The sequence below is a fragment of the Nelumbo nucifera genome, chromosome 4 (genome assembly GCF_055504915.1).
Source record: "Nelumbo nucifera cultivar China Antique chromosome 4, China Antique-T2T, whole genome shotgun sequence".
NCBI lineage: Eukaryota > Viridiplantae > Streptophyta > Magnoliopsida > Proteales > Nelumbonaceae > Nelumbo > Nelumbo nucifera.
In genome coordinates, this window is record NC_142652.1 from 64,030,944 (window position 1) to 64,175,122 (window position 144,179).

The 144,179-nt window shown below is 40.2% G+C and overlaps 3 protein-coding genes across 10 annotated transcripts; 2 read left to right on the forward strand and 1 right to left on the reverse strand.

Moving 5' to 3' along the window:
- The first annotated feature begins 3,911 nt into the window (after positions 1-3,911).
- FDC2 (2Fe-2S ferredoxin-like superfamily protein) lies at positions 3,912-26,192 on the forward strand. Of its 2 annotated transcripts, XM_010248503.3 has the most exons (6): positions 3,924-4,318; positions 4,528-4,591; positions 17,062-17,150; positions 25,575-25,643; positions 25,772-25,816; positions 25,919-26,192. In XM_010248503.3, the coding sequence occupies exons 1-6, from the start codon at positions 3,968-3,970 to the stop codon at positions 25,961-25,963; spliced, it is 663 nt and encodes a 220-aa protein (XP_010246805.1). In that variant the 5' UTR covers positions 3,924-3,967; the 3' UTR covers positions 25,964-26,192. The 2 variants fall into 2 exon arrangements, with proteins under 2 accessions (XP_088759495.1, XP_010246805.1); XM_088903369.1 differs by lacking the exon at positions 17,062-17,150 and having other exon boundaries at positions 3,912-4,318; positions 4,528-4,586.
- On the reverse strand, positions 16,123-56,763 carry LOC104590014 (knotted 1-binding protein). Of its 7 annotated transcripts, none has more exons than XM_088903376.1 (7): positions 56,650-56,763; positions 56,525-56,558; positions 56,016-56,091; positions 55,783-55,908; positions 55,168-55,241; positions 54,916-55,053; positions 16,123-16,264 (listed from the first exon to the last, which is right to left on the reverse strand). In XM_088903376.1, exons 3-7 carry the CDS (start codon positions 56,061-56,063, stop codon positions 16,261-16,263), a joined length of 390 nt encoding a protein of 129 aa, XP_088759502.1. In that variant the 5' UTR covers positions 56,064-56,091; positions 56,525-56,558; positions 56,650-56,763; the 3' UTR covers positions 16,123-16,260. The 7 variants fall into 7 exon arrangements, with proteins under 7 accessions (XP_088759502.1, XP_088759496.1, XP_088759498.1 ...); XM_088903370.1 differs by lacking the exon at positions 16,123-16,264 and adding an exon at positions 29,166-32,295; XM_088903372.1 differs by lacking the exon at positions 16,123-16,264 and adding an exon at positions 29,166-32,295 and having other exon boundaries at positions 56,525-56,542; positions 56,650-56,762.
- Positions 28,733-54,390, forward strand: LOC104590011 (DEA(D/H)-box RNA helicase family protein). Its single transcript, XM_010248504.3, has 8 exons — positions 28,733-29,159; positions 40,176-40,825; positions 43,452-43,646; positions 51,195-51,382; positions 52,034-52,247; positions 53,155-53,286; positions 53,362-53,537; positions 53,939-54,390. Exons 1-8 carry the CDS (start codon positions 28,829-28,831, stop codon positions 54,174-54,176), a joined length of 2,124 nt encoding a protein of 707 aa, XP_010246806.1. The 5' UTR covers positions 28,733-28,828; the 3' UTR covers positions 54,177-54,390.
- Positions 56,764-144,179: the final 87,416 nt, after the last annotated feature.

Consider the following 144,179-nt stretch of genomic DNA (forward strand, 5'->3'; position numbering starts at 1 on the left):
TGAGACACAAGTCCGAATCCTTTGAAAAGTTCAAGGAGTTCAGACAAGAGGTCGAGAAACAGTTAGGGAGAGAAATTAAGACCCTTCGATCAGATCGAGGTGGCGGGTATCTCTCTGACGAATTCAGAGACTACTTGAAGGTCAACGAGATAGTATCACAGTTAGCTCCTCCTACTACACTATAGCTTAACGGTGTTTCAGAGAGGAGGAATAGGACCTTATTGGATATGGTCCGGACACTTCTCGTACACTCAGAGTTACCCACATCCTTTTGGGGATACGCATTAAAGACTGCGATATACGTGCTGAATCGGGTTCCAACCAAATCGGTTCCGAATACTCCATACGAACTTTGGACCAGAAAGAAACCAAGTGTCAGACATTTGAAGATTTAGGGTTGTCCTGCGCACGGTAAAAGAACGAGTGCGGACAAATTGGAATCTAAGACCAGTCGTTGCCTATTTGTTGGCTACCCCAAGGGCTCTGTGGGTTACCTGTTCTATGATGTAGGAGAACAGGTGTTCTGTAGTCGGAATGCCCATTTCTTGGAGGATGAATATATCCTGAACATTCATCGTCAGGAAGTTGTTCTTGATGAGGAGAGCTCAAGAGCAGTGGGAGGTGTCCCACAGGTTCCAGGTATTGACCAACCTAGAAGATCTACCCAGGTATCTAGGCCACTAGTCCGTTTTGGCTATGACCAAGATAGTTACTTGGTGGAAGCTATGACTAATGAGGAGAATCCCGTGACTTATGCGGAAGCTATGTTGGACATAGATTCCTTGAAGTGGGTAGATGCCATGAGAGCTGACATGGATTCAATGGAGACCAATGAAGTCTGGACTCTAGTAGATCCGCCCCTCGGGGTAAAAGCAATTGGTTGCAAATGGATATATAAGAGGAAGAAGGGCCCCGATGGTAAGGTTGAGACCTACAAAGCTCGTTTGGTGGCGAAAGGGTACACTCAAAAAGATGGCATCGATTATGAGGAAACCTTTTCACCTGTGGCCATGCTTAAATCAATTCGGATCCTGCTAGTTGTAGCAACATACCATGACTACGAGATTTGGCAAATGGACGTCAAAACTGTGTTCCTGAATGGAGATCTTACTGAAGATAAATATATGCAACAACCACAAGGTTTCATAGCTGCGGGTCAGGAACACATGGTATGTAAATTAAATAGATCCATATATGGACTTAAGCAAGCTTCTAGGAGTTGGAACATCCGCTTTGACTCTATTGTCAAAAAGTTTGTCTTTGAGTAGAATCCAGATGAGCCCTATGTTTACAGGAAGTCTAGTGGGGATAAGGTTACGTTCCTGGTTCTGTATGTAGACGACATTCTACTCATTGGGAATGACGTAGGAATGTTGACTACTGTGAAAGTATGGCTTTCACAGCAATTCTCCATGAAAGACCTTGGCGAAGCCTCCTATATACTGGGTCTTTGACTCTATAGTGATAGATCGAAGCGGATAATAGGATTATCCCAATCTGCTTACATTGACAAAATAGTCAAGAGATACAGCATGAAGAACTCCAAGAAGGGAAATGTTCCTTTCAGGCACGAAGTCACTCTCTCCAAGAAAATGTCTCCCAAGACTTCTGAGGAGATTAAGGGCATGAAGGACGTTCCCTATGCCTCAGTCGTAGGGAGCATCATGTATGCCATGTTGTGCACTCGTCCTGACATTGCTCAGGCAGTGAATGTGGTAAGCAGATTCCAGGCCAACCCAGGGCAGGAGCACTGGACTGCTGTGAAAAACATACTTAAGTACCTTCGAAGGACAAAAGAGTTTTGTTTGGTATTTGATGGTAGCTTACTACAGATCCAGGGGTATACTGATGCCGATTTCCAATCAGATCCAGATGATAGAAAGTCTACATCTGGGTATGTTTTCACGATAGGATCGTTGTTGTTTGCTGAAAAAGTCAGCAAACAGGGGTCCCAAGTAGCAAAAATAACGGTCCACAACCCAAGCCGAACGTGTTGCCGTAACTGAGGCTGCCTTATGAATGAAAGTGTTCATTCTGGAATTTGGAATTCCGCACATCACCCATTCCACTGTTGTATGACAACACTGGATCTACGGGAGATTGATGTTAAAAGGTAGCAGCAGTGGAGAATGTGGCAGACCCATTGACTAAGCCACTCACACAGAAAGTGTTTGAGAAACACGTGGAAAGTCTGGGACTCCGGCTTATACCAGATTGAACCTAAGTGCAAGTGGGAGTTGTTAGACAGTGTATGCCCTTAACTCCAGTCAGTGTATGTCCTTAACTCTAATCTCATCTAGAAACCTCCTAATGAGATTAGGAGGGAGCTGATCTAATCTGTAGATAAGATAATGGCTTATCCTTATCTCTTAAAGAGAACTCCTTATCCAAATATAGATTTGGATTAGGAAACTCCTAATGAGATTAGGAGCTCTTTTTAAGGCTATAAAAGGAGGAGGTGGCGAACCATTCAATCCATCCCAAAAATCTAAGAGATCAGATCTCAGAGCACCCAGAGAGAAGACATCAACAGTGTGACTACGCCATATTCTCTCTGTGATTTCCTCCAGTTGCTGCCACACTACCAGTTCGACCTCCGTCCTTTGTAGGAGCGATCAAGAGGTGTTTTGATATCAATCTTTGGAGAAAGGCTGATCAGAAGTTGTGCTCACTGCCTCCATCGAATTTTTGCTGAAGAATTCGGTTCGTTGGATGGACCCTGTTGATTCTGCTCCACCATTCATTGTGTCATTTTCAGTGGGAGCAGTCTTTGGACTATTTCTTTGGGCATGAACACCTCTCTTACTGTTTTAGTTCAGATCTGGTTCGGTTCTTGGTTCAAGATTGATCATTGAAAATGCAGATTTTCTAAAACAAGGAATGTGATTCCCAGATGGGAGAGAGAGAAATTTTTGAAATTTCATCCTACCTTCCTCCAGGGTTCGGCCATCCATATGATGGATCTTTCATCCCTTTAGAAGAATGAGAGCCGGTAGGCAAGAATTCAGAATAGAGAGCTAGAGAGCAATAGTGTGAATGTATTGTTAGAGGGCGAGGAGTCACCTTTATATAGACTGCATGGTGCAGTCAAAGTGTGTCTGACACATTCAGAGGTGATAGACTTTATCCGTTTGTTGCTTGCGGAGTACACCCGTACAACACCGCGTTGATCCTTATCTGGTTCCCTGCAAAGCATAGGGGACCAGGCATATCGTTGCCAGATGGGCGACATGCCGTTGTGTGTTTCGGAGGTGCTAAGTGATACAGGCGGAAAAGGGAAGACGTACCACATAGGTCAGTGTCCCCGAGGTTCATCAGGTTGTCAGTTACCCAAGTCGGAATGGCAGGTCGGTCGTCAGAGTCTTTGGCTCGTACCCCTAAGGTGGTGTACTCCGGGCAATTGTTAAGCATTTTGCCGATCTATCGAAGCAGGTTGGGTTCAAGGAGAGTAGCATAAGCCGATCTGTTCGGACGAAGTCAAAGTTTGACCACGTATAACACTAAGGTGTCATAAAACAATTCATGCCTACTACGTGGCAGTCTGTAATTGGAGAGCCAAATTACCCCTCATCATCATCCAAAGTGGGAGATAAAAGGAATAAGGTGATTTGCCCTTTCCATTTTTAGTAAATTAACTTTTTCATCGGTCCATCTATGGGAACAAAGTGTTGAAATCAAAAAGTTTTGGTTTTGTCTCAAATGAAAATTCCGGGTCTAAGCATCATATGCCAAAAGTACAGGGTAGTACCCTGTAATTTACCATAAATTATATTGTTGCGAATAGTTTACATGATAGGTGCGGCCCCAGTGCCCAGGCCAGCCCATGGCTCAGGTTCACACGCAACCAGGCCCTATGAATTGCTATATCCCTGGCCGCTGGTCCAAACAAGGGGACAGAATCGACAGATAGTCAGGAGCCGCCCATCTCGAATCCGAAGGGCCCTATTGCATCAGTCCGCATGTCCAAATGCCACTATTTCCGTTATCCAGTTGCAGATCTCCCCTATCCATAGCCTTGCCATGTAAAGACCAAAACCAACTTCAGTTTTCCTGTTCTGTACCTATTATGGATCTCCGAATCGCCACCAACCGGCACCCCTTCTGCATTTCAACGTGCCGGAAACCCCATGCTTTCCGTCAGTTTTGCCGTATTAGTCCGACCAAAAGCCATCGAGTCTCCACGAAAGCTGAACTTCAAACTCCCGCCGAAGTCTCTGACCTTCCGGGCGGTTACACTTCGCCGTCGTCGGTTCCAGTCCACAAAGTAACAGTACACGACAGACAGCGAGGAGTCTCTCACGAGTTCCTCGTTCCTGAGGTACCACGAGCTCCCTCCTTTCTTCACTTATAAAGAAACACGGTCTTACCGTTATCACAGCTGGAGAATTTTCTGGTTCATTTTCTTGTCTGGGTTTTGTTCTCTCATGACTATTTTTTAACGGGTTCATCTTAATGCATAGTGTTTACATATTGTATCCAGTACATAAAGTAATTAAATTATGTGGACTGCTTGATCCAATTTCGCAGGACCAGTATATATTGCATACCGCTGAAGCTCAGAACATAACTCTGCCATTTGCTTGCAGGCACGGTATTGTCCCATATTCCTCAAAATGTCCATTATCTTCTGTTCACATTCTTCTTTCTTTTTTGTTTAGTTTTATTAGTTAGAAGGGAAGCACATTACACGACAATTGTTACAATTGAGGCATCTCTTTATAGGATCTCTATTAAAATTTGTTAGATTATTTTGATACTCCTCTCATCAATCTTTTGCTTTTTTTTGGTCTTGATTACTTAAAAGAAAATCACATTCAAGAACCCTAGCTATAATTTCAGCATCTCATATTGAGTCCTAATTCAAAAACCAACTAGTTACTACACTCTAGAAGCTGTTAGAATATTTTGGTAATCCTCTTTCATGTTCTTTTTTTCTTTTCTTTAATTTGTTGAAGTGGAACCACTTTTTAAGAAGAAATTAAAATCTTATCATCTCGTTAAAAATTTTCAATCAAAACCCATTTCACTCTAGAAGTTTGTGAGGTTATCAGTATTCTGGTGTGGTTTGCAATGTATCAAATTATTACCTTAATACCTTACCCTTTTTCTGTTCCAGTGGCAGTGACTGAAATGTTGGAGAAAAAAGGAAGAGATCATCTGGAATAGACCCGATGATGAAAAAATGTATCACTTTTGTGGAGTAAGATTTCCATGCCAAAGAGAGAGGTGGTTTGGGGTTTTTCTTTGAGTTCAATTTGGTCAATGAATAAAGCATACTCAGAAAATGGTTATGCTGTTTTAGGAACGAGGTGCACATAGGACTCTTGGACATGACTGGGAAGAAAGACCAAAACCTTAATGTTCTACTATTTGTTCTGCAACGCTTGAGCATTCTTTGGGCTTCCAAAAAAAGATATCCTCATTTCGATTGGGTCCAGGAACCAAGTACAGTTTTGTGAGGCCAAGTGGCATGGTTGAAAAACTATTAGTGAAGCATTTGCTTCTAGATCTGTTGATTTTTGATAAAGGAGCATCAGTTAAAATTTGCTACAAGATGCTTTCCAATGAGGTAGCATGGGGTCCTTATTTCAGAATTCAGACACAAATAGCAATGATTGGAAAACAGACTTAATGGTTAAAGGCTGCATAGATTTAACAGTCCAGTTTCCTTTTTGAGTGGGAAGTTTAGAAATTGGAACCCGGATTTGAATAGCTTTTTTTTTTTATTTTAAATTGAGGTATAATTACTCCTTTCTGCTGGATGGGGATAATGTGAATAATGTTCCATGGTGTTGGATTTTGTCTGCACATATTTTTCCCTATGATATCACCTGTCCATCCCTAGAACACTGTTATTGAACACACAAAATACATATGACACTGGATACTGCATGGATTCTTTTACATATACTCAATAGCATTGTGACTTTAAAAATATAAATGGTGTTTTAAAATCATAATATAAAATATCTTTATATGTTTGAAATTTAGTTAAATTTGGCAAGGCTTAAGTATTGAGAAATGAAGTAGCTGAACTGAATGATTTATTGATTTGTCTTTTAGTTGATAAAATAATGAAGTAATAGAATACTTTTTTTTTTATCAGCAAAAGACTTTTATTAATAACAGAGAAGTATTGAATTACAATAGATATAGGTTGCAATAATGCTTTAACCCAATCTATAACCCTGTCTACAGACACATACAAAACAGTTATAGTTCAGCCCAGTACAAGGTAGGTCTATTTGCCCCCTGTTTAGCTAGGGTATCCGCCAATCCATTTGCAGTCCTTCTAACCCAAGCAAACTGAGAGTTAAACCTCCTTGCAATTGTGTCAATTTCTCTGTAGATAAATTTGAGCTTCCAAGGTGCTGATGTGATGTGTTTAGCCCAAGAGATGACCAGTAGTGAGTCTCCTATTTCTAATTCTGTTGTTCCAATCTACTCAGCCATCTTTAAGCCTTGAAGTAGAGCCAGAGATTCAGCCTGTATTGAGTCACCAATACCTATTGGTCCTGAGAAGAGTGCCACAACTTCACCTAGATGATTTCTTATCACACCCTGGGAATCGACCAAATTTCAGCTTCAACCACCAAGGAGTGCCAAGCAATAAGTCATTCAGTTCAGCTACATCAGTTGTTATCAAAAAGCCCCTCAGCTACATCAGTTATAAAATACCCATTTCTTGTATCCATGTCTGTGTTGATATCCATATCTAGGTATTGTAAATTCCTCCTAGGTGTACTTTATATGTGTGTCTCTCCTGAACAAATTTAGCATCTGATCATCTTATATCCAGAGGTGGGATGTAAGAAACTTATGTGCACAATTGCCATCGAAGCACAAACTAGTGGAACCAACTAGTCACTGAGGTCCTTACTAACTACATCAATCAATAACCAGTTGGTTGATATCCATGATGTGGTTTCCTAGGACAACCAAGCATGAACCAAGTTGACTAATGACCAATCAATATAATTAGTCAACCTAGTCAATCAAACACTTATTTTAGTTTTTAATTGTTTGTTTTATTTATAATTATTTAAAATATATCATATGTAATATTTATTCCTTTATTTTCATTTATGCATGCTAAACATTTGTGTAGCATGTAGTCAGGTGGTGGTATATGAAGTAGGAACAAGGCATAAAATAAAAGAATAGTGGAGGATTCCTTCTAATTGCCTTCTTCAAATTATTTTGTGCTGGTATGGAGTTGCCACAAACAAGGAAACCATATGAAATAGTCAAGGTTGCACTCATTTTTCTTTTTTTTTTTTTTTGAGAAAGGTAATATATTGTATTAACTGAAGAACAAAACAAAATAAACATGCCTGGTCCAGTGAGTTTCTGTACATCAAGGTTGCACTCATTCTTTGAAAAATGAAGATTACCACTTCCAATCTCAGCCTACCCAGCCTTCCTTCTTACTTTTGCAAAGTGAAGAGTGGACATCATATGATTTTTGTCATTCTTTTATTGCATATTTGAAGTTTATATTCACCAATATTTAAGATTGCATCAATATCTTAAATTTATAACGCCTTTTTGTTCATTGCGTCACCAACAACTAGTCATTGCCTCATGTCGTTGACAACACTGATGTGCACTTGTGAAGTTCAGCTAGACTTAGTCTCACATCTCCTACATAATGAGTTCTCAGCAAGATGAGGAATCATTTCATTGAAATGTTTGGAAGGGAATGGATGGCCTAGGGCTCTTTCTCTTGCTTTGTTATCTTGGCTGAAACTGAGAAGCGAACACTTGGAATTGGAGATCAAGAGATAACTCAATGTGACCTTTTTTGGTACCTTGGTTCAATAATTCATAACAAGGGAGAGATTGAGGAGAATTTCACCTATAGAATTAGAGTAGGATGGGCAAAATGGAGGGATACATCTAGAGTCTTATGTGATGAGCAAATACCACTTTGATTAAAAGGAAAATTCTATAAATCAGTTGTAAGGCTACTATATTGTATGGAGCAAAGTGTTGGGCAGTCAAGAAACAACATGTCCAGAAAACGAGTGTGGAAGAAATGCATATGCTTATATGGATGAGTGGAAAAACTAGAAGGGATAGGAGTAGAAATAAATTCATTTGTAGGAACTCAGGAGTAGCTTCAATAGGTGATAAAGAAAGAAGATTAAGATGGTTTGGTCATGTGTATAGAAGACCATCAACAACACCCATAAGAAGTGATTTCTTACAAGTTGTAGGGGCTAGAAGGGCAAGGGGTAGACCAAAAAAGACATGGGTAGAAGTACTAAGAAATGATTTAAGCACCAGTAATTTAACAATGGATATGGCATTAAATATAACAGATTGGCAAAACAAGATTTATGTAGCCGACGCCATATAGTTGGAATAAGGTTTGGATGATGATGATGATATTTTTTAGGAAAGAGTATCTTTTTATCAGCTTCTATTTCATCAGATTGTGAGGGAGACCAAATACTAGGGATGTTACTGCCTAGTGGAGTTTCCCCGTAACTATGGGAGAATGATAAGGCCTAGTCGGTTAGGAGACCTAGGTGCGCCACTTCACCAGCCCCAAGCCGATGGTGGTCCAAGGTCTAAATCCACCTCTCAAGCATGTCTAAATTACACTTGATTTTCTCCCCTGTGCCTTCGATGTAAGTGCCTTTTAAATATCTGACTGAATAATGGAATGGACAAATTTATCTCAAAACTCTCTCTCTCTCTCTCTCTCTCTCTCTCTCATTTCTAGGAGGTAGCGCTCCCTTGAAGCAGCCCTTGTGGTTAGAAATTCTCACCAATTGTGTATTAGAGCGCAGGTTACCGGGAGGGAACCAGATCTTCGGCATGGACAAAGAATGGAAAAGATAGAAGGGTAGTTACAGAAGGTTACCAGGGAACTCAAGGAGATTAAGGAAGCCTTGACTGCAATGGCTAGCCAGTGTGAATGACTGAATTCTACAGCAACTCGAGATCCAGATGAAGGCTCAAGCCAAGGGAGTAGTTGGAAGCAGGTGGGAAATCCATATTGCAAGACTAAGCCGGATTTCCCCTCTTCTCTGGTGATGATCCAACCTCATGGATTTTCAGAGCAGAACGATTCTTCGAATATAATGGGATTCTGGGCCAACAGAAGGTTGCAGTGGCTTCAGTTCATATGGAGGGGGAAGTGATACTCATCTCACTTGGTCCGATTTTTCCGAAGCCCTATGTGCCTGATTTGGGTCATCGAGTTATGATGATTTTGATGAAGCCCTTTCGAAGCTTAGACAGACAGGCTCTATTCAGGAGTACTAGAACAAGTTCGAGAAGCTGGCTTCTCGAGTTTTTGGGTGGCTTGAGAAGGCATTGGTAGGATGCTTTTTTGGAGGGCTCCAGGAAGACATCTGGATCAAAGTGAAAGCTCTTCAACCGACGACTGTTATTGTTGCAGCTAGCTTGGCATGCCTCCATGAGGAATGGTTGAATAGGATGAAGAGGTTGCATCGAAACCCAAACTCTATCATCAAAACTTCTCCGCCTTGCCCCCCGCTGCCCTTTAAGAAGCTTAGTTGGACAGAGCTGCAATCATGCAGAGAATGAGGCCTCTGCTATAACTGTGACTTGAAAATTTCCTTGGGTCACAGATGCAAGAAGCAGCAACTATTCGTACTTTGCATGGAGGACAATGATGAGGATTCAGATCAAGAGCCGTCGGAATATGTTGAGATAGAGGAACGGGATGAAGCTCCGGAAATATCCCTTCATGCTTTAATAGGCTGACTAACACCAAGAACAATGAGGGTGGAAGGTAAGCTCAAGAGCCGCTCTATTTCCATTCTAATAGATAGTGGTAGTACTTAGAATTTTATTATCAAATTGTTGGCTCGGCAATTGAGGCTTCTGGTTCAGCCCATTGAGCCATTTCTGGTGCATGTGGCCAATGGAAATTACTTGACCTGTAATGGGCTTTGCAATGGGGTTGACCTTATGATACAAGGGAATTAGTTTAAGGTGGATCTCCATCCTCTAGAATTTTGGGGAACCGGCATAGTTCTCGGTATATAGTGGCTGAGTAATTTGGGACCGGTCATCCATGTTTGGGCTAGGTTATCCATGCACTTCACTCAAAATGGGCAGATATGTTATCGTGTGGGTCGCGCGCAACTCCCTCAAAACATGAGTTAAACTAGTCTAGCATGAAATATTGTTAATACATGGACCTGCCAGTGCTGATGTATATGGGCCCAGATTGGGAGGGGGTTGAGCTTCTTGGACCTGAGACTCAACTGCCTAGCTCCCAATTAGAAGGGGACCTCAAATGGCTCTTCGAGGAGTATCATGACATTTTTGAAGAGTCTATGACCCTTCCCCCCTACAAATATACCAGGGGCACCCCATTGTACTGGGAGCACCCCGACAAATATATGCCCCTACAGATGACCTCATTTTCAAAAGATAGAGATTGAACATGCTATATATACAAGAACTCCCGGAAAAAGGGTGGATTCAGCCCAGTTCAAGCCCGTATTCTGCTCCTGCCCTCCTTGTTAAGAAAGATGGAACCTAGAGATTTTGTGTTGACTACAGGGCTCTCAACTGTATTACTGTTAAAGACCGCTTCCCCATTCTGGTGATTGATGAATTGTGGGGAGCTGAAGTGTTCTCAAAACTTGACCTATGATTTGGGTATCATCAGATCAAGGTGCACACCGAGGATATCCCTAAGGCCACTTTCAGAACACATGACGGTCATCATGAGTTTCTGGTTATGCCCTTTGGCTTGACCAATGCACCTTCAACCTTCCAAGCTATGATGAATGAGGTGTTCCGGCCATATCTAAGGCGATTCTTGTTAGTGTTCTTTGATGATATATTAATTTACAGCAAGGATTGGGCTTCACATCTCACCCATCTACATGCCACCTTTGAAACTCTACATGGCCATAAGCTGTATGCCAAATCCTCAAAATGCACATTTGGACAGCCTGAAGTCCATGACCTAGACCACCTAGTAAGGGCAGGCACAGTGACAGGCATCCCAACCAAAATCCAAGATATGCTCAACTGGCCCAAACCCAATTCTGTTCGGGGGCTTTGTGATTTTCTTGCTTTAACTGGTTATTACCGATGTTCCATCAAGGGCTACAGGACCATTGCATCTCCACTGACACAACTCTTGAAGAAGGGGGCTTTCTCTTCGGATGACAGTGCTGAATGGACTTTTGGGGCCCTAAAACAGGTCGTGGCCAATCTTCCCATTCTTGCCTTGCCGGATTTCTTCCAAGATTTCACTATTGAATATGACACATCTAGGGTTGGCAATGGAGCGGTTCTTGCATAAAACGGACACCCCATTGCTTTCTTCAGCAAGGTTTTATCTCCACAGGCCCAATCTAAATCTACTTATGAAAAGGAGCTAATGGCGTTGGTCTTATCTGTACAAAAATGGCATCCATATTTGCTGGGTCGCCCATGAAAACTGATCACCAAAGTCTGAAATACATGTTGGAGCAGCCAATTCATGGGCCTACACAGCAGAAGTGGTTTTACAAGCTCTTGGGCTTTGATTATCGGGTTGAATATAAACCATGTGCTTCAAATAAAGTGCAGATGGGCTATCCCAGTCCCATGAGCTCTGACAGAATCAAGCTTGTCTATGCCCTCTGGGCCCAACTCAAGGAGGCAGCACAACAAGATGAAAGTCTGGCCCGTATCAGAGCTCAGTTGGCGAAAGATTTGAATGCTAAACCGGGTTTCTCCCTTTAGAACTCTGATATTTTCTACAAAGGACGACTGGTATTGCGTTCCTCATCTCCCTTACTCAACTCATTCAACTTTTTCATGAATCTGCTTTAGGTGGTCATTCTGGAATTTTGCGGACCTACAAGCGCCTGGCCTCACACTACTATTGGACTGGAATGAAGAAGATGGTCCAAGACTGGGTTGCCCATTGCACTATTTGTCAACCGTATAAGTATGATACTCGATCCCCGGCGGGACTTCTCCAGCCCTTACCCATCCCTGGCGGGACTTCACCCGCGCATAGGATCGCGTCACGGGTTGTTCCACGGCAGGAACCCCTGATCTTCCCTTGCCTTTGGCCTTGCGCACAGACCCTAATTTGACTATCTAGTGGGTGATTTGTCCAAGAGACCACCTGAACTCTCATAATGGGTGATTTGTCCAAGAGACCACCCGAACTCTCCTCACTCTTTTCTTGACTGGAAAACTGAATGCTTTATTTCAATTCGTAGCTCCTTAAATAGGAGATTACAGAAGAGAATTCCTTGTTGGATTCGACTAGGCTAGGGTAATCCAACTCAAACTAAAACTCCTAATTTCCTACTCAAACTAAAACTCATAACTCTTACTTAAGAAGATAAAATAAGATAAGATAAGGGATAAGATAAGCTGGTGGCGAGTTGGCTTGACGTGTCCAGATAAGGGTGGGCCCACCCCTATGAGCTGTCGTGTGGGCCCCGCTCTGCTGCTGCTGTCGGGTGCGTGCGCGCGGCTCATGGTGCCGCTGCCGCGCGGTGCGTGCGCGCGGCTCATGGTGGCGCTGCCGTGCGGTGCCGGGCGTGTGCGCGGTGCGTGCTGCCGTGCAGTGCGTGCGGTGCGCGCTGCTGCCTGGCGGTGCGTGCTGCGCGCTATCGGCGGTGCGTGCTGTTGTGCGGCGCTGCCAGGTGGTGCCTGCTGTTGTGCGGCCTGCTGTGCGTGCTGCTGCCTATGACTGCGCCGCAGTGCGCTGCCGGATGGTGTGACCATAACATTACACCCCTCCCGGACTACGAGCTTGTCCTCAAGCTCGTATTCTGGATACATCGCTTGGGACTCTGCGAATGGATCAAACGGCTGTACACTATTTCTCAGTCCACCAACAGTAAGAACAACAGGGACTACCCCGTATCTCAGTGCATCAAGCTGGATTATTTGATGCAGACCCCAGCCACCTTCTTTAGTTTCCAGCTCCCAGGCGTAACCATGGCTTACAGTGACTACACGATCTGCTGCACTCAGTCCAGCCGCAAGGACATTGAAGTGTTCCCCACCTCCTGGGTCATATAGTTTGAAGTAGTTTTGTGGAAGATCCACATAACAAAAATCGCGTACTGGACCACGGCCCCGGTGTGCTTTGTTGTGGATCACAGGAACGCACCGAGTATACTTATAGAAGAGAACCTCAAGAGCAGCCTTACAGAAGCGAACCATGCGTTTTAAAATATCCCCTCGGCCTCCCCCATATGTATTTTCCTCAATATTGCGGAACATAGAGCTGTCTATGAACACAAAATCCATGCCATCAATATAAGCTTGAGAGGAAGTTGCCTCTATATCCTGCCCCTCCACCTTACATCTCTTGTGCACTCCTGTTTCTTGGATTTCTGCATAGTTACCATACTGTGGTGCCGCAACCATAACTCTATGTCCACGCCGATCCAAGGCCTTTGGTAAAGCCCCAGCAACATCGCCAAGCCCACCTGTCTTCTTCAAAGGAGCGCATTCAGCAGGTTCTACTATAATGTTCGTGACATTGTCCCCGGCTAAAGGAGGAGACTTTACAGTTTCATCCTCCGTGCGCTGATCCTTGGAAATAATTGTGGCTGTAGGAGCCGCGATCTGTTGTTCGCTGGATGCCTCTTCCCAGTCCGGATGGTGTCTGTTGGTGTTGGCGATTCCCTCAGAACTCATTTCTTTGTGGAGGAATGCTTCCAGCAGGCATCGCATCTCCCGGATATCTTCCCTAACTTCACGAACCTCCATGCTGGTTTCTGCTAGCCTATGTTCCAGTTCGTTGACCCTGGAAGACAGCGGTTCCTGTTCCCCCATGACGGTAGGCTCTGATACCAAATTGTTATGGGCCCGCGTGTAGGATCGCGTCACGGGTCGTTCCACGGCAGGAACCCCTGATCTTCCCTTGCCTTTGGCCTTGCACACAGACCCTATTTTGACTATCTAGTGGGTGATTTGTCCAAGAGACCACCCGAACTCTCCTCACTCTTTTCTTGACTGGAAAACTGAATGCTTTATTTCAATTCGTAGCTCCTTAAATAGGAGATTACAGAAGAGAATTCCTTGTTGGATTCGGCTAGGCTAGGGTAATCCAACTCAAACTAAAACTCCTAATTTCCTACTCAAACTAAAACTCATAACTCTTACTTAAGAAGATAAAATAAGATAAGGGATAAGATAAACTGGCGGCGAGTTGGCTTGACGTGTCCAGATAAGGGTGGGCCCACCCCTATGAGCTGTCGTGTGGGCCCCGCTCTGCTGCTGCTGCCGGGTGCGTGCGCGCGGCTCATGGTGCCGCTGCCGCGTGGTGCGTGCGTGCAATGCTGCTGCCGCGCAGTGCGTGCGCGCGGCTCATGGTGCCGCTGCCGTGCGGTGCCGGGCGTGTGCGCGGTGCGTGCTGCCGTGCAGTGCGTGCGGTGCGCACTGCTGCCTGGCGGTGCGTGCTGCTGTGTGGCGCTGCCAGGCGGTGCCTGCTGCTGTGCGGCCTGCTGTGCGTGCTGCTGCCTATGACTGCGCCGCAGTGTGCTGCCGGATGGTGTGACCATAACAGACTACCTACATCTGCTGGTAAGTCTGTCATCATGGTGATGGTGGACCAACTTACCAAATACAGCCACTTTGTGGCCCTCTCCCATCCCTTTACTGCTGCCCAACTAGCATGGGTCTTCATACGAGAGGTTACACGCCTAGATGGAACACCACAGTCCATATTATCGGACCAGGACCCTACATTTATGAGTGGGTTCTGGACAGAATACTTCAAGGCCCAAGGTACCAAGCTGTTACACTCCACCAGTTAGCACACTTAAACTGACGGCTAGATGGAAGTGATAAACCAGTGTCTAGAAACTTATTTGTGGTGCTTTGTAGCGGAAAAGCCCAAACAGTGGGCCCGTTGGCTTCCCTGGTCTGAATTTTGGTGTAACTCCTCTTACCATGCTTCCACAAGCATGTCCCCATTCCGTGCTCTCTTGCTCTCTATGGAAGAGAACCCCTTCCATTTTGCCTTACAAAAAGGGATCCATGTTGATGGCTGAAGTGGATGCCCAACAGATCCAGCAGGATGAGGTCCTTAAATCTCTCAAAGATCATCTCCTAAGATCCCAGATATTGATGAAAACCCATTATGATAAACGACCTTATCGCCAGAATTCCTTAGCAAGAAGGGCTTGGAGAAAGTTCTCCCCCAGGTATTTCTGCCCTTTTTGCATTATTGAGAAGATAGGAGCTGTAGCCTACCATCTGCAGCTACCTGCTACCTCTCGGCTACACCCTGTTTTCCACATTTCACTGTTAAAAAAGGGCATTTCACTGGCAATTATATCAATCCCAGCTCTCCCTGAATTCACGGAGGAAGGCTCACCTCTAGTTGAGCCCCACAAAATACTTGATCAGTGTTGGGTACATTCAGGCAACACCTTGATCAGAGAAGTGTTAGTGCAGTGGACCCATTTACCAGCGGAGGAAGCCACTTGGTAGATCTACACCACTCTCGGGCAGCAGTTCCCCAACATAAACCTTGAGGACAAGGTTATTTCTGAGGAGGGGGGAATTGATAAGGCCCAGCCAGCCCAGGAGACCCAGGTGCGCCACTTCACTAGCCCCAAGTCAATGGTGGTCCAAAGCCCAAAGCCACCTCTCAAGCACGTCTACATTAGGAGGTCACGACAGATCGGTTAGTTGCGGTATTAATGATTACACCTGATTTTCCCCCATGTGCCTTCAATGTAAGTGCCTTTTAAATATCAGACTGAATAATGGAATGAGCAGATTCAGTTTCTCAAAAGCCTCTCTCTCTCTCTCTCTCTCTCTCTCTCTCATTTATAGGAGGCAGGGCTCCCTCAAAGCAGCCCCTGTGGTGAGCAGTTCTCACCAGAGAATATAGGTTAGCTCTTGACTTTAAAGAACCATGTGTAGCCTTTTATCTTTGACGTAACTTTATATTCACTTTTCTTTTCATGTCCATGACCTTGCTTCTAAGCCCGTGCATGGAACTTAACACTGAAGATAATTGTTTTTAGCCTCATTTGTTGAACAGGACCCAATTTAAATAAAGAAGGAAAAGTCTTTTTTTTTTCTGGGAAATGGTCCTTTTCTTGTGATGCACAACTATAGTTCATACAAAGTGGCAAATTACAGCATGATTTTCTTATGTAATAGTGTTGAGTCTATGGAATTCCATTTTATGTAAAGATAAAATAGAAAAGAGAAAAAAGTTGTCTTACTATTTCATTGTTGTGGTATGTAAATGATCTAGATCAACCCCATGATGTTGGCCCAGAACTTTTACCTGAAACATAAATCAGATTCAAAATAGATAGACCATATCTGAACAAACCTGTATTATTTATTATTTTTAATTGATAAAAGACCAATGCTTTATTAATAATGAAGATGAGAAAGGAGATATAATAAGAAGACAAAGATAAATAATCTGGAATCAGCACCTCGGTGTCTCTAAGAGTCAGCACCTGTTAACTTCTTGAGGGACTCAAGACCATCAAGATAGTCGAGTGCATTAGCATAAATCCAAGAACAAGCAAAATTTGAGGTAAGAGTGAGCCTTATTGGACTTCAAATCGAAATACAACTCTAAAACTTCCTAAACCAATTTAATAACTTCTCTTTCAATGAAAAAATAATAATAGTAACTTCTAAGATTAAACTTCCTTATTCAGAAAGTGAAAACAATCCTAATCTAGACATAATAAAGACTGAATACATATAGACTCTTTATTTACTTTTCTAAGTCAAACTTAACTCTAATTAAAAACTCTCATTGGCTTAGGAATTTTTTTTTAGTTCTTTTTTGCAAGTTTTTTTCAAGTCAAGTAGCAGTCTAAGTTGTTCCAAGATCTGTAAGTTAGAGTTGAGTTTGACTCAGGATTTTTGGATATTTGTCATATGAGTTGTCTTCGGATATGAAATTTTTATGCTTGCATCTATTTATTCCTTCACCTTTTTTTTTTCTGTTTTGTTTCTGATCGGGGTACTAATGCAGTGTGAGTCTGCTTGTCTTGGATGATAAAATGGCCTTGCCAATTTGATCAGTTAAAATAATTACTAACAAAAAATATCATTTAACAGGGTGTTGTACCAGCTGTGCTGTTCGAATAAAATCTGGACAAATAAAACAGCCTGAGGCCCTTGGAATATCTGCTGAGCTAAAATCAAAGGTTTTTACAGTTCACCTTGTCTTGATATTTATGAGACCTGGGTGTATACTTAAATTCAAGGAGCTGGAGGCTTCAGTGCTGGAATATAGTTCTTGATATTCACATTGCATTTTGCAATGAGCTGTTTGATTTTTTTCCTTTTTATGCATCATATATAGAAGTCTAAACTTGATATTTAACAAGAATTACCACTCTGGCATTTTTCTTGTCCACTGATTACTTTTGTACCTTTTTCCCGTATTGACTTTTGACAGTATTTTACATTTATGTGTTTCTTAACTATAAAAGGATAATATTCTTACATTTAACAAGAATTACCACTCTGGCATTTTTCTTGTCCACTGATTACTTTTGTACCTGTTGAAGTTTGACCTGCCATAGAATTCTGTCTTGTTCGTTGACTGTAGAGTAAAGTAGACAGCAAGAAGTAGGAGAGGAAAGAAGAAAAGAGAGAAGAGAGCAAAGAGAGAAAGGCTGGTTCGAATTAGGGAAAAAAGTTAATCCCTTGATTCGGCCAGACCTATTATTATATTATTGACTTATTGAAAAAGACTTGAGTGCCCTTCTTTAAGTAAGAGGCACTCGAACTAACATAACAGTACACATCAGCATTCTCAACAAGTACAAAGACTGAAATACCCCTTCACTAACACCACTAACACTCCCCCTCAAGCTGGTGAGTATATATCATATAATCCCAGCTTGTTACATATGTAGTCCACTCTCCCCCGACTCAAGCCTTTTGTAAACAAGTCTGCCCACTGGTTTCCCGTACTAACATATGCAGTTTCTATCACCCCATTCAGCACCTTCTCTCTCACAAAATGACAGTCAACTTCGATGTGCTTGGTTCTTTCATGAAACACTGGATTGGAAGAGATATGAACCGCTGCCTGATTGTCACAGTAGAGCTTCATTGGAGTACTGATGTCATATCCTATCTCCTGTAGAAGGTTCCTCAGCCACACTAGTTCACAAGCAGTATGTGCCATGGCCCTATATTCCGCTTCTGCACTGCTTCTTGCCACAACTGTTTGCTTCTTACTTTTCCATGTTACCAGGTTACCCCCCAGAAAGGTGCAATAGCCTGTGGTAGATCGTCTATCAGACATAGAACCTGCCCAATCAGCATCGGTGTATCCTTCTACTACCAGTTTTCCACCACTTCTGTACAGCAAACCACGACCAGGAGCTCCTTTCAGATACCTCACAATCCTTAGCACTGCATTCCAATGTGGGACCAAAGGTTTCTGCATGAACTGACTCACCACACTAACCGCAAATGAAATATCTGGCCGAGTAATGGTTAGATAGTTTAGTTTGCCTACAAGTCGTCGGTATCTGCCAGGCTCTTCAAACACTTCACCTATATCACTGCTCAGCCTCGTATTTGTTTCCATAGGTGTCTCAGCCGGTTTAGTACCCAACAATCCTGTTTCTTCCAGTAAATCAAGCACATATTTCCTCTGGCACAAATTAATGCCATGCTTAGATCTTGCTACCTCTATGCCCAAAAAGTATTTCAACTTGCCAAGGTCCTTTGTCTGAAAGTGTTCCTGTAGGAATGCCTTCAATCTGTCAATGCCCATTTTATCATTCCCAGTCACAACGATATCATCCACATACACCACCAATATTATTTTACCTGCCGAAGAGTCAAGACTGAAGACAGAGTGATCAACTTGGCACTGTTTCAGACCAAACTTCTTGACCACCTCACTGAACCTACCAAACCATGCTCGAGGGGACTGTTTAAGTCCATAAATAGCCTTCTTAAGTCTACATACCTTACCATCCTCCCCCTGAGCAACAAACCCAGGTGGTTGCTCCATGTAGACCTCCTCGAGCAAATCCCCATGCAAAAAGGCATTTTTGATATCGAGCTGATGGAGAGGCCAACCAGACATAGCTGCAAGGGAGATGACGACACGAACTGATCCTATCTTAGCAACCGGGGAGAACGTCTCCGTGTAGTCAATGCCATAGGTTTGGGAGTACCCTTTGGCAACCAGCCGCGCCTTCAGGCGCTCAACACGACCATCTGGCAAGTACTTAACACTATACACCCACTTACAACCGACAGCCTGCTTCCCAGGAGGAAGAGCGGTGAGATCCCAAGTGTGATTATGATGCAAAGCAGAGAGCTCTTCTTCCATAGCACGGCACCACTCTGGAGAGGTAAGGGCTTCCTGGACATCCTTAGGAACAACCACGGAGGATAACAAAGATATGAACTGGCGATGGGGAACGGAGAGGTGGGTAAGTGAAACAAAATTGGAAATAGGGTGAAGGGTGCAAGTACGCTTACCTTTCCGTAAGGCAATAGGAAGATCTAGGTCGGAGGCTGGTGTCGAAGCTGGAGCTGGATCTGTCGACGGTGATGAAGCTGGAGGAGCTGCAGCCGGTACACGTGGGCGATGTGTATACACGTGACGGATGGGTGGACGGTCAACCAATGGTGGCACCGGAGGCAAGGACGTAGGCATGACTGGAACCAAAGGAGGTGGATCAGCCACAGGAAGAGGAAGAGGAGGTGGTGATGTGGGGGAAGCAGCAGCACCGGACCCCACGAAGAACGGAGTAGACTCAAAGAATGTAACATCAGCACATACCAAGGAACGACGAGAACTAGGATGATAACACTTGTACCCTTTCTGAGTTCGGGAATAACCAAGGAAGATACACTTCAGGGAACGTGCATCTAACTTGTCAGTCCCGGGACTCAGATTATGAACGAAGCAGACACACCCAAATACCCGAGGAGAAAGCGGAAACGGAGACATGTTGGGGAATAAGACACTAAAAGGAGAACGACCATCAAGGATAGACGTGGGCATCCGATTAATTAAGAAACAAGAGGTGAGCATTGCATCGCTCCAAAAAGTTTTGGGAACATTCATGTGGTGCATGAGGGAGCGTGCCGTTTCTACAAGATGGCGGTTCTTTCTCTCAGCAACCCCATTTTGTTGCGGAGTATAGGTACATGAAGTTTGGTGTATAATCCCATGGTGGTCCAAGTATTCTCGAAAAGATGAGGACAAGTATTCACGACCATTATCAGAACGGAAAATTTTGATGTGAACACCAAATTGATTGCGGATCTCAGCATAAAATTTCTGGAAGATGGAAAATAATTCACTTCTTTCTTTCATTAAATAGAGCCACGTCATTCTTGAACAGTCATCAACAAAAATAACAAAATATCGGTATCCATTATATGACATCACTTTATAAGGACCCCAAACATCTGAATGAATTAAAGAAAAAAGACTCGACACACGGTTATCGACCCTAGAACGAAAGGGAACACGATGGTGTTTCCCAAATTGACAAGACTCACAATCTAAAACAGAAAGTTGACTCAATGAAGGGACTAAGGACTGCAACACTTTCAGCGAAGGATGACCAAATCTACAGTGCCACTGGAGAGGAGAAATGGATGACTGAAGAGCCGTTGACGTTCGTCCACCACCATCAAGATAATACAGTCCACCGGCTTCATGCCCTCCACCAATCTTCATCCCCGTCTTGAGATCCTGAAAAACACACATAGAAGGGTAAAAAGTGATGGAGCACTTAAGTGACTTGGTCAGCTTACTAACAGACATAAGATTAAATGGAAGCTTAGGTACATATAAAACAGAGGATAGGGATACAGGGTCTAGGTCAACATTACCAACACCACAGATAGATGACGTGGAGCCATTAGCAAGGGTAACAGATTGTGATGTTGAGCAATGAGTGAGAGATGAAAACACACCTGGAGTTCCCGTCATGTGATCGGAGGCTCCAGAGTCAATAATCCAGGGGTTGGGTGTGGATGCCAAACAAGCCATACCTGAGTGTGCAAAGGAAGCTGTGTTCTGCTGCGACTTGGATTGAACAAACCTCTCATACTCATCACGAGGAACACTCACCATCTCCTTGCCTGGACCATCTGAGGGAGTAGAAGGCATCGGGTCAGCTGACCGTTTCTCCTGTGTAGGGCTGAAACTGGTGTCACTAGTCATGGCATGGTTGGCCCACGTCGAGGGAGGACCATGTAAGTCATAGCAGTAGTTAATGGTATGTCCATCCAAACCACAGTGAGTACACTTCCGTGGACCCGAGCCACGTCCTCTACCACGAGCTCCCCCTGAATCTCTGCCTCCAGTACGACCACCACCACGGATGTGTGTAGATCCACCACTACCACTCCTGCCAGGCTGGGTTCCTCGAGTCCCACTTCTGCCACCTCGGCCTCTTGACACTGCAAATGCTGATTTATCGGAGACATTAGAGTCCATAGATCCAATGGAAGCCCTCCGAAGACGAGCAAACACCTCCTCTAAAGATGGAAGAGCAGATCCCCCTAGTATCTGGGCTCGTACTGGTTCATACTCAGACTTCAGCCCCACCAGAAACCGTGTTACATCAAGCTGCTCTCGCTGTTGCTGTTGAACTTTGACATCTGAAGTGAGAGGATGATAGACATTTAACTCATTACGGATATTCCTCACATTGGCATAGTACTCCTCAAGGCTCTGATTTCCCTGTTGCAGATTGAAGTATTCCTGATACAGTTGATATACCCTAGTGGTATTATCCTGACCTGAATACAGTTTCTTGGCATGATCCCACACCTCTTTGGCTGTGTCAAGAAACATGAAGTTCACACTGATTTTGGGTTCCATACTGTTCCACAACCATGTAATGATCTGTGCATCTTCCTGTTCCCAGTCTTCATACTCCTGAGAATTAGCGGGGGGTTTCTCCTCTCTTATATGCTTCACTTTCTTCTTCGCCTTCAGAAAAACCTCTACAGACTTGGCCCAAGGGACATAATTCTCTCCATTCAGTTTAATGGAGGTCATTTGGACATTCAGGTAGTCAGTAGATATCATGACACTAGGTTTACTATCACTGTTATCTGCCATTGCCGAACTCCCTTAATTCTGAGCACTGAATTAGGAGCACTACACACTGCACACTACACACAGACACTTCATCGAAATCTGCACACTGATTTCAACAGCTGAGAACTGCAACACCACAAACCCTACTCACCGAAGTCTGTACACTGATTTCAGCAGTATTAAATGTTGAAAACTACAACACCACAACCCCTACTCACCGAGGTCTACACACTGATTTCAGCGATATCAAAAGCTGAAAACCACACTTGTAACACCACCAACATTAATCCACAACTATAGGAAGCTTCACCATTAAGTAGACACTATTGCCATTCGAATCACACACAAACCAGAATAAACCCTAGCATAAACCCTAGCATACTGCAATCTGAGAACCCATCATGCGAACTGTACTACACCTCTCATGTATTCCATAACAAAAAAAAAATATATAAAAAAAACTTTACCTCATCGCCTGAAGGCCAACCATACGAAGGGCTGAGACACCACTGCACCACACGTACCAGCCCTAACTAGGGCTTAGAAACCACAGCAACCAATCACCAACGACACAATCGGAGGCATAGAGACCTCCTAGGGAAGAGGGCGATCACTCCTTTTCAGCCCTTTTCCCAGTCTCCAACTCACAACTGAGAACCCCAAGTGAAACCCTAATTCGAATGCGCAGAAGGCAGAATTCTAGCAAGTCTGATTTGGTGAACCTAGCTCTGATACCATGTTGAAGTTTGACCTGCCATAGAATTCTGTCTTGTTCGTTGACTGTAGAGTAAAGTAGACAGCAAGAAGTAGGAGAGGAAAGAAGAAAAGAGAGAAGAGAGCAAAGAGAGAAAGGCTGGTTCGAATTAGGGAAAAAAGTTAATCCCTTGATTCGGCCAGACCTATTATTATATTATTGACTTATTGAAAAAGACTTGAGTGCCCTTCTTTAAGTAAGAGGCACTCGAACTAACATAACAGTACACATCAGCATTCTCAACAAGTACAAAGACTGAAATACCCCTTCACTAACACCACTAACAGTACCTTTTTCCCATCTTGACTTTTGACAGTATTTTACATTTATGTGTTTCTTAACTATAAAAGGATAATATTCTTACATGTTACCTCTTAGTTCTACTTGTGGGTTTTCTCAAGATGAATGGAACTCTAGAGTATTTTCTGTTCCATTTGTTATTTTACTTGTTTATATATATATATATATATATATATATATATATATATATATATTTGGTATTCTATGTATATATATTTTTAAGATTGCAGTACTGATAGTTTGCCTATAATTTTCATACTAACCTAGTTGGAATTTGGAAATGCTATTTGCTCTTGGTGTTGGTAATGGTGATGGTTGGGTTCCAGTACATTTTTTGGAGGAAATTTTGAATGTCAAAATAATTGAGGCAGCATGATAACATATTAGGATGTCGGTATCATGCTCATATCATATTGTGCTCTCCTGTTCTTAACTATATTGGCACAAATATACATGTTATTGTTTTGAAGTCAATGTCCTTTTTATGCATATATTCTATTTTGGCAAAAAGAAAAAAAGAAATCTTTTCAGACCAAAATCTTCTACTGTCTTTCTGCTGTCTATTCTCTAGTTGCTTGAGTTCCTTAATGGTCATTGTACTAGGAACCCTTCCCATCAAATGCCTATATTCTGGCAGTGTTGGTTGGCTTCTTGCTGTTAGAATTGGGCATTGGATTCTGAACAAAATATGAATTGGAGGAATCTACAAAGGCTTTAGTTGAGACAGCCAGAGCAGGATAAGATGATTAGTGCAATCTCAATGTTGCAGAAGACAGACCATAAATAAGCCTTCTTGAGTAAAGCTGTTGCTTTGCTTACAGAAGTGACTTGGCTTTTGTGGTGTTCTCATTACTCTTGGCGTCCATCTTTCCCTTTCCTTTTTCCCTTTTCTGGTGGAGGTCTTCCATTGCTTTCTTAGAAAATGAAGGGTGAAGACTGCAGAGGAAATGAAAGGAAGAAGATAAAGGAAAGAAAACCTTTCTCTCTTGACACTTCCTCTTCTTTTCAGTGATTGATACTGCTGTGCAGAGACAAGATGCAGAAAAATAGAAGGAATTTTTCTAGCATATTGATACTTATGGACTTAAAATGAACCCTCCACTCATTATCATGATCATTATCATCGTCATCCAAGTTACCCCTCCCTTGCCCCAACTATTTTCCCTATATTTGGTTATTCTTAAATTGTTATTCGTGTTGCTTGAATCAAGTCTTTAATTTCGACATGCTTTCCTGGTTGAACACAACCATGATTTCATTCTTTGCAAGGTTCAATTAAAAATAAAATAAAAATCAATCAAACTATTCACTTGAACCAGAAGGTGTGTATTGTATTTTTTTTTAAATTATACTATACAAATATGACCTGGAAAGATATACGAATTGAAAAATGAACTTAGCTTCAAAAACCAGATATAAAAGCACTGTATAACATTCAAACAGGATACCTGTACCCATGTCCATGTTAGGAAACTTAGAATCTAATCAGTTGATAGGAGGGGAGCTGGGATTGATGGGAGGGTTCTACTGGAAGGCAATTCATGCAGTGATGTGGGGCATATGGGAAGCCCCTCCTAATCAGTTGATAGGAGGGGAGCTGGGATTGAGGGGAGGGTTCTACTGGAAGGCAATTCATGCAGTGATGTGGGGCATATGGGAAGAATCCAATAGAAGAATTTTTTAAAATAAAAGTACATCCTTGGATGATCTGAAAAGACATATCCTTTGTTAAACTCTTGCAGTTTGGTGGAACACTGAGAAACTGTGGTGAAGCTAAGGCTGGAATTGGGGGAGTTATCTTGAGTGCTGATGGATTTCTGGTCTGGGCTTTTAGTAGTGCTGTCACTGCTAGGGATGTTTCTGAAGCTGAAGTAGGGTATCAGATTTGCTAAACATCTGCTCTCTGGTTTGCTGCTTGTGGAAAGGGATTGTAGAATAGTGATTGGTTGGGCAACAAATTTTGAGACAGGTCCTTGGAGGATGGCTCGTTTCCTTCATGAGATTCATGATATTTCAACTTCCCTTGGCTGCTGCTTTAGATGGATTCCAAGAACTCTGAATGAAGTAGCTGACCATTTAGCTAATAATGGTCAGGAGAGAAACTTTTTTGTGTAGTGTTAACAGCTTAAATTTGTCTTGAGTGGGCTTTTGGCTTTTTGTATCAAAGCCCTGCCCAGTGCCCCCCCTTTTTGTATATCCTCTCTTGTTTCTTGTTTTTGCTCTCCATCTTTTGGATATATTAGTAACCTTTTCTAAAAGAAATCTAGAATCTAATCCCTGTTTCTCCAATCCATGTCCAAGTTCCAGATTCTGTAGGAAATTTCATTTGTATTTTGAACCTGAATTGAATTGTATAGGCTTCTTATGATGGTTGGTCTCAAATGGTTAACCTGCAATTCCACCAATCTATCTTCATTTCCTTTCCATCTTCAGGATTAATAGAATTTAGTTATGTGTAAATCTTTTGTACTGCAGGGTTATGCACTGCTCTGCGTGGGCTTCCCATCTTCTGATGTTGAAGTTGAAACCCAAGATGAGGATGAGGTAACATCCAAATAAAGGCAAAACTCTCTTCAAAGAAAACATTAACAAGATTATTTGATATTTTTATTTGTATTGACCCATCTCTTGTTATTTGGAGTAATACAACATTGAATTCCTATTTTCTACAGGTATATTGGCTTCAATTTGGAAGATATTTTGCTCGAGGACCAATTGTAAGACCTGCAATATTTTACCTGACAATAAAGAAATGTTCTTGATTTGAATGAACAGCCTAACTTTTACCAATTCTCTTTCTTCAATCTGTGATGTTGCAGGAAAGGGATGATTATGCACTGGAGTTGGCCATGGGTGATGAATAAGTAATTTGCCTAGACAGTTAGATGTAAGGATCTCTGCAGTGTAGCAAGAAGAGTTGTTTCACATGTTCTATTCTCTTTTTCTTGTATTCATTATAGGGAAGAGCAGATATTCCTGTTTTTCCACCAGAGGCCAACATGTGGAATCAATGCTGTTATACTAGAATCTAATCGGTTACCCAAACACAACTCTCTTTTGTTAATAACTAAATCAATAACTTGGAATGCGCCATCTCTACATTGATCATTCATCTTTATTTTAGCTGCCATACTTGCATCTGGTGGAATTGATGCTGTTATACTAGAATCTAAATGGTTACCCAAACACAACTCTCTTTTGTTAATAACTAAATCAGTAACTTGAAATGCACCGTCTCTACATTGATCATTCATCTTTATTTTAGCTGCCATACTTGCATCTGGTGCAAGTGAACCTGATCTTCATACACAAGAGCCTTTGATCTAGTAATGAAAGAATGGTATTTTAAGCATTTTGTATATGAACTAGATTACTTTATGAATTCCTGGATTAGTAATTGAACACTTCATATTCAGCAAATTCCTAATGGGCTAGACTGACAAGAGGAGCTTTGTGGTCTGACCCCAAAACCAACCCTCTTATTAATGAGGTTCAATGGGTCTGACCTGATAATACTTGAAAAGCCTTTTGCTTGGTGACTTGATGATAAACCTACAATATCTGTTGCTCTCTTCTCAAAGATCTAGTGGAGGCCATAAAGATAAAAGTTGCACACTGGGTGAAATCACTCAATCTCTTTCAAAATTTCTTAATTACTGGTACTGATCAAAAAAAAAAAAAAAACAAAATTTCTCAATTACTGAGATAGTGAGAGCATGGAATGAAGTGACACACTGCTGAGAAGAAAGAAAGGTGATGGGAGTGGAAGCCCCCAGGTCCCAACAAAATTATGCTGAGCTTTGATGGGAGCTCTATAGGAAACCCGGGTATGGCAGGCATTGGTGGTGTGATCAGAGATTCCTCAAGCAAAGTTTTGGCTATGTACCCAAGACCTTTAGGGGAAGGTGATTCGTTAAAAGCTAAACTATTAGCTCTGCTACAAGGGTTAAAACTTGCTAAGTAAGCAGATCTTAAGAACTTGGAGATAGAAGGGGACTCAAAAGTAGTGATATCTTGAACCAATTCAAGTTGTAATGTCCCTTCGATCTATAGACATCTGTTAAGGGATAGTAAGCATAGCAAGGGAATTTAATGCCTCGTTCACATAGATCAGGAGAACTGCAAATGGAATGGTTGATTCTCTAGCCAAACAAGGAGTTCAAACTTCGAAGGCAACAGATTTTTTGGGCTTTATTATAACAATTTATGGTGCAATGTCTGCTTTCTAATTGCTGTAATTCTGTATGTAATTCTATTAATTGAATAAAATTCTCATTTTTCTGATTAAAAAAATCATCTTATAGATCTTATTGATGATGGAAATGGCTAAAAACACAAAGAATACAAAAGAAAGGGGGATTTAACATTCGTGAAGCGACCACTATAGTTCCTTCTTCATGGGTTCATTCTCGATTAGAATGGCCTAATCTTTAACATATTTCCGATGAATCGAGGTTTTGCGGTAGGTTTTAGGAAGATCTGGAGATCCAGAGATCTTTTCCACTGGTTGTGAAGAACTCAGAGCAGTTGAGCTGGTAGGTTTGATGGCTGCAAAACTTAAGATGAGGGAATCAGATATAGAGGATTATTTTCTGATAAGGCTCAGTTTGGAAGGAGTACAAATACAAATGTGTAGTGTGCAAAACCTTGTATTTTGTATTATTTTGTATATATTTGTACTGTATATATTTGTATTTGTACTCCTTCCAAAGCATAAAGAAAGATGGGCAATTTGAACTCCAAAGGAGCAAAACTGCAAGTATGTTAATTCAAGGTTTACAAGTTTGTTTGTCCACGGCGGAGGTTTCAGACATTCACTTTTGAGAAGAAAGAGTGGAGGCGGTTGAGTTTCAGGCCCATCTTTACCTTTGTCTCTGGAAGTTGCAGGGGAAGATACTCAAACGACCTGGTCAACTTTTGCCAGTGGTCAAATACAATATCCACTGCAAATATGCAAATATATATAACTAAACAAAAACCTTACAAAATTACCTTGCAAATGTTACTGTTTTACAATTTAAGTAGATTTATAGCTTTTACCAATTGGTGTCAATTAGATCTCTCTTAAAAACAAAAACCATCTGTTGATGGTTTTGAAGACATTGACGATGAGACTAGGAATGGATTTGGAGTTTGTTAGCAGCAACAAGACCATCAAATGGTTGATGGACACAAATTTTCAGAATGGCTATAGGAGGGAAGCTGCTTGCAATTAATTTACGTACCTTAGATACATGCAAAGTTGCTAAACGGTGATGAACTTTCTGATATGAAGACTTGATTCTAATGGTTTCTCTGCATACAAAAACTGCCTCGAGAAGCCGACCAATGCTCATCAATTCGACGCTCTTCTCTTGTTGCTCCGGTAAGATGCCTTATCAGAAAGCAACTCATGGCAGAACAATGCAACTCCGGTAAGATGCCTTAATTTGAAAATTTGAAGAATAATCAAGGACATTTTTGTCTTTTAATTTGTTCCACGATGTTAACGGTAAAAATGTTTCTCCAAAATTTAAAGAACATTTAAGGGCAAAGGAGGTTCTAGTATTTATCGGAAACCTGGGGGGAGCTTTAAGTCTTTTTACCTTAGACCGAATGCTCGTACGTGCCGCTTCCGTTATTTATCGCCCTGTCTTCCTGACAAAAACTCCCGCGAAGCTGAAAAATCTTATCCTCCTTCTGCTTCGCTTCAGTTCTGTAAAAGGAGAAAATCACTGCAAACCTGAACGATGCTTGCCCAAGCTCCTCCAGACCTCCCAAAATTCCTCAAGTTTAGAGCCAAACCCGCCCAAACCCCTGCACTTTTCGAGCTCTTCAATGCTGTTTCGGTTAGACACAGTCGTCGATGCTGCAGTTTCAGTTGGAGCAAAACGACATGTAAATCCGTCAGGTTTTGTGTTAGAGCGGGATATACTAGGAAGCCAATGGGGGCTCCAGGAGCGTATCAGCTTATCGACGATGACACGGGAGAAAGATTCATTGTTTGGGGTGACGATGACTCGCCCATTCCTTCCAAAGAAGTTCTCTCCTGGAAACCCAGCAGCGATGACAACAAAGGAAGTAAGTTTGAATTTCTGCCTTTTCTTTCTTTTTTTTGATGGGATTTCTTATATGGTTTTTTCGATTTTTGATTTTTTCCCACGTGGGTAGTTTTAGATTTTTGAGGTGAATCTCTACGTATCTTAACCGAACTCGGTTACTCTGCTGAAATTGAGGGAATTGTTCGTTCTTTTCCTTTAAAAGAAAGAAACAAAAACCATTGAAGTAAAACGAAGACTTTCTCCCAACTTGCATGGCTGAAAACTAACCGTGTGCCTATAATTTAGATGAGAGTGAATCAGTTTTTAAAATGTCTCTACTTGTGTTTCATTTGATGAGTAGTTGAGGGATGATAGTAGTAGGAAGTTGATGCTAACAAATTGTGTTAATCTAAGACTTAAATATTTCGCAACACTACAGCATCAGACAATATGACTCAGTTCATAATGGTCGTAAATAGTGATACCAGGCAGCATTGGATTCTGATTCCTGCAAGGCTGCAAGTTGGGTTGCTCAATTTGAAGAATTTCAGTTACATTGGGCTCAAGTTAGTATTCAGCTAAGATTTCTGGCGACAGAGAAGACCAAAGGGAGTTTTTTTTTTTTTTTTAATTTATATCAGCAGAAGACCAAAGGGAGTTTGTAACGAAAAGAAACAATGGTGGGACTATCTTGAATGGTGTTAGTACTATGATTGGAGGTAAGTGTTTCAGCAAGGGATCGACTTTGGCTAAATTTTCTGGTGACAGAGCAGATTCAAGGGAGAAGCTTTTGCCAAAGGTATGCAAAGAGAACATTTCCAAAGTAGATGTGGATGCGGCAGAAGTTTCAAGGGATGTGTGCTTATGTTTCAATGACAATACTGCAGAAGGGAGGAGGAAGTGAGAGCGGTTGTGAAGCGCCTACCTATTGTGAGAGATAGGTTGGTGGATTTGAAGGAGGGCTGGTCGGTGAAGAGGCTGAAAGAATGGGAGTAGAGTTGGACCGAAGGCTTTCAAGTGCAAGGGGGAAGGCAGGAGGATGCAAATTGGCAGGAATCAGGAGGGAAGAGATTGTAGGGAAGATGAAGCATTTCTCTAAACAAATAGGGCTTGAAGGGGAGGGGGTGCTGAGGTGGGAAGAGAAGTAAGGGCGACTGAAGGTGGAGAAAGGGGTATGATGAAATAGGTGAAGGAAATGCCCAAGAAAATGAGGTAGTTAATACAGAAGTTGAGGTTAGTAAAACATTGGGTTTATTTTTCTTGGGTGGAGTTTTTGCAAGGAAGGATTTTAAAGAATTGGCAGAGAAGGGTCAGGAGGAGAGTAAGGTGGTTCCGGAAGAGGTGGAGTTTAATGTTAGGGTTGAATATAATCTTGATAGAAAGATGTCACTAGGAGAGAAAGGGACTGGTGACAAAGAGGGGGGGTGAGGTGGTTGCAATCTGGACTTTTAAGAAGAACGCAGTCTTGGTGCTTGAGAAGATCAATGATAGTTTAAAGGGTCCAAAAGATCTGAAAGAGTTTTCTAATACAATAAGACGCTTCAAAAATCAGAGAGATGTTCGAATTGTTCCAATCTCAAAAGTTTTTTCAAGACTGAAAGGAAGTTTATTTGGAGTAGGGCTGATCAAGAAGGTGAAGAAAACAAACAAAGTTTTGAAGAGAAAGAAAGGGGTTCTTATTCATGTCACTGGGGAAGCTGTAAGTTAGAGTAAAGTGGTGGTTAATATGTGAAGAGGAGTGTTGTGTTTGGTGTCTTTGTTTTCTTTTGTGGAGTATATTGGGTTTTGGTTGATTTTGTTATGTTTGTAAAACTTGTCTGGGGCTGTGTTGTGGGGAGGTATATGTTGGCAGTGGTTGATGAAGGGTGTTGTTGAGGTGTTGGAGGATGTTTTGCTGTCTTTTTTCTCTAAGGTGACCTTTAGTCATCTTTCTTGTAATTTCTTTTTTATTTTAATAAATTTTTATTACTTCAAAAAAAAGAGTTAGGCTTTAGACCCATTGAAAATTTAACAAACTCCCAACCCAAATTGCACCCCTAGATTCCCTTGTGTGTCCATGCAAAACTGAAACTGAAACAAAATAGCTATGTATTTACACTCTAAACACCACAGTTTATAAGCTTAGCCTTCTGTAAATTGCCCAGGATGAAAATTTGGTTAACAGATCTTGTTTGAAAGTGTCAATAAACCATCGAGAACAACACTAGAAATCAGAGGAAAACAATAATATAAAACCTCCAATAGCAACTAGCTGCAGTACAAATGAGAACAAGAAACCCTAGGAAACGGTTTTTTGGAAGATGCTCCAATATGCTTTCTCCCAAAACTGAAAGAGATTCCCTATGGTTGAATTTTTTAAAAACAAAACTTCCTGACTACACTAACCTTCAATAAATTTTCCTATTACTTTGCTCTACACTAATTAAATTTTAAGAAAGGGATCATATGGCAATTCTGCCCCTATCAATGATAACACCATATTACTCCCAAAAATACAAGCACCTAGCTTCTCTAGGCTGATGCTGGTAGATTCTTAAGGCTTCAGCTGCATTAGATTGTTTCAAGCTGGATAAGGTTGGACAAGCATTGTGAAACTTGCACCAGTTTATTTTTTTCTGAACTTCCCCACCTTAGACAGATGAATGTCCTCCACACTCTAGAATGATGGTTACATCTCATTAGTGTGGTTGCCTTGATTAAGAAGATGATCCAGATTGTTTTCCCTGGACTACCTTCCTGCAGAAATGGTTTTTGGTGAATTTTTTATATACAAAATCAAACATTCCTAATTGAGGTTTCTATAGGATTCACCTGTATAATCCCATGCCAAGCTTGTCTGACATGAGATTTTTCTCTTGAAGATTACTTCCAAACAAGATAGTCATCCTTTTTTTTTTTGATGAATGAACAAGATAGTCATCCTTCTGGTGGAACTGCTGAAGAATATATTGGAAGAATGCAAGTCTTCTAACTTCTGTTTTTGTTTGTTGCATGTTCGATTGACAATTTTATTTTCCCCTCTGCTATCAATTAACTAGACAAAAGGTCATCACCTGCACCAAATACCATATAGGGGAAAAGGAAAGAAAAAGAATATCGTCATTTCTAGCATATCAAAATGGTTTTTCATGATTTGCCATGAGCATTCAGTTTCCAATCCATACAGCAAGTGATACCTGCATCAAGAAAGAAAATATTTTTGTTTCTAGAAAGGACCAACAAATTTTCATTCTAAGACATTCACTTCAAGCTTTGAATCCCATTCCCATCTCAAGGGGGAAGCAAATCATATTGTTTTATCTCAAATTCTGTCCGTCCTTGTTGATTTCCCATTAAAAAGAATTTTACAAGAATCCAAGATTCAATTTGTTTGTTGAGAGATGTATTGTATTTGGTTGTATTTGTAATATTGATAAGTTATGGGGACCTATATGTATTTATTAGAAAAAGGGGCTTATGTGTAATTTTGATGTATTTCGGTCTTCTACTTATTTAAACAAGTGGTTGTGTGAGATTAGGGAGTGAGGAAGAGTGTGTGTGTGTGTGTGTGTGAGAGAGAGAGAGAGAGAGAGAGAGAGAGAGTTGTATCTCTTGTTCTCATTGTGGATATGTTTCCTCTCTTCCCGCGGATGTAGACTACCAAGCCGAACCACATTAAACCTTGGTGTTTCTCTATTTCTTCTTCTTGCTTCTTCCTTGAGTTGTTATTCTATTTTATGTTGGTTGACATGGTACCAGAGCTATTTTACGTTGTTTAACATTGTTGAAACCTGCTTTTCAGAATCAAGATAGTCAAACAGTACAGGAATATGAATTTTTGACAGACATCCTTGATGAGTGTGTATTTACCATCAGCCAATAGGATTTAGCATTCCGACCATCAGGTCTTTTGTTTATTTTCTCTATAATCAGGCTGAAGCATTTCTTCTAATTCCTTTAATATACTGCTCCCAAATGGGATATATGGCCTTGTATTCTTAGACAATTGATTTCGCTTTGAGTTGATAACCTCTTCTTGTCCTGAGTTGCATCGTAGCTGTGAACATCATGATGTCTACATATGGAAAGTGACCTAGCTGTTATGTTCACTTAGGGATTCTTAATTTTTGGTCAATGAGGTATTTAATGCCATTGACACATTATGTAATCTAATCCATATCTATACTACCATAGAAAGTATGGATGGGAGTGTAGAACTTTCCTTGGACTAAAATATCCCTATTTTTGAATTTAGTCCATTTCTAATTGTGAGGATTGAAAGTCTAATTTGAATTACTACTTTTCACCTCATTTAAATTTGTAGAGAACACTGATGTGGGCCCCACAGCTACGGTCCCACTGTGTTCGTAGGGTAGAAGGTGTTCTAGTCTGCCTAGGGTTAGCTATTGGTCATTTAGTTGTTTCAGTTGTTATTTATTTCAGTCTTATTTTTGCTCTATTTGTTATGTAAAGACTAAGGGCAGATCTGTCCTTTCCATGTAATGAGCATAACCTATAAATATTAATTAAAGTGGCGGCGGCAGAACATCAAGCTTCTGCTCCTCCTTTTCAACTCTTGTGTTCTACTGCTTCTCTTCCCTCTTCCTCCTTTTTTCTCTTTACCTTTCTTCTTATTTTCGAACCTGAAATCCATTAGGGTTCAAGACTGATAACAGTCCTGAACTTCTACTTGGTATCAGAGCTAGGGTTTCTCATGTGAGTCTAGTCCAGCCGACCACATGAGAACCATCTAAGGCTGGAAGCTGAGAAAGTAGAGTTCGTTAACTGGTTCTTGGAGATCTCCAGAGGATTAGCAGCTGTTTGAAGAATTGCCACAGTTGCAGCGAGTTGGTGATCAGGAAGAATCAGAGAAGGCTAGGGTTCGGGTAACCTTGGAAGGCAGCGAACAACATCCTATTGTAAATTTTTTATTTTCTGAGAGAAGTACTATCAGAGAAGATAGGTTGGACCTATCTAGCAAGGGCGGCCGAACCACTCTAGGGTTTATCTTTCTATTCTCTAGGGTTTTGTCTTAATCCTGCGGCAAACCCTAGTACTGAACTGAACCTTGTGATCTAATACTGCGGCAAGCCCTAATAGTTCTCTCCTCAGCATTGATCAGTTTTAGGGTTTCATATTAACCCTACTACAAGCCTTATCCGTACGGTACTGTCTGGAGTGTACGGCTGAGAATTTGCTTTTAGGACTGATTAAAACCCCAATTCGGCTCCAGCATATCAGATTGTTCTTCAAACTGTTTTTCAGTTATCTTTTGGGGTTTCGAACTCTTCTAAGGGGGTGAAAACAGTTCGGACTATTGCTGTTGTGTGTGGTTACTGATTTCAGATCAGTTTTATACCTGTTTCATGTACATCTACTGTGAGTACAAATTGGTTCTATACTGATTTTGTGATTGTGGTTGATAGTCCAAGTGCTGGTTTTGACTGTAGTAACCCTTTTTGAGACTTCTGGTTCTTGACCGAAATGGAGTTTAAGAATCAGGCAGAAGGCAGTATTGGGAACAGCAGTTATGTGGTATGTGGGCATTGTAAGAAACCCAAACACACAAAAGAAACATGTTGGAAGCTACATCCTTATTTGGTCCCGGCAAAGTTAAGAAGCAAGAAGGGTAACGTTCATGTGGCAGTGCATACTAATTCAGCACCCTCGTCTGGCACAAGAGGCACATTCTTAGAGACCTTAGCCGCAGTTCGGGCTGCTCTTATACAGTTGGAAGGGAAAGTTGGGAACTCAGCTCAGCCACCGCAATCACCATTAGCCCCCGCCACATTTGCTTCCGCAAATTCAGGTACTCGAGCCTCAGCCTGCCATGCCTCAGCTTCAGGTACCACTGAACCTTGTTGGGTAATAGATTCAGGTGCATCCGACCATATGACTAGCTTGCCTTCATTGTTTACCACTTATCATTTATCTTCTGGTAGGGATAAAGTATCTATTGCTGATGGCTCTCTTGTCCCCATTTCTGGCAAGGGTGACATCAAGCTATCGGATACCATCTCCTTGTCTTCTGTCTTACATGTTCCTAAGTTTGATACTAATCTTCTTTCAGTTAGTAGTATTACCAAACACATGAACTGCTCAGTAACCTTCTTCCCTGATCGGTGTGTTTTTCAGGACCTGAAGACGAAGAAGGTGATTGGGACTGACCGTGAGACGAATGGGATCTATCTGCTCGGGGAGAGTTCTCGTCAGAAAGAGTTAGGGGATAAGAAGTCACTTGTTTCCCAAAGTGTGAGTTCGGTTATGCCAAAGCATAACCGATTGGGTCATTTGTCTTTTCGGTCCTTAAGGAGTCTGTTTCCTAATTTGTTTGAGTCTGTTGAGTTGTCCCAGTTGCAATGTGAGAGCTGTGAGTTTGCTAAACATTGTAGACACTCTTATTCGTTGAGCAATAAAAGGAGCAATCGTCCTTTTGATTATGTGAATACGGATGTTTGGGGGCCATATCACATTCCTTCCATGGGTGGGTACAGATATTTTCTGTTATTTGTTGATGACCATACCCGGTTTTCTTGGGTTTATCTTATGCGTTCACGAGATGAGGTTCCCACCATGACCCAAAACTTTCACCAAATGATCCTAACCCAGTTTGATGCAAAGATCAAAGTTCTTAGATCTGATAATGCAAAGAAATACTTTGCTAAGCCATTGGCATCTTACCTCCAATGTCCCTATTCGCTTTTGGGGTGATGCTATCCTCATGGCAGTATATCTTATTAATCGGGTTCCTTCCTGGGTTCTTAATATGTCATCTCCTTTTTCCCTTCTATACCTAGATGAGGAGTTGTTCACTGTTACCCTCAAAACATTTGGTTGTACCTGTTTTGTTCAGCTTCTCGGTCCCCATCACTCCAAGTTTGAACCCAAGGCCTCCAAATGCATCTTTCTTGGTTATGCACAAACTCAAAAGGGTTATTGCTGCTATGATCCTATCTCAGGGAAGAAGTTTGTATCCATGGATGTCACTTTCTTTGAGGAGACACCCTACTATTCTCGGGTCTCTCCTCAGGGGGAGAGTAGTGAGCGTGGAGTTTTGGGTCCTTTTCTTCAGGGGGAGTGCAGTGAGGGCAGGGTTAATATTAGTAGTGAGCGTGGAGATTTGGGTCCTTTTCTTCAAGGGGAGTGCAGTGAGGGCAGGGTTAATACTTTTGGGGCTGTTCCCTTACCTATTCCAGTGGGTGATGAGGGTTGCAGTAGCGAAGGTGGTCAGGGGGATCGGGAGTTGAGAGTCTATCACAGGCGATGCAGGCAGGTTGATCCTGGTCATCAGCAGTCCCGGCCAGCTCCAACCTCTTCTGCGGCTCCAAGTCCAGATATTACAGTCCCAGGGCTCACAGAGACTCCTTCCATTGTTGCTACCTCACCCCTTGCAGATGACCTTGACCTTCCCATTGCCATCCGTAAAGGAAAACGGCATTGCACCACATCTACAACCCACTGCATCTCCCATTTTTTGTCCTATGATCGCCTATCTCCCTCCTATAGGTCCTATCTCACTTTCGTTGCTAATGTCCCTATTCCAAGAACAGTGCAAGAAGCCCTATCAGTCTCGGAGTGGAGAGGTGCAATGCAAGTTGAAATGGATGCCCTGTTGAAAAATAATACCTGGGAGCTAGTTGACTTGCCCAAAGGAAAGAAACCAATTGGATGCAGATGGGTATTTACTGTGAAGCACAATGCGGATGGTTCCATTGAGAGGTACAAAGCTCGGCTAGTTGCAAAAGGATTCACTCAGACTTATGGTATAGATTACTTGGAGACATTTGCCCCGGTAGCCAAGATGACCACCATTCGTGTTCTATTATCTTTTGCAGCAAACTACACTTGGCCTTTGTACCAAATGGATGTTAAAAATGCCTTCCTGAATGGAGACTTGCAGGAAGAGGTTTACATGCAGTTGCCTCCTGGATTCTATGATACAGAGGCAGGTAAGAAGGTCTGCCGGGTCAATAAGGCATTGTATGGTTTGAAGTAGTCACCTAGAGCTTGGTTTGACAGATTCAGACTAGCCCTTGGGAAGTTCGGTTATGTATAGGCCCAGTCAGATCATACACTGTTCATCAAGAGGGTGGAGTTCTCACTGACACTACTTGCAGTATATGTTGATGATATTGTGGTGACAGGAAATGACAATCATGAGATTGAGTCCCTCAAACAGCTCCTTCATCAAGAGTTTGAGGTGAAAGATCTGGGTACACTACGGTATTTTTTGGGTATTGAGGTTGCTAGATCTAAATAGGGGATCTTTGTCTCTCAGAGGAAATATGTTCTAGATCTGTTGGCTAAAACTGGAAAGCTGGGTGTCAAACCTGCAGATACACCCATTGAATAGAACCACAGGATTAGTGCAGAGAGTGGGGAGCTGCTTGAAGACAAAGTTATGTTCCAGTGGTTAGTGGGAAAGCTCCTATATCTATGCCTCACTTGGCCAGATATCAGTTATGCAGTTAGTGTTGTCAGTCAGTACATGCATTCTCCTAGAACCACGCACCTTCTAGCAGCAGAAAGAATAGTAGCATACTTGAAGAGATTTCCGGGTAGAGGTATACTGTTCAAGAACAATGGCCACATGAAGGTGGAAGTCTATACGGATGCCGATTGGGCTGGGAGTGTTGATGACAGGAGGTCTACCTCTGGATATTGTGCTCTTGTGGGAGGTAACCTGGTCTCTTGGAGGAGTAAGAAACAGAGTGTTGTCTCTAGATCTAGTGCTGAAGCTGAGTACAGGTCAATGGCTAACGGAGTGGCTGAAATTCTTTGGCTGAGATCACTACTTGAGGAGTTGGGTATTGAGTATGAGAAGCCCCTGATGCTGTATTGTGATAATCAAGCGGCTATTAATATAGCACACAACCCAGTGCAGCATGACAGGACTAAACATATTGAAATTGATCGACACTTTGTACGAGAGAGGGTCTCATCACTAGAAGTGTGTCTCCCATACATCACCTCCAACATGCAGTTGGCAGATATCCTCACCAAAGCTGTACCACGGAAGAAGCTAGAGGCAGATCTATCCAAGTTGGGACTGATAAACATTTATTCCCAACTTGAGGGGGAGTGTAGAGAACACTGATGTGGGCCCCACAGCTACGGTCCCACTGTGTTTGTAGGGTAGAAGGTGTTCTAGTCTGCCTAGGGTTAGCTATTGGTCATTTAGTTGTTTCAGTTATTTATTTCAATCTTATTTTTGCTCTATTTGTTATGTAAAGACTAAGGGCAGATCTGTCCTTTCCATGTAATGAGCATAACCTATAAATATTAATTAAAGTGGCGGCAGCAGAACATCAAGCTTCTTCTCCTCCTTTACAACTCTTGTGTTCTACTGCTTCTCTTCCCTCTTCCTCCCTTTTTTAAACTGACCCTAAAATGAACTATTATTCTGTTTAGGTGGTGGGTAAGCAATTCAACTATCCAGGTCAAATGGGTCAAACCTTGATGTTATAAATAAACAGTAAAAGTTACAAAATGATAAAGAACACAAAAAATTATGTAAAATGTGTAGAAAACATTTGCACACATCTCTAACATTATATATTCATCATATTAAACAAAAATTAGTGGGATAAATAAGAGTTATTTTTATACACATAGAAATATAAAAAATATAAAAATTTTCACATATTATTAGTATCATCATCATCATCATCTAAAATTTCCACATGCAAAGAATGTGCACATTTGCTAGTAACAAATAAATAGGGGAAGGCTCTAGATGATTTGAAAAAACTCAAAGAGTGTTGTTAATCAATTGGCTTTCTTTAAGAACATGTGAAAGTTCTCAATACTAAGTTGTATGGGTAATACTTGATAACATTAACATCTAATCTGACACACAATGTAGATTTGTAATCCAGGGAGAGCATCTTATTCTTATCATCTATTTTTTTTTTTTTTTGATAAATGAATGAGATTTATTAATCAGCAGAGGAGAATAGTACAATGTCCCAAGGAGAGGCACAAGATGCAACCTCTCCTGGTTAGTTAAGTATAGCTTCCACTATATTATAACAACTTACAAATAGCACAAAAAAGGACCTCCCTGGATACTCCCTGTTTAACCAGAGAAGCAGCCATAGTATTAGCTGACCTACTTACCCATTTTACCTCAAATCTCATGTTCCTAGTTAACCACTTTACTTTTTTGATGAGTTCTTTGTAGCCCCAAATGGTAGCATCCGGGTTAAGCAGCCTCCTTGTTACCACCTGAGAGTCCCCTTCAACTAGGAGATGCTCCACCCCAAGCTGCTTAGCAATCTGAATTCCTTGTACTGCAGCTAGTATTTCCACCCTCATAGAGTCCCCCACTCCCACCGGTCCTGAGAATAAGGAGATGATGTTGCTGTCCTTGTTCCTCAGGATACCCCCAATACCTGATGGCCCAGGGTTACCTTGGCTGCTTCCATCAAAATTTAACTTGATGATACCTTCTGACGGCGGATCCCATTCTGATAAGCATTTGTTCTTCTTTGTAGAAGGATTAGCTATTACTAACCAATTCCTCCACAAATCATCAAAAGAGAAATCATCGAATATCTCCAAGGTTTTCAGCCAATGTATTGCTCTTGTTAGAATGCAGTCCTTCCCTTCTTCTAATCTTTTCCTTCTCTAAGAAAACTCTTGCATTCCTTTCCTCCCATAGTGTCCATAAGGTTGCTGCCTTGACACATTTCCACATGAACTTGCCTCTTCTAGTGTGCCAAACAAAAAAAGAAGGGTTAAATAACATACTCAAATCAGTTGGCGGAGACCACCTCCCTCCAAATAAATTAAGGCTCCAACTCCATAAGTCTGTAGCAAGGGAGCAGGAAATCAGCAAATGGAAACAGTCCTCATTCTGGGCCTTGCACAAGAAACACCAATTTGGGGAGAGACATAGAGAGGGTCTCTTTTTCTGCAAGTTTTCCAAGGTATTGATTTTCCCGTAGTAGACTTCCCAACAGAATACAGCAATTTCAAGTTATTTCTCTCTCTCTCTTTCTCTCTCTCTCTTTCTCTCTCTCTCCTCCTCCTCCTCTTTTGTTTACATTCATTCCCCTTTCCTTTGATACCACAGGAATAGATCTTGCTGCAACCGCTGTGAATGGTGATGAGTCCACCTCACATACCCGGAGCTTGCCTGGAAGTTTTGGCAGACTAAAAGCCCCACAAGTAAGAGCTATGATCAGAAAATCTTCTAGGACTAAGCATGAAACTGGAGGATCCATTCATAGGGAGTCAGGCGCAGAAAACTTGCATTCCAATTTATCCGATATTTCAGATCCAGAAATTGAATTCGCCAAGAAAAATAAAAGTACAGGTCATCTCAGACATATTGTGAGAATGTCAAGAGCTTCCCAGTCAGAAAAAATCAAAGATATGTTTCAAGGTTCTGAGGTACCACCAGGCACAAGGAGTTCTGAAGTAACTCAAGAACATCCTTTTAGAAACCAAACAACATCATCGGAAGCTCACGAGCATGATAATGAAGATGCTGAACCATTCCATTCAGTCTCAGGAGCTCCCACTGCCTACTTAAGAAAATGGGGTAATGGTGAACCCATGCAGAACTCGAGATTTGGTTCACTGAACCTTTTAAAGAAGCAGCGCAAATTGTCCACTGACAGTGGTTTTTTTAGCCGGAAATCATTCAAAGATCTGGGGTACAGTGACTATATGATTGAATCTCTAAGAGCTCAGTCATTTATTCGCCCTTCACATATTCAGGTACTTTACTACATTTATGTAATGTTTCTTTTGATTTTATGTGAATAAATAGTCATTTGAACAGATGTGCAAAATGATTCATGTTATTTGACTAGGAAGTCTAAGCTACCTATTTTGTAAATGTTATGAGGATGGTCTGTCAATGAGATACTGCTTTACATGCTGGGGGCTACCAGAGATATCTTTAGAATATTTTCCAGTTCTTATGAATGGTTAACTCACTTCTTGATGGGAAAAAGCCACTAATCTAAAGAACAGAAATCCAATTTGACAACCAGAGCATGACTGGAAGGAAAATCCATAAAAAAGAGAATAAATGAACAAGAATATACAAATCAATAATGCCACACACCAAAACAATCAAAACCCTGACCTTAAATTCCTTTCTTCAATACCTCTTTCGAATATTCAAGTTGCTTCTTATAAAATGTACTGACCATATAATCTCCAACAGAAGTTTGATCAAAGACACCTAAGTTCCTGAGAAATGCTTTTCTTAATCCTCTTGAGCCAAGGATTTGATAGCGTTTAGGAAATAGACAGAAATACCACCAAATAGCTTTGTAAGCATTCCAAAATAGGCTCAATTGAAGCCTATTTTTTTGAAGCCTAAGGTACTGACTTTCAAATCAGGTTTTATCTAGTGATTAGAGGCACCAAGGCAACAGAAAATCTCAGGGACCCAAGTATTTAATGAATGATTTTCTGTGTTTCTGATAAAAATAAATAAATCTCAGGGACCCAAAAGCAAACAGATGCCAAGGTTGAAGATGAACTATGGAATCTGCTGCCAACTTTTGATAATTTCAGCAAGCCAGAAATCTCCCAAGTGACTAAAAATAGTCCTTAAAATTTGCCCAAATGTTCTGATCATTATCTAGACTCTTAGGATAAGTCATTTGACTAAACTGTATGAGAAAACCAAGAGTCCAAGTGATATTCAAGTGTCTGGTTCTAACTCCTACTCACTCTTCTTTTTTTTTTTTTGATTGGAAATGGTAACTTCATTAAATAACTTTAAAATAACTTTCCAGAATTAAGTACAGCTGTCAACCCCCAAGTAGGTGTTGAGCCCCAGTTATCTTTCTTACAAAACTGCCCAGAACATACTCTCCCTCACAGTCCCTTGTTTAGCCAACGTGTCAGCTAAACCATTAGCTGATCTCCTTGTCCATTTGAAGCATGCACTGATCTCCCTTGTTGTATTGCGGATTTCCCTTATGGGCTGTCTATAAATCCAGGCTCCCAACTTACCAGATTGCAGCCCACTCGATCAACAGTTTAGAGTCTCCCTCAATCTCAATTTGGTGTAACCCCAACTGTTTTGCATATCTTACACCTTGAAGCAAGGCCATTACCAACGCTCTCAATGAGTCCCCCCACTCCTATTGGTCTTGAAAACAAAGCCACAATTCTGCCATCTTCATCTCTGAAAACTCCCATCAAAATTCAACTTCACTCTTTGTTGTGTTGGTGGGGACCACAACTCCTGCACAATAGGTTTCATGGAAGTTGTAGAAGCCACCACTTCCCAATTCCTGTAAATGTCTTCAGCTGAGAAGTCTTTAAACAAATCCAAAGTTTTCAACCAATGAATAGTCATAATAATTATCCTTTCTACAATTGCCTCCTTGGACTTCTCCACGCCTTTAAAGATTCTATTATTCCTTTCTTTCCAAACTGACCATAAGATAACTGCTCTTGTGGCTCTCCACATTAATCTTCCACGCCTCTTCGGTTGCCTGAAAAAGCTTGGGTCAAAAAGGCTTGCCACATCTGGGGGAGGTGTCCACCTACAACCAAAGATAGAAGAGAACCAAGTCCAAATAAAGCATACAAATGGACAAGAAATCAATAGGTGTGTGGTCGTCTCACCAGAACCCAAGTAGAGGCTACAAACATGGGGTGATAGGCAAACATTTGGCTTTTTTCTTTGCAACAAAACTAGAGTATTGATTTTTGGATAACCACCTCCCAACAAAAAGCCTGAACTTTTGGGGGTACAGGCTGACACCAAATCTCCTTTGAAGGAAAGCTCCTTACAGGGTTTGATGATTGAATGAGGATATCAAAAAAGGAAGAGCAAGTGAACACACCAGAAGGGGAAGGTTTCCAAATTCTACTGTCCACCACTCTTCTCAAAGTACATAAGATCCTAATAGTTCAGATGAGCAAAGTTTGACAAATCAAATTCTGATAGAAAACAAGGGAGCAAATACACATAAGATTTATATGGTTTATCTTGAAAGCGTACATCCATGGAAAGGGATAGATCAAGCCACTATCAAAGAATGAAAGAATACACTGACTTATATAATAACTAATAAGCCTCTAATACATAACAACCTAAAATTAAAGAATGGCCCCATATAAACCTAGAGTGAAAAATAACCCTAAATGTCTAACCTGTTTTACAGAAACACCATTATATCCTCCATCATCCCTGAAGGGGAACTTCATGCAACCATATCCTCTACAGGATTAATGTACCAGAGTGTTACAATTCATGCTTGGAGGACTGCAGCAGTTTTCCATTGATCAAAAGCACATATCCACTCCTTTGTTAAGACTTATTTTCCCTTTCTTGGGAGTTGGGACTTACTGATCGCATGTTGACATACTGCAGGGCATGACATTTGCTCCTGTTATTGAAGGAAAGAGTTGCATTATTGCTGATCAAAGTGGATCAGGAAAGACATTAGCATATCTTGCACCAGTGGTACAGCGTCTTAGGCAGGAAGAGCTACAAGGACTTGGTAATCCCTCATCAAGAAGTCCTCGAGTAGTAATATTGGTACCAACCGCTGAGTTGGCTTCTCAGGTCAGTTCTTGTGCCACCTATAACCTATTTTCTTTCCTTCTTGTCCCAATTCTATCTATCATTTCTTGTGCATTTTTATTTTCTTTTTGTTAACCTTTTGTATATGAGAAGTAGGGGTGATCATATGTGTGTTATTTAGAACTATATTTTATATTATATAAATATTATAATATGACACATATATAATACATATACATTTTATATGTATGTATGTAGTCCGACTATGATACCGGAAAGGCATGATAACTAAAAAACTTATAACCAATCAACCGGTAACCAATAAGCTGGTATTCATCAAAATTAACTGGGGGTGTTTTGATTGGTCAAAGTTGTTTTGGTATCATATCTTTGCAACATATATGGTTAAAATTATAGGCCTGGATGCCCTAGGCCCAAGCATTAGCACTTACTATAGGTGTTAAGCCTGACCAATATGACCCCCTAATGAGAAGTGATAGTTTGTTTACTCCCAAATAAAAAAAAACCTTTAGAGAGGTATCGGGAAGAAATAAGCAAGTGAAATAAATAGTCATTACAAAGGAAAAACTGAAAGGTATTTGGGGTATCCATCTTGCTTCTTGGTTTATAAATCCATATAGATGATGCTGAATCATTGCGACCAACAATGAGTGTGTGTGATACAGGAAAAGAAAAGAAGAGATGGGTCTGATTTGTAAACTTGATCTATAAAAGGCTTATGATTTGGTGGACTGAGATTTATTGCTAGAAGTCTTGAGGAATAGAGGTTTTGGAGAGAGATGGTGTAAATGGATTGAGGAATGTATCACTATGTGTCACTACTCCATCTTGGTAAATGGTGTAGTTAGGGATTTGTTTCCTACTAAGAGGGGCCTTAGACAAGGAGACAAGAAGTAATTGTTACTCACAATTTGCTGAAGTATTTGTTACTTACAATTACTTTTGGGTTGACTTTAAGTGTCTTAATTTCCAGGGTTGATTCAAGGATTTTAATTAGAGGTTGGAGAGTTGGGAGGCAAGAAATAATTGTTACTCACAATTTGCAGATGATTGGATTTAGTACTTTTTTATGAAAGGGATCTAAAGGAAATGGATAATTGGATATTTAGTGACACTTTGAGAGGGCCTTGAATTTGAAAATCAATTTGAGTAAGTGCTATGTCGTGGGAGTAAATAGGCAGGAAGAAGAGGTGCTTTCTGTGGCTAGATCTTTAGGCCGTGAGGTAAGTGGTTGGCCTTTGGTTTACTTGGGGTTGCCTCCTTTGGGGAGAAATCCTAGGTCAAAAAGCTTCTGGTACCCAGTTTTGGAAAGATTCACAAAGAGGTTAGTTGGGTGGAAGAGAAATTACATCTCACTAGGGGGTAGAATTACTTTAATCAAGTCTACTTTGGCCAATGTACTAGTGTATTTCTTACCCACCTTCAAACTACCTATTAAGGATCACTTAGTAAAGTGGGAAGTATTTCTTACCCACCTTCAAACTACCTGTTAAGGTTTTAAATTGGATTAAAAAGTTTGAGAGATTTTCTTTGGGAACCAAGAGACTCACAAAAGGATCACTTAGTAAAGTGGGAAGTAGTTTCTAGAAGAAGGGAACATGGGGGCTTAGGCATTGGCAATATTAGGTTAAGAAACTTAGACTTGTTAGGAAAGTGGTTATGGAGATTTCTCTTAGAGCAGGACAACTTGTGGCATAAGGTGTTAGTAAATACTCATGGATTGGTATTTCTTATGAAAATTATTAAGGAAATATGGTTATGGTACCTAGGGAACTACCCTAGGATCTATGTTTTCTACATAAAAAAATCCATCACCTAGGCGACCAGGTGCCCCCCTGTCGCCTAGCCTCGTCTTGGCGCCTTGAAATCTATGGTTGTAGGTGGGTTCCTCCCTCGAGTGTGGTGAACCTTTTTGACTCTAGCTTCTTCCAACAACCAAAGAAGAGGTAGGGTGATGTGGAGAACAAGAGCATCTATCTTGTGGTCAATTTGGGAAGAAAGAAACCACAAGATCTTTCAAGGGCAAGAAAAATCCAAGCACATGTTGAGGGCATAACCATCAAGATCAGTCATTGGTTGAAAGCTTTGAATCTTTTCAAGGACTTCTCTTATGTTGACTTTGTTAGAGGTTGGAGTGCTATAGTTGTTTCCTCTTTCTCACCTCCTATTGTTCAAGATAATTTTGAATGTATTTAGTGACATTGTGTACCACATGACATCAATGGTGTGTGTGGCATGTGGTGGCATAAATGGATGATATGTGGCATTTGAATGTATTCAATAACATGCCTATGCCAAGTGGCAACATACATGGATGCCACATGGCATCAATGACACATGTGCAATTATGCAGTATATATAGATGACACATGGCATTTAAATGTATTCAATGACACATTTGTGCCATGTGGCAACATATATAGATGACACATGGCATTTGAATGTATTTAGCGATGTGTTTGTGCCACATGGCAGCATATATGGGTGTTATGGCAGTTTATAAATGCCACATTGCATTTGGATATAACAAAACTGCCACATGACATCCATATTTCCAATAACCCAAATGCCATGTTCTACTTGTACTTTGAGAAGTATGTTTTTGAAAAAAATATTTTGCAAAATGCATTTCACAGTAAAAGTACAAAAGTTGAAGCAGAATGTGTGCTTTGCACTTTCATACTTTTGAAAGTGCAAAGCATGAAGCCTATCCAAACATAACCTTAATTTTACAGCAGCACAAGTTTTCCACAAAAGGCCTACATTTTTTATTGTGAGAATAATTGTCAAAATTGCAGAAACTAGGTTTTTAATGGACTTTTGGGATGAAATTTGTAGGATGAAAGGTTGTTAAGATCCATTGGAGGTGTTGAAATATAAGACCATGGTTTAAAATGTCCATAAAATTCCTAATATTTCCACAACAAATTTCCATTCCCATGGGTAGTGACAGAAAATTTTATTAGAATTGAATATTCCCCAGAAAACACTACCAGCACTATGTGGAATGCAAGAGATAGTATTATAACATAAATTGGTGATAATATTGTAGATATGTGAAGTAGCAATGTTATTCCTGCCTAATGTACATGATTACCACTTTGAGCCAGCTTGATATTCATGTAACATGAACTTAAATATTAGTTTTGTTTGTGTAATAGATTATTTAGTTGATCTAACAGAATCAATATCACTTTCTATGAGTTTAAATTCTGCTTTAACAAGTTCTATAATGTAGTTTTTAATCTTAAGGTTTACAAGACAACTTCACAATGTATTATTTTGTCTTTAACCTTAGTTTTTTAGCCTTGTTTAATGATTTGGAACAAGGTTATAATTTAAAAAGGCCAGCTTATGCTTCTTTTGTCATTGATTCATCTCATAAAATATCATTCTATATTTTTGCATATTTTACAATGTTTCCACCATGTCTATAATTTTTAAAATATTTTCGTATGATGTTTGCAACATTTTTGACATGTTTGCTATATGTGGATAACCGACATTTCCACAAATATTGACATTTTAATCTTTGTATAAGACCAACTGAAAGAGAGTTTGACACAAGTGGTAAAAATAGACTAATATCATAAGCTTATGATAGGCCCCAATTAATGCCAGGAAGAGGAAAGGTCAACAATCAGCTAAGGGGGGGAAATAATTGAACAATTAATCACATGAGGGCAATTATAGCTGGAGGGAATAAGGAGAGTCTTGGGGCATTTATAGCTATGTCAGTTGTGAATAAGAAGAGTTTTTGGGCATTTATAACTAGGCCAGCTAGGCATTTATAGAGGGAGTCAGTTATGCTATCAGTAGAGTATAAGAAGGGGCTTTGGGGGATGGGGGTGGTATGTTTTCTTTGAGTAAAGAATATTGTGATTGTTTGGGAGAGCCGGCGGTCTCTCGAAGAACCGACCAACTGTTAATGTTTTCTGCTGAATGAATACTAGTTTCTTTTGTTGATGTTCGAGTGTGTGAACGCTGCTGTAAGTCTGTGAACTGCGTGTCAAATTTCTGGGTCATATCAGTGGTATCAGAGCGCATCTTTCTTCGGCCATGGTGACAGCTAAGGAAGTGGCATCGCAGGTGGAGGGTTTCGAAGAACGCTAGACTTCTCTGCATTCTGAAGTGGATGGCTTACATGATGAGATTCAGCGACTTGATCCAGAAAAGATAGCAGCAGGACTTTCGAAGATCTCATCCTTGGAGGGAGGCGTTCAAGACCTGGTAGGACGTTTTGATCTGTTGCTTCAGCAACAGACCTTTTCAGCTCCTTTGTCTACAACTGACATTGCTCCTCCTGTAGCCACATCAAGTTGTGCGGCAGACAAAGGGAAGAGTGCAACTTTCCCGACGTTTTCTTCAATGTCAGTGCCGGAACATACTTCTGATCCACTTCCTCGGAAGTTGGAGTTGCCTATTTTTGATGGGGAAAATCCAGACGGCTGGCTTTATCGCGCGGAGCGCTATTTTGAGATTAATGGCTTGCTTCCGGCAGAACGACTGCGGGCGGCCGTGGTCTGTTTAGAGGGTGATGCTTTGGCATGGTATTATTGGGAGGATGGTCGGCGACCTTTTCGGAGTTGGGCAGAATTCAAGGAACTCCTCCTTGAACGTTTTCGATCAACTCAGGAAGGTAATTTACAGGAGCAGCTCTTCTCGTTACATTAGTCTTCTACTGTTAAGGAATATCGTCGCCAATTCGAGGTGCTCTCCGCTCCCTTACGTGACCTGCCAGAATCAGTCCTTGAAGCAGCCTTTGTTAATGGGTTGCACCCAGATATCCAGGCCGAACTCCGACAGATGGAACCCGTTGGGCTGATCAGAAAAATGGTTGCAGCCCAGAAAATTGAGGAGAAGAATCAAGCCTTATGGGCTTATCAATCAGGTTCATTTCCTCGTGGGCCCACAACGTCCCTCTTTGGAACCCACTTTAACTCACGGGTTTCGCAAGTGACTACTCCTGCTGTCACCCGACCTGCACGTGCTGCAATCCCTCCTTCTTCATCAGCCCCTATTATTAAGGCCCCACCTCCTACTTTCAAAAAGATGGCCGATAAAGAGATGCAGCAAAAACGTGCGAAAGGTCTATGCTTCCGTTGCGACAAGAAATACAGCCCGGGACACCGTTGTGCTCAGAAATCACTTCAGGTTTTATGGGTTCAAGATGATGTGGAGGAAATTACTTCTGATGCGTCTAATTTGGACTGCACTTCCAGGGACACTGAAATTGCTCCGGCTCCAGAATCAGCCGCGCTTTGTGTTTCGTCTCTTGTTGGGTTGTGTGCGGCAAATTCCCTTAAGGTACATGGACGCATTTTGTCACGTGAGGTGGTCATATTGGTAGACTCGGGTGCATCCCACAACTTTATCTCCGAAACTTTAGTGGAAGAATTGAAATTACCCCGCACCCCTACACACGAATTTGGAGTTCAGATGGGAAATGGTGAGGAGGTGAGAACTTCCGGAGTCTGCCGTCAGGTTTGCCTCAACTTACCCGAATTGGATGTCATTGCTGATTTCTTTCCTTTAAGTTGGGCTCTGCGGATGTCATTCTTGGTTTTCCTTGGTTAGCAATCCCTCGGGGACTCAGTGATGAATTGGGGCAACATGTCTATGAAGCTCAATTTGGGAGGTGTCCGGGTGAAATTACAGGGCGATCCTTCTCTCTGTTCTTCTCAGGTATCTTTGCATGCTATGATACGTAACTTACAACATGAGGGACATAACAGGGGTTTTCCACCTGGATATGATTTTGATGTTCATATCCACTATGGGGCTGATGCTTACATTTGTGGAGAAGAGACGGCATTGTTGGAAAGCCTTGAAGGAAAACAAGGAAAACCAAGGTTGAAGCCTCCTTTTCCAGCTAAGGCAGGGCTATATGGATGCCCAACAACTGTTACAAATATTGAAACTGTGGCTGTTTCCCCCACCATGTTAAGGTGTGGTTTTGAATGGTTTGCTAGTTTTGGCAGGAAGAACAATTCTGGGACAAAGCTATTCTGTGTCTCAGGTCACGTGAATAAGTCTTGTACAAATGAAGAGGAGATGAGTATTCCACCATTGAAGGAGCTGATAGAGAGGCACTGTGGAGGAGTTAGAGGTGGATGGGATAATTTGCTTGCAGTGATACCAGGGGGTTCTTCTGTTCCACTGATTCCAAAGCACATATGTGATGATGTGTTGATGGATTTTGATGCACTCCAGGCTGTCCAAACGGGTTTAGCGGCAGCTGCTGCAATTATGATGAATGAGTCAGCTGATATTGTGGATGCGATTGCTAGGCTCTCTTACTTCTACAAGCCTGAAAGTTGGGGGCAGTACACACCATGTAGGGAGGGGACAGGATGACTGTGGAGGATCATGGAGAGGGCTGAAGGTTGGAAACGCAAAGCTGGAGGAAATAGACATGCTTCAAGAGGTGACAAAGCAGACACACCATCTATGCATTGGGCGATACTGCTGCTTGGCCTGTGCAGGGACATATCAGTACGCGGCGTGCGTCCATCCACTATGCCTGGAGCTACTGGTTTGGGAGTTCTTATTCATTGGCTGGGCCTGCCTGATTTTGAAGATTTTTGGGAGCCTTTTGACTTACTTCGAGACCAGTTTTCTCATTTTAACCTCGAGGACAAGGTTAGACTTTGGGCGGCGGGTAATGATAGGCCCCAATTAATTTCAGGAAGAGGAAAGGTCAACAATCAGCTAAGGGGGGGAAATAATTGAACAATTAATCACATGAGGGCAATTATAGCTGGAGGGAATAAGGAGAGTCTTGGGGCATTTATAGCTGTCAGTTATGAATAAGAAGAGTTTTTGGGCATTTATAACTAGGCCAGCTGGGCATTTATAGAGGGAGTCAGTTATGCTATCAGTAGAGTATAAGAAGGGGCTTTGGGGGATGGGGGTGGTATGTTTTCTTTGAGTAAAGAATATTGTGAGTGTTTGGGAGAGCCGGCGGTCTCTCGAAGAACCGACCAACTGTTAATGTTTCTGCTGAATGAATACTAGTTTCTTTTGTTGATGTTTGAGTGTGTGAATGCTGCTGTAAGTCTGTGAACTGCGTGTCAAATTTCTGGGTCATATCAGCTTACTCTATAATTCCTCCTTCCACACCAACCAAGGGCTGGCTCATTGGTGTGTTAGCTGGTTTGTTCCAGCATTGACGAGGAATCGAATCCCGCAACCAGCACTTTGGGGAAGAAGGGGGTCAAGGGGATGTTATTAATGGTGCATGGTACTGAATACCAAAAAAAATGCTACTCTGAATAAAATAGGCTATAATAAAAATTATAATGAACATCATAAGCTTACTTTATCATTAGTTGAATACCCTTAAACAAAATAGGCTATAAACAACTTATAATGAACAGTCAGCCAACCCTTTAGTCCCCTAAAACAAGAACACTATCTTTTTACAAAATGCCAACTGCATGCATAAATAACAACTTCAATCATTTTCATGCATATGGATATTTTCATCTCATTGGTGTACTTCTGAGTTCTGCATCATGGCTGATGGTTTTATGCAGTCAGTTTCTAACATAGTTGTAACTTTTTCAGGTGTTGAAAAATTGTCGATCAATGTCAAAATGTGGAGTACCCTTTCGGTCCATGGTTGCAACTGGTGGTTTTCGACAGAAAACCCAGTTGGAAAATCTAGAGCAAGATTTAGATGTTCTTATAGCAACACCTGGCCGTTTTATTTTCCTCCTTCAAGAAGGGTTCTTGCATTTGACAAACCTTAAGTGGTCAGGCATCTTACATTGCTTTTTTTTTTTATTAGTAACAAAAAAATTTATTAATGATGTGAAGTTTTGTGAAACTTTAGTTACAATAGGGGGAGGTAAAATGTCTTAACTCCCCACCAAAAGGATACAACGGAAGAAAGTTAAAAATTAGCCCAAAACAGAGACTCCCTATTCACCCCTTGCTTGGCCAGCCCATCTGCAAATGAGTTATCAGTCCTCTTCACCCAGCTGTATTGCATCTCAATGTCCCTACACAGCCAATTGAATTTTTTCTTTTCATTGTTATAGCTCCACAAACCACTGTCTTCTTCCTTTAGCCAACTAATCACCACCTTCGAGTCACCTTCCAGGACCAAATGTCTGATATTCAGTTCTCTTGCTCTTTAGATTCCTTCCAGAGCTGCAAGGATCGCAGCCCTAAGAGAGTCTCCTCCAATTGGGCCTGAGAACATAGCAGTAATATCCCTTCCTCATTCCTGAATACTCCCACAATCCTAGAAGACCCTGGATTCCTTAAGCTACTACCATCAAAATTCAGTTTTATAATGTTCTCAGGCATCTTACATTGCTTGACACGATGATCTTGTTTTTCTAGATTTAGGCACAGCCATATAAATTTTTTACTGACATCTCTTCTTTCTGTACTGTTAGTGCTATTCTAGATGAAGTAGATATACTCTTCAGTGATGAAGAATTTGAACAAGCACTGCAAAGCTTAATCAACTCTGCACCTTTGACAACACAATATCTTTTTGTGACTGCAACTTTACCAGTGGACATATATAACAAGCTAGTGGAAGTTTTTCCTGATTGTGAAGTGATTATGGGACCTGGCATGCACCGTACAAGCTCTGGCCTTGAAGAGGTTTGTTGGTTGAAATGTATCACTTCTCATGGTTTCTTACTGGTGTAGAAAACTGCTTCTTTAACAATGGAACTTATTTTAGTATGTGGTCTCTCCTAGCTTAGCCTCATGTATAACTTATGTTATCAACCAAGGCATCATGGCTCTAATGTATTTTTGGGTAAAGAATAGGTTAGAGTCCTAGTTATCTAATCATTTTTTGCTGAGAATATCATATAAGAACTATTTTGCCATAATTGTCCAACTGGTATTTGACCATGCTAAGCTTGCAGAAATATGGCAACTATCACTAATGAACAATAGTGTCTCTTCAAAGAGTGCTAATAAAGGCATTGTCCAATTGATCATGAATTTTCTATCTAGTTTATGTAAGTGCTTTGTTGATCACTTTTATGCTGACAGTGCACGACAAACTAAGCACGCTTGTCTTGGACAATCAGTTCTAAGCCCACATAAAACAGGAGGTTTATGTCAGATTGACACTTTGAAGCTGCTATAAAAACCTTTTAGCCAAACTACCTTGAAGAGGATGGGCCTTGGTGCAATGGTTGGGTTGCTCCACTGTGACCTGTGTACCAGGATTCAAATCTTGGAAACAGCCTCTCTGTTTATGCAGAGGTAAGGCTGCATATATCAGTTCCTCCAAGACCCTGCATTGGCAGGAACCTTGTGCACTGCAATGCCCTACCAAGATATGAACTTGTGTCATTTCAGACAACCTCTATTAATTATTAAATATATACCAATATCATGCGGTGTTTATTGCAATATAGACCTATACCAGATTTTTTTTCTTTTCATCTTGCAAGGCTAATCAACAATCATCTTGTAGTTGTAGGATGTACAGAACTTGGCAGCTTTATAGCCTTCTATATCTAATTTTGATTGCGCCTTGCTACACGTACAGGTTCTTGTAGATTGCAGTGGAGATGATGGAACAGAAAAAACACCAGAGACAGCATTCCTCAACAAGAAATCTGCTCTACTGCAGCTTGCAGAGGAAAGTCCAGTTCCTAAAACCATCGTCTTCTGTAACAAGGTTGGTTTTTCTATTATGTATCACAATCTCTCCTTGCCAAGGTTTTCTTTTTCAATTTTTGACCTTTGTTTGTAGATTGAGACATGCAGAAAAATTGAGAATGTATTAAGACGGTTCGATAGGAAAGGAGTTCGTATCAGAGTATTGCCATTCCATGCAGCCTTGGCACAAGAAGCACGCCTTGCAAATATTAAAGAGTTTTCCAATCCTTTTTCAGAAGTAGATTCTCTGTTCCTGATTTGCACTGATAGGTAATACAGTGGAGTTCCCAACTTCCCACTAATTATTATTTTTGGAACCTATTGGGAGGGCTTTCGGGACACAGCTTCTGGAGTTCCGAGCTGGACGTCACATGGGAACACCAGAAGCTGTGTTTGGTAAATATTTGGAAAGCTAGCATGGGCTTTCCGAATATTTACCAAACACGGGCTTTCCGAACACCTGAATCACTGCTTAAATATGAAGCTACCCTGAGTAGCTTCTCCGGAACACCGGTGCTCAACCACCACAGCTCAATTTACACGATGCACCTCAAATGCAAAAGCCCTCCCAAACGGGCTCCTAGCTTGCCAAAAAACGATCAGGGTGGTTATTTTTTTCATTTTGCATTAGTTATCCATGGGAAGCTGAAGATCTTGTAACTTATATGCAGAGCATCAAGGGGGATTGACTTTTCTGGTGTGGATCATGTTGTGCTCTTTGACTTCCCTCGAGATCCAAGTGAGTATGTACGTCGTGTCGGAAGAACTGCTAGGGGTGCTGGGGGGAAGGGAAAGGCATTTGTTTTTGTGGTTGGGAAACAGGTTTCCCTTGCACGAAGGATAATAGAAAGAAATATAAAGGGTCATCCATTACATGATGTTCCATCAGCATATGAATTGATGAGCTAGAAGTTGCATACCCAAATGCCTTGTTCTTCCTACTTGGTTTTAAAAGAAAAAACAGAAGTTGAATCTGCCATACACCAGGAGTGGGGGTGTCTAAAACCGCCCATCAGCACTGATACCAATTTTTGGGATTATCAAAGATCTGTATCAACTTTTGACAATTGAAATCCTTTGCTGTAAAGATGAAATGTTAGTCACATTTCCATATCATGTTTCATTTCAGTTTCAGCTAATAATCCAACATAGTGGAAAGGGGCATTCTGTTGACGTGAAGGGTACGCATAAAAGCAGAGGTTTATTCGTACCTAACAGTTCGTACAAGAATCAAACTTATACATCTTTCAGACCATCATGGATTTTGTAGGAAATCATAATGTAATGTTGCTAAACATATGAAAAAGTGAAACGGTGTAAATTGATTCTGAATCAGGATTTACACTTCATTTGCATCATTGTCAAACGCAGCCTAATATTCTATATTACTGACAATATTAACCTGCACTGCTGCACCCACATCCCAAAGAAAAAACGAAAGCTTGTCAAGATCAAATTTATAAGTCATGCTGAATCACTCCGTGATTAAACCCATGTTTTAGATGGTGACTAACGAAATAAATTTGGCTGATCCAAATGTTCAGTACACCCGGATACTGATCTAACATGTACGAGATGGGCACCAAGGTAAACTTGAATATTTGGTTCACTGCTACAAAGATGAATTTTCCTTGGGATTTTATTTTACCTGCATTGGTCAGCATGAAAATTCTGAAGCAGAAAGCGAGCATTATTCAGAAGAGTGATGACCTCCTCGTTTGAGGCATCCACCAACCTCAGATCCTTAATCTCCTCTTGCCATTTCTCAATTTGTTCTCTGTGAATTCTATAAATATATTTCCCGAAAAAAAAAGGATGAGAATCAAAGGCGGCAACCAAATGTTATTACTCGCTTCACTCCTGAAACAGTTGAAATTGTAATAGTGACGCTTAAACTTACGCGATCATCCGCTCTTCAAATTCATTACTGAGTTCCTTAAACATCGTCTTTCCCGCTTCCAGCAACTCTGTAACCTACACAAATTATTAATTATTAATTAAATAAAAATAAATTGACCGTTCTTTGGCCAAAAATCATTTACTTGCTCAGCAACCCACTGACCCGGTCAATCAAATCATCAATCCGTTCAATATGGACAACGGTTTTTTATCATTTTTTATTTTAATGTTTTATTTTTTAAAATTAAAATGGGCCACCCATTGTTAAACCGCTGACCCGGAAACCGGTGGCCAAAGCTATTCCGGTTCCGGGTCGGTCTTTAAAAATTGTTGACTGTTGAGTAGCGTGATGCTTTTTGATTTGCTCATGGAATTCGGATTAGCTTAGCACCCTAATCTCTCTGACCCGATGCGGCCTCCATTTGGTGGTTATCGATGGGACTGAGAGGCGGACAATACGATCCCAAAGCTTAACCAAAGCCGATCGGGCTCGTACATCATGGACATATTGGAGCGACAGCAATACATCGAAGGCCGTGATTCATTCACAGCTTTAGCCCAAGGCTACGCCAACGGCCGTAGCAGAATTTTCTTACGCGTACCTATACGGCTATACCTGTTCAGTGAAGCGTTCAATCCTTTCGAGAAGACGAGCAATATTGAGCTCCATTTCTTCAGATCCCGTCAAATTCGTCGTTGTCTCTTCTTCTATTGCAGCTGCATCTCCGTCTTTTTCCTCCACCTAAAACAATGAAAACAACGACCCTGATCTGACGAAACTTCCTGAAAAATTATGATACGACGACGACGATGAATGAAAACCTAGGAGAGGGAGAGAGAGAGAGAGACCGGTTTCATGCGCTTCCTCGCAGCTTCGATCTCTTCGCTTTTCTCCATAAGACTTCTATTCCTGCTTCTTAAGGTTCTGAAAAAAAAAAATGAAACAAAATAAACAAAACTAACGTTAATTTGTTATGAAGAAATTTTGACGAAATGATGAACCAACTTCTAGGCAGAACTTTCGAAATGGATCTCTCTACAGAAAAGAAGCGATGTCGATGCAAAGAAACAAGTCTAAACGATCATCTTAGAGCGAACAAACATCACAACAGATCGTAGAAACGGAACAAGGCTCCAATGTTTTACTTACAACTAGGATCACTCCAATCTGAAACACGAAAAACCTTAAGAGAAACACGAAATGATGAACCAACTTCTAGGCAGAACTTTCGAAATGGATCTCTCTACAGAAAAGAAGCGATGTCGATGCAAAGAAACAAGTCTAAACGATCATCTTAGAGCGAACAAACATCACAACAGATCGTAGAAACGGAACAAGGCTCCAATGTTTTACTTACAACTAGGATCACTCCAATCTGAAACACGAAAAACCTTAAGAGAAAAGAAATTAAAAGATTAGGGAAGCTTAGTGGGAGGGAGAGAGAGAGAGACAATAAGGTCGTCGATGCCGATAAGTACTCACCTGAAACGAAATCGCTTTGAAATGTAGAATCGTGGGCACTGGGCAGATAGAACGGGAAGAAAAGAGAACTGTAGAAAGCAGAAATGGAGGATTCGAACTGTGAGATCGATGGGTCATAAATAGCAATTCAAAATGCGCGCGAATACTGATAGTAATATTACTGAAATGCCCTCGTCTTACGTTGGAAGACAAATTTATACGCTATGTTTGGTTTGAAGGAAAACGTAGGAAAAAGAAAGGAAAGATAGGGAAACCTATACTTGTATCCTTGAGATGAGGATTAGATGTGACCCACAAATGGTTGATGGTGTCCTTTGCTAATAATTTTTTTGGGTAAAATACAAAAACCTCCCCTAAATTTTTAAATAAATTAACAAAAATCTCCCTTTTGTCAATCACCAAGACTAAGAATGCTAAACCAAAGAATCAAAATTTTCCAAATGCCTATTTTACCCTTTTGCATATTATTTTGCATCTATTTTTTATTAAAATACCTCTGTTGACCTCTTTACCCTCTTTTCTTATTTCCTTTCCCACTTTATCCAGTCTGAAGAGGAGAAATACAAGAGGAACGCAACAACGCAGCACAAGCCTCTTTATCCTCCTTTCCATTTTTGTTTTTTCTTTACAGAACCCTAGAGGAATGCAACACGCACCTCTTTATCCTCCTATCCATTTCTATATTTTCTTTGCCAATTTCTTCTTCCTCTTTTAACCTCCCATCTGTGAAACTCGATCGACACTCAAGAATACAAACCGCCATGCTGATAATCACATTTCTAATGTGCTTGTGGACCTTGGAATGCTTCTTTTTTGAACTCTTTTCCACTTTATCTGCCATGTGTGTAGAGTTTTTCTGTTGATTCTATATGAGTATGAGGCTCCTTTTTTATCCTTAATTCAGCTAGTTGTTGAATTCTTGTGAGACTGTAAGAACTTGCTATATTTTTATTTATTGTATTAATTCATTTCAACCTGTAGCATTTCATTACTTGAGAAGAGGCAATTCCAACTTTTCAATGCTTGGCCTTGAACCATCTACTTTTTTTATTCTCCCTTTGACGGGGGGTTTGTAGTATTGGTGGCTCTAACAAGTAACTTCTAAAATTCTGGCCTTCTAGGTGGTGAACAAAACCATCAATTAACAATAAAAAAATAAAGAACAAAACGTTATGACCATAACTCCTAATAGAAGTTGCTGCTCTAAACATCAGTTTTAACAATATATGCATGATGTGGATCAAAGCATAAAGAGAATAGTCTTCCTTAGTCGATCGGAAGTGTGATTATCAGCACTAATTAAAAAAAAAGTGTGATTACAAGCATTCCACTTTGCCATAGCTTCTTCTATCAATGTTTGCATCCATTTCCAATTGTATAAATCAAATTTAAAGGACATTACTTTGGAATGATACAAGTGGAATTATTTTTATTAAATGGAAATGTGTTAGCAGGCCAAAGACACTTTGGGGGGAAGGGGATTTAGAAACTTCTGAGTTCAGCCCCTCTTGAAAGTACTGACCTCTCTAAATAAGATGTGTATAAAAGAGCATACTGACTAAATAAAGCAAGTGGTGATGACTGATGCCCAATGCCTGTTATGTTGATAGTATCATTTGATTAATTGACTCTTATAGTTTCTCTTACTGTGTTTTCATTTTTTTTACAAGCAATGCAAATTCGAGTTGTTTAAAGGACCAAGCTCTCATTCTTTCTCATTCTTGCCCAAGATGAAATTCTAAAATGGAAAAGAATGGATAAAAATAGGCAGAATGAGAAAATATTGCTATGAACCAAACACTTTTTTCCTAAAAATGAATTCTTTTCAGACTCACAAGTGTCATATGTTGCTCATTTTCATTCTTCAAAAAAAAATGTGTTGGTATTCAAAAACCGCCAGCCTAGGTCTCTAATAGTCAATGTGTTAGACAGTTTTGTATGCCCTTAGCTCCAATCAGTTTGATGTACTTATGGCATTTATTGTAAATGAATAAAGTGCATATTTGATTCATGTCATGTGGTGTGTTTCTGTGTAATACCCTTAAAACCAGACACTTATGAGACTTGTGTTGGTTTAGAACGTTCACAGCCAGTGGGTCGGTCTGGGGAGATCTATCCTGATAAGGCTGACTGATGTGCTGCCAAGTCGGTTGGGGTGGCCTGTCTCTGCCACCAGGGTGAGACCCGAGGTACATGCATTGTGGGATCATCTTGAGACCTTGAACCGGACCAGAATTCCAGTATCGCCCTGGACCTTGGCGATTAGTGGGCAAAATTGGAATGTTACACCTGACCCCTAGACTCGATTATGGTACCACACTAGATGGCGGATTGGGCCATCTTTGATATGCCAATCAGTGAGATCCTTAGAGGGGGTCAAAACCTGGGTATGTTGAGATGGTTCATGAACCCATATGAGTGGGTAATCATAGAGATAGGATCAACCCCTTTGTCGAACAAAGGTAATGATCGGGGAAATGCATTCTCTCTGATGGAAACCAAAACTGCCGGCAGTTGATTTCAATCGTTGAAATTTTGTTTTACAAAATATATTTTTATACGATACAAATATATATATATATATATATATATATATATAGGTTTCCAAAACTGTTTGCAAAAGGTTTTAATCCCCGGGGTCCATGTAAGAGGAGAGTGCAGCACTGTACCTTGCAGTCGGGGGAGAGGTCCTCCCTTGTCGGGCAGTGTTTGATCATTATGAGCTGAGAGGTTAAGTGTAAGGCCATTGAGGGTTAAACCTGATGGGCTAATCTTGCATCTGCCCACAGTCCTTGGGTGTTACAAGGTGGCTTGGCCCAAAGACCACTTAGTGCAAGTGTTGGGCCCATAGAGTCCATATGATGGGCTCAAGGGGTTCATTAGGCTTTCTAATGAATTCGACTAGGTCTTGTGACAGAGACTGGGCCGAACCCTTGTGGCTGATGTGTAGATCAACGTTTGGGTCCCACGCCATACAGAGAAAGCCCAACTAGGCAGCAATTTAGATGGCTTCAGTGAGAACATACATTTAATGGGCCAAAAGCCCAATATGAGCTAGGCTAATTAAATTAGCTTGAATGGGGCGGATCTGAGATGTGAACCAGCCTTAAAGGATAAGGGAAAGTCCCTATCCACTCAGTAAGAATCCAGATTTGAATAAGATTCAAAACTAGAAACTCCTAATCAAATTAGTAGGGCTGATCATGATCTACAGATTAGATAAAGACTCTACCATATCACTTAAGGGGATCAACATCTCCAAATGGGATTAGGAGTTGATCCCTTTAGGATTATAAAAGGAGGAGGGGGTGGCAGCCTCAAAACACATTCAACCAATATAGATACAACTCAGAAGAGAGAAATCAGCATAAGTGAGATTGTGCCAATTTCTCTTTGCCGCCTCCTTCCTGTTAGACAGTTTTGTATGCCCTTAGCTTCAATCAGAATGATGTACTTTATGAGTTTATTGTAAATGAATAAAAGTGCATATTTGATTTATGTTCCCTTGGTATGTTTCTGTGTAATACCCTTAAACTGGACACTTAATGAGACTCGTGTTAGTTTAGAATGTTCACAGCCAGTGGGTCCGTCTGGGGAGACCTATCCTGATAAGGTTGACACTGTGGTGCCACCAAGTCGGTTGGGGTGGCCTGTCTCAGCTGCCAGGGTGAGACCCTAGACACATATAGTGTAGGATTAATTGAATCTATGAACTGGACCAGATTTCCAGTATTGCCCTAGACCTTGGAGATTGGTGGGCAAAACTGGAAAGTTACACCCGACCCCTAGACTCGATTATGATACTGCACTAGGTGTCGGATTGGGCTGTCTTTGATGTACTAATCAGTGAGATCCTTAGCGGGGGTCAAAACCTGGGTATGTTGGGATAGTTTGAGAATTCATCTAAGTGGGTGATCATAGTGATAGGATCGGCCACATTGTCGGACAAAGGTAATGATCGGGGGTGCACTCTTACTGATGGAAACCAAGACTGCCGGCATCCGATTTCAACCGTTGAGATTTGTTTTGCAAAGTATATTTTATATGAGATATAAAAGTATATATATTATGGTTTCCAAAATGTTTGCAAGAAGGTTTTAATTCCCATGATCCATATAAGTAGAGAGTGCAACACTGTTCCTTGTAGCCGAGGGAGAGGTCCTCTCTTGTCGGGCAGTGTATGATCATTATGGGCTAAGAGGTTAAATGTAAGACCATTGAGGATAATACCTGATGGGCTAATCTTGCATCTGCCCACAGTCCCTAGGTGTTACAAGGTGGCTTGGCCCATGGACCACTTAGGCTAAGTGTTGGGCCCATAGAGCCCATTTGATGGGTTTCAGGGGGTGCACTGTCCATAACAGTGTATTCGGCCAGGCCTTGTAACAAAGGCTAGGCCGAACCCTTGTGACTGATGTGTAGATCAATGCTTGGGTCCCACGCCATACAAGGAAGCCCAACTGGGCAGCAGTTAGGAATGTTAAGTGAGCACATAAGCTTAATGGGCCTAAAGCCCATTTCAAACTAGGCTATTTAATTAGTCAATTATGGGGCGAATTCTGAGATGGATTAGCAGATAGGATAGGGTCTTGACCCCATCCACTCAGAGAGTCCAGATCTGAATGTGATTCAGATCTAGAAACCTCCTAATGAGATTAGGAGAAAGCTAATCTAATCTGCAGATAAGATAAGGGTTTATCCTTATCACCTAAAGAGAGGGATGATCCAAATATGATTTGGATAAGTAGCTCCTAATTGGATTAGGAGCTGATCCTTTTACGTTAAAAAAGAAGGAGGGGGCGGCAACCACATCATCATCTTCTTGACATCTGAAATCACTGAAGGAAGAATTAAGCATCCCTGTAGAATTCTTTCTTGTCGCCTCTCTATTCTTGCCGCTCTGTTTGCCAGTTCGATCTCCAGCTGTGGGAGAAGTCAAGATTCGATCTTAACATCAGTTCTTTGAGAAAGAATTGATAGGAAGCTGTGCTCACGTGCCATCCTGCTGATTTTTGCGAAGGACAGAGTTCTTGGAGAAGAACACTGCTGATTTTGCTCCACCCTGCACTGCACCATCTTCAGTGGGAGCAGTCTTTGGATCCTTCCTTGGGCGTGAACACCTTCGTTGGGGGATACTGTTTCTCCGTATCAGGTATAATCCTCTACTACTCCTTTTGGTTCAGATCTGGTTCAGTTTATGGTTCAAGAATGATCCTTGAAAATATGATTTTCTAAATAGGGAATGTGATTCCCAGTTGAAGGGAAAGAAAAATTTTTGAAATTCGCCCCTTTATTCTGCAATCTTTGGGCGTCCATACGATGGATCTCTCATCCCTTCACTTCCTACCGCCGCCGCCATTAGCAGTTCGTCTCCACTCACGTGGGAGTTATCAAGAAGCGTTCTTGATTTCAGTTCTTTGTGAAAGACTTGAAAAAAAGCTGTGCTCACCTTCCGTCCAGTTGGTTCTTGTGAAGGATCCAGTTCTTGTGAAAAACGTTGCTGATTCTGCTCCATCCTACACTACGCCATCTTCAGTGGGAGCAGTCTTTGGTGACTTTTCTGGGCGTGAACACCTTCGTTGGGGGATACTAATTCGCCGTATCAGGTTTTTCCCTCTCTTACTATTTTGATTCAGATCTGATTCGGTTCTTGATTCAAGATTGATCATTGAAAATTAGTTTTCTAAAATAGGGAATGCGATTCCCAATTGTAGGAAGGAAAGAAATTTTTGAAATTCGCCCATTCTATTCTGCATTATCTGGGCGTCCATATGATGGATCTTTCCGTTCCTTCAATGGTATCAGAGCCAAGGTTCAAATCTTGAATCAAAATTGTTTAGATCTGAACCTACGCAAATGGGCAGAAGGCGTTCTACCCTATTTGCGCAGATTTTGTTTTTTGGGAAATTGCTCCCATAATTTTGGGTGAATGATCTGGAATTAAATTTTAAATAAATCTAATTTTTATTTGAAATGGTTCTTTATAATTTTCTTGATTTATGGGTTGTTCGTACAATGGAGATCGAAATCTTTTATTCTTGGCACGTGGATATCTGCGATTTGCAGATTCTTGTTTATTCTTTACATTTGGTCTGTAAATAATTTTTTTTTTTAGTCTGGATGTATAGGATTCGATCTGATGTAATAATTAATAGAAAATTAGGTTTTTCTATTTCTGTATTATTTTTGGATCGAAGTTGGTGGCGTTGGAAGGAGAAATCGCTATATGCGTTTTGCAGTTTGTGAAACTGCAAACTATGAACTAACATCTGTTTTGTAGGGAGGAGTGTGCGAACAGCCCTACTTGACTAATTTATGTTCTTCTTTATCAGCATTTAATTTCAGATCATTAATCTTGAATTAATTCTTGAATTAAAAATCAAACCCAGACCAATTCGAACCAGATTTGGACCAAATCAGTTGGACCGAATCTAGGGTTCGATGGGGGCTGATTTCAGTCCTGATTTCTCGCACTTTTGGGTCAGGGAGTGATGTTTAATTGCAAGTATTAATTCGGCCCAACCTGTAAGGCCCAATTTTAAATTGTTAAAACTCCAAAAGCCCACCATTCGCATGAAAGCTCTATGGGCCGAACTGCTATTCAGCCCATATACCTAGATAAAATTAAATGTTAATATTATGGACTTTAAATGGGCTTTAAGATGGGCTTTACAGATATTTAATTGATTGGATCAATTCTTCTTGCATGTGATGTATGGATGTGTGATGTGCTACGTTCATGGGCCATAAGCACTTGGCCCATGCAGATACAATAGTGGCTCTTGTGCACACCATGGCTGAATGCACATCATTGCCATGGTGCCCCTTATGGTCATTGGATGACCTTCCCTTTGTGATGGGCCCCACACCCCTGAAAAGGACACGTGCGGAAACCCTAGCCGACTTGGGCCACCAGAAATATGGCTTTATGAAAGCCAGTGGGAGCCACTTAGGTTTGACCTAAATCTAGGGCGTAACTTGTTCCCTCCTGAAATATGAGTGCATGTGATAGAGAGATCCATATGATGAACTCTCTAAAGGCCTTCCGTCATTAGCATGAAGATGGGTCCTTCAAGTGATGAGGGGAAGCACCAGAAAATGGGCCAACCAATTTGCTGCTGGATCTGTTGGATTGTTTTATATGATGATAGGGACGTCATAGATCGATGTGGGAGGGGCTTCACCAGAAAATGGGAACTCTCTCACGGTACCTTGGCGTGGTCGAATATGATGGGTGAGCACTCACTGGACGGAAAGGTTTACCCATAAACGACTATGAACCTTGTCTGACAGAGGCCAAAGGGAAAGCTCATGTGATGTGTGGATACGATCATTCACAAAAAGGTGGTGGGGTTATGCAGCTGAAACAGTTGGCTCTATGCACCCTATGTGGTTTTCCACATTTCCAAGAGACATAATTGTCGCTGTCTCCGTCACTGAGATAGGAGGGAAATCCCGGTGATGAACAAATGGAAATGGGACATAGATTAAAAGCCTTATCTATGTAGATGACATGAATCAAATTAGGTTGTGGACTGACGTCTTGCTATTTTACCAGAAAATGGCTAACGAACAATTCGCCAAGCTTCTCGATGACAACAAACTTAAAGGACCTAATTACGCTGGCTGGTACTGTAACCTAATGCTGGTACTAACTTTTGAAAAATTGGATAAAGTTGCCAAAAACCCTGTCCCGGAGCGTCTGGGTGATCGGGCTTCTGAGGCCCGTAGAAGGGACTACCTTGAGTGGGAGGAAAAGAGCTCCCTGGCCTGCTACTATATCATAGCTTCTCTAGACAACCCAATACAGAGGCAGTTCGATTAGATCGAACTGGCCAAGGACATATTGGACAGTCTAAAAACTATGTATGAAGAGCATAATCGTTCTACTCGGTAGAAGGTCTTGAAGCAATTCATGACCACTCAAATGACCATGGGACAGCAAGTGCATGACCATTGTCTTCGGATGATGGGATACATAAACGAGCTGGAAGCCCTAGGGTCCGGGCTAGACCACGTCACCAAGGTAGACGCCATTCTGAATTCTTTACCTCCGTCCTACAATCAGTTTATCATGAATTATAACATGAATAAGCTAAACGTCAGCTTACAAGAGCTCAACAATATGTTGCAACAAGCTGAGGAACTAATTCGTAAGGATGAGCCCGTCGCCATGCTTATGGAAGCAGGCAAGCGTGGCCAGAAGTGGAGGTCGAAGAAGAAACCCATAAAAGGGCAACAAATCCAAGAAAATGTAGAAGGACAGGGCATCCAATGCCTGTCACCATTGTCACCAGACTGGCCACTGGAGAAGGAACTGTCCTGCCTACCTAGAATCCAAGAAAGGTAATTCCGAATCCTGTGTCATAGAAACCAATTTGTTGGTTACTTCTGCTTCCTGGTGTATTGACTCCGGGGCTTCGACTCATGCATGTAACACATTGCAGGGTTTCAGAATAAGCAGAAGACTGAGTGAGGGAGAGGTGGCGCTCTTCTTGGGAACTTCTGCAAGCATTGCAGCTGCGGCCATTGGAACCGTAGATATGTTTTTTAGAGAAGGATCACTTGTACTTAAAGATTGTCTTTATGTACAAAATTTAAGGAGAAATTTGATTTCTGTCTCAAAATTGTGTGCTGATGGATATTCCGTTTTCTTTAGTAATACGATTACTATTAAAAGAAACAACAAATTCATCGCATATGGGGAACTAGAGAATGGTCTCTATGTTCTGTATCCTTCTCTAGAAACCAACATAGCCGAAACTACGTTGGTTAACGTTCCCAAGAGAACTCGTGATAACGTTAGTCCCATGTGCCTGTGGCATTACCGTCTTGGTCATATTGGTATTGACCGAATCACAAGGTTGATAAAGGATGGTCCTTTGGATTTTCTAACTGTAGAAGATCTTCCCACCTATGAGCCTTGCCTTCGTGGTAAGATGACAAAACGGCCATTCGGCGGCAAGCCTGAAAGATGTACCAGCATGCTTGACCTCATACCTAGTGATGTATGCGGGCCCCTGAATGTTAAGAGTCGTAACCAACACGTATACTTCATCACCTTCACCGATAATTATACGTAGTATGGTTACGTGTACCTAATGAGACACAAGTCTGAATCCTTTGAAAAGTTCAAGGAGTTTAGACAAGAGGTCGAGAAACAGTTGGGGAGAGAAATTAAGACCGTTCGATCTGATCGAGGTGGCGAGTATCTCTCTGACGAATTCAGGGACTACCTGAAGGTCAACGGGATAGTATCACAGTTAGCTCCTCCTGCTACACCACAACTTAACGGTGGTGTAGCTCCTCCTGCTACACCACAACTTAACGCTGTTTCAGAGAGGAGGAATAGGACCTTACTTGATATGGTCCGGTCACTTCTCGCACACTCGGAGTTACTCACATCCTTTTGGGGATATGCATTAGAGACTGCGATTTACGTGCTGAATAGGGTTCCGACCACATCGGTTCCGAGCACTCCATATGAACTTTGGAGCGGAAAGAAACTAAGTGTCAGACACTTGAAGATTTGGGGTTGTCCGACACACGTTAAAAGAATGAGCCCGGACAAATTGGAATCTCGAACCAGCCGTTGCCTATTTGTAGGCTACCCCAAAAGCTCTATGGGCTATCTATTCTATGACCTAGGAGAACAGAAGGTGTTCTATAGTCGAAATGCCCATTTCTTGGAGGAGGATTACATCTTGAACAATCATCGTCAGGAAGTTGTTCTTAATGAGGAGAGCTTAGGAGTAGTGGGAGATGTCCCACAAGTTCCAGGTAGTGACCAACCTAGAAGATCTACTTGGGTATCCAAGCCACCAGTCTGTTATGGTTATGACCAGGATAGTTACCTGGTGGAAGCCTTGACTAGTGAGGAGGATCCCGTGACTTAGGAAGCTATGTTGGACATAGATTCCTAGAAGTGGGTAGATTCCATGAGAGCTGAGAGAGACTCAATGGAGGCCAACGGAGTCTGGATTCTAGTAGATCCGCCCACTGGGGTAAAAGCAATTGATTGCAAATGGATCTACAAGAGGAAGAAGGGCCCCGATGGCAATATTGAGACCTACAAGGCTCGCTTGGTGGCGAAAGGGTATACTCAGAAAGGGGGCATCGATTATGAGGAAACTTTTTCACCTGTGGCCATGCTTAAATCCATTAGGATCCTGCTAGATGTAGCAGCATACCATGACTACGAGATTTGGCAAATGGATGTCAAAACCACGTTCCTGAATGGAGATCTTACTGAAGATATCTACATGCAGCAGCCACAAGGCTTCATTGTTGCTGGTCAGGAACACATGGTATGTAAACTTAATAGATCCATATATGGACTTAAGCAAGTTTTTAGGAGTTGGAACATCTGGTTTGACTTTGCCGCCAAAACGTTTGATTTTGAGCAGAACCCGGATGAGCCCTGTGTATACAGGAAGTCCAATGGGGATAAGGTTACGTTCTTGGTTCTGTATGTGGATGATATCCTACTCATTGGGAATGATGTGGGAATGTTGACCTCGGTCAAAGTATGGCTTTCACAGCAATTCTCCATGAAAGATCTTGGAGAAGCGTCTTATATACTGGGTCTTTGACTCTATAGAATTAGATCGAAGTGGATAATAGGATTATCCCAATCTACTTACATTGACAAAATCGTCAAAAGGTACAACATGGAGAAATCCAAGAAGGGAAACGTTCCTTTCAGGCACGGAGTTACTCTCTCCAAGAAGATGTCTCCCAAGACAAACGAGGAGATCGAGGAATTAAGAATGTTCCCTATGCCTCAGCCATGGGGAGCATCATGTATGCCATGCTGAGCACTCACCCCGATATTGCTCAAGTGGTGAGTGTAGTAAGCAGATTTCAGGCCAACCCAAGGTAGGAGCATTGAACCGTTGTGAAATGCATACTCAAGTACCTTCGAAGGACAAAAGAGTTTTGTCTAGTATTCGATGGTACATCACTACAGATCCAAGGGTATACTGATGCCGATTTCCAGTCAGACCCAGATGATAGAAAGTCTACATCTAGTTACGTATTCATGATAGGATCGTGTGTTGTTTGCTGGAAAAGCAGCAAATAGGGGTCCACGGCGGATTCCACGACTGAAGCCGAATACATTGCTACAAGTGAGGCTGCCAAAGAAGTCATGTGGATGAAGAAGTTCATCCAAGAGTTGGGAGTAGTTCCATCCAGCACATCACCCATCCCATTGCTGTGCAACAACAATGGGGCCATTGCTCAGGCTAAGGAGCCACGAGCCCACTCGAAGTCCAAGCACATCGAGAGAAAGTACCACGTACTGCGGGAGATTGTTGGTAGAGGGGACGTCCTGATTCAGAAGGTAGCTTCAGCGGAGAATGTTGCAGACCCATTAACTAAGCCACTGACATAGAAAGTGTTTGAGAAACACGTGGAAAGTATGGGACTCTGGCTTATTACAGATTGGACCTAAGTGCAAGTGGGAGCTATTAGACAGTTTTGTATGCCCTTATCTCCAATCAGTTTGATGTACTTATGACATTTATTATAAATGAATAAAGTGCATATTTTATTCATGTCATGTGGTGTGTTTCTGTGTAATACCCTTAAAACCGGACACTTATGAGACTTGTGTTGGTTTAGAACGTTCACAGCCAGTGGGTCGGTCTAGGGAGACCTATCCTGATAAGGCTAACACTGATGTGCCGCCAAGTCGGTTGGGGTGGCCTGTCTCTGCCACCAGGGTGAGACCCGAGGTATATGTAGTGTGGGATCAGCTTGAGACCTTAAACCAGACCAGAATTCCAGTATTGCCCTGGACCTTGGCGATTAGTGGGCAAAACTGGAATGTTACACCTGACCCCTAGACTCGATTATGGTACCACACTAGGTGGCGGATTGGGCCATCTTTGATATGCCAATCAGTGAGACCATTAGAGGGGGTCAAAACCTAGGTATGTTGAGATGGTTCATGAACCCATCTGAGTTGGTAATCATAGTGACAGGATCAGTCCCTTTGTAAGACAAAGGTAATGATCGGGGAAATGCACTCTCTCTGATGGAAACCAAAACTGACGGCAGTTGATTTCAATCGTTGAAATTTTGTTTTGTAAAATATATTTATACGATATATATATATATATATATATATATATATATATATATATATATATATATATATATATAGGTTTCCAAAACTGTTTGCAAAAGGTTTTAATCCCCGGGGTCCATATAAGAGGAGAGTGCAGCACTGTACCTTGCAGTCGGGGGAGAGGTCCTCCCTTGTCGGGCAGTGTTTGATCATTATGGGCTGAGAGGTTAAGTGTAAGGCCATTGAAGGTTAAACCTGATGGGCTAATCTTATATCTGCCCACAGTCCTTGGGTGTTACATGGTGGCTTGGCCCAAGGACCACTTAGTGCAAGTGTTGGGCCCATAGAGTCCATATGATGGGCTCAAGGGGTTCATTAGGCTTTCTAGTGAATTCGACTAGGTCTTGTGACAGAGACTGGGCCGAACCCTTGTGGCTGATGTGTAGATCAACGTTTGGGTCCCATGCCATATAGAGAAAGCCCAACTAGGCAGCAATTTGGAAGGCTTCAGTGAGCACATACATTTAATGGGCCAAAAGCCCAATACGAGCTGGGCTAATTAAATTAGTTTGAATGGGGCGGATCTGAGATGTGAACTAGCCTTAAAGGATAAGGGAAAGTCCCTATCCACTCAGTAAGAGTCTAGATTTGAATAAGATTCAAAACTAGAAACTCCTAATCAGATTAGGAGGGCTGATCATGATCTGCAGATTAGATAAGGACTCTACCTTATCACTTAATGGGATCAACATCTCCAAATGGGATTAGGAGCTGATCCCTTTAGGATTATAAAAGGAGGAGGGGGCGGCAGCCTCAAAACACATTCATCCAAGATATAGATACAACTCAGAAGAGAGAAATCAGCATAAGTGAGACTGTGCCAATTTCTCTCTGCCGCCTCCTTCCTGCCGCCGCCGCCATTAGCAGTTCATCTCCACTCACATGGGAGTCATCAAGAAGCGTTCTTGATTTTAGTTCTTTGTGAAAGAATTGAAAAGAAGCTGTGCTCACCTGCCGTCCAGTTGGTTTTTGCGGAGGATACAGTTTTTGTGAAGAACGTTGCTGATTCTGCTCCATCCTACACTGCGCCATCTTTAGTGGGAGTAGTCTTTGGTGATTTTTTTGGGCGTGAACACCTTCATTGGGGGATACTAATTCTCCATATCAGGTATTTCCCTCTCCTACTGTTTTGATTCATGTCTGGTTCAGTTCTTGATTCAAGATTGATCATTGAAAATTAGTTTTCTAAAATAGGAAATGCGATTCCCAGTTGTAGGAAGGAAATAAATTTTTGAAATTCGCCCATTCTATTCCGCATTATCCGGGCGTCCATACGATGGATCTTTCCATTCCTTCACAATGTTTACCTATTGGCATAGATGTTTTGTAAAAGTGCTTTTATAAAAGTACTTTCATAAAAATGCTTTTATAAAAGTAATTTTGTAAAACTTCTTTTTTAAAAGTGTTTTTTTGTACTTTCGTAAAAGTGCTTTCATAAAAGTACTTTTGTAAAAGTACTTTCATAAAAGTATTTCCATAAAAGTACCATAAGAGTACCATAAAAGTGCTTTCATAAAAGTTCTTTCATAAAAGTACTTCCATAAAAGTGCTTCGGTAAAAGTGCTTTCATAAAAGTACTTTTATAAAAGTGCTTTCGTAAAAGTAATTTTGTAAAGGTGTTTTCATAAAAGTATTTTCGCAAAAGTAAACATCTATGGCAACAGTTTTATAGGTAGAGTTTCTTCATAGAATGAAATGAGCAAGATGGGGCATGATTATTTTTCATGTTGCAAGGTAGTCAATTTTTGTGCTATGGGGCTGATTTTTCCTTCTAAAAAGAACGTGGCCCTTGGCAAGAATTTTGTAACCAAACACTCTAATGTTATTCATTCTTGCCCATTTTTGCCTAGAATGAGCAAGATTAAGAGAATGAGGCCTAGAGTAGTGAACCAAACATGGCTTGATTCGTATAAAAGTACTTTCGCAAAAGTACTTTTGTAAAAGTTCTTTCGCAAAAGTAAACATCTGTGGCAACAGTTTTATAGGTAGAATTTCCTCAAAGAATGAAATGAGCAAGATGGGACATGATTATTTTTCATGCTGCAAGCTAATCAATTTTTGTGCTATGGGGCTGATTTTTCATTCTAAAAAGAATGTGGCCCTTGGCAAGAATTTTGTAACCAAACACTAATGTTATTCATTCTTGCCTAGAATGAGCAAGAATTAAGAGAATGGGGCCTAGAGCAGTGAACCAAACATGGGCTTAGTGTTTACAATTGCGAAAGGTGCAGGGACTAGTTCAATCCTAAACCACCTTCTTGAAGCACATTATTGGAAACTTGCGAAGTTTAAGTACAAAGAATAGTAGCTTCCTCCCTCAAGTAGAACAGAGATAAACAATCACCTTGGAAATCCAAATTACATTCAACTGGTAGATGATACAAACATATCCCAACAAAAACATATGAATAGTATTTGAAAGAAATTAAGAGTTCTAGCTGCAATTTATCACTAGCTACTTGGGAGATCTGGTCATATAGTAAGTATTTCCAATGGTTTATTGTATGTGTCATTGAAAGGGAGATTGAAATCTATGTCTAAATCATTGCCATCCATCATTGTGCTATCAATGGGATGTTCTGAATGACCCCATCACTGTGCTGAAACACACTTTTTGGAAGAAGAAATTGGCAAAGAAAAAAATGGAAATTCAAAGGAGGATAAAGAGGTGTGTGTGTTTCGTTCCTCCTGCGTTCAACGAAGAAAAAAATGGAAATGGAAAGGAGGATAAAGAGGCTTGTGTTGCGTTCTTCCAAAACCCTTGTTGTTGCATTCCTCGAGGGTTTCTCCTCTTCAAACTGGATAAAATGAGATAGGAAAAGAGGGTAAAGAGGTTTACAGGGTATTTTATTAAAAATAGATGCAAACTAATTTTCTAAAGGGTAACATAGGAATTTGGAAAAATTTGGTTCTTTGGTGTAACGTTTTTGGTCTTGGTTATTGGCGGAAGGAAGGTTTTTGTTAATTTATTTAAAAATCCAAGGGAGGTTTTTATGATTGTCAGAATCTTTAGGGCAGGTTTTTGTATTTTACCTTTTTTTTTTTTTTGAAAAGTGAGTATGTCTCTCTCAATTAAGTGTAATGAATAAACACCTTCATATTTTTTTTTTTTTACTTTTCTTTTAAATTTAAATGTGACTCAAGAATGGTTGAATGGTTTAGTTGTCTAGGTCAACAGTTTTCTGACTTTTTCAACATTTTTTTAGCAAATAGCGGTTCAAGGCATAATTGGACAAGGAACCATGACCAGTTCCTAGTTTAAACGGTCTGACAATCCAGCCTAATTCGGTTTTCAAAATAGTTGGTTCAAGTAAATCACCATTTATTTATTTTTTAAGCTAAGCCCAAATAAAGAATTCTAAGCAAACAACACCTAAAATCTAGGCAATCAAACTGGCATTCTATATTAGTCTAGTAACACCAACCATCTAATCTCAACTATCCAAGTAAAAGGACCATTACAGGCCTAATGTTGGTCACAACTATTTGGGGCTTCTTTTCCACATAGTGTTCACCCTCAAACTCATACATGCATTTTCATGCATGCCTATCTTGGGTTTTACCAATATACCAAATAATGGTCATAATCTCAACCATCCAAGTGATGTATCAAATTTAAACTAATTTGAGCTATCCAAACAATATAGTGAATAAAACTATAAAATTTAATTAGGCTATCAAAATGATCATCGAAAAAGTGTACCAAGTATTCAACTCATCTTGGTTGTTTAAGTCAAGCATCAAATTTTCTAAAAAATAATCTAAGCTAAATAAAGTGATATATCAAATTACACTTGAAATTTGATCATCAAAATAGCATTCCAAGACCAATCAGCTAATTCTAACCATCCAAATGATGTATCAATGTTTTTGTTCAAGACATTGATGTTGGGAGATTGTTTTAAAGGTTTAGAATAGGAATGACGATGGGGTGGGGCAGGGACAGGGAACCACTCCCCATCCCTATTTTTGCAAAAATCCCTATCCTTGTCCGGGGACAAGGTTATCGCATCCTTGTCCCCATGGGGATCCCCACTCCCTGTGACTTTTTATGATGTCAATCATTTAGTTTTTGTTTTTTTTTATTTCATTTAAAAAATTAAAAATAAAATAATTAAAATTTGCAATCCTATCAAAAAAGATTCAAATATATTTAAACATATTCAAACCATATTTTTAAAAATATTAATATAGATACTTAGTTACTTACATATAAGATACATACACACACGCATAGATAGATAGATAGATAGAGAGTGAGTGAAAGAGAGAGAGGTTTTAGATAATTTCACCCATCCAAATGAGGTATAAAGTTAATTGTTCTAAATTAGTGATGGTAGTTTTCTCCATTTCCATGGTCCTTGCAGGGGCCCACCCCATTTAGGGCAGGGAGGGGGATGATTTTCCCCACTAAAACAAGGTTGGAGAAATTTTCATTCCTGCTAGTAGGGACGGGGGAGTACTCCCTACCCCATGGGAATGAAAATTTCCCCAACCTTGTTCCAATGGGGGAAATCATCGGGGCGGGTCCCAAGGACCATGGAAATGGGGAGAACTACCATCCTTAATTTAGAACCATTAACTTTGTACCTCATTTGGATGGGCTAAATTATCTAAAATCTCTATACATAATTTGGATAGTTGGGATTAATTGACTAATCCTAGGAGGCCAACATAATGGTTTACATATCCCTGGCATATTTTGTACATCACTTTATTTAACAATATATTTTTTGGAGGAACAAGGTCTTTTTTTGTTTGATATCATCACTACATATTTTGTCCAAGATTACCATCTTCATTTGTATTAATACATTACCAGTTATCAAGAGTTGAATATCTAATCTCTTATAGGGATTAAAGCAAGAAAAAGGGGTAATGGCTATTAAGCTAGATATGAACAAGGCTTATGATAGAGTGGAATTGGGGTTTCCTCCAAAAGGTTAGGAAAAATTGGGTTGTGGCCAGAGATTGATTAGGCGGATCATGAATTGTGTGTCCAGTATCTCCTACTAGTTTCTTGTAAATGGTTGTCGAAGTGGAAGGGTGTGGCCTGGGAAAGGCCTTAGACAAGGAGACCTTATCTCTCCCTACTTTGTTTTTGCTCTATTCGGATGTGTTTTCTTCCCTTCTAAACAAAGAGGTCTTTATATATATATATATTAAATTTAAATGTAACCCATGAACTGCTAACTTGATTGAATGGTTCAATGGTTCAACCATTCAGGTTAGTGTTTTTTTGATTTTTTTTCAACATTTTTTTAGCAAATAACGGTTTAAGGCATAATTAGACATAGAACAATGGCTGGTTTCCTGTTCAAATGGTTTGACCATTCAGTCTGGTCTGGTTTTCAAAACAGTAATGTGAGCTCCAACAACCAGAACGAGTAGTAGCAAGAAGAACACATTGATGGTGTTAACTATAACACGTAGTAAGGTTCTATTCTCAATTAAAGAAATCATACATGACCTTTTTTCCCTCAATTTTATATCAATAAATTTATACATGCAAGGGTAAACTTTGTCCTTAGAAAATTCCAAAAATATTTTGAGGATGCTTTTTTAAGTAGTATATATATAATGTGTGTGTATTACTTTTCTTTTAAATTTAAATCTAACCCATGAATTGCTAACTTGATTGAATGGTTGAATGGTTCAACCATTCATGTTAGTGGTTTTTTATTTATTTTTCAACATTTTTTAGCAAATAACGGTTTAAGGCATAATTAGACCCAAAACCATGACTGGTTTCCTATTGGAATGGTCTAACCATCCAGTTTAGTCTGATTTTCAAAGCAATAACATGAGCTCCAACAACTAGAACGAGTAGCAGCAAGAAGAACAGACCAATGGTGTTAACTATAACCCGCAATAAGGTTCTATTCTCTCACAACAATCACTGATGGAGAGAGAATATATAGATACGAAAGGAAAATAAATGATTGTGAGTTCCAACAACCACAGCCAAAAGACTCACTAACCAGTTTTTGATGGGAAAATCTCCTAAAGTACCCTTAAGTTTTAGGAAATTGATTAACTCTACCCTTACTGTTTACATATTGTCTTAAAGTACCCTTAAATTTTCTGACAATTGACTAAACAAAATGTTTAGTCATCATTCTTCTTTAAATTTTCAAAACGAAATGTTTGAATAAACCTTGTTGGTCTTTTCCATCTTCTTGTAAACTCCAAAATCATTCCAAAACAATATAGGAAGTTCTCTACAGCAACAATATCTTCAAAACTCAAGCATGATAGTAAAAACACACCTATAAGGCAATGAACAAGATTCCAACTAGAAGGGTTCCATAATGTAATCTCTTGCTAAAGAACTCAAGAAACATCCCACGCTCAGCAATCCCTAGGAGTTGGAAGGAATCACTACTTATCTCAACCACAAACGTTCCCATATTTGATAATGCATAAGCCCATTGGATCTAGGATCTCAGCCAAACTCCATTTAGGATTTTTGCAATATTTGAGAAATAACCATTGCTCCACAAATCATGACTAAGTGGAATAGCTCTAGTTTCAGTCAAAAGATGAGAAATGGCCAAGAACAACCAAGATGACAACATAAAAAAGGGCCTTAAGAAGGATTCTCTTTGGATTCTCAACTTCTCCTACAAGAGTACTAATTGAATCCTAGTAGTTTAAATTCCAAAATAGAGTATTCAAATACAAACACCTATTCACTTTGTGCAATTTTACCACAAGTGGGGATACATGGGTTCTAATCAATCTAAAGTTGGTAATGGGCAAGGTTTGCGTATTCTTCATATTGGGAATTCGGTTCTGATCAAGCTAAAGTTGGTAATGGGTAAGGTTTGCGTATTCTTCATACTGAGAATTCTTTTCTAAAATTCAATTAGTTTGCTTTCAGATTAAATGATATCTGTCATGTTCTTGTTATTTGCAAAAATCTATTATCTATCAGTAGTTTTACCAGAGATAATGATGTGTTTTCTATGTTTCACCGTGATTGTTGTTTTGTGAAGGATTATACGGGGAAAATTCTTCTTTGAGGGGTCAATAGAGATGGTCTATATTGTTTTTCATCAACTGCTACCATTTTGTCATCTAGTCCACAAGCTTTCATTGGAGATCAAACATCAATTCAAGGATGGCACCTATGATTGAGACATGCAGCTCTTCAAATAGTATGACAAGTTATTTCTCAGTTTGGTCTTCCTTACAATTCGGACAAGCTTTTTAGTTCAGCTTGTGAGTCATGTCAGATGGGTAAAAGCCACAGGTTACCATTAAAATCTTCTTCTTTTCAGTTTAAGAGTCCTTTAGATTTGATTTTTTTAGATGTATGGGGACCAGCCCTAGTTAAGTCGAATAATGGTTATTATTATTGTGTTTTACTTTTTGATGATTACTCAAAATTTTCTTGGATTTATCCCATCACTCAAAAGTCAGAAGTATTTGACATTTTTCTAAAATTTAAGAGACATGTGGAAGTATTGTTTAATGCGAAGATACAATCCTTTCAATCCAACTGGGGTGTAGAGTATCGAAAATTATCTATGTACATGGACTCATAGGGGGGTATCACCCATTGTATCACTTGTCCTCACACTCATAAACAAAATGGAATGGTTGAATGGAAACACCGGCACATCATTGAATCGACCCTCTCTCTATAGGCCTCTTTGAAGCTCTCGTTCTCCTTCGGGGTAGATAGAACCGAAACTGTAGTTTATTTGATTAACAGGCTTCCCTCTGTTTCTCTTCGTGGTCGATCTCCTTATGAGGTACTCTTTTAGCAACCATCAGATTATTCTATGCTCATATGTTTTGGATGTGCTTGCTACCCGTTTCTCCAGCCATATAACAATCACAAGTTTATGTTTCAATCACATCAGTGCATTTTTCTTGGGTACAATCATGCTCACAAAGGGTATTGTTGCCTTCATCCTGCTTCTGGTAAATTATTTATTGCAAGGCATGTTGTTTTTTATGAATCTTTATTTCTGGTTTTTTCACCATTGCCATCAACTCCAGATGTCCCCTCCACTGGGACGATTGTTTCGGCTCCTTCAAGAATGTCTCCTTCTACAGAGGTTTCTTCTCCTTCAACAGATGTAGATCTCCCAAGTCCTAAACCCATTACATCTTCTGCTTCGCCCACAGTTTAGCAATTTGCAACACCTTCTTCTCCTCTGGTTCGTTATCACAATATTCAGGAGATTCTGGATACTGTGCTAGTTGTTCCCGCTCCAGCTTGCACACATACAATGGTTACTCATTCTTTGGATGGCACATTACCGGTTCGTTCTAACCAGGTATCAAGATATCCTCTCCCCAACTCCATTATTTCTTTTCTCACCTCTCAAGAGAGAGAGAACCTTGATCTCATACTAAAGCCATGCGATCACCACATTGGAGTGATGCCATGCAAAAAGAGTACAATGCTCTAATTAGTAATGGGACATGGGGACTAGTTCCATACACTTCAGCCATGAATATCATTGGCACTAAGTGGGTGTTTAAAACGAAGCAAAATTTAGATGGCACTCTCAACTGCTACAAAGCTCGACTTGTAGCATAAGGATTCAATCAAATCCCAAGTCTTGACTATTTTGACACATTTAGTCCAGTTCTCAAACCTGTGACTATTCGCACCATACTAGCTCTTGTTGTGTCTCACAAATGGCTAGTGCATCAACTAGACGTCAACAATGCCTTCCTATATGGACTTTTGGATGAAGACATCTATGTACGATAGCCTAAAGGGTTTGAAGACCCTTCTCACCCAACTCATGTATACAAACTTTGCAAGGCTTTATATGGTCTCAAACAGGCCCCAAGGGCATGGTATTCATGACTAAGTCATACCCTTCTGCATATGGGTTTTCGGAACTCTACTACTGACCCCTCTTTATTTATTTTTGATCATGGTGATACTAAATTATTTATTCTCATTTATGTGGATGATATTATTATCACTAAGAACTCCACCACTGCAATTGATGATTTCCTGCGCTCTCTCTCCAACATCTTTCCACTGAAAGACTTGGGTACCCTGCACTATTTTCTTGGCATAGAAGCTCAATACAACTCTTCTAGATTGCATTTATCTCAACAAAAGTATATTTTGAACTGCTTCAACGAACACATCTAGATGGAATTAAATCCATCACTCCTGTGGCAGCATCAGTTAAGTTATCCAAGTCTTCTAGCACACCCCTCTCGGATCCTATAGAATATCACAATGTCATTGTAGCTTTGCAATATGTCATATTGACAAGACTGGATATTTCCTTTGCTGTAAACAAGGTATGCCAGTTCTTACATTGCCCAACTAATGAACACTAGAGTGCAATGAAACAAATACTTTGGTTTCTGAAAGGTTCAGTTGACTATGGTATCCAACTTTGGTCATCCTTTGATATTGTTCTCACCAGTTATTCTGATGCTGATTGGGCGAGCTTCCCTAATGATTGGCACTTTACCGGTGGATACTCGGTCTACCTCAAAAATAATCTTATTTCATGAAGCTCCAAGAAGCAAGACACTATTGCTCGCTCCAGCACAAAATTCGAATTTTGTGCTCTAGCCAATTCCATTATTGAAGTCCTATGGATCCGATCTCTTCTTATTGATTTGGGGTACTCTATATGATGAGACTAAAAAGAACCCTATTTTTGTCTCCTAATATTCATCTTTTTACATCACTTTAGCACTTAATTGGACTCATTACTCTTGTATTTCGATTCAGGGCAAGCAAGAAGGCAATTGGAAGAAAACAGGGCAAATCGGGTGATTTTGCACAGCTTCGGCAACAGTCAGTAATCTGGGCATAACTCTCAATTCTGGACTCCGATTTGGACAATTCAAGAGGCATTAGAAATATGAAAGAAAGGCCCACAACTTTTATGTTTTGGGTTTTTACAGATTCGGTCCGCATCGAGTACTAAACCGGGCCCGAAGTCGGAGCAAGTTCGCAGCCAAGCCCATTTCACAGCTAAGGCCCAACTCGCAGAAGAACTTTGAAGCAGCCCAATTTATCAGAGCAGCCCAACTCGAATTTAAAAGCCTAAGTTCCTACTTCGAATGTAACCTCCAAGGAGGGAGAGAGTCTTATTAGATCTAAATTTTGAATGTAATCCTATAAAGATAAGAAGGTTGGGGATTAGATAAGAGATAGGATAGGATTAGTGGTACAAGTAGTGGTACAAGTAGCAATTAGGTGATCCATAATTGTCACGAATAGTGGTACAAGTAGCAATTAGGTTAATATCTTTCTGGGTCAATTGTTTATGACAGCCTTTGACCAATGTATTGACATGTTTTAACCTAAAGGGAATTGATGGAACAAGATTTGATAATTGCAGCTATCTCAATTGTTGTTATCTTGGTTTAACTGTTTTCACAAAGCTTAATGCTATAACTGGTTAATATGGAATGCTATCGTACCCAATTAAGTAGTGATAAGTGTTGATCGAATGTTGGGTTTGGTCAGCTGAATTTGAAAAACACAAAGTTTATTATGGCTATCCTAATAAATCTAAGGTTGAATGCTTGAATTGCAAGACTACCAGAGTCTACCTATGATTGATGGCCAATTAACTAACCCGAACCCTTGAACCAGAATTCGGTAAGACTGATTTCTCTTGTTTGTTTAGTTTGCTATTACTCTCTTTTAATTTCAGTTATTTAATTTTCCCACTCAGTGATAATATTCATTCGGCTGAGAGATTACTGTTAACTCCCTGTGGGATTCAACCTAGTACCACTTTTACTACAAATATTTTATTGTGGGACTAGTACTAATTTTGAGGACTTTGACAACCCGTCACTATACCAATTCCTATTGCTTGGTGTGACAACATTGGAGCTACTTACCTAGCTTCCAACCCGATATTTCATGCTAGAACCAAGCATGTAGAAGTTGACTATCATTTTCTGTGGGATCTAGTAGAAAAGTAGCAACTTGTCATTCGATACATCTCTATATCTGATCAGATTGTTGACATCCTCACGAAGCCCTTGGCCTCCAGTCATTTTGATCTACTTCGGTCCAAGCTTCACGTTGCCACATTTAGCTTGAAGGGGCATGTTAACAGTAGTAGATCTAGATTAGGATAGATCCTAGATTATCTTAATGTAATTCTCGTCATATCAGGATAAGTCTCTAGGATAATCACTCTATCTAGAGTCCTATCTTATCTTGATAATTACTATTGTTTCATTATCTTGTACTCTCATAATTGTAATCAACTTCTACTACTATCTCTATAAATAGATACCTAGGATCAGTCAAAAGTCATTGAATCCTAGAAGTTTCTCTCTAATTATTCTTGTCTCTATTCTTCTTTCTTCATTAGAACTCCTTTAAGAGCCGAAATCCATGAAGTTTCAGCCTATTATAGAAGTTGCGGATGGATAGTTTCAATAAGAGAGGAGAGTGAGAATAAGGAAGAAGAAGGAGAGAGAGAGATGACTTGAGAGTTTAGATAAAAATGAAAATTTGTTTTAGAGTCCACTCAACTTAGATTTATCAGACTCCTGTTGAGTTTGAAAGTTAGTGCTGAGATGAAGTGGAGTTTAATTGGAGAGTACATGTATGTCATGGATTAAAGGGTCCACTGGATGTGCCCTCTCCTTCTTCCTTATTCTCTCTCTCTCTCTCTCTCTCTCTCATACAGACATCTCCTCTTGAAACTATCTCTCCACAACTCTGGTGCCGGAATAAGTTGAACCTTCATGGAATTTGTCTTTTGAAGTAGTTACAATGCTTGAGTAGCTGGAAGCCCAAGAAGCAACGAAAGAGCTCCTTGAAAACTGTTGCTTCCTGAAGAAGATTTTCCATCATTAATATTCCATCACCAAATTCAAAGCCATCTTCTATGATTCCTGAATTACTCTCACAACTCTCAGATCTGCCACTGGAACATGAAATCCGCTCCAATAACCAACTTCGCTTAAAAAACCTCAGATAATCATCCAAAAACCCAACAAAATTGAATCAATTTTCCTAGACAAAAATCAAATAACACTCATCCACAACTTATTCTCCTTTGGCTCTTGGAGTTCCATTGATTATGGGTTTTAACTTGCCTGAGTTCCCTCTCCTCTCATCGAATTCATAGTCATTTTTCCTTTTATATCTATTTAGTCTCTCTCTATCAACGATTGTTGCCAATGAACAGTACCTTACTGCCAGTGTTGTCAGTTCTGGTTATGAGAGCTTACATTGGTTAAAGGGTTCTTTGTAAAGAAGAAACCTTCAACTCAATCATGTAAACCAAGAGTATTTATACAAAAAGTAAATGTGGTTTGGCGTCTATTTGTCGTTAAGTGTCAAATTCTTTGTTAACTTTAAAATAGGTAAAATTCCCGATTAGTACCTTGTATTTGGGCCTAATGCCACTTTGGTCCCTAAACTTTGAAACGCGATAATTTAGTACTTAACTTCAAAACATGTCAACGTAGTACCTACCATTAACCAGCCATTAAGTGGCATTTGAAAAGATACAAATGCCCTTTGAGTGTAATCTAATTTTCTTTATCAACCATCCAAACATTGACAAAAATTTAACAGTCCCAAATCCTTGCATCTTTTATTCAAGAAAGTTGGGGTCACCAGAATGCCCACTGAGACGTGACCTCAAATTTCTTGAATAGAAGAGTAAAGGATTTGGGACTGTTCATTTTTTGTCAACGTTTAGATGGTTAATAAAGAAAAGGGAAAATTCTCAATTAGTACCCTATACTTTGGGCTTAGTGCTACTTTGGTCCCTAAACATTAAAATGCGACAATTTAGTACCCAAACTTTCAAAAGATGTTAATTTAATACCTACCGTTAACCAGCTATTAAGTGACCTGTGAAAAGACACAAATTCCCTTTGAGTGTCATCTAATTTTCTTTATTAGCCATTGTGAACAGTGCAACCATGAAACAAGCGACATCACTTCCCAATATATTCTATTAGCTAAAAAGTTAACTTAATCAAAGATTAAACACAAAACTTGCTGATCATCATAATCAATAAGACATAACCAAGAAAATGCAGGTAATCATCTATCTGTAAAATGATGGGCAACGCTAAAAATGAATACTTTAGTTGCTAAATAAATTCCCTTGATAACTAAAACAAAGAAGAAAAGAGGCACAAGTGATTTGAGAGCAATCAAGATCAACCTAATTGATCTCTTGAAGAGATGGTGCTGCAGCGGCGGAGACGATGCCTTTAGCGATGAACTTGCCCTTGGCCTTAATGTCAACGCTGCCCTTGGCTTTACAATCAAGAAGGGACTTATGATCCTTGTCGAGCTTGAGCTTGGTAATGATGACCTTGGAAGGGTAGATGCCAACATTGACAATGGATCCATTAACCTTCTCCCTTGTGATGTGCTCTATGTGGATGAACCATTTGCGGCAATAAACTTGAATCACCTTACTCTCCCATCCCTTGTAGGTTCCACGAACAACCTACACTTTGTTGTCCTTCCTCACTGGCATCAACCGGACATTGTACTTATTCCTTAGGTAAGAAAATAGTGGGGGAAACTATGAAATCTTGACGATAGGAAAAATTCTTATTGTATTTCATTAATGAGTGGAGATGTATAAATAGAGATTACATAACAAAGACCCAACTAATTGACAATTGGCAAGAGAGCAAGTGGGCCCAGTTGTACAAGTAGGAACATAGCAATTTAACAGATCTTTAACAAACTCTAGGTGGAGTTAAAACTCTCCCTCAAGTTGGTGCAGGAGGAGGCCGAATGCCCAACTTGGGTTAGAAAAGTAAATTGGTCCCGACCTAAAGCCTTAGTTAAGATATCAGCCGGTTGAAACATGGTTGAGATGTGAGTTATAGTAATGGTGCGGGATTGAAGATGAGTGACAATAAAAAGTGGCAATCGATCTCTATGTACTTTGTCCATTCATAAAACACCGGATTAGCAGCAATATGAAGAGTAGCCCGATTATCACAAGAGAGATTCATGGGATGAGGATGTTGAAGCCCAAGGTCTACAAATAAACATTTGAAACATAATAGTTCACTAGTAGTTGCTGCCATAGATCTGTATTTGGCTTCTGTGGAGGAGCGTGAAACAGTTGATTGCTTATTGGACTTCCACAATAAAGGTGAAGTCCCCAAGGTTACAATGTATCTGGTAGTAGAGCGGTGTATAGTTGGGCAACTAGCCCAATCTGAATAGCAATAAGCCCAAAGCATAAGATCAGGTGAAGAAAAAAGTATTCCATGGTCAAGAGAAGACTTGAGATACTGAAGAATGTGCATAGCTACATCTAGATGACGTTGTCATGGATCACTTAGGAATTGACTGAGGATGTGAACTGAGTATGTGATCTCCGGTCTAGTGATAGTCAAATATATGAGACATCAACTAATCTCTTGTACTGATTAGGCTAAGTTATTGGTGGATCAGAATTAGGTCCAAGGTGATGTTGTTCCATAGGAAAAGAACTTAGGTGACAACCAAGCATGCCAACTTCCTTAAGAATGTTGAGTGTATACTTTTTTTGACTTAAAAAGATGCCTGAGGAAGATTGAGAAGTCTCAATACCCAAGAAATATTTAAGGGTTCCCATGATAAGAACTCGCTATACTTTTGAATCAAGTTGTTATGCGCACCCAGAAGCTAGAAAACAAGCTGTAGTTGATCAGATTAGAACCTTAAGGAAACTAAGTCCTTAAAGAATCTAATCTTGAAGACGCCACAAAGGTTGATCACTCCCTTGATAAGTCAATGATAGCTATAATTATATAACCCTAGCAAGTGCACTAGTTATCAAGTAGTATAAAGATATCATTCCTACGAGGATTTAACAAAATAAGGATTAGAACTATAGCTTCACTCGATTATTTGAACAACCAAATTCTAACAATAAGAACTACTGAAAATTAAAGATAGTAGAAGAAAGAACAGAAATAAAAACAAAGGTAATCAACGACTGAACTTGCAAGATTTAATTGAAAGCGCTAGGACTATTGGTCCACCTAACCATCCCAATGAACATCAATTTATTAAGTTAACCAAGATGATTTATTATTTTCATAAGCTGAAGTCTTTCCTAATTTATCTGATATTCCCTCCCAGGATATATCAGACCTACTTCTATCAAGTAACCCTTCGATCCCTCGATTAGGGTTCTCGAGATAGAAAGTGCATTAAGTTCTATGAAAAACCTGTGTCATCAGATGAATCATATATATATATTCCTTTATACCATTCAATTCACACTATAAATTATTTAGTCTTTTATATGAATTCCCCTTCTGGTTCATTCATATAAACCAATTCAACTAGGAGGTGGCCAAGCTCCTAATTGCATTACGCATAATAACTCATAGACAATATGAAAATAAAAACAGCTTAGCTGAATTAAATAAAAATCAATCCATGGTCGTGGTTAGGCTATCCACAGCCCTAGCTACAAATAGATTAGTTCATGATAAAGGAAATTAAACAAACAAGGTATAAGAAAGAACTCATGATGTCGCCCCTTGAGGTTGAGATCGATGAACTTTTTCTCCTTGCCGTAGCCTTCCTCCTTTTCTCCTCCTGCATTGTCGACTGCCTTCTTGATAGCTATAATTATATAACCCTAGCAAGTGCACTAGTTACCAAGTAGTATAAAGTTATCATTCCCACGAGGATTTAACAAAATAAGTATTAGAACTATAGCCTTCCTTGATTATTTGGACAACAAAATTTTAGATCTAATAATAAGAACTATTGAAAATTAAGAATAGAAGAAAAAAAAGAAACAAGGGCAATCAATGACAAAACTTGCAACGATCTAATTGGAAGCGCTCGGACTATTGGTCCACCTAACCCTTCCAGTGGATATCAATTTATTAGATTAACCAAGATAAATTATTATTTTCATAAGCTTAAGTTTTTCCCAATTTATTTAATATTCCCTCTCAGGATATATCAAATCTACCTCTATCAAGTAACCCTTCGATCTCTCGACTAGAGTTCTCGTGATAGAGATGCAGTAAGTTTTATGAAAAACTTATATCATCAGATGAATCATGTATATATATTCCTATATACCATTCAATTTACACTATGAATTATTTAGTCCACTATATGAATTCCTCTCTCGATTCATTCATATAAACCAAACCAATTAAGAGATGGTCAAGCTCCTAATCACATTATGCATAATAACTCATAGACAATATGAAAATAACAATCTTGGATAAATCAGAATAAAAATCAATCCATTGTCGTGATTAGGCTTTCCACAGCCCTAGCTACAAATAAATTAATTCATGATAAAGGAAATAAAACAAACAAGGGGTAAGAAAAAACTCATGATGTCGCCCTTGAAGTTGAGATCTAAGAGCTTGTCTTCTCTTTGCCGCCGCCTTCCTCTTTTCCTCCTTGTTTTGCTTCCAAGATGGATTGATTGATACCTAAAGCTAATCCGCCCTGCTTTTATATAGCTTTAGGAGGAGGGGCTGTTTCCAACTCTTTTTAGGAGTTCATTTTCAAAAATAGAAAGTCCTAATTAGTTTTGATCTATTCCTATCATATCTCTTATTTAGTAATCTCAATCTTCTTTATCTTTTTAGGATTACATTTGAAATTTAAATCTGATAAGACTCTTTATTCCTGAATTCGAGTTGAGCTTCTTTAATAAATTGGGCTGCTACAAGGCGTTTCTGCGAATTGGGCTTCAGCTGTGAGCTGGGATTCTCTACGAATTTGCTTCGACTTTGTGTCCGATTTTGACATCGATTCAGACCGAATCTGTCAAAACCCAAAACATGAAAGTTGTGGATTTCTCCCTTATCTCTCCGGTACATTTTGAATCATCCCAATCGGAGTCCGGATTTGAGAGTTATGCCAAGATTACTGAATGATGCCGAAATTGTGCAAAATCATCCGATTAGCCTTGTTTCCCTCCTGTCGCTTTCTTGCTTGCCCTGAATCGAAATATAAGAGTAATGAGTCCAATTAAGTGTTAATTAAGTGTAAAATAATGAATATTTAGAGATAAAAATATGGTAATTTTTATTCACATTAGTCAAGATATTGTATTCTACCAAGAACACAGGAAGGCAAAGCTAAGTTTGCTGAAAATATCTCTATATCATTGATGATCTCGTTTTACATAGTTGTGGCCTTTGTATAGACATGTAAATATCATTATCTTATAAGGAAACTCCTAACTAATGATGATCCCTTTAATTTAGGAAAACAAATCTGCGTTGAAATAAGAATCTTTCTAAAACACTACAACTAATGACAACTAAGCATAGAAAAGTCAAAGTAAACAAAACAAGATAAAAACAAACTGAACAAGACAAAAACAAGCCCATAAATACATCTTAGCATGCGAATTGAGCTTTTTCTTATCATGTCCATGCGCTAAGCCCATCAAACTTTGTTCTTCAAGTTCTAAGCCTTGCACATAAAGATAGGTGACTATCCTTGGTGAAACTTTGGAAATAGCTAGAACAGTCTTAGAGTCTTCTAGAACAGCCTCTTTGTCATGCACTTCCATGATTAAGCCTTGTAAAGCCTCTTCTAGCTTCGAAATGCTTTAGTTGTATTGACTGTAGTTGTTTCAGTTCTTCACATTTTGCTCCAACTTTCAAACATTTCCAAACATTAGGTACACTACTATAAACTACTAAATGTTAGGCAAGTTGACAAGTTAGCCCAAGATCATGTTATCCAAGCTCACGTATCATAGTCCAAATCTTCTTACACACCTATGCACAAGGATAAAGATAACAAGTTAAAAAGATAATGTATCTCCGCTTTGAATTTTAAAAGAATTTCACTTGTATTGTAACTCTACTTCCTGTTGTACTTATCACTACAGTTGTAACTCTCAAGAAATTATAAATATATACAATTGACTCACTATACTCCATTCGAGTCAGTCATTTACCAACCTCTTTTCCTACTACAACAACTCTCCCTGTTGTTAATATTTCCCAACTGATTTCAATGAAATTGGATGGGAATAATTACTTGTCATGGAAATCTCAATGGTTGTGTGTTCGTCGATCGAAGCCATCAAATATTGGCTACATTGATGGATCAACACCATGTCCTTAAAGGTCTTCATCCTCCACTAGCACTCAAGGAGACGAGAATGCCTCTGTTTCAACTGAGATCAATTCCAATCACAAATCTTGGGAGATCCAAGACCAGTTACTTATGAGCTGGTTTCTAGCCACTCTCATTGAAGACGTTCTGGTACAAGTTATTGGATGCACCACATCAAGGGAAGTTCAGAAAATTCTTGATTGCCTATACTCATCCAAATCATTTGTACAACTCATGAAATTACACTTTGAAGTAAGAACCATGAAGAAAGGCACTTGTACTATGGTTGAGTATTTGAGGAAAATCAAATGCATTGCTGAACAACTAGCTGTAGTAGGTCAACCATTGTCTAAAGATAACTATATCCTCTCTCTATTATCTGGATTGGGTCCAGACTATGAATCATTTGTTACCTCCATAACAACCTAACTCGACCAAGTTTCCTCAAAAAATGTGCAAGGTATGCTCTTGAACCATGAGATCAGACTCAAGTTATCTATTGACACCTTTGATTCTAACATCTTGTTTGCAAATGTGGCTACAAGGAATCCCAATGCCAAAGGTAACTCAGAATTTCAGGGAGAGAATCCCAGGTACAAGGGTGATAGAACCTACAACAACACCTATAATCACAACAACAATAGTAATCCTCCCAGAAACAAAACATATCCTCCATGCTATATTTGAAAAAGAATGGCCACTCTTGATAGAAACTTTGAACAACCCACCTCTCAACAACGATCTGCTTACCATGTTTCCTCTGGCGCATCCTCATCTAACTCTAATTGGTACTCGGATTCTAGTGCTACCAATCATATTACAGCAGATCTTCAAAATTTGAGCTTGCACTCTGATTACCAAGGTACGTAACAATTCGAGTTGGAAATGGGAGAAGGTTTGCCAATCTCCCATATTGGTTCTTCTGTTATAGAAGCTCCTCATCGTCCTCTTGTTCTCCAAAATGTCTTACACATCCCTAATATTACTAAGAACTTATTATCTATGAGTCAATTTGCAACTGACAATAATGTCCATTTTGAATTCCATGCTTCTCATTTTGTTGTCAAGGATCGGCGTACAGGGACCGTTCTACTTCAAGGGGTGAATAAAGATGGATTATATGAGTTGGAGGCTGGTTCACCGAATAAACACTCTAGTAGCAGCAATAAAGTGAAAGGAGGGAGAGATCCATCGTATGGAAGCCAAGAATGCAGCGGAATAGGGTGGGCGAATTTCAAAAATTTCTCTCCTCCCTTCCAATTGGGAATCATATTCCCTGATTTTTTAATACAATATTCAATGATCTAATCGAACCAAAACCGAACCAGATTTGAACCAAAGGGAAAGGGAAGGGTTATACCTGATACGGAGAATCGGTATCTCCCAACGTCGGTGTTCACGCCCAAAGAATACTCCCAAGATTTGCTCCCACTGAAGATGACACAATGATATTGGAACAGAACCAGCAGTGTTCGTCCTACGAACCAAATTCTTTACAAGAATTCGATGGAAGCGAAGAGCACCATACACAATCAGCCTTTCAGCAAGGACTGATATCAAGAACACCTTCTTGATCTTTCCCTCTCAGAGATATCGAACTAGGCAGTGAATTGCGGCGGTGGCTGAAGGGGAACTCTAGAGCTGAAGTTGCCGTATTTGCTTTTCTTCTCTCTAGGGTTTCTGAGATCCTATCTCAAACTACAGAAGGAGAGAGTGTTAAAACTCTTGGTTCAAATTCTAGTAATTCAACCTTAGGATTTCTTTATCTTTCTTAGTGATTAAGAAACCTCCTAATCCCATTTGGAGTTATCCTAATCCAAATCTGTATTTGGATAGGAAATTATCTTAATCCTATCTGCAGATAAGGTCAGCTCATTCCTAATCTTATCATGAGATTACCATATTCAAATCTTTATTTGAATCTCAGATCCGCCCCTTTAAGTGCGTAATTAAATCTGCCAGTTAGAAATGGGCTTTAGGCCCAATAAGTATTAAGTGCTTAGCAGGCTTCCAAACTGCTGCCCAGTTGGGCTTCTTTGTATGGCGTGGGACCCAAGCATTGATCTACACATCAGCCACATGGGTTCAGCCCAGGGTTTTTATAAGATGGCTTGGGCTAGGGACCACTTAGTGTAAGTGTTGGGCCCATAGAGTCCATGTTACAAGGCCTAGCCGAATTCACTGGAGAGCCCAGTGAACCACTTGAGCCCATCACATGGACTCTATGGGCCCAACACTTACACTAAGTGGTCCCTAGCCCAAGCCATCTTATAAAAACCCAGGGACTGTGGGCAGATAAAAGATTAGCCCATCAGGTGTAACCCTAAATGGCCTTACACTTAACCTCTCAGCCCATAATGATCAAACACTGCCCGACAAGAGAGGACCTCTCCCTCAGCTGCAAGGAACAGTGTTGCACTCTCTGCTCATATGGATCCCGGGAATTAAAACCATTTCCAAACATTTTGAAACCTTATATATCTATATATCTTATATATAAATTTTGTAAAACAAAATTCCAATGATTGAAATCAACTGCCGGTAGTTTGGTTTCCATCAGAGAGAGTGCATCCCCGATCATTACCTTTCTCCGACAAAGGGGCTGGTCCTGTCACTATGATCACCCACTCAGATGAATTCTTAGACTGTCCCAACATACCCAAGTTTTGACCCCCGCTAAGTATCTCGTTGATTGGCATATCAAAGAGATCCCAATCTGACACCTAGTGTTGTATCATAATCGAGTCTAGGGATCGGGTGTAACTTTCCAGTCTTGCCCATCAATCACTAAGGTCCAGGGCAAGCATTGATCTACACATTAGCCACATGGGTTCAGCCCAGCCTTTGTTACAAGGCCTAGCCGAATTCACTGGAGAGCCTAGTGAACCACTTGAGCCCATCACATGGACTCTATGGGCCCAACACTTACACTAAGTGGTCCCTAGCCCAAGCCATCTTATAAAAACCCAGGGACTGTGCACAGATACAAGATTAACCCATTAGGTGTAACCCTAAATGGCCTTACACTTAACCTCTCAGCCCATAATGATCAAACACTGCCCGACAAGAGAGGACCTCTCCCTCAGCTGCAAGGAATAGTGTTGCACTCTCTGCTCATATGGATCCCGGGAATTAAAACCATTTGCAAACATTTCGAAACCTTATATATCTATATATCTTATATATAAATTTTGCAAAACAAAATTTCAATGATTGAAATCAACTGTCGCCAGTATGGTTTCCATCAGAGAGAGTGCATCCCCGATCATTACCTTTGTCCGACAAAGGGGCTGATCCTGTCACTATGATCACCCACTCAGATGAATTCTCAGACTGTCCCAACATACCCAAGTTTTGACCCCCGCTAAGGATCTCGTTGATTGGCATATCAAAGACAGCCCAATCTGACACCTAGTGTTGTATCTTAATCGAGTCTAGGGATCGGGTGTAACTTTCCAGTCTTGCCCATCAATCACTAAGGTCCAGGGCAAGCATTGATCTACACATCAGCCACATGGGTTCAGCCCAGCCTTTGTTACAAGGCCTAGCCGAATTCACTAGAGAGCCCAGTGAACCACTTGAGCCCATCACATGGACTCTATGGGCCCAACACTTACACTAAGTGGTCCCTAGCCTCTTATAAAAACCCAGGGACTGTGCGCAGATACAAGATTAGCCCATCAGGTGTAACCCTAAATGGCCTTACACTTAACCTCTCAGCCCATAATGATCAAACACTGCCCGACAAGAGAGGACCTCTCCCTCAGCTGCAAGGAACAGTGTTGCACTCTCTGCTCATATGGATCCCGGGAATTAAAACAATTTGCAAACATTTTGAAACCTTATATATCTATATATCTTATATATAAATTTTGCAAAACAAAATTTCAATGATTGAAATCAACTGCCGCCAGTATGATTTCCATCAGAGAGAGTGCATCCCCGATCATTACCTTTGTCCGACAAAGGGGCTGATCCTGTCACTATGATCACCCACTCAGATGAATTCTCAGACTGTCCCAACATACCCAAGTTTTGACCCCCGCTAAGGATCTCGTTGATTGGCATATCAAAGACAGCCCAATCTGACACCTAGTGTTGTATCATAATCGAGTCTAGTGATCGGGTGTAACTTTCCAGTCTTGCCCATCAATCACTAAGGTCCAGGGCAATACTGGAAATCTGGTCCAATTCAAAGATTCAATTAATCCTACACTACATGTGCTTTGGGTCTCACCCTGGCAGCTGAGACAGGCTACCCCAATACGTGGCAGCACACCAGTGTCAGCCTTGGCAGGATAAATCTCCCTAGAATTATCCAACGGCTGTGAATATTCTAAACTAACGCAAGTCTCATTAAGTGTGTAGTTTAAGGGTCTTATATAGAAACATACCGCACAACCTGAATCAAACATGCACTTTATTCATTTACAGTAAGTGTCAAAAGTACATCAAAACTGATTGGAGCTAAGGGCATACAAAACTGTCTAACAACTCCCACTTGCACTTAGGTCCAATCTGGTACAAGTCGAAGTCCCATGCTTTCCACGTGTTTCTCAAACACTTTCTGTGTATGTGGCTTAGTCAATGGGTCTGCTACATTATCTGCTGATGCTACCCTCTGAATCAGGACGTCCCTTCTACCAACAATCTCCCATAGTACATGGTACTTCCTCTCGATGTGCTCTGACTTTGAGTGGGCTCGAGGCTCCTTAGCTTGAGCGATTGCTCTATTGTTGTTACACAACAACAGGATGGGTGATGTGCTAGACGGAACCACTCCTAATTTGTAAATGAACTTTCTCATCCACACGACTTCCTTGGTAACTTCACTTGCAGCAATGTACTCGGCTTCAGTTGTGGAGTCTACTGTGGACCCCTGTTTGCTGCTTTTCTAGCAAACAACACACGATCCTATCGTGAAAACATACTCAGATGTAGACTTTCTATCATCTGGATCCGACTGGAAATCGACATCAGTATACCCCTGAATTTGTAGTGAACTACCATTGAATACCAAGCAAAACTCTTTTGTCCTTCGCAGGTATTGGAGTATGTTCTTCACAGCAGTCCAATGCTCTTGCCCTGGGTTGGCCTAGAATCTGCTTACCATACTTACCGCCTGAGCGATGTCAAGGCGAGTGCACAGCATGGCATACATGATGCTCCCTACGACTGAGGCATAGGGAACGTCTTTCATGCCTTCAATCTCCTCAGAAGTCTTGGGAGACATCTTCTTGGAGAGAATGACTCCGTGCCTGAAAGGAACGTTTCCTTTCTTGGAGTTCTCCATGCTGTACCTTTTGACAATTTTGTCAATGTAAGTAGTCTGGGATAATCCAATTATCCGCTTCGATCTATCTCTATAGAGTCGAAAACCCAGTATATAGGAGGCTTCTCCAAGATCTTTCATGGAGAATTGCTGCGAAAGCCACACTTTGACCGAAGTCAACATTCCTACATCATTTCCAATGAGTAGGATATCATCCACATACAACACTAAGAAGGTAACCTTATCCCCACTAGACTTCCTGTAAACACAGGGCTCATCCGGATTCTGCTCAAAGTCAAACGATTTGACTACAGAGTCAAAACGGATGTTCCAACTCCTAGAAACTTGCTTAAGTCCATATATGGATCTATTAAGTTTACATACCATGTGTTCCTGACCAGCAGCAATGAAGCCTTGCGGCTGGTGCATGTAGATATCTTCACTAAGATCTCTATTCAGGAACGCAATTTTGACATCCATCTGCCAAATCTCGTAGTCATGGTATGCTGCTACAGCTGCAGGATCCTAATGGATTTAAGCGTGGCCATGGGAGAAAAGGTTTCCTTATAGTCGATGCCTTCTTTCTGAGTATACCCTTTCGCCACCAAACGAGCTTTGAAGGTCTCAACCTTGCCATCGGGGCCCTTCTTCCTCTTATAGATCCATTTGCAACCGATTGCTTTTACCCCGGAGGGTGGATCTACTAGATTCCAAACTCCATTGGCCTCCATTGAGTCCATCTCGGCTCTCATGGCCTCCACCCACTTCTAGGAATCTATGTCCAACATATCTTCCGCGTAAGTCACATGATCCTCCTCACTAGTCAAGGCTTCCACCAGGTAACTATCCTGGTCATAACCATAACGGATTGGTGGCCTGGATACCCGGGTGGATCTTCTAGGTTGGTCACTACCTAGAACTTGTGGGACATCTCCCACTACTCCTAAGCTCTCCTCATCAAGAACTAATTCCTGACGATGGGTGTCTAGGATATAATCGGTCTCTAAGAACTGGGCGTTTCGACTGGAGAACACTTTCTGCTCACTTGGGTCATAGAATAGATAACCCACCGTATCCTTTGGGTAGCCAACAAATAGGCAACGGTTGGTCTTGGATTCCAACTTGTCCGCACTCGTTCTTTTAACGTGCGCAGGACAACCCCAAATCTTCAAGTGTCTGACACTTGGTTTCTTTCCGGTCCAAAGTTCGTATGGAGTTTTCGGAAACGATTTGGTTGGATCCCGATTCAGCACGTAGATTGTAATCTCTAATGCATATCTCCAAAAGGATGTGGGTAATTCCGAGCATGTGAGAAGTGACCGGACCATGTCTAACAATGTGAGATTCCTCCTCTCTGAAACACCATTAAGCTGTGGTGTTGCAGGAGAAGCTAACTATGATATTATTCCGTTGGCGTTCAACTAGTCCCTGAATTCATCAGAGAGATACTTGCCACCTCAATTCGATCGAAGGGCCTTAATTTCTCTCCCTAACTGTTTCTTGACTTTTTGTCTGAAATCTTTGAACCTTTCAAAGGATTTGGACTTATGTCTCATTAGGTACACGTAACCATACCGACAATAATCATCGGTAAATGTAATGAAGTACACGTGTTGGTTACGAGTCCTAACACTCAGGCGACCACATACATCAGTATGTATAAGGTCAAGTGTGCCTGTACATCTTTCAGGCTTACCATTAAATGGCCATTTTGTCATTTTGCCTTGGAGGCAAGGCTCACAAGTGGGAAGATCTTCTATGGTTAGAAAATCCAAAAGACCATCCTTTACTAGCCTTGTGATTCAATCAATACCGCTATGGCCAAGACGGTAATGCCACAGGCACGTGGGACTAACTGTATCACGAGTTCTTTTCTTAGGGTTTTCGACCGACAAAGTTTCGGTTAAGTTAGTTTCTAGAGAAGGACGTAGAACATAGAGACCGTTCTCCAGTTCCCCGCATGCGATGAATTTATTGTTCCATTTAATAGTAATCATATTACTAAAATAAACAGTATATCCATCAACACACAGTTTAGAAACAGAAATCAAATTTCTTCTTAAGTTCTGTACATAAAGATAATCTTTAAGTACAAGAATTCCTTCTCTAAAAACTAATTCTATAGTTCCTATTGTTGCAGCTGCAACACTTGCAGTCGTTCCCAAGAAAAGTGTCACTTCCCCTTTACTCAGCCTTCTGCTAACTTTGAACCCCTGCAGTGAATTACACGCATGAGTTGAAGCCCCAGAGTCAACACACTTGGACACAGAAGTGACTAACAAATTAGTCTCTATGACACAAGTTTTGACGTTGCCTTTCTTAGATTCCAGGTTGGCGGGACAGTTCCTCTTCCAGTGGTCGGCCATTTGCAGAAGTGACAGGCATCGGATGCCTTGTCTTTCTTTTGTTTCTTAGATTTAGTGGCCTTTTTCTGGGGTTTCCTCTTTGCTCTCCTCTTCTTGCTAGATTTTCCAGCTTCAACAAGCATGGCTATTGGCTCATCCTTAATAATCAGTTCCTCGGCTCGTTGCAACATATTGCTAAGCTCTTGAATGCTGACATTCAGCTTGTTCATATTGTAATTCATTATGAACGGGTTGAAGGACGGAGGCAAGGAGTTAAGAATGGCGTCTATCTGTGTAACTAGATCTAGCCCGGACCCAAGGGCCTCCAGCTCATTTATGTAACCCATAATCTGGAGACAATGGTCATGAACTTGTTGCCCCTTGGTCATTTGCACGGTCATGAACTGCTTCAGGACCTTTTGGCGAGTAGAACAGTTCTGCTCTTCGTACATAGTTTTCAGACTATCCAATATGTCTTTGGCTAGTTTGATTTGATCGAACTGCCTCTGTGTTGGATTATCTAAAGAGGCTATGATATAACAGCGGGCTAGGGAGTTTTTCTCCTCCCATTCTTGGTATTCCCTCATGCAGGCTTCTGAAGCCCTGTCTCCCGGACGATCCGGTGCAGGATTCTTTGCCACTTTATCTAATTTTTTTGAAGTCAGGACCAGCATAAGGTTTCTATACTAGTTGGCATAGTTTGGGCCCTTAAGTTTGTTGTCATCAAGCAACTTAGCAAATTGTTCGTTTTCCATTTTCTGGTAAAACAGCAAAATGTTAGTCCACAACCTTAGATGGATTCATGTTACCGACATAGATATGGATTTTAATCTATGTTCCATTTCCATTTGTTCATCTCTGTCAGACAAGGTTCATAGCCATTTTAGGGTAAACCTTTCTGTCTAGTGAGTGCTCACCCATCATATTCAGGTTACGCCAAGGTACCGTGAGAGAGTTCCCATTTTCTGGTGAAGCCCCTCCCACATCGGTCTATGACGCCCCTATCATCTTATGAAACACTCTAACAGACCCAACAGCAAATGGATAGCCCAATTTTATGGTGCGTTTCCTCGTTACTGAAGGACCCATCATCGTGCTAATGACGGAAGGCCTTTAGAGAGTCCATCATATGGATTTCCCTATCACATGCACTCATATTATCGGAGGGAACAAGAGATTACACCCTAATAAATTTAGGTCAATCCAAAGTGGCTCCTACTGACTTTGATAAAGTCAGATTTCTAGTGGCCCAATTCGGCTAGGGTTTTCGCACGTGTCCCCTTTTAGGGTTCTGGGGCCCACCATGAAAGGAAGGGGACATCCAATGACCGTAAGGGACACCATGGCAATGATGTGCATTCAGCCATGGTGTGCGTAAGAGCCACTAACGTATCATCATGGGCCAAGTGCTTATTGTTAGACAGTTTTTGTATGCCCTTAGCTTCAATTAGAATGATGTACATTATGAGTTTATTGTAAATGAATAAAGTACATATTTGATTCATGTTCCTGTAGTGTGTTTTTGTGTAATACCCTTAAACTGGACACATAATGAGACTCGTGTTAGTTTAGAATGTTCACAGCCAGTGGGTCGGTTTGGGGAGACCTATCCTGATAAGGCTGACACTGATGTGCCACCAAGTCGGTTGGGGTAGCCTGTCTCAGCTGCCAGGGTGAGACCCAAGGCACATGCAGTGTAGGATTAATTGAATCATTGAACCAGACCAAATTTCCAGTATTGCCCTGGACCTTGAAGACTAATGGGCAAAACTGGAAAGTTACACCTGACCCCTAGGCTCGATTATGATACTGTACTAGGTGTCGGATTGGGTTGTCTTTGATGTACCAATCAACGAGATCCTTAGCGGGGGTCAAAACCTGGGTTTGTTGGGACAGTCTGAGAATTCATCTGAGTGGGTGATCATAGTGACAGGATCAGCCCCTTTGTTGGACAAAGGTAATGATCGGGGATGCACTATCTCTGATGGAAACCAAGACTACCGGCAGCCGATTTCAATCCTTGAGATTTGTTTTGCAAAATATATTTTATATGAGATATAAAAGTATATATATTATGGTTTTTAAATTGTTTGCAAAAGGTTTTAATTCTCGGGATCCATATTAGCAGAGAGTGCAACACTGTTCCTTGCAGCCGAGGGAGAGGTCCTCTCTTGTCTGGCAGTGTTTGATTGTTTTTGGCTGAGAGATTAAGTGTAAGACCATTGAGGGTAATACCTGATGGGCTAATCTTGCATCTGCCCACAGTCCCTGGGTGTTACAAGGTAGCTTGGCCCAGGGACCACTTAATGTAAGTGTTGGGCCCAATAGAGGCCCATGTGATGGGTTTTCAGGGGGTGCACTGTCTATAACAGTGTATTCGGCCACGCTTTGTAACAAAGGCTGGTTTGAAACCATGTGGCTGATGTGTACATCAATGTTTGGGTCCCACGCCATACAAGGAAGCCCAACTGGGCAGCAGTTAGGAAGGCTAAGTGAGCACATAACCTTAATGGGCTTAAAGCCCATTTCGAACTAGGCTAATTTAATCAGTTAAATAAGGGGCAAATTTTGAGATTGGATTAGCAGATAGGATTGGGACTTAACCCTATCCACTCGGAGAGTCTAGATCTGAATGTGATTCAGATCTGGAAACCTCCTAATCGCTGATCCAATCTGCAGATGAGATAAGGGTTTACCCTTATCACTTAAAGGGAAGTCTGATCCAAATGTGATTTGGATCAGCAACTCCTAATGGGATTAGAAGCTAATCCCTTTAAGATTATAAAAGAAGGAGGGGCCGACAGCCTTAACACACACAACACAAGTTCTTCACTTGTCTTCAGAGCTGAAATCACAGAAGAGAGAATTCAGCACATCTGCGAAAATTCTCTCTTACCGCCTCCTTCCTACCGCCGCCTCACCCGCAACTTCGATCTCCATTTCAGTGGGAGAAACCAAGATTCGATCTTGACATCAGTTCCTTGTGAAGGGACTAATAGGAAGTTGTGCTCACATGCCATCCTGCTATTTTTTGCGAAGGATTAGGTTCTTGGAGAGAACACTACTGATTCTGCTCCATCCTACACTGCCCCATCTTTAGTGGGAGCAGTCTTTAGATCCTTCCTTGGGCGTGAACACTTTCGTTGGGAGATATTATTTCTCCGTATCAGGTATATTCCTCTTCTACTGGCTTTGTTCAAATCTGGTTCAGTTTAAGGTTCAAGTTTGATCATTGAAAAATATGATTTTTCTAAAATAGGGAATGCGATTCCCAGTTGAAGGGAGAGAAATTTTTGAATTTCGCCCACCCTATTCCGCAAGATTTGGGCGTCCATACGATGGATCTCTCATCCCTTCACTTATGGCCCATGGTCGCAACACATCAAACATCCACACATCGCATGTAATGGAAGAATTGATCCAATCAATTACTTGCTGTAAAGTCCATTAATAAGCCCATTTACACTCCATAATATTAACAATTAACATTATCTAGGTATATGGGCTGAATAGAAGTTAGTAGTTCGGCCCATATAACTTTTGCAGTTTTAACCCTTTAAAACTGGGCTTTACAAGTTGGGCCGAATTGGTTCTTCCAATTAAACATTAGTTTCAGACCTGAAAGTGGGAGTAATTAGGGCTGAGAACAGCCCTGTTCGAACCCTAGATTCAGTCCAAACAACTTTGGTCCAATTTGGTCCGAAACGGTGCAAAATCAATTTTTAATTCAAGAAAGATCTGAAATTAATATTTCTGATTTTAGACAATCACAAATCAGATATGTGAAGGGATGAGAGATCCATCGTATGGATGCCCAAATCTTGCGGAATAAGGTGGGCGAATTTGAAAAAAATTTCTCTCCCTTTCAATTGGGAATCATATTCCCTATTTAGAAAATCACATTTTCAAGGATCAATCTTGAACCATAAACTGAACCAGATCTAAACAAAAGCAGTAGGAGAGGATTATACCTGATACGGAGAAGTAATATCTCCCAATGGAGGTGTTCACGCCCAAGGAAGGATCCAAAGACTGCTCCCGAAGGATCCAAAGACTGCTCCCACTGAAGATGGCGCAATGCAGGATGGAGCAAAATCAGCAATGTTCTTCTCCAAGAACCTAGTCCTTCACAAGAATTAGCAAGATGGAACGTGAACACAACTTCCTATCAGTCCTTTCACAAAAAACTGATATCAAGATGAAATCTTGACTTCTCCCACTCAGTTGGAGATCGAACAGGCAATGTAGGCGGCAAGAAGGAGGCGGCAAAAAATAATTCTGCAAGGTTGCTTAATTCTTTCTTCTGTGATTTCAGCTCTAAAGAGGATGTGAGTATGTATCTGTTAAAGGCTGTCGCCCCTTCCTTCTTTGTAACCCTAAAAGATCAGCTCCTAATCTCATTAGGAGTTGCGGATCCAAGTCATAATTGGATCAGACATCCCTTTAGGTGATAAGGATAAACCCTTATCTTATCTGCAGATTGGATCAGCCTTCTCCTAACCTCATTAGGAGGTTCCAAATCTGAATCACATCCAAATATGGACTCTCTGAGTGGAAAGGGTTAAGACCCTATCCTATCTGCTAATCCATTCTCAAAATTCGCCCCATATTTAACTACTTAAATTAGTCCAGTTCGAAATGGGCTTTAGGCCCAATAAGGTTATGTGCTCACTTAGCCTTCCTAACTGCTGCCCAGTTGGGCTTCCTTGTATGGTGTGGGACCCAAGCATTGATCTACACATCAGCCACATGGGTTCAGCCCATCCTTTGTTACAAGGCCTGGCAGAATACATTGTTATGGACAGTGCAACCCCTGAAACCCATCAAATGGGCTCTATGCGCCCAACACTTACCCTAAGTGGTCCCTGGGCCAAGCCACCTTGTAACACCCAGGGTCTGTGGGCAGATGCAAGATTAGCCCATCAGGTATTATCCTTAATGGTCTTACACTTAACCTCTCAACCCATAATGATCAAACACTGCCCGACAATAGAGGACCTCTCCCTCGGCTGCATGGAAAAGTGCTACACTCTCAATTTATATGGATCCCGAGAATTAAAACCTTTTACAAACATTTTAGAAACCATATATATATATATATATATATATATATACTTTTATATCTCTTATATAAAATATATTTTGCAAGACAAATCTCAACGATTGAAATCGGTTACCGGTAGTCTTGGTTTCCATCAGAGAGAGTGCATCCCCGATCATTACCTTTGTCCGACAAAGGGGCTGATCTTGTCACTATGATCACCCACTCAGATAAATTCTCAGACTGTCCCAACATACCCAGGTTTTGACCCCCGCTAAGGATCCCACTGATTGGTACATCAAAGACAGCCCAATCCGACACCTAGTGCAGTATCATAATCGAGTCTAGGGGTCGGGTGTAACTTTCCAGTTTTGCCCATTAATCTCCAAGGTCCAGGGCAATACTGGAAATCTGGTCCAGTTCAAAGATTCAATTGATCCTACACTGCATGTGCCTAGGGTCTCACCCTGGCGGCTGAGATTGGCCACTCCAACCGACTTGGTGGCACATCAGTGTCAGCCTTATCAGGGTAGGTCTCCCCAGACCGACCAATTGGCTGTGAACATTCTAAACATTTTCCGCTGATGCTACCTTCTGAATCAGGATATCCCCTCTTCCAACTATCTCCCGCAGTACATGGTACTTCCTCTCGATGTGCTTCGACTTCGAGTGGGCTCGTGGCTCCTTAGCCAGAGTAATGGCTCCATTGTTGTCACACAACAATGGGATGGGTGATGTGCTAGACGGAACTACACCCAACTCGTGAACGAACTTCTTCATCCACACGGCTTCTTTGGTAGCCTCATTTGCGGTAATGTATTCGGCCTCGATCGTGGAGTCTGCAGTGGACCCCTGTTTGCTGCTTTTCCAGCAAACAGCATACGATCCTATCGTGAAAACATATCCAGATGTAAACTTTCTATCATCTAGATCTGACTAGAAATCGGCATCTGTATACCCTTGGATCTGTAGTGAGCTACCATCGAATACCAGACAAAACTCTTTTGTCCTTCGAAGGTACTTAAGAATGTTTTTCATAACAGTCCAGTGCTCCTGCCCTGGGTTGGCCTGGAATGTCTTTCATGCATACATGATGCTCCCTATGGCTGAGGCATAGGGAATGTCTTTCATGCCCTCAATCTCCTCAGAGGTCTTGGGAGACATCTTCTTGGAGAGAGTGACTCCATGCTTGAAAGGAACATTTCCTTTCTTGGAGTTCTTCATGCTGTATCTTTTGACTATTTTGTCAATGTAAGCAGATTGAGATAATCCTATTATCCACTTCGATCTATCTCTATAGAGTCGAAGATCCAGTATATAGGAGGCTTCTCCAAGATGTTTCATGGAGAATTGCTGTGAAAGCCATACTTACACCGTAGTTAACATTCCTACATTATTCCCAATGAGTTGAATGTCATCTACATACAGAACCAAGAAGGTAACCTTTTTCCCCACTGTACATCCTGTAGACACAAGGTTCATCCGGATTTTGCTTGAAGTCAAACGATTTGACAGTAGAGTCAAAACGGATGTTCCAACTTCTAGAAGCTTGCTTAAGTCCATAAATGGATCTATTAAGTTTACATACCATGTTTTCCTAACCTGCAGCAATGAAGCCTTGCGGCTGCTGCATATAGATATCTTCAGTAAGATCTCCATTCAGGAATGCAGTTTTGACATCCATTTGCCAAATCTCATCATCATGGTATGCTGCTACTTCTAGCAGAATCCTAATGGATTTAAGCGTGGCCACAGGCAAAAAGGTTTCCTCATAATCGATGCCCTCTTTCTGAGTGTACCCTTTCGCCACCAGATGAGCTTTGAAGGTCTCAACTCTACCATCGGGGCCCTTCTTCCTCTTGTAAATCCATTTGCAACCGATTGCTTTAACCCCGGAGGGAGGATCTACTAGAGTTCAGACTCCATTAGTTTCCACTGAGTCCATCTCAGCTCTCATGGCCTCTACCCACTTCAAGGAATCTATGTCCAACATAGCTTCCGCGTAAGTCACGGGATCCTCCTCACTAGTCAAGGTTTCCATCAGGTAACTATCCTGGTCATAACCATAACGGACTGGTGGCCTGGATACCTGAGTGGATCTTCTAAGTTGGTCACTACCTGGAACTTGTGGGACATCTCCCATTGCTCCTGAGCTCTCATCATCAAGAACTATTTCCTGACGATGGGTGTCCAGAATGTAATATGTTTCCAAGAATTGTGCATTTCGGCTGCAGAACACCTTCTGCTCACTTGGGTCATAGAATAGGTAACCTACAGAGCCTTTTGGGTAACCTACAAATAGGCAACGACTGGTCTTGGATTCCAACTTGTTTGCACTCGTTCTTTTAACGTGTGCTAGACAACCCCAAATCTTCAAGTGTCTGACACTTGGTTTCTTTCTGGTCCAAAGTTCATATGAAGTGTTCGGAACCGATTTGGTTGGAACCCGATTCAGTATGTAAATCGCAGTCTCTAATGCGTAACCCCAAAAGGATGTGGGTAACTCTGAGTGTATGAGAAGTGACTGGACCATATCTAATAAGGTCCTATTCCTTCTCTCTGAAACACCGTTAAGTTGTGGTATAGCAGGAGGAGCCAATTGTGACACTATCCCGTTGTTCTTTAAGTAGTCTCTGAATCATCAAAGAGATATTCGCCACCTCGATCTGATCGAAGGGCTTTAATTTCTCTCCCTAACTGTTTCTCGACCTCTTGTCTGAACTCCTTGAACTTTTTGAAGGATTCAGACTTGTGTGAAAAATCATCTGTGAAGGTGATGAGAACAAAAAGAACCCTATTTTTATCCCCTAATATTCACTCTTTAACATTTATTTAGCACTTTAATGGACTCATTACTCTTGTATTTCGATTCAGGGCAATGAAGAAGGCAATTGGAAGAAACAGGGCAAATCAGGTGATTTTGCACAGTTTCGGCGACAGTCAGTAATCTGGGCCTAACTCTCAATTCCGGACTCCGAATTGCACAATTCAAGAAGCATTAGAAAGATGAAAGGAAGGCCCACAACTTCTATGTTTTGGGTTTTGACAGATTCGGCACGCATCAAGTACGAAAACGAGCCCGAAGTTGGAGCAAGTTTGCAGCCACGCCCATTTCACAACCTAAGCCCAACTCGCAGAAGTACCTTGAAGCAGCCCAACTCGAATTCAAGAGTCAAGAGTCCAAATCTCGAATGTAATCTCGAAAGAGAGAGTCTTATCAGATCTAAAGAGCCCAACTCGAATTCAAGAGTCAAGAGTCCAAATCTCGAATGTAATCTCCAAAGAGAGAGTCTTATCAGATCTAAAGAGCCCAACTCGAATTCAAGAGTCAAGAGTCCAAATCTCGAATGTAATCTCCAAAGAGAGAGTCTTATCAGATCTAAAGAGCCCAACTCGAATTCAAGAGTCAAGAGTCCAAATCTCGAATGTAATCTCCAAAGAGAGAGTCTTATCAGATCTAAAGAGCCCAACTCGAATTCAAGAGTCAAGAGTCCAAATCTCGAATGTAATCTCCAAAGAGAGAGTCTTATCAGATCTAAAGTCTTGAATGTAATCCTAGAGAGATAAGAAGATTGAGATTAGATCATTAGATAAGAGATAGGATAGGATTAGTTCAAAGAATATCAAGACTCCCTAAAGATAAGATGATCTCCTAGAAGGAGTTGGAAAACAGCCCTCTCCTTTGGCTATATTAAGAGAGGGCGAACCAGCTCTAGCATCACTCACTCCAAGATCCAAGAGATCATCAAGAAGACCAAGAAGCTCAAGAAAGCAGTTCGGCCATGGCGAAGCAAAGCATGGAGATTGCGTAGATCATGAGCAGCTAAGCTTCTTTTTTTGGTTCAAGGGGGGAGGTTCGATTGTGTAATTGTGAGGTTCTGTAGTTAATTTATTTTCCTGCTTTTTAATTCAAGTATTCATTGATTCTTGAGCATATTTTTAGTGGATGTTAATGTTAATTAGTTTGACAAACTGAATTAATGTTGATTTTCCTACTGTTATCCATGATTTCAGTGATCTATAATTGTCACGAATAATGGTACGAGTAGCAATTAGGTTGAAATCTTTTTGGGTCAATTGTTCGTGACAGCCTTTGACCAATGTTTTAACATGGTTCAACCTAAAAGGAATCGATGGAACAAGATTCAGTAATTGCAGCTATCTCAATTATTGTTATTTTGGTTTAACTGTTTTCACAAAGCTTAATGCTATCATTAATTAATATGGAGCACTATCGTACCCAGTTGATTAAAGATAAGTGTTGATCGACTGCTGGGTTTGGTCAACTGATTTAGGAAAACACAAGGTTTATTATGGCTATCCTAATAAATCTAAGGTTAAATTCTTGAATTGCAAGAATGCTGAAATTTACCTAGGATTGGTGGCCAATCGATTCAACCTGAACCCTTGAACCAGAATTTGGTAAGAGATTATTGATTTGCTCCATGTGGGATTCGACCTAGTACCACTTTTACTGCAAATATTTTATTGTGGGACTAGTATTAATTTTGATGGCTTCGACAAACCCGTCAAAATTTTGGCACCTTTGCCGGGGAGCAACTTTAATTTCTTAGCTATTACCTTCTTTTTGTTAACCTTCTTGTTTTATGACTCGTGCTTCTCAACGAGGTGAACTCAAGTACAACCCCAAAATTGAGAGGGCCACCCATCGTTTAAGGAAAGAGGCAAAGCAAAGGAAGGATCGTTCACCTAAAAGGGTGAACTCATATTGCGAATTGCCCACTTGTGATTTTCCCATCTCCGAAGAAAGAGAAAGAATGGCTGACAGAGAGAGGACATTAAGGGAGTTGGCTGCACCGATTATGAACCAACAACCCTTATGCATCATGTATCCCAATCTTGAGGTAGGCTTTGAATTGAAATCTGGTTTGATACGATTATTGCCTATATTTCATGGTTTTCCAGGAGAGGACCCTCATAAGCATCTAAAGGAATTCCACGTCGTCTATGCAAGCATGAAGCCCCAAGGTATGACCGAGGACCAGGTAAAACTCATAGCCTTTCCATTTACTTTAAGAGATAAAGCAAAGGATTGGTTGTATATTCTTCCTCCTGGTTCAGTACGCACATGGGATGGGATGAATAGGATATTCTTGGACAAATATTTTCCTGCATCCCAGGCTGCAAATATAATAAAAGAAATATGTGGAGTTCGGCAGTTTGGTGGTGAGACACTATATGAATATTGGGAAATGTTTAAACAACTTGTTGCTAGCTGTCTAAACCACCAAATACCCGAACAATTGTTAATCCAGTACTTCTATGAAGGGCTACAGCCCATGGATAGAAGTATGGTCGATGCAGCAAGTGGAGGAGCCCATGGATAGAAGTGGGATTAATTGTATCACGAACTCTTTTCTTGGGGATTTCAGCCGTCGTAGTTTCGGTTATGTTAATTTCTAGAGAAGGATGTAGAACATAGAGACCATTCTCCAGTACTCCGTATGCGATGAATCTGTTATTTGTTTTAATAGTAATCGTATTACTAAAGAAGACAGAATAACCATCTGCACACAGTTTTGAGACAGAAATCAAATTTCTCCTTAAATTTTGTACATAAAGACAATCTTTCAGTACAATAATTCCTTCTCTAAAAATTAACTCCACGGTTTCTATTGTCGCGGCTGCAACAGTTGCAGAAGTCCCCAAGTAGAGCGTAACTTCTCCATCACTCAGCCTTTTACTTACCTTGAACCCCTGCAATGAGTTACACACATGAGTTGAAGCCCTGGAGTCAATACACCAGGACGCAGAAGCTACCAATAAATTGGTTTCTATAACACAAGTTTCGAAATTACCTTTCTGTTAGACAGTTTTGTATGCCCTTAGCTTCAATCAGAATGATGTACTTTATGAGTTTATTGTAAATGAATAAAGATACATATTTGATTCATGTTCCCTTGGTATGTTTCTGTGTAATACCCTTAAACTGGACACTTAATGAGACTCGTATTAGTTTAGAATGTTCACAGCCAGTGGGTCGGTCTGGGGAGACCTATCCTGACAAGGCTGACACTGTGGTGCCACAAAGTCGGTTGGGGTGGCCTGTCTCAACTGCCAGGGTGAGACCCTAGGCACATACAGTGTAGGATTAATTGAATCTTTGAATTGGACCAGATTTCCAGTATTGCCCTGGACCTTGGAGATTGTTGGGCAAAACTGGAAAGTTACACCCGACCCCTAGACTCGATTATGATACTACACTAGGTGTCGGATTGGGCTATCTTTGATGTACCAATCAGTGAGATCCTTAGCGGGGGTCAAAACCTGGGTATGTTGGGACAGTCCGAGAATTCATCTGAGTGGGTGATCATAGTGACAGGATCAGCCCCTTTGTCGGACAAAGGTAATGATCGGGGATGCACTCTCACTGATGGAAACCAAGACTGCCGGCAGCCGATTTCAACCGTTGAGATTTGTTTTGCAAAATATATTTTATATAAGATATAAAAGTATATATATATGGTTTCTAAATTGTTTGCAAGAAGGTTTTAATTCCCGGGATCCATATAAGTGGAGAGTGCAACACTGTTCCTTGCAGCCGAGGGAGAGGTCCTCTCTTGTCGGGCAGTGTATGATCATTATGGGCTGAGAGGTTAAGTGTAAGACCATTGAGGATAATACCTGATGGGCTAATCTTGCATCTGCCTACAGTCCCTGGGTGTTACAAGGTGGCTTGGCCCAGGGACCACTTAGTGTAAGTGTTGGGCCCATAGAGCTCATTTGATGGGTTTCAGGGGGTACACTGTCTTCAGCAGTGCATTCGGCTAGGCCTTGTAACAAAGGCTGGGTTGAACCCATGTGGCTGATGTGTAGATCAATGCTTGGGTCCCACGCCATACAAGGAAGCCCAACTGTGCAGCAATTTGGAAGGTTTTTGAGTACATAACCTTAATGGGCCTTAAGCCCATTTCGAACTGGGCTGATTTGATCAGTCATTTAAAGGGGGCGAATTCTAAAGTGGGTCAGCTAAAAGGATTGGGCTTAGACCCTATCCACTCAGAGAGTCCAAGATCTAAATAAGATTTAGATCTGGAAACCTCCTAATTAGATTAGGAGACAGCTGATCTGATTTGCAGATAAGATAAGGATTATCCTTTATCACTAAGGGACTTCTAACCCAAATATGATTTGGATTAGCAACTCCTAATCTGATTAGGAGCTGATCCCTTTGAGATTATAAAAGGGGAAGGGGGCGGCAGCCTTTTAGATCATCAACAGCATTCTTCTCTTAAAGAAAGAGAGATTGAGAGATTTCCTGCATACTGCGAATTCTCTCCTGCCGCCACCTTCCTGCCATTGCCATTCCTTCAGTTCGATCTCCAGTTCTTGGGAGCAATCAAGATTGGATCTTGATTTCAATCTTTTGTGAAAAGATTGGTTGGAGCTGTACTCAAGTCGTCCAGTTGATCCTTACGAAGGATCAAGTTCTTTTGAAGAACGTTGCTGATTCTGCTCCACCCTGCACTGCGCCATCTTCAGTGGGAGCAGATTTTGGATCCTTCCTTGGGCGTGAACACCTCCATTGGGAGATAGTATTTATCCGTATCAGGTATAATCCTCTCCCACTCCTTTTGGTTCAGATTTGGTTCAGTTTATGGTTCAAGATTGATCCTTGAAAATATGATTTTCTAAATGGGGAATACGATTCCCAGTTGAAGGGAGAGATAAAATTTTTGAAATTCGCCCCTTATTCCACAATCTTTGGGCGTCCATAGGATGGATCTCTCATCCCTTCACTTTCTTGGATTCCAGGTAGGCAGGACAGTTCCTTTTCCAGTGGCCGGTCTTCTTGCAAAAGCGACAAGCATCTGATGCCTTGTCCTTCTTCTACTTCTTGCCCTTAGTGGCTTTCTTCTGAGGCTTCTTTGCCTTCCTCTTTCTCTTGCCTGTCTTCCTGGCTTCAACAAGCATAGCTACAGGCTCATCCTTTTTAATCAGTTCCTCAGCTCTTTGCATCATATTGTTGAGCTCTTGTAAGTTGACATTCAGCTTGTTCATGTTATAGTTCATGATGAACGGATTAAAGGAAGGAGGCAAAGAATTAAGGATAGCGTCTATCTGGGTCGCAAGGTCCAACCCAGATCCAAGAGCCTCCAGTTCATTGATGTAACCCGTCATCCGAAGACAATGGTCGTGAACTTGTTGGCCCTTGGACATCTACGCAGTCATGAACTATTTCAAGACCTTCTACCGAGTAGAACGATTCTGCTCTTTGTACATTGTCCTGAAATTGTCCAATATGTCCTTGGCAAGTTCGATCTGATTGAACTGCCTCTGTATTAGGTTGTCCAATGAGGCAATGATATAGTAGTGGGCAAGGGAGTTTTTCTCCTCCCATTTCTGATAGTCTCTCCTTCGGGCCTCAAAAGCCCTATCACCCGGATGCTCTGGGGCAGGATTCTTAGCCACTTTGTCTAACTTTTCAGAAGTTAGGACCAACATAAGGTTCCTGTACCAATCGGCATAGTTTGGGCCCTTCAACTTGTTGTCATCAAGCAACTTTGTAAATTGTCCGTTTGCCATTTTCTGATAAAAAAGCAAACATCAGTCCACAACCTTATTTTAATCAATCTTGGTTCGAATGGGTCTAGGGTTTGATCATTAATTAAATCTTTAATTAAAGAAAATAATCTAAAATTAAATACTGATAAAAGAAAAACAATAATCAGTCAAACAGGGCTGTTCGCACAATCAATCCTGCAAAATAGAAGTTAGATCACAGTTTGCAGTTTCATAAACAGCAAATCGCAGATTGCGATTCTCTCATCTGCGAAATCTCCTTCTTTGTGCCGCCATCTTCGATCCAAAATAAAATAAATAGAAATCCTAATTTCTATTAATAATTACATCAGATCGAATACCTATACATTAAGTCTAAAAATAAAAAAAATATATATTATTTTACAAACCAAATGTAATAAAATAATCCAGAATGCAGCGGAATAGTGTGGGCGAATTTCAAAAATTTATCTCCTCCCTTCCAACTGGGAATCATATTCCCTGATTTTTGAATAAAATATTCAAGGATCTAATCGAACAAAAACTGAACCAGATCTAAACCAAAGGGAAAGGGAAGGGTTATACCTGATACGGAGAATCGGTATCTCCCAACGTCGGTGTTCACGTCCAAAGAATACTCCCAAGATCTGCTTCCACTGAAGATCACACAGTGATATTGGAACAGAACCAGCAGTGTTCGTCCTATGAACCAAATTCTTCATAAGAATTCGATGGAAGCGAAGAGCACCGTACACAATCAGCCTTTCAGCAAAGACTGATATAAACAACACCTTCTTGATCTTTCCCTCTCAGAGAGATCAAACTAGGCAGTGAATTGCGGCGGTGGCTGAAGGGGAACTCTAGAGCTGAAGTTGACATATTTTCTTTTCTTCTCTCTAGGGTTTCTGAGATCCTATCTCAGACTATAGAAGGAGAGAGTGTTAAAACCCTTGGTTCAAATTCTAGTAATTCAACCTTAGGGTTTCTTCATCTTTCTTAGTGATTAAGAAACCTCCTAATCCCATTAGGAGTTAGATTTGGATAGGGAATTATCTTAATCCTATCTATAGATAAGGTCAGCCCACTCCTGATTTTATCAGGAGATTACTAGATTCAAATCTTTATTTGAATCTCAAATCTGCCCCACTAAGTGGGTAATTAAATCTGCCAGTTTGAAATGGGCTTTAGGCCCAATAAGTATTAAGTGCTCAGTAGGCTTCCAAACTACTACCCAGTTGGGCTTCTTTGTATGGCGTAGGACCTAAGCATTGATCTACACATCAGCCACATGGGTTCGACCCAACCTTTGTTATAAGGCCTAGCCGAATTCATTGGAGAGCCCAGTGAACCACTTAAGCCCATCACATGGACTCTATGGGCCCAACACTTACACTAAGTGATCCCTGTGCCAAGCCATCTTATAAAAACCCAGGGACTATGGGCAGATGCAAAATTAGTGATGTGTGGCTCATGGTGACACTGGCAAGTGAACTAGCCGCTCAAGTAATAGAGTATTGAGTAGAGTATCGTTCCCACGAGAACTTATGTAGCAACTACTAGTAATAAATCAGTCTACTGTTATCTGATCAACCGAAATGTGAAACTAATGAAAAACTGAAATTAAAACTACAAAGTTATTTCTAACACATTGGACCAAACACCTTGTATGCAAGTGAGGAGACAAGCTAAAGATGCATAGAAAAATAAATTCAGCAACTAGTTTTCTAGGCAATTCGAGTAGAATAGAATTCAGCCTTGGTTTGGTGAAATCCCAAAGAAATGAACAGCCTCTCTCGAGCACATGTTCAAACTATGCATGAGTGACGGTTCTTCTATCTCTAGCAAGAATCTAATCCCCATGCATGCATTCAGATCTAGCAATTCTAGGGCTTCATTTCAGCTGGAAGATCATCAACTCAGCTGAATGAACACCAACCGAATTGTGCAAGTTATCTCTAAACTTGCACTCAATTCGGCTCTTGATTGGCAGATCTGAATTCTTAGAGTCTTTCTCAAGCACTCTAGGAATTCCAAGAAAGAGGAACAATTCGGCCAGACTGAATTAAAGCTACCTGAATTCTTTCTCAAGTAATTAAGGTATTACAAGTTCATGATTTGAAATCACAGATCTGATTTTATAGAATAGCAGTTCAGATCTCACTATTTCATGATCTGAATTTACAGATCTGAGATTGGAAAATAGCAATTCAGACATTGTAAATTCATGATCTGAAATTTCAGATCTAAGATTTCATATTAGCAGTTCGGCCAACAATCCACAATTAAAATTCCAAACAAGAAACTTCAAGATTGAATCTACTTTACTCGAATGAACTTAGAAAACAAATTACAGAATTGAATTTACATGAAACATGCTTTGATTACAGCAAGAAGGGAAAATTTGATGGAGAAATTACATAAATCTTAGCTGAATTCGATTACCAAATTGTGCAGAAATCAAGTGAGGATGAAACCTTGATCTCCAACTGCTTTCTCCCCCTTCGAATTCAGCTTCTTCTTCTCTTGATGCTGCTTGTTCCTCCTCTCTTCTCCTCTCTTGTGCCTATCTCTCTCTCTTCTTCTCTCTTAGAACAAAAGCTCAAGGAGAGTATGAAATCAGATGTTTGGACCCTTTTTCCCCCTCTAGAGGCCTCCTTATATAGGCTTTCAAGGAAGGTCTTGCCTCTTCTTGAAGTCTCTAGAATTGGGTGTATTACACCCCTCAAGAACCTTCTGGAGTGCTCCCTCCTTCTCTTCAAGAAACTTCTAGGAGTTGCCACCCCTAGCTCCCTTTGGGCTGCTATTTAGGCTACAACTTAGCTTGCTTTTGAGCTCATGTAGGCTACACTCTAGGCTGTTCTTTGGGCTAAAATTGGGCTGGGCCAAAATTTCCTTCTTGCTAGGCTTCTTCCCTTGGGTTTTCCAAAGATTTAGCTTGCACTACTTGTGCCGAATGAAACTCCCTTGCTCTCATGGCTGGGCTGGGCTGAACTTGATAAATTTTGGGTTTTCTTTTCTTGCTTTTGCCTTCTTTTTCTTGATTTGGCTGCCCCTGAAATCTTTCTTGCAATCAAGCTAAAATAGGGCAAAATCTAATTAAACCAGCATAAAATTTCATGCAAAAACCTCATAAAATATAGATAAATGGTAGGTTCATCAAGTACCCCCACACTTAAGCTTTTGCTTGTCCTCAAGCAAAGACATCAGCCATAAACTGAACATTCCCCCCTTCTGTTCTCATTATTTACCTGGTGAACGTTTTAAGATAGAAATGCATTGAGTAGTCGGGGAACTGTTGTAAGTGCTCAACTCTTATTCTTGTAAATTACCATTTAACATATGTATAAGATCCAAGGAAAGGAGAATACGAATTTCATCAAAGTCCAGCCTTCACTCCCAATCAATATATAATTAAGCTCCTTAATTGTCAAAGTTAATAATTAAATTACACTAAATTATTTACCTGGTGAACGTTTTAAGATAGAAATGCATTGAGTAGTCGGGGAACTGTTGTAAGTGCTCAACTCTTATTCTTGTAAATTACCATTTAACATATGTATAAGATCCAAGGAAAGGAGAATACGAATTTCATCAAAGTCCAGCCTTCACTCCCAATCAATATATAATTAAGCTCCTTAATTGTCAAAGTTAATAATTAAATTACACTAAGTTTCACATCTGTAACTTTATCTTAATGAGAGTTCAACTTAGTATGCCCTCTTGGACCTCAACTGTCACCATCATTACTTATTTCTAGGGGTGAGTGCATTTTATGCTCCGTCTCACCCTTTTTTTTTTGTGTGAGTGCATTTTATGCTCCGTCTCACCCTTTTTTCTTTGTGTGAGTGCATTTTATGCTCCATCTCACACACTTTTTTTTTCGGTGTGAGTGCATTTTATGCTCCATCTCACACTGGTCACATGCTTGAGGTAGATAAAAAAAAGACTCATGTTTTGAGCTGCTAGTTTTACTATTCAGCTCAAAATAGCGGAGTCAATTTAGGCTTTTGTCCTTCTTTGAACCTCAAGAATCAGCACTTCAGATGTGCACTAGCTCTCTTGACCATTAACCATGAAATCAAGTGCTTTCATACACATGAAGGTAGTTAGGGCTAGTCATGCTGAAAGACATATTCAATTCCCCTTTTTCTCATGCATATACTAAGTTGGGTCATTTGCAAGAATAAAAACTTAGCAAATACATTGGTCTCCCTCAACTCATTGTATTCCTTCTTAAAAAATCACCTAATAAATAGCAATGAACTTGGCGGGTTCCAGTTTACTTGGGTATGTCATTGCCTGCAAATGTGTGTTGGGGTGAATGAGGCGCATGGCTTCAGCCCCCAAATTCTAGTTCTCAGGCTCACTCCCCCACACTTAAGGTGAACATTGTCCTCAATGTTCGTAGTGATAGGGAGTAACAATAAAACCAACAAGAGCATCATCAAGTAATAGGAGGTGTTTAGAGGAATTCTCTTAAATTCTGCAATAGGATCTATTGATGAGGGGTCTCACTGTGGAAATTCACCAAGTACTAGAAGGAGGGATCAGAAGCTTTATTCTAACTAACATCCTAAAAATAATCTAAAGTGAAATGCTATAGATGAGAAAACCAGTTCAGGTCTGCTTGTCATAAACTGTAGAAGTCAAAGCAATAAAAAGACTAATATACACAATTCAAAAATGTAAATAATTTAACCAATCAGTATTTCTAATCTAATTGCAAATTCCAAGGCAAATACTGAATGCTATCTGAGAGTGCAAAATTCCAAGCTCAATACCAATAAGCAGATCTGAAATCTACTACAGACAAATCTGAAACAAGACTGAAATCAAGAACTTTGGGCTGCTCTTCGGGTTCCAATCTGTATATACCTTGGGTAGTATGCAATCTTCTTGATTTCAACAATGAAAATTAATTACAAAGATCTGAACTATTGAAACTGTACTACTGAAGGTCACTATACAGATCTGAAATCAGAAGCTACTAAATGCAATTTACAAATTCTTTCTCAATATGCAAATCTGATTTTATTTCTGAAATCAGCAATGAAAATTAATTACACAGATCTGAAATCTCAGCAGCTACTGAGAACAGCAATATACATATCTGAAATCAGTAGCAATTTATAGATTCTCTTTGAAATCAAATAGCTATTGCAATTTACAAAACAGATCTGATGTCATTGCTGAAATCAGTAGCTACTGAAACTACACTATTGCAGGTCAACGTACAGGTCTGAAATCAGTAGCTATTGAGAGCAGTAATATACAGAATTCAGTAGCAATTTACAAATTCTTAATCAGCTAAAAATATTTCTTAGTAAACAGGTCTGAAATCAGTAACCTCTGAGAGTAGAACAACAGCTTACAAATTCCTTCTCTTCACCTTGCTAAAATAAGATGAGATTACACAGATCTGAACTGCTGAGACCTGAAATCTCAGTAGCTACTGAGAACAGCCATATACAGAACAGCTACGACTGCTACTGAGATCAGATCTGAATTCAGTAGCCACTGAGAGTAGTACAGCTGTGTTCAGGTCTGATTTCCATATTGAAAGGCTACTAAATATCAGATCAGACCCCACTGTTTTTATGAGTTGTGCATCACCAAACACCAGCTAAAGTAGCCATACTAAAACTGAGCAATTCAGCAGGATAACCCACTGATATCAGCAATGAAACATGCTGTATACAGATCTGCACAAAACCGAAATTAATCAACAGTAAAAAGACATTTAGTGTGTTCAGATCTGATATGAGATTTCAGAAGAAAGAACTAGTGTATACAGATCTGAATCTGTGGCTATACTATGCATGGTAGCAAAGTTTCAGATCTGTATATACCACAAATACAGATCTGAAACTCCGAATTGAAAGTTATAGCAGCAAGTTATACAGATATGATTAGGTATGTGTTTAGATTTGATTGCAGAAGTAACAAGAAAAGTAATCAGATCTGAACTGCACTCTTTTGAGTAGCAGCTACTCAATCTGAAATCAGTGGTTATTGTGAGGTTTTACAGCAACTGAAATTACAGCAGTTACTTGATCAATCAAATACAACAGCTACTTGATACTAGGTCAGGGCTGGTATGGAAATTCAGCAAGGAGTGCAAGTGTATATAGATCTGAAATCAGTGGTTATGTATGGTAGCAAAGTTTCAGGTTTGTATATCAGGTCTGTTCTAACTTGCTTCCCATAAGACCTGCTAGATCTCCGAATTGATGTGGGTTTCAGATCTGAAATCATGGTGAATACAGGTCTGATTTCAGATCTGAAACTCAGAATTGAAAGCACCAAGTTAGAACAAAAATGCTTCATTATGAGTTCAGATCTGATTGCAAAAGTGGTAAGCAGTGTGATCAGATCTGAACCACAAAATATGCAAGCAATTATAGCAGAAAGTTCAGGTCTGAATTCTATAAATCACAGTTAAAGCAATCAGAACTGTACTAACCGTCCATGCATCATTCAGCCATACATTGATATAATAATTTTTTTTTTCTTTTGAGATGAAATAAAACTAGAACACAAAGAAGTAATGCAACTATACTACTGAACTAAATCTCTCTCTCTTTTTTTTTTCTGTGAGTTTAGATCTGATTTCTGATTGCAGAAGTCACACGTAAGGTAATCAGATCTGAACCACACCATTTTCATAAAGTATGCAAAACAAAAAGAGCAGTTACACTACTTAAACTATAGCAACTATAATGAGTTCAGATCTGATTTCTGATTGCAGAAATCACAGCTAAGGTAATCAGATCTGAACTGCACTAGCTGCCTATGAGAGGAAACAATTCAGCAATTCAACTTTTATCTTTTTTTTTTCTTTTGAAATAGACAAAACCAGCAATCAACTAAACTACCTAAACTAAAACAGAAACCAAACATGAAGCAATTCAGCAATAGGAAAGAAGACCAGCTTCATTAGTAATGAAAGCTACTGCATTCAAATCTGAACTCTAAGATGCAGAATTAAAAATCAGCAATGTATGCAGAGCTAAAAATCAGATTATCAAGGCTGAATGATGTTGTACATGATTTCTGCACCTTGGGATCTAAAGTTTATAAGGGTATATGCAAGAATTCTTTACACCTTCAGATCTGTAATTTTTCATTTCAGCAGCTACTGATGCTAAGTTCAGTAGCTAGAACCACAGTTATTAGGGCTGATATGAAAATTCAGCAAGGTGTATTGGTGTATACAGATCTGAGATCAGTATATCAGGTCTGGAATCATGCAATACCACTGATCTTAGATTTGTACACTAGTTGTTCGAGCTTGCTTCTCATCAATCCTGAGGTATCTTCGAATGTGGGTGAGTTACAGATCTGAATTCAGACCTGTACTCACACTATTTCAGATATGATCTCAGATCTGAAGCTCAGATTTGAAAGCAGACAAACCAATTTTTTTTTCTTTTTTTTCTTTTAAGAGGAAAGAAAACTAAAAGAAAAGAAAGTAAACTAACCAAAATCTTTTTATGCGAGTGCAGATCTGATTGTTGAATTCAAGAAACAACAAGTAATGCAATCAGATCTGTACTCTTTTGAGATAATGAAGCTGAAAAAAAAAGTGATCAGATCTACATAAACTCAACTAAAATTGAAATTAAAGATGGAGCAATCAAGTACTAAGAGAGGAAACCGGCTCCATCAATGAAGCCATTGCATTCAAAACTGAAATTTAAGATGCACAATTGGAAACCAGGAATGAATGCAAAGCAACAAATCAGATTAACAGTGGCCAATGCTTCCTAATATTGCTACAATAAATCCCCGGCAACGACACCAAAAACTTGATGTGTGGCTCATGGTGACACTAGCAAGTGCACTAGCCGCTCAAGTAATAGAGTAGGGAGTAGAGTATCATTCGCACGAGGACTTATGTAGCAACTACTAGTAATAAATCAGTCTACTGTTATCTGATCAGCCGAAATGTAAAACTAATGAAAAATTGAAATTAAAACTACAAAGTTATTTCTAACACATTGGACCAAACACCTTGTATGCAAGTGAGGAGACAAGCTAAAGATGCATAGAAAAATAAATTCAGCAACTAGTTTTCTAGGCAATTCAAGTAGAATAGGATTCAACCTTGGTTTGGTGAAATCCCAAAGCAATGAACAGCCTCTCTCCAGCACATGTTCAAACTATGCATGAGTGACGGTTCTTCTATCTCTAGCAAGAATCTAATCCCCGTGCATGCATTCAGATCTAGCAATTCTAGAGCTTCATTTCAGCTGGATGATTATCAACTCAGCTGAATGAACACCAACCGAATTGTGCAAGTTATCTCTAACCTTGCACTCAATTCGGCTATTGATTGGCAGATCTGAATTCTTAGAGTCTTTCTCAAGCACTCTAGGAATTCCAAGAAAGAGGAACAATTCGGCCAGACTGAATTAAAGCTACCTGAATTCTTTCTCAAGTAATTAAGGTATTACAAGTTCATGATCTGAAATCACAGATCTGATTTTATAGAATAGCAGTTCAGATCTCACTATTTCACGATCTGAATTTACAGATCTGAGATTGGAAAATAGCAATTCAGACCTTGTAAATTCATGATCTGAAATTTCAGATCTGAGATTTCAGATTAGCAGTTCGGCCAACAATCCACAATTAAAATTCCAAACAAGAAACTTCAAGATTGAATCTACTTTACTCGAATGAACTTAGAAAACAAATTACAGAATTGAATTTACATGAAACATGCTTTGATTACAGCAATAAGGGAAAATTTGATGGAGAAATTACATAAATCTTAGCTGAATTCGATTACCAAATTGTGCAGAAATCAAGTGAGGATGAAACCTTGATCTCCAATTGCTTTCTCCCCCTTCGAATTCAGCTTCTTCTTCTCTTGATGCTGCTTGTTCCTCCTCTCTTCTCCTCTCTTGCACCTATCTCTCTCTCTTCTTCTCTCTTATAACAAAAGCTCAAGGAGAGTTTGAAATCAGATGTTTAGACCCTTTTTCCCCCTCTAGAGGCCTCCTTATATAGGCTTTCAAGGAAGGACTTGCCTCTTCTTGAAGTCTCTAGAATTGAGTGTATTACACCCCTCATGAACCTTCTAGAGTGCTCCCTCCTTCTCTTCAAGGAGTTGCCGCCCCTAGCTCCCTTTGGGCTGCTATTTGGGCTGCAACTTAGCTTGCTTTTGAGCTCATGTAGGCTGCACTCTAGGCTGTTCTTTGGGCTAAAAATGGGCTGGACCGAAATTTCCTTCTTGCTAGGCTTCTTCCCTTGGGTTTTCCAAAGAGTTAGCTTGCACTACTTGGGCCGAATGAAACTCCCTTGCTCTCATGGTTGGGCTGGGCTGGGCGGAACTTGATAAATTTTGGGTTTTCTTTTCTTGCTTTTGCCTTCTTTTTCTTGAGTTGGCTGCCCCTGAAATCTTTCTTGCAATCAAGCTAAAATAGGGCAAAATCTAATTAAACCGGCATAAAATTTCATGCAAAAACCTCATAAAATAGAGATAAATTGTAGGTTCATCAAATACCCCCACACTTAACCTCTCAGCCCATAATGATCAAACACTGCCCGACAAGAGAGGACCTCTCCCTCGGCTGCAAGGAACAGTGTTGCACTCTCTGCTCATATGGATCCCAAGAATTAAAACCATTTGCAAACATTTTGAAACCGTATATATCTATATATCTTATATATAAATTTTGCAAATTAAAATTCCAACGATTGAAATCAACTGCCGGCAGTTTGGTTTCCATAAGAGAGAGTGCATCCCTGATCATTACCTTTGTCCGACAAAGGGGCTGATCCTGTCACTATGATCACCCACTCAGATGAATTCTCAGACTGTCCCAGCATACCCAGGTTTTGACCCCTACTAAGGATCTCACTGATTGGCATATTAAAGACAGCCCAATCCGACACTTAGTGTAGTATTATAATCGAGTCTAGGGGTCGGGTGTAACTTTCCAGTCTTGCCCATTAATCACCAAGGTCCAAGGCAATATTAGAAATCTAGTCCGGTTCAAAGATTCAATTAATCCTACACTGCATGTGCTTTTTGGGTCTCACCTTGGCAGCTGAGACAGGTCATCCCAACACTTGGCAGCACACCAGTGTCAGCCTTGGCAGGATAAATCTCCACAGACTTATCCAACGGTTGTGAACATTCTAAATAACACAAGTCTCATTAAGTGTCCAGTTTAAGGGTCTTACACAGAAACATACCACACAACCTGAATCAAACATGTACTTTATTCATTTATAGTAAATGTCAAAAGTACATCGAAACTGATTGGAGCTAAGGGCATACAACCTCTCATTTCACAACCTCTCATCATTGGACCTCCAGCACTTCCCTCACCTGGGCCTATTGCTTCAAATCATATTACACTTCCAGTCAATTCCACTGACTCATTATAATTGGACTAGAACTCAACCCACTCTTCACCTTGTCTACTAACTAGCTCTCCTAACCCAGTTATTGAACCCGGATCCATAGTTTCACATGCGACTCTACCACACTTACCAGCCTCTGAGTCTCGCCATCCTATGCTAACCAATTCCAAGATAGGGTCCCTAAAACCATGATTATTTTCTACCTCAAGGCATCGATTAGCTAGTCCACCAGAGCCCACATGTTTCTCTTAAGCCCAACACTATCCTGAATGGCGGACTGCCATGTGTTATGAGTACAATGCTCTTATTAGAAATGGCACCTGGGTTTTAACTCTGCAACGATCAGACATGAATGTTATTGGTTACAAATGGGCCTTTCACACAGTGTAGGGTGGAGCAGAATCAGCAGGTGGTTCTTCTAAAAAACCGAATCCTTCAGCAAGAATTTGATGGAGGCTATGTGAGACTTTAGATCAGTCTTTCTCCAAAGACTGATATCAAGAACCCTTCTTGATCGCTCCTACAGTGGAGATCGAACTGGCAATGGCGGCAGCAGGAGGAGGGCGCAAGAGCAGAAGATGGCGCAGTCTTACTGTTGTTGTTTTCTCTCTTTCTGTGATCTGAGATCAGATTGATTTTTGATGTGTCTGGAGGTTCGCCCTACTCCTCTTTTTATAGTCTTAAAGAGAGCTCCTAATCTCATTAGGAGTTTCCTAATCGAAATCCTTAATTGGATCTAGACTCTCTTTAAGAGATAAGGAAAGCTCGTATCTTATCTATAGATTAGATCAGCCCTCCTAATCTTATTAGAAGCTTTCCAAATCCAAATAGATTTGGATCTAGACTCTCTAAGTGGATAGGGATAACTCCCTATCCTATCTACTAATCGAAATCCCAGAATCGCCCCTCTTTAAATAATCTAATTATACTAGTTCGAATTGGGGTTTAGGCCCAATAAGTCCATGTGCTCATTCGGCCTCCAAACTACTGCCCAGTTGGGCTTCCTTGTATGGCGTGGGACCCAAACATTGATTTACACATCAGCCACATGGGTTCAGCCTAGCCTCTGTTACAAGCCCTAGTCGAATACACTGTTATGGACAATGAACCCCTGAGCCCATCACCATGGGCTCTTAATGGGCCCAACACTTACACTAGGTGGTCCCTAGGCCAAGCCACCTTATAAAAACCCAGGGACTGTGGGCATATGCAAGATTAGCCCATCAGGTATTACCCTCAATGGTCTGTCACTTAACCTCTCAGCCCATAATGATCAAACACTACCCGACAAGAGAGGACCTCTCCCTCGGCTGCAAGGAACAGTGTTGCACTCTCTACTCACATGGATACCGAGAATTAAAACCTTTTACAAACATTTTGAAACCATAATATATATTTGTATATCTCTATATAAATATATTTTGCAAAAAAAATTTCAACGATTGAAATCGGTTGCTGCTAGCTTTGGTTTCCATCAGAGAGAGTGCATTCCCGATCATTACCTTTGTCTGACAAAGGGGCTGATCCTGTCACTATGATCACCCACTCAGATGAATTCTCAGACTATCCCAACATACCCAGGTTTTGACCCCCTCTAAGGAACTCACTGATTGGCATATCAAAGACAACCCAATCCGACACCTAGTGCAGTATCATAATCGAGTCTAGGGGTTAGGTGTAACATTCCAATTTTTCCCACCAATCTCCAAGGTCCAGAGCAATACTAGAAATCTGGTCTGGTTCAGGGTTTCAAGTAAACCTACACTGCATGTGCCTCGGGTCTCACCCTGGTGGCTGAGACAAGCCACCCCAACAAACTTGGCGGTACATCAGTGTCAGCCTTGGCAGGATAAATCTCCCCAGATCTATCCAACGGCTATGAACATTCTAAACTAACACGAGTCTCATATATGTCCAATTTAAGGGTATTACACAGAAACACACCACAATAACATGAATCAAATATGTATTTTATTCATTTACAATAAATGTCATAATGTACATAATTCTGATTGGAGCTAAGGGCATACACTATCTTACATCTCCCACTTGCGCTTAGGTCCAATCTGGCATAAGCCAGAGTCCCATTCTTTCCACGTGTTTCCCAAACACTTTCTGTGTCAATGGCTTAGTCAATGGGTCAGCTACATTTTCGCTGATGCTACCTTCTGAATCAGGATGTCCCATCTTCCAACTATCTCCCGCAGTACATGGTACTTCCTCTCGATGTGCTTTGACTTCGAGTGGGCTCGTGGCTCCTTAGCCTGAGCAATCGCTCCATTGTTGTCATACAACAACGGAATGGGTGATGTGCTGGATGGAACTACTCCCAATTCATGAATGAACTTCTTCATCCATACGACTTCTTTGGTAGCTTCACTTGTGGCAATGTATTCGGCTTCGGTAGTGGAATCTGCCGTGGACTCCTATTTGCTGCTTTTCCAACAAACAACACACAATCCTATCGTGACAACATACCCAGTTGTAGGCTTTCTATCATCTGGATCTGACTAGATGTCAGCGTCAGTATACCCCTAGATCTGTAGTAAGCTACCATCGAATACCAGACAAAACTCTTTTGTCCTTCGAAGGAACTTAAGTATATTTTTCACAGTAGTCTAGTGTTCCTGCCCTGGGTTGGCCTGGAATCTGCTTACCACACTCACTTCCTGAGCAATGTCAGGACGAGTGCACAGCATGGCATACATGATGCTTCCTACGGCTGAAGCATAAGGAACGTCCTTCATGCCCTCAATCTCCTCGGGAGTCTTGGGAGACATTCCCTTGGAGAGAGTGACTCCGTGCTTGAAAGGAACATTTCCCTTCTTGGATTTCTCCATGCTGTATCTCTTGACTATCGTGTCAATGTAAGCAAATTGGGATAATCCTATTGTCCTCTTCGATCTATCTCTATAGAGTCGAAGACCCAGTATATAGGAGGCTTCTCCAAGATCTTTCATGGAGAATTGCTGCAAAAGCCATACTTTCACAGTAGTCAACATTCTTACATCATTCCCAATGAGTAGAATGTCGTCTACATACAAAACCCGAAACGTAACCTTATCCCCACTGGATTTCTTGTAAACACAGGGTTCATCCAGATTCTGCTCAAAGTCAAACTTTTTGACAGTAGAGTCAAACCGGATGTTCCAACTCCTAGAAGCTTGCTTAAGTCTATATATGGATCTATTCAAATTACATACCATGTGTTCCGGACCCGCAGCTATGAAACCTTGCTGCTGCTGCATATAGATATCTTCACTAAGATCTCCATTCAGGAACGCAGTTTTGACATCCATTTGCCAAATCTTGTAGTCATGGTATGCTGCTACAGCTAGCAGGGTCCTAATGGATTTAAGCATGGCCACCAGCGAAAAGGTTTCCTCATAATCGATGCTCTCTTTCTGAGTATACCCTTTCGCCACCAGACGAGCTTTGTAGGTCTCAACCTTACCATCGGGGCCCTTTTTCCTCTTATAGATCCATTTGCAGCCAATTGCTTTTACCCCAGGAGGCGTATCTACTAGAGTCCAGACTCCATTGACCTCCATTGAGTCCATCTCAACTCTCATGGCATCTACCCACTTCAAGGAATTTATGTCCAACATAGCTTTTGTATAAGTCACAGGGTCTTCCTCACTTGTCGTAGCTTCCACCAGGTAACTCTCCTGGTCATAGCCAAAATGAACTGGAGGCCTAGAAACCTGGGAAGATCTTCTAGGTTGGTCACTACCAGGAACTTGTGGGACACCTCCCACTACTCCTAAGCTCTCCTCATCAAGAACAACTTCCTGACGTTGATTGTTCAGGATGTAATCATTCTCCAAGAAATGGGCATTTCGGCTACGGAACACCTTCTGTTCATCTAGGTCATAGAATAGGTAACCCACAGAGCCCTTGGGGTAGCCTACGAATAGGCAACGGCTGGTCTTGGATTCCAATTTGTCCGCACTCATTCTTTTAACGTGCGCTGGACAACCACAAATCTTCAAGTGTCTCACACTTGGTTTCTTTCCAGTCCAAAGTTCATAGGGAGTCTTCAGAACTCATTTGGTTAAAACCCGGTTCAGCACGTATATCGTAGTCTCCAATGCGTATCTCCAAAAGGATGTGGGCAACTCTGAGTGCACGAGAAGTGACCGGACCATATCCAATAAGGTTCTATTCCTCCTCTCTGAAACACCATTAAGCCGTGGTGTAGCAGGAGGAGATCTTACCTTGAAGGCAAGGCTCACAAGTGGGAAGATCTTCTACAGTTAAAAAATCCAAAGGACCATCCTTTACCAGTCTTGTGATTCGGTCAATACCGATATGGCCAAGTCGGTAATGCCACAAGCATGTGGGATTAACTATATCATGTACTCTTTTCATGGGGATATCAGCCGACGTAGTTTCGGCAATGTTAGTTTCTAGAGAAGGATGTAGAACATAGAGACCGTTCTCCAATTCCCCGTGTGCGATGAATCTGTTGTTTCTTTTGATAGTAATCGTATTACTAAAAAAGACAGAATATCCATCCGCACACAGTTTTGAGATAGAAATCAGATTTCTTTTAAATTTTGCACAAAAAGACAATCTTTAAGTACAATGGATCATTCTTTAAAAAGTAATTCTACGGTTCCTATCGCCATAGCTGCAACACTTGTAGAAGTCCCCAAGAAGAGCGTCACTTCACCCTTCATTCAGCCTTCTGCTTACCTTGAACCCCTGCAGTGAGTTACACGCATGAGTTGAAGCCCCGGAGTCAATACACCAGGACGCAGAAGCCACCAATAAATTGGTTTCTATGACACAAGATTCGAAATTACCTTTCTTGGATTCCAGGTACTGAGGACAATTCCTCTTCCAGTGGCCAGTCTGTTTGTAGAAGTGACACGCATCTGATGCTCTGTCTTTCTTCTGCTTCTTGGGTTTGGCAGCTTTCTTCTGAGGCTTCTTTGCCTTCTTCTTTTTCTTGCCCGATTTGCTAGCTTCAGCATGCATAGCCACAGGCTCATCCTTCTTAATTAAATCCTCGACCCTCTGCAACATGTTGCTGAGTTCCTGGATGTTGACATTCAGCTTATTCATATTGTAATTCATTATGAACGGATTGAAGAAAGGAGGCAAAGAGTTAAGGATGACATCCACTTGCGTGCCAAGATCTAGCCCGGATCCAAGGGCTTCAAGCTTGTTGATATAACCCATCATCCGAAGACAATGGTCGTGAACCTATTGCCCCTTGGACATCTAAGCGGTCATGAACTATTTCAAAACCTTCTGTCGAGTAGAACGATTCTACTGTTCGTACATTGTCTTTAAACTATCCCATATGTCTAATAGCTATAATTATATAACCCTAGCAAGTGCACTAGTTATCAAGTAGTATAAAAATATCGTTCCCATGGGGATTTAACAAAATAAGTATAAGACCCACAGTCTTCCCTAATTATTTAGACAATCGAAATTCAGATTTGAGCAAGAACTACTAAAAATAAAAACTAGAAAAAGAAAATAGAAGCAAGGGTGATCACTAACCGAATATGCAATGAATGAAATCGCTAGGACTTTAGGTCCACCTAACCAATGTAATGAATATTAATGGATTCGATTAACCAAGATTATTTGCCATTCCCATAAGCTGAGGTCATTCCAATTTTATTTAATATTCTCTCTCAAGATATACTAAAACTACGTCCATCAGGTAACCCTTCGATCTCTCGAGTAGAGCTCTCAAGATGGAAATGCATTAAGTCCAAGAAAAACCATTAAATTCAGATGAATCATGTATATATATCTCTATATACCATTCAATTCACACTATAAATTATTCAGTCGATTATGTGAAGTCCTCTCTCGATTCATTCACATAACACAAATCAATTAAGAGGTGGTCAAGCTCTTAATTGCATTAAGCACAATAATTCATAGACTATGGAAATCACAATATTGGATAAATCATAAAGATAAAAATATATTCATTAACATGGTTAGGCACTCTACAGCCCTAGCAAAAAACAAATCAGTTCATGATAAGAGAATTAAAGCAAACAAAGGGAAAGAAAGAACTCTTGAATTCGCCCATGGTGCTAAGATCTCCTTTTCTTGCCGCCACCTTCTTCTTGAGATTTCTTGAATTCTTGATCTCCTTTCCTCTATTTCTTGACTTCTTTTCTCCTCTCTTGGCTGATAGCTCAATGCAATTCGTGATCCCCCTCTAGGGTTGGTACCCCCAGCTCCCATATAGCTTACAATTTCTTGGAATTATCTCAAGAATGGATAATCCAGCCTTGATCCAAACTCCTCATATCCTATCCTATCTTCTCTCCTCTCTCATTATCTAAACCTTTCTTAATCTTTCTGGAATTACATTTAGAAACTTAAATCTAAGAGGACTCTCGAATTCTTGAATTCGAATGGGCTGCTTTAATATCTTGGGCCGCCTCAATGTTCTTCTGCGAAATGGGCTTCAGTTGGGAACTGGGCCTCACTACGAAATTGCTCTGTCTTTAGGCCCGGATTTGACATTGATACAGGCCGAATCTGCGAAAGCCCAAAACATGAAAGTTGTAGCTTACTCTTTTATCTTTCCAGTGGATCTTGAATCAGCCCAATCGGAGCTCGGATATGAAAGTCAGGCCCAGATTACTGATCGCTGCCGAAATTGTGAAAACCCATCCGATTAGCCTTGTTTATCTTCTTGCGACTTCTTTCCTTTCCCTGCACCGAAATACAAGAAATATGAGTCTAATTAAGTATTAATTTAGTATAAAAGACAGAATATTAGGTGATAAAATATGATAGATTTTATTCTCATCAATGTCTTTGGCTAGTTTGATCTGATTGAACTGCCTCTGTATTGGATTATCTAGGGAGGCAATGACATAGCAGCGGGCTAGGGAGTTTTTATCCTCCCAATCTTGGAATTCCCTCCTTTTGGCCTCAGAAGCCCTGTCACTCGGATGTTCTGGGGTAGGATTTTTAACTACCTTATCCAATTTTCTGATGTTAGGACTAGCATGAGGTTACGGTATCAATCGGCATAGTTCTGGCCCTTAAGCTTGTTGTCATCAAGAAGCTTTGCAAATTGTCCGTTTGCCATTTTCTGGTAAAACAGCAAACATTAGTCAACAACCAAATTTGATTCATGTTCATTACATAGATATGGCTTTTAATCTATGTTCCATTTCCATTTGTTCATCTCTGAGATTTCCCTCCCATCTCAATGATGAAGGCAGCGACTTGTCTTTGGAAATGTGGGAAACCACATAGGGTGCATGGAGCCAACTGTTTCAACTGCAAAACCCCACCACCTTTCTGTGAAGAATCATATCCACTCATCATATGAGTTTTCCCTTTGGCCTCTGTCAGACATGGTTCAGAGCCGTTTTCAAGTAAACATTTCTGTCTAGTGAGTGCTCACCCATCATATTCGTGAACGCCAAGTTACCGTGAGAGAGTTCCCATTTTCTGGTGAAACCCCTCCCACATCGGTCTATGACGCCCCTATCATCTTATGAAACACTTAGACAAGCCCAAACAGCAAATGGATAGCCCATTTTCTGGTGTTTTTCCTCATTACTGAAGGACCCATCCTCATGCTAATGATGGAAGGCCTTTAGAGAGTTCATCGTATGAATCTCCCTATCACATGCACTCATATTTGCTGGAGGGAAAGGAAAATTACGCACTAGTTTGATTTAGGTCAAACCAAAGTGGCTCCCACTGACTTTCACAAAGCCAGATTTTAGTGGGCCCAAATTGGTTAGGGTTTCACACGTTTCCTCTTCAAGAGGTGTGGGGCCCACCACTGAGGGAGGTCATCCAATGACCAACGGGGACACCATGGTGATGATGTGCATTCAGCCATGGTGTGCGTAAGAGCCACTATCGAATCAGCATGGACCAAGTACTTATGGCCCATGAACGTAGCACATCACACATCCATACATCACATGCAGGGAAGAATTGATCCAATCAATTAATAACTGTAAAGCCCATTTAAAGCCCATAATATTAACCATTAATATTATCTAGGTATATGGGCCGAAATTAGGGTTGATCAATTTGGCCCATGTAGTTTTATCTACGAAGTGGGCTTTTAGTAGTTTTAACAATTCAAAACTGGACCTTTACGGGTTGGGAAGAATTAAACATTCAATTTATTATCAATCCGCAGGCCCATTAGTGAGATAATTAGAGCTTGAAGGGATGAGATATCCATCGTATGGATGCCTAAGTCTTGCATAATAGAATGGGCGAATTTCAAAAAAAATTCTCTCCATCCTACTGGGAATCAAATTCCCAATTTTAGAAAAAACATATTTTTCAAGGATCAATCTTGAACCAAGAACCAAACCAAATCTGAACAGAAGCAGCAGGAGAGGGATATACCTGATACGAAGAACCAATATCTCCCAATGGAGGTGTTCATGCCCAAGGAAGGAACCAAAAACTGCTCCCACTGAAGATGGCGCAGTGCAGGATGGAGCAGAGTCAGCAGTGTTCTTCCCAAGAACCTGATCCTTCGCAAGAATCAGCAGGACGGCACGTGAGCACAACTTCCTATTAGTCTCTTCACAAGAAACTAATATCAAGATCCAATCTTGATTTCTCCCACTTAACTGGAGATCGAACTGAAGGGTGAGGCGGTGGCAGGAAGGAAGTGGCAAGAAAGAATTTTGCAGGGTTGCTAAAGTCTTTCTTCTGTGATTTCAGCTCTGAAAAGGATGTGAATATATATCTTCTAAATGCTGTCGCCCCCTCCTCCTTTTATAAGCTTAAAGGGATCATCTCCTAATCCCATTAGGAGTTGCTGATTCAAATCATATTTGGATATGAATTCCCTCTAAGTGGTAAGAGTAAACCCTTATCTTATCTGCATATTAGATCAGCCTCCTCCTAATAGGATTAGGAGGTTTCCAGATCTGAATCACATTCAGATCAGGACTCTCTGAGTGAATAGGGTTATGACCCAATCCTATCTACTAATCTAATCTCAGAATTCGCCCCTTATTTAACTGATCAAATCAGCCTAGTTCGAAATGGGCTTTAGGCCCATTAAGGTTATGTGCTCACTTAGCCTTCCAAACTGTTGCCCAGTTGGGCTTCCTTGTATGGCGCGGGACCCAAACATTGATCTACACATCAGCCACATGGGTTCAGCCCAGCCTTTGTTACAAGGCCCAGCCGAATACACTGTTGTGGATAGTGCACCCCGTGAAACCCATCACATGGGCTCTATGGGCACAACACTTATTCTAAGTGGTCCCTAGGCCAAGCCACCTTGTAATACCGAGGGACTGTGGGTAGATGCAAGATTAGCCCATCAGGTATTACCCTCAATGGTCTTACACTTAACCTCTCAGCCCATAATGATCAAACACTACCCGACAAGAGAGGACATCTCCCTCGGCTGCAAGGAACAGTGTTGCACTCTCTACTCACATGGATCCCGGGAATTAAAACCTTTTGCAAACATTTGAAACCGTAACATATATATATATACTTTTATATCTGATATAAAATATATTTTGCAAAACAAATCTCAACAATTGAAATTGGCTGCCGGCAGTCTTGGTTTCCATCAAAGAGAGTGCATCCCGATCATTACCTTTGTCCGACAAAGGGGCTGATCCTATCACTATGATCACCCACTCAGGTGAATTCTCGGACTGTCCCAACATACCTAGGTTTTGACCCCCGCTAAGGATCTCACTGATTGGCATATCAAAGACAGCCCAATCCAACATCTAGTGCAGTATCATAATCGAGTCTAGGGGCCAGGTGTAACTTTCCAGTTTTGCCCATCAATCTCCAAGGTCCAGGGCAATACTGGAAATCTGGTCCGGTTCAAAGATTCAATTAATCCTACACTGCATGTACCTTGGGTCTCACCTTGGTGGCTGAGACAGGCCACGCCAAAAATTGGCAGCACACCAGTGTCAGCTTTGGCAGGACAAATCTCCCCAGACTTATCCAACGGCTATGAACATTCTAAACTAACACAAGTCTCATAGGTGTCCAGTTTAAGTGTATTACACAGAAACACACCACAGGAACATGAATCAAATATGTACTTTATCATTTACAATAAATTCATAATGTACATCATACTGATTGGAGCTAAGGGCATACAACTGTCTAACAGGGCTGGCATTCAGCCTTGATCAAACCCTAGATTTGGTCCAACCAATTCGAATGAGTGCTCACCCATCATATTCGTGAACGCCAAGGTACCGTAAGAGATTTCCCATTTTCTAGTGAAGCTCCTCCCACATTGGTCTATGACGCCCCTATCATCTTATAAAACACTTAGATAAGCCCAAACAGCAAATGGATAGCCCATTTTCTGGTGTGCTTCCTCATTACTAAATGACTCATCCTCATGCTAATGATGGAAGGCCTTTAGAGAGTTCATTGTATGAATATCTCTATCACATGCACTCATATTTGTTGGAGGGAACGGAAAATTACGCCCTAGTTTGATTTAGATCAAACCAAAGTGGCTCCCACTGACTTTCACAAAGCCAGATTATAGTGGGCCCAAATCGGCTAGGGTTTCGCACGTTTTCTCTTCAAGAGGTGCGAGGCCCACTACTGAGGGAGGTCATCCAATGACCAGTAGGGACACCATGGTGATGATGTGCATTCAGCCATGGTGTGCGCAAGAGCCACTATCGAATCAGCATAGGCCAAGTACTTATGGCCCATGAATGTAGCACATCACACATACATCACATGCAGGGAAGAATTGATCCAATCAATTAATAACTGTAAAGCCCATTTAAAGCCCATAATATTAACCATTAATATTATCTAGGTATATGGGCCGAAATTAGGGTTGATCAATTCGGCCCATATAGCTTTATCTGCGAAATGGGCTTTTAGTAGTTTTAACAATTTAAAACTGGGCCTTTACATGTTGAGCAGAATTAAACATTCAATTAATTATCAATCCTCAGGCCCATTAGTGAGAGAATTACGGCTGACATTCAGGGTATAAATACTTTGCTATATTGTTGCCTTAGAAGAGGGCCAATATGGGGCTCTATTGCAACATCATTACCCGCTTTAACCATTTCCTGATATATGTATTTGAAAAGGAAAAAAAATAGATTATTCAATATATGAGTACATAATAAATGAAATAAAAATGGTTAAAACCCATTACCTGTGCAAATGTGCTAATATATAAGAACCTCTCACATTCAGCATTGCCCAATTTGTGTCGCTCCCTTTCAATTAAAAGACATCCATACGCATTTATGGCATACAAAAAAAAAATAAAGGCAACCCAATAGTTATATACAAATTATAACAAATATATAATTATTATAGGTGAAAAATCTGCTGCAAGAGTTACATACATCATCCCATATTAGGCCACCATCAAATAGTGAGTACAAGTGTAGCCCGGCCAAGTTGTTGGTCCTATCAGTCCAAATAATTTCACTGCATATGTGGAAACTGTATTAATAACTCGATAAATCAGGGGTGTTCTACTTACCTATGTCTAATGCATGTGTAATCAACCTAGTAATTGGAGCTGATAGAAACCATCTAATAGTAGATTGTTGACTCTTAGATAACTGGCATTTGAAAAGGCAGGATCTCCATAATCTCTTTCCATCAATGACCTGAAATATAAAATGTTGCTAGGTTGTTAAACTTGTTTTGCCAACCCATCATATTTAATAGATACGATATGGAAATATACATCATTATTTGATGGTGATGTTGTACTATCTACATCAATCGTGTGCATTCTCTCAATCCTTTTTGCTCCTTCGTTAACAAATGGTAAACACAAAATAGGAGCTTTCTTTCTTTCTTGCCTAGAGCAAATCTTCCTACCACCTTCGTCAGGTTGATCTTCTTCATCACCTTGTTTTTCTTCCCATAGTTGTGATGGTAACAAGGACCGAAGATAAATGTTCTCCTCAGTTAATTGTGCAACTTTTGACTTAAGACTTCTAATTTCCAAAACCAATTCCTGATTTGAGGAGGCTCCTTCCTTCTCATCTTTTTCATCATCCAACATAGCCACTTTTTCACTGGAGGTAGGAACTAAAATTTGAAGAACCTTAAAAAAATGAAGAACAAAATGTTTTAGAACAATAATCTATGTTAGAAGATTGACAATATAGATAAAATCCCATTATATTACCTCATCATCCGCAAGCATGGCAATAGTATCACTATATGTTCTCCTTCGACGATAAGTGGTTCTAGACCATTTTGCAATTCTTAGAAATGCATCTATCATGGAAGGAATCCATACAGTGGAATGTTCAAACAACCAAATCTGCAGGTGACAAGATAAGAAGAACTCACTCAACGTTAGCATACAAGGTTTATTAAATGGAATTAATTTTTATACAAAATGTAAACTTACGATGAGTATAGTAGCCACCCAGATTTGGGTGGTGCCTCCTTCATCATTGACATAGAGAGTTCATTCAAACTATTTAGTAGTTCCCTATGAACAACACCAGCCCAATCATAATCTCTTAATTCTTCAAGCATTTCAGCGTACTCAAACCATTTACAGTCAATGTTATAGCAGGTCTGTAAAAAGGAATTGACCCAATATATAGACAATAAGAAACTTTGGGACATATTTCCTTTCTGCCTTCTTGTTTCCTAACAACTCCCTAATTTTTTCTTCTAAATCACCCCATTGTATCATATTTTTTCCAAAGATTTTCGTTTGTAAATGTAATGTCTGTGGGACCATGTACAAATCTACAAATTTGCCTCTCGTAGGCAAACCCAAAATCAAAGCTACATCAGATGCCGTGAATGTGACAAGCTTTCTCCCTAACCTAAACAAAGCTGACTGCATGTCCCAACAATTCACAAGTGCAAATAGAAGCGACTTCTCAGATATTACATCTAGGAAGTCAAGAAAATGTGCAAATGGTGTTTGTCTCATGACATCTTCAACACCCTTATGGCTAGACAAGTTAAGTGATGAAATAAAGTTCACCAAATGGGTGATACTATTTCTAGTGTATACTTGCATCTTGTGTTGTAAATATCTGTAGAAAATAATCAAGGTCAGTTGGAACAAGTATATATACATAAGGAAATAATGAAGAATTCATAGTGCCAAGTATATCAGCTTAAGATAAAACCAATTGTATAAAGTTTCCCCTTTTGTCTGATTAAAACTCAAACAAATTGGCACACCATTCAACAAGAGGAAAAAAATGAATAACAATTACTATGCAACCAAACAACCTCATGTCAATTTCAGTAATACACACCTTCTTAAACACAACGGTGATGGAGAAAAGCAATTTAATTCATTAAAAGCATGCTTAGATATGATGAAACATGATAAGTAAAACACTATTACATTATTGGTAAGTTAGGCAATAGGAAGGGATTAAAATAGATGTTGGTCGCCCAAAGGAAGGAATTGAATTAAGTGACATAACTCAAATATTGATGCTAGGACATTAATTCCAATTGCAGATGGTTATATCCACATCAATAAACTTAATCAATAACTCAAACTCATATTTGTAAAAGTTTATCAGTTTGGCATTTAAGGAAATTGTGATAACATGATGGAAGTGTAATTGACACCAATATGTGTAGCAGTCCATATTTAATTCATTATCTAACAATATTAAATAAAACTGCAAAAGGAAGGGGAGGGGATGTACATCTCAATAAATGATTTGTCAACATGACAAACCATATAAAGATTATATCAAACTATAAAAGGAATCAAAATATTTCAATGAAATAAATTGCTTTGAACTCAAATAGGGTAAGGTAGGGGGGAGAAGATGGGACCAACTTCTCCTCCCTCACCTTCTAACTTGGTAAGCATCATTTAACTTGGTAAAATTTTACTAGGATAGAATTAAAATGACAATTTGAAATATAAAGGCATACAAAAGCCATTGAAAAGAAGGTGCCAAATGTATTCTTTTTCCTAATGAATTATCACCTTTTTTATGGATTATCACCATCCTAATGTATTCTTTTTCCTAATGAATTTTATCTTATAATCTTCAACAAAAAAAAATCTTATTGGCCCCTTGGCAAATAAGGTGCCAAAAGTGTCAACCAAGTAACTATCACCGAACTTGCTAAAACTTTACCAAGATGGAGCTAAAATGACTATTTTTAATATAAATACATCTGAAAGCCTTTGGAAACAAACAATATCTTTCAACAATAAAATAATACCTTGGTTTGTATTATCGGACTGTGATGGAGGTTCTTCGGAGAAAAGATTATCAGATTTTTTCATTTGGTTCTAGGGGTATTAGTATGGGATCAGTGGGATGATTGTGGGGCTCTTGCGTTTATTTCCTCTTTGGGTGATGTTTTATCACTTCCTAAAGTATTCTTTTTTCAAATGAATTCTATCTTATTTTTCAAAAAAAAAAATGATATCTTAATGGCCCATTGGCAGAGACCTGGCCAAATGTGCCAATCTAAGAAGCATCATCTAACTTGGTAAAACTTTACCAGGATAGAATTAAAATGGCAATTTAAAATATAAAGGCATGCAAAAGCCATATAAAAGAAGCAAGATCTTATGACAATAAAGGAATATTTTGGTTTATTTTTTGGACTATAATAGAAGTTGTTTAGATATGATAAGATTTTGCCATTCGGTTCTACAGGTATTAGTATTGGATCTGTGAGATCAAAGTTGGGATTTTGGAATTTTATATGGATTATCACCATCCTAATGTATTCTTTTTCCTAATGAATTTTATCTTATTTTTCAACAAAAAAACACTAAATCTTAATGGCCCTTTGGCAAATAAGGTGCCAAATGTGCCAACCCGGTAACCATCACCTAACTTGGTAAAAATTTACCAAGATAGAGTTAAAATGACAATTTTTAATATAAAGACATCCGAAAGCCTTTGGAAAAAACAATATCTTTTGACAATAAAATAATACCTTGGTTTGTAATATCGGATTGTAATGGAGGTTCTTTGGAGAAAAGAATATTAGATTTTGCCATTCGATTTTAAGGGTATTATTAGTATGGGATCAGTGGGATGATTGTGGGGCTCTTGGGTTTATTTCCTCTTTAGGTGATGCTTTATCACCTTCCTAAGGTATTGTTTTTTCAAATGAATTTTATCTTATTTTTCAATAAAAAAAACATATCTTAATGGCCCATTGGCAAAGATGGGGCCAAATGTGCCAACCTGAGAAGCATCATCTAACTTAGTAAAACTTTACCAGGATAGAATTAAAATGACAATTTTAAATATAAAGGCATGCAAAAGCCATAGAAAATAAGCAAGATCTTGTGACAATAAAGAAATATTTTGGTTTATTTTTTGGACTATAATAGAGGTTGTTTAGAGAAAATATGATAAGATTTTTTCATTCGGTTCTACGGGTATTAGTATGAGATCTATGAGATCAAACTTGGGCTTTTGGAATTCTTTATTGATTATCACCATCCTAATGTATTCTTTTTCCTAATGAATTTTATCTTATTCTTCAACAAAAGAAAAACACCAATCTTAATGGCCCCTTGGCAAATAAGGTGTCAAATGTGCCAGCCTAGTAACCATCACCTAACTTGGTAAAAATTTACCAAGATGGAGTTAGAATGACAATTTTTAATATAAAGACATCCGAAAGCCTTTGGAAACAAACAATATCTTTTGACAATAAAATAATACATTGGTTTGTAATATCGGATCGTGATGGAGGTTCTTTGGAGAAAAGATTATCGGATTTTGTCATTCGGTTCTAGGGGTATTAGTATGGGACCAGTGGGATGATTGTGGGGCTTTTTGGTTTATTTCCTCTTTGGGTGATGTTTTATCACCTTCCTAAGGTATTGCTTTTTCAAATGAATTTTATTTTATTTTTCAAAAAAAAAAAGATATCTTAATGGCCCATTGGCAGGGGCCAAATGTGCCAACCTGGTAAGCATCACCTAACTTGGTAAAACTTTACCAGGATAGAATTAAAATGACAATTTGAAATATAAAGGCATGCAAAAGCCATAGAAAAGAAACAATATCATGTGACAATAAAAGAATATTTTGGTTTGTTTTTTGGACTGTGATAGAGATTGTTAAGAGAAAAGATGATAAGATTTTTCCTTTCAGTTCTACATGTATTAGTATGGGATCTGTGAGATCAATGTTGGGCTTTTAGAATTATTTCCTCTTTGGGTGATGGTTTATCACCATCCTAATGTATTTTTTCCTAATTAATTTTATCCTATTCTTCAACAGAAAAAAAAACAAATCTTATTGGCCCCTTGGCAAATAAGGTGCCAAATGTGCCAACCTAGTAACCATCACCTAACTTGGTAAAAATTTACCAAGATGGAGTTAAAATGACAATTTTTAATATAAAGACATCCGAAAGCCTTTGGAAACAAACAATATCTTTTGACAATAAAATAATACCTTGGTTTGTATTATCAGACTGTAATGGTGATTGTTTGGAGAAAAGATTATCAGATTTTGCCATTCAGTTTAGGGGTAATAGTATGGGACCAGCGGGATCAAAGTTGGATGATGACTTATCACCTTGCTAATGTGTTCTTTTTCCTAAGGAATTTTATTTTATTCTTCAAAAAAATCTACATGGCCCCTTGGCAAATGTAGGGCAAAATGTGCCAACTTGGTAAAAAATTACCAAGATGCAATTAAAATGGCAATTTTTAACATAAGGAGCTACAAAAGCCATTGCAAACAAGCAATATCAGTTGGCAATAAAGGAATATCTCAATTCGTTTTATTAGACTGTGATAAGGGTTATTTGGAGAAAAGATTATAACATTTTGTCATTCGGTTCTATTGGTGTTAGTATGGGATCTGTGAGATCAAAGTTGGGCTCTTGTGTTTATTTCCACTTTGGGTGAATTTTTATCACGTTCCTAATGTATTCTTTTTCCAAATGAATTTTATCTTATTTTTCAAAAAAAATATCTTAATGGCCCATTGGCAGATATTGGCCAAATGTGCCAACTCAGTAATCATCATCTTCGATATTATAAAAATTACTTTGTGGAAAATCTAGCTCCAAGAAATGATTGAACTTAAGAGTTGCTGCTTAGTCCAAGCCATTGAATATATTTGTATGAGGGGGCCATTGGCAGTGCAATGGTAATGTCCTGGAATGCCAAGCAAGATAATGCTGGCTTCAGTCTTGTCCAAAATTGCCAAAGATTAGGACTTAATTCTGGAATGTCAATCCTTGGGATCATTGTAAGGTAAAGTCCCTTTATTGGATGGTTGGATAAGAACTTATGTCTGGAATATGAAAACCAGGATTCAATTTAGTGTAATATACACTATAGTACTCACCCTTATTTAGTTCTCTATATCCCATGGGGATGGTAAGGTTTGGGTTGAGGAGATTCTTAACCTTGGTATTTCATCAGTCACATATCTCAATTTTCTGGATCTTCATGCTAATGTGTCTTCAATCTCAATCTATAACTTATCTTCATTTTGCCTCACACTCTTTGGTTGTGGTTTTGGAATGACAATAGGTTATGAATGGTGTGATGGAATTAACTTTTGTTTTGTTCTCGAACTTTTATTTGTTTAATTTTTCCACTGATTTGCTTTGTTCCACAGTTACTACCTATTTGTTATAAATTAATTTTTATCATAAATTTCTTTTCATCTTTCCAAAACATGTTTGTTTGCTTTATTCCATGCTTATTACTGTCCTTCGTTGTAATTACTTTAGCATCCTTCCATATTAAGGTTATAAGGTTATTATTCCCATTTAAGTTTTATCAACATCACTTTTAATTACTATTTTAATTTTAGCCAGAATACTCACCTTAGGTAAACAAATTCAGGTTTTTTGATTTGAGGACATTCAACTTACAAATTAATGTTTCTCATTAACAATAGGTTACGAATGGTGTGATGGAATTAACTTCTATTTTGTTCTCGAACTTTTGTTTGTTTAATTATTTTCCACAGATTTGCTTTGTTCCATAGTTACTACCTATTTGTTATAAATTAATTTTTATCATAAATTTCTTTTCCTCTTTTCAAAACATGTTTGTTTTCTTTATTCCATGCTTATTGTTGTCCTTTGTTGTAAATATTTTAGCATCCTTCCATATTAAGGTTATAAGGTTATTATTTTTTATGGGTTTGTTGAAACCCTCAAAATTAGTACTAGTCCCACAATAAGATATTTACAGTAAAAGTGGTATTAGGTCGAATCCCACAGGGAGCTCACAGTAATCTCTTAGCCGAATGGATAATTGAGTGGGAAAATTTAATAACTAAAATTAAAAGAATAAGAAAGCAATAGCAAACTAAACAAACAAGAGAAAATCAGTCTTGTAGAATTCTGGTTCAAGGGTTCGGGTTGAATCAATTAGCCATCGATCCTAAGTACATTTCAGCATTCTTGCAATTCAAGCATTTAACCTTAGATTTATTAGGATAGCCATAACCTTGTGTTTTCCTAATTCAGTTGACCAAACCCAACATTCGATCAACACTTATCACCACTCAACTAGGTACGATAGCGTTCCATGTTAAACAGTGATAGCATTAAGATTTGTGAAAACAGTTAAACCAAAATAACAATAATTGAGATAGCTACAATTACTGAATCTTGTTCCATCGATTCCTTTTAGGTTGAACCATGTTAAAACATTGGTCAAAGGCTATCACGAACAATTGACCCAAAAAGATATTAACCTAATTGCTACTTGTACCATTATTCGTGACAATTACAAATCACTGAAATCATGGATAGCAGCAGTAGGAAAATCAACATTAATTCAGTTTGTCAAACTAATTAACATCAACATCCAATAAAAATATGCACAAGAATCAAATAATACTTGAATTAGAAAGCAAGAAAATAAATTAACTACAGAACCTCACAATGACACAATCGAACCTCCCCCCTTGAACCAGAAAAAGAAGCTTAGCTGCTCATGATCTGTGCAATCTCCATGCTCTGCTTCTCCATGGTCGAATTGCTTTCTTGAGTTTCTTGATTTTCTTGATGATCTCTTGGATCTTGGAGTGAGTGATGCTAGAGTTGGTCTGCCCCCCTCTTTATATAGCCAAAGGAGAGGGTTGTTTTCCAACTCTTTCTAGGAGATCATCCTATCTTCAAGGAGTCTTGATCTTCTTTGAACTAATCATATCCTATCTCTTATCTAATGATATAATCTCAATCTTCTTATCTCTCTACGATTACATTCAAAACTTTAGATATGATAAGACTCTCTCCTTGGATATTACATTCGAAATTGGGACTCTTGGCTCTTGATTTCGAGTTGGGCTGCTTTGATAACTTGGGTTGTTTCAAGGTATTTTTGCAAATTGGGCTTCAGTTGTGAAATGGGCTTGGCTGTGAACTTGCTCCGATTTCGGGCTCATTTTCGTACTTGATTCTGGCCGAGTCTGTCAAAACCCAAAACATAAGAGTTGTGGGCCTTTCTTTCATCTTTCTGATGCCTCTTGAATTGTCCAATTCGGAGTCTGGAATTGAGAGTTATGCCCAGATTACTGACTATTGCTGAAACTGTGTAAAATCATCCAAATTGCCCTGTTTTCTTCCAATTGCCTTCTTTCCTGCCCTGAATCGAAATACAAGAGTAATGAGTCCATTTAAGTGCTAAATTAATGTAAAAGAGTGAATATTAGGGGATAAAAATAGGGTTCTTTTTTGTCTCATCAAATCCCCCCACACTTAAACTTTGCCCGTCCTCGGGCAAGACAAAATTCAAACAAAAATAAAACAAGAACAAACTAACTATCCTACTGATTTTTAAACTCAACTCTCCTTCATCTTTCTCCACAAATATTCTAGGCTAACTATTGCAAATCGTTAAATCAACACAACCAAGTCATACACGACTCATTCATCAATCAATCCAATTTTTGCTACTGCAAACCAGGTAGTAAATCAGGGAAAACCTTTTTATATTCTCTCTCTTTCTATTTTCTTTTTCTCTCATCTGAAGAAGTGGGTGCATTTTATGCTCCATCTCACTTTTGGATTACTTGGTCAGTAGGTGCATTTTTATGCTCCATCCTACTGTTTGAATTGCTAGCTAGTAGGTGCATTTTATGCTCCGTCCTACTATCAGATGACTTGGCTGGTAGGTGCATTTTATGCTCCATCCTACCATCGGATTACTTGACCGGTAGGTGCATTTTATGCTCCATCCTACCGATTGTGGCAATGGTGAAGTATTTACCTTATTTACTTAAACCTGAATTTAGGACTAGCTTAACTGGAAATGACTTCAGATAAGTCATATACTCCTTGATCATACCTCATTACTAGGTTCATATGAATTTTCCTAGAACATTGCTTTAATTGATTTCAAAAGAGTTGAGGTTTTATTTTTATTATTTATTTTATTTATTTATTTATTATTTATTTTATTATTATTATTATTATTTTTGATTGAAAAGAAAATGCAGAAAAAAACACGACCTAAATCAAATTTTAAAACACAACCAAAATTCTAACCTAAATCCCCTCCCCCACACTTAAAACTTACATTGTCCCCAATGTGAGGTTAAATGTAAAGAAAGGGTAGAAAAACTAAACTAGGAATGTAAAAACAAAAAGAAAAAGGAAAAACAAACTTCCCTATTTGTAATAATCATGGATTGGATCCCCTAATTCTTGTGGATGCAGCTTTCGGTGTGCTCCCCTTCCATCCATCATGGGCGGGTTCAAATCTGAAATAGGGGCCTTCGTATCCAATTGTGCATTCGATTCTAGCTCCCCATTCATATCTTTTTCAAAAATTTCCTGCATAGTTGGATCAATAGTGTCAACCGAATAGATCGAATGGTCTTTATTTGGATACTTCATAGCTTCAAAAATATTAAATTTAACAATCTCCCTATCAAACTCGACGGAGAGGGTACCCTCATCCACATCTATTTTGGTCTTGGTCGTTTTCATGAATGGCCTGCCTAATAAAAGTGGGGCTGAACTTGTGATCGTGTCCTCCTCCATCTTCAAAATGTAAAAATCAGTTGGAAAAATTAAATCATTAACTTGCACCAATACATTCTCAACAATCCCTTCTGGGTAGGCATTAGAACGATTAGCTAATTGGATAACAACTCTAGTTTCCTTTAAAGGACCTAATCTCAAAGCATAGTAAATCGAGTATGGCATGACCTTGATAGATGCACCTAAGTCTAGCATGGCATGCTCGATTTGTTTATTGCCAATCACACAAGGTAGGGTGAACATACTTGGATCAGCACGTTTTTCTGGTGAGGTCCTCTTGATCACGGCTGAAACGTTCTCTCCAACTCTTACCTTACCGGGGCTCTCGTTTGAGTCCTATTCCTCCTCTTCTTCCTGCCCTTTATCCGCCTTCCTTGGTGAGGTAGGTTCTAGCCGCAGTTCCTTCCCGCTTCTCAGCACCATTGCACTTACATTCTCCTTGGGGTTGCCTACCGTTTGTGATGGTAGTTTCCCGGAGCTCTGCGCCTCCAACTTGCTAATGGAAGTGGCAAGTTGGCTAATTTGGTTCCCCAAATTCTAAATGCTGGCTCTTGTTTCCTGCTGAAATTGTTGAGTGTTAGTAGCAAGAGCCTTAACGATTTCCTCTAATGACATACCTGAACTTGAGGGTTGACTTTGCGCTGTGATAGGTGTTGAATATTGGGGCTGTCGATTGAAATATTGGGGTTGATATCTTTGTTGTCCTCCTTGGTTCCCGTAGCTTAGATTTGGATAATCCCTCCACCCCGGATTGTAGTAATTGGAGTAGGGGTCATAATTTCGTTGGGGCTACCCCGGGAATCCTCCTATGGCATTGACTTGCTGCATCGAACCATCTTGCAATGATGGGCACATGTTCGTAGGATGCCCATGAATCGAATAGACACCACATACCCTAGCTATTTGCAATTGTCCTGTAGCCAGTTGTCTTATCAAAGCAGTTAGATCTGAGATTTGATTTTCTAAATTAATATGGCTTACCTCATTAACCCGTCTTATGGTACCATCTGTCCCTGCACTGAACTGCTGTGAATTTTCGGCCATGTTGGAAATTAATTCCCTAGCCGCTTCGGGTGTCTTGTTCACCAAGGCTCCTCCACTGGCTGCATCGACCATACTTCTATCCATGGGTTGTAGCCCTTCATAGAAGTATTAGATCAACAGTTGTTCGGGTATTTGGTAGTGTGGACAGCTAGCAACAAGTTGTTTAAATCTTTCCCAGTATTCATATAGTGTCTCACCACCAAATTGCCGAACTCCACATATTTCTTTTCTTATATTTGCAGCCCGGGATGCAGGAAAATATTTGTCCAAAAATATCCTATTCATCTCATCTCATGTGCGTATTGAGTCGGGAGGAAGAATATACAACCAATCCTTCGCTTTATCACGTAAAGTAAATGGAAAGGCTATGAGTATTACCTGGTCCTCGGTTATATCGTGGGGTTTCATGCTTGAACAGACGACATGGAATTCCTTTAGATGTTTATGAGGGTCCTCACCTGGAAAACCATGAAATAGATGCAATAATTGTATCAAACCAGATTTCAATTCAAAAGCTACCTCAAGAGTGGGATACGTTATGCATAAGGGTTGTTGGTTCATAATCGGTGCAGCAAACTCCCTCAATGTCCTCTCTCTATCAGCCATTCTTTCTCCTTCGAAAAGGGGTAGATCACAAGCTGGTAGATCGAAATTTGAATTCACCCTTTTAGGTGAACGATCATTCCTTTGTTTCGCCTCCTTCCTTAAATGACGGGTAGTCTTCTCAATTTCGGGGTTGTACTCAAGTTCACCTCGTTGAGAAGCACGAGTCATAAAACAAGAAGGTTAACAAAAAGAAGGTAATAGCTAAGAAATTAAAGTTGCTCCCCGGCAATGGTGCCAAAATTTTAATGGGTTTGCCGAAGCCCTCAAAATTAGTACTAGTCCCACAATAAGATATTTGCAATAAAAGTGGTATTAGGTCGAATCCCATAGGGAGCTCACTGTAATCTCTTAGCCGAATGGATAATTGAGTGGGAAAATTTAATAACTAAAATTAAAAGAATAAGAAAGCAATAGCAAACTAAACAAACAAGAGAAAATCAGTCTTACCGAATTCTGGTTCAAGGGTTCGGGTTGAATCGATTGGCCATCGATCCTAGGTACATTTCAGCATTCTTGCAATTCAAGCATTTAACCTTAGATTTATTAGGATAGCTATAATAAACCTTGTGTTTTCCTAATTCAGTTGACTAAACCCAACATTCGATCAACACTTATCACCACTCAACTGGGTACGATAGCATTCCATGTTAAACAATGATAGCATTAAGATTTGTGAAAACAATTAAACTAAAATAACAATAATTGAGATAGCTGCAATTACTGAATCTTGTTCCATCGATTCCTTTTAGGTTGAGGTTGAACCATATTAAAACATTGGTCAAAGGCTGTCATGAACAATTGACCCAAAAAGATATTAACCTAATTGCTACTTGTACCATTATTCGTGACAATTACGGATCACCGAAATCATGGATAGCAGTAGGAAAATCAACATTAATTCAGTTTGTCAAACTAATTAACATCAACATCCAATAAAAATATGCACAAGAATCAATTAATACTTGAATTAGAAAGCAAGAAAATAAATTAACTACAGAACCTCACAATGATACAATCGAACCTCCCCCCTTGAACCAGAAAAAGAAGCTTAGCTGCTCATGATCTGCGCAATCTCCATGCTCTACTTCTCCATGGCCGAGCTGCTTTCTTGAGTTTCTTGATTTTCTTGATGATCTCTTGGATCTTGGAGTGAGTGATGCTAGAGCTGGTCCGCCCCCCTCTTTATATAACCAGAGAGGGCTGTTTTCCAATTCCTTCTAGGAGATCATCCTATCTCCAAGGAATCTTGATATTCTTTGAACTAATCATATCCTATCTCTTATCTAATGATATAATCTCAATCTTCTTATCTCTCTACGATTACATTCAAAACTTTAGATATGATAAGACTCTCTCCTTGGAGATTACATTCGAAATTGGGACTCTTGGCTCTTGATTTTGAGTTGGGCTGCTTTGATAACTTGGGTTGTTTCAAGGTATTTCTGCAAATTGGCTTCAGTTGTGAAATGGGCCTGGCTGCGAACTTGCTCCGACTTCATGCTCGTTTTCGTACTCGATTCTGGCCGAGTCTGTCAAAACCCAAAACATAAAAGTTGTGGGCCTTTCGTTCATCTTTCTGATGCCTCTTGAATTGTCCAATTCGGAGTCCGGAATTGAGAGTTATGCCTAGATTACTGACTATTTCCGAAACTGTGTAAAATCATCCGAATTGCCCTATTTTCTTCCAATTGCCTTCTTGCTTGCCCTGAATCGAAATACAAGAGTAATGAGTCCATTTAAGTGCTAAATTAATGTAAAATAGTGAATATTAGGGGATAAAAATAGGGTTCTTTTTGGTCCCATCATATTCCCATTTATGTTTTATCAACATCACTTTTAATTATTATTTTAGTTTTAGCTAGAATACTCACCTTAGGTAAACAAATTCAGGTTTCTTTGATTTGAGGACATTCAACTTACAAATTAATGTTTCCCATTAACTGAATTTGGCTCTTTATAAGAGGAATTTAAATAGCATGCTGAGAAGGCAATATGTGATTATTGTGATTATTAATGTTTGTTATGAGTGATTATCACTAAACTATCATCCTAATTTTGGAGAGACATTTTCATAACCAAAGTAAATTGACCTTCCATAGAAGAAATTTTACAAACACACACTTGCTTGATCTTCTTTTCCATGTGTAAACTAATGTACACTCGTTCTCCAATGCATATTCAACAGGAATGAATCAACATCAAACACAACTTAACAAAAATTTTTATATAAAAACGACATCCTATTTACTGTGATAGAAATGTAAAGAAAATAAAAAATCAAATTTATTTGGAAGGACTTTTTGATTGACTATAACAAATTAAACTATCATACAAAGAAATTGTCAAATACCTGTTAGTGGCACAAGTTTTCAAAATGATAACTTCCTCCGGTTAGGGAAGGCCTCAATGTATTGGCCAAAACTTTAGTCTGATGGATAAGGCAAACAAAATGATGGAACAGTGACAAATGCTGCGCAAGAAACAAAAACGGTTAAGATGGGCTTTCACCTGGTATAAATTGAGACAGGAATAGAAGTTATAGAGTGAGAGTGAGGAGAGCGATTGATGGGGAGGGAGACTGGGAAAGAGAGAGAGAATGGGGGCGAGACAGAGGGAGAACGGGAGAGAGTTATAGAGTGAGAGCAAGGAGGGAGAATAGAAGAGAGGGAGAACAGGAGAAAGTGATAGAGAGATGGAGGGAGAGCAGGAGAGAGGGAGAGAGAACGGGAGAAAGTGAGAGCGATAGAGACTGATAGAGGGAGAGGGTGAGGGCACAACAAAGGGAGAGCAAGACTGAGGGGGCGAGGGAGGAGAAAATGAGAGTATGAAAAAGGGATAGCGAGAACGGAAGAAAGTGAGAGCAAGAGAGACTGAGAACTGGAGACAGGGAGAGCAAGGGGAGGAGAAAATGAGAGTGAGAACGAGGGGCGCCACTGGGGAGGAGAACTTGCAGTTGCAAGGAAGCAGCCGAAGAGAAGAGAGTTGAGACTGTGAGAACAACGAAAGATAGTGAGAGAGGAGGGAGAGCAACCGAAGTTCAGTCGTCGAGGGAAAAGTTGCAATCGAAGAGAAGAGAGTTGAGAGTGTGAGAGAACGAAAGAGAGAGAATAGGGAGGGCGGGAGAGAACAATAGCTGTGGGCCCTAACAGGGTCATTTTAGTCTTTGC

Excerpts from the sequence above, each read along its gene's own strand:
- FDC2 (XM_010248503.3), top strand. The coding sequence starts at position 3,968 with ATGCCACTATTTCCGTTATCCAGTTGCAGATCTCCCCTATCCATAGCC. Across the intron at positions 4,592-17,061 it reads GCCATTTGCTTGCAGGCACG|GGTGTTGTACCAGCTGTGCT; the intron begins GTATTGTCCCAT and ends ATCATTTAACAG. Across the intron at positions 25,644-25,771 it reads AAACCCAAGATGAGGATGAG|GTATATTGGCTTCAATTTGG; the intron begins GTAACATCCAAA and ends TATTTTCTACAG.
- LOC104590011 (XM_010248504.3), top strand. The coding sequence starts at position 28,829 with ATGCTTGCCCAAGCTCCTCCAGACCTCCCAAAATTCCTCAAGTTTAGA. Across the intron at positions 51,383-52,033 it reads CATTTGACAAACCTTAAGTG|TGCTATTCTAGATGAAGTAG; the intron begins GTCAGGCATCTT and ends CTGTACTGTTAG. Across the intron at positions 52,248-53,154 it reads CAAGCTCTGGCCTTGAAGAG|GTTCTTGTAGATTGCAGTGG; the intron begins GTTTGTTGGTTG and ends CTACACGTACAG.
- LOC104590014 (XM_088903370.1), bottom strand. The coding sequence starts at position 56,063 with ATGGAGAAAAGCGAAGAGATCGAAGCTGCGAGGAAGCGCATGAAACCG. Across the intron at positions 55,242-55,782 it reads TTGAACGCTTCACTGAACAG|GTTACAGAGTTGCTGGAAGC; the intron begins GTATAGCCGTAT and ends TAATTTGTGTAG. Across the intron at positions 32,296-54,915 it reads TTTCATGCTGACCAATGCAG|GTATCACTTGCTGTATGGAT; the intron begins GTAAAATAAAAT and ends TTCTTGATGCAG.